The following is a 114089-nucleotide window of genomic DNA, read 5'->3' as shown; positions in this document are numbered from 1 at the left end:
ATTTATTTTCAACCCGTTGGTTCTGATCCGACCTTCTGGGGCAACAGAAAACAACTCTGCACCATCCTCTAGATGACAGCCCTTCAAGTACTTGAAGATGGTTATCATGTCCCCTCTCAGTCTTCTCCTCTTCAGGCTAAACATACCCCGCTCCTTCAACCTTTCCTCACTTGGTCTCCAGACCCCTCACCATCTTTGTTGCCCTCCTCTGGACACGATCCAGCTTGTCTACATCTTTCTTAAATTGTGGTGCCCAAAACTGAATAGGTGAGGTCTAACCAGAGCGAAGTGATACCATCACTTCACATGATCTGGACACTATACTTTCGTTGATACAGCTCAAGATCGCATTTGCCTTTTTAGCTACCACATCACACTGCTGACTCACGTTCAGCGTGAGAGGGGCTTTTGCCCAGCAAGGCTGATATGCCTGTATTATTGTATCAATTCCCAATGACAATAACACAGTAGGAGGTTGAGAGTTCAAAGCAGTTTGTTTATTAGGCCCAATAGACACACCGGGTGAGAACTGCCCAAATGCGCAGGACAATTCACACACACATCAAAGGATTGCAAGCACGAATATAGACCGATTATGGGTGGTTACAGAGGCGTAATACACACGTAAGGACCCAAATGCCCAATACTCGGGACCCCCAAATTAGCATGCCCTATTACAGAATTGAAGGCAGTTACAGAGAAAGTGATGATCTCATGTTCACTAATGAGCAGTGAAGACTTTCATGGTCAGGTGCTTTTCTACTTGATCCGAAATTACTGCAGTTCTTCTTATCTTGGGCCCTGGCAGCTGCCAAGGCTAACTACGGAGGTTCCCAGCTGGTTCTTATCTCTGGAAAACCAGCTTATGCAAGCATACTAAAGCCTTCTATGGATTCTTTAATTCGCTTCTAACTAAGCAACAGTGGGCCTCTTATACTTAAGGCCTGTAACCTAAGCAAGTGCTTGGTGTAACTATACAAGCCACCTCTAATATGCTGAGTGTGGCATGTTCATGAGTGCAGATATACTTTATTGAGTGCAAAGGATATATTTCAAATCAAAGAATACATTTCCAATACATTTCCCATAGCATATAATGATTTCAGGCATTACAAGGCTTCTGGTTGGCCATCAGAGATTTGATTGGGTGTGCAGATTTTGGACAGCGCTGCTTTAGCAGCCATTTTTTGACTGGCGCCCACACTCTGGGTCAGAATTCCCAAGGTGCCCACAAGCTCAGCAACAACAGCAACAACAAACTTGGGGACCTGTGGTGGAAAGGAAGAATGTAGTTTAACACCCAAAAAGCCCGGCTGAGTCTCGGTTAAAGATTTAGTTTTCCAGATGTTGCCCTTAAGGAGTGAATTGTGGCTGTGTTCCCTCATTTGTACAGAGCCTCTGAGCAGCACTTTATATGCATAATGCTCTTAAATCCTTGCTTTGTGTGGCTGTTGCAGCGCAAATTACCATCCCCATTTAATAGATGGCAAACAGATTTAGAGGGTGGCTTTGCCCCGATGGGCATCATGGGCATCGAGGGTTCCTCAACGCAAGACTGATGAGCTAACTACGGTGCTTTCAAAGTCTCATGTGACTGGCAATGCACAATAACATTCTGCAGCATCAACTCCCTACATTGCGGGTAGGTACAAAAACTGCCCTGCTAACTTCATCTTTTGTCTGCAACAGGAAGTAAAAAATTGCCAGTGTGGTGTAGTGGTTACGAGCGGTGGTTTGGAGTGGTGGCCTCTGATCTGGAGAACCAGGTTTGATTCCCCCACTCCTCCACATGAGCAGCAGAGGCTAATCTGGTGAACTGGATTTGTTTCCCCACACCTCCACATGAAGCCAGCTGGGTGACCTTGGGATAGTCACAGCTCTCTCAGCCCCACCTACCTCACAAGGTGTCTGTTGTGGGGAGGGGAAGGGAAGGTGATCGTAAGCGAGTTTGATTCTCCTTTAAGTGGTAAAGAAAGGCTGCATATAAAAACCAACTCTTCTTCTTCTTCTTCTTCTTACCAAACAAGCCCTTCCTTCCAATGTGATTCTACTACAATTCCCACCACCACCTCTCTTTTCTGGGATAAGGTGTGTGTCTACAATACCAGCTAGGGTTGCCAGCTTGTGGCAGGCATAGGGTTGTCAACTAGGGTTGCCAACCTCCAGGTACTAGCTGGAGATTTCCTGCTATTACATGTGATCTCCAAACAATAGAAATCAGTTCCCCTGGAGAAAATGGCTGCTTTGGCCATTGGACTCTATGGAATTGAAGCCCCTCCAAACCCTGCCCTTCTCAAGCTCCACCCCCAAAATCTACAGGTATTTCCCAACCTGGAGCTGACAACCCTATTTTCAACTCTGGCTTGGGAAATTCCTGGAGATTTTGGGGTAGGGTTTGGGAAGGGGAGGGACCTCATCAGGGTATAATGCCATCGATTCCACCCTGCAAAGCTGCCATTTTCTCCAGAGGAACTGGTCTCTGTATTCTGGAGATCAGTTGTAATTCCAGAAGAACCCTGGCCCCGCACGGAACTTGGCAACCATACTGGGAGAGCAGGGACATGGCGGGCAGCGTTGTGGCTGTGTCCGTGACATCACTTCCAGGGCAAAACCCAGAACTGACATCATGTTGAGAAACACTCTAGGATTTAGGGCTAGGGTTATCCGTCACACTAATGCAATGTCATGCCCCGGAAGTGATGTCACGGCATAGACGCAATGCTGATTTTTGTACCATCCCCCTCCACCCTATTGATGGAGTTGCCAACCTCCCGGTACTAGCTGGAGATCTCCTGCTATTACAACTGATCTCCAGCTGATAGAGATCGGTTCACCTGGAGGAAACGGCCACTTTGGCAATTGGGCTCTATGGCACTGAAGTACCTCCCTTCCCCAAACCCCGCCCTCCTCAGGCTCAAAAAATCTCCAGGTATTTCCCAACCCGGAGCTAGCAACCCTACCTATTGAGCAGTGATGGGGGCCGAGGGTTGCCACCTGAAGATCTTCTGCTACAGTGGGAGACCTGGCAACACTAATGCCAACATCCCATAATCCCACACACTCCAAAAGGGCTCCAGGTTTTGATTTTGTAAGGGTTACATTAGGCCTGGCCATCTTCATCTAATAATTCAAGTAATTCAGTTGACTTCCTTCCCATAAACGTTTTAAGATGATAGAACAATACAAGTGACAATCTCTGCAACCCTTTCGTGGTTCGAACTGGGCCACTTCAATTTAATAACAGGGCCAAACCCTGCCTGATGACAGAGCTGGCCCTGCTGGTGTTTCCAGAAGATTCTTTGACTCAGTTTCAAGCTGCTGTACTAGTCTGGGGAAGGTCAGCCAGTGCATCGAGGAGATTAATCCCATATTTTGGGATTTCATCCACATGGGATTAGCCAATCGATCAGAACAATTTCCTGCCGGGATTTCTGTGCCCCAGTTGTAGAATCCCACAGCTAAGCCCTTAAATCATGGTGGAGTCAACATGGTTTGTCACAGGCGGAAGGATATTCTTGTCATTCCCACTTAGGGTTGCCAACCTCCAGGTACTGTGGGTAGGAAAAAGGCACCTCTATGCTAGTACCTAGGTTTGGAAATCAGCATAGATGTGAAAAGATTCAACAAAGTGCAAAATGTATAATGCTACACAATAACACAAAACACAGCAGGTTATGCAAATAGATATAACACAAACAGTATACACAAGTGCACCATCCAAGAGCAGTCCAAGACCAACATATATAGTCACAAAGGTATACAGTCCTTCAAAAGGTAAGTGTTCAGCAATCCTTTGAAAGGTAAGTGTACACAGTCAACAGTGGTCCCACGAAGGTTTCCACGAACAGACCGATGGGGATACGGCCGTTTGGATTTCTTATATTAATCTCTTCTTCAGTCCCCAAAAACAGTTTATTCTTACTTCAAGTTCGACTGCCAGTAATATTTTTTGATCAACGTCAACCAGTTCCACACAGTTGACGTTGATCAAAAAATATTACTGGCAGTTGAACTTGAAGTAAGAATAAGCTGTTTTTGGGGACTGAAGAAGAGATTAATATAAGAAATCCAAACGGCCGTATCCCCATCGGTCTGTGTCTTCACTTCGTGGAAACCTTCATGGGACCACACTTGACTGTGTGCACTTACCTTTCAAAGGATTGCTGAACACTTACCTTTTGAAGGACTGTATACCTTTTTTACTATATATGTTGGTCGTGGACTGCTTCTGGATGGTGCACTTCAGTATACTGTTTGTGTTATATCTGTTTGCATAACCTGCTGTGTTTTGTGTTATTGTGTAGCACTATACATTTTGCACTTTGTTGAATCTTTTCGCATCTATGCTAACCTTCGGGTATTAGCTGAAGATCTCCTGATATTACAACCGATCTCCAGCCGATAGAGATCAGTTCACCTGGAGGAAATGGCCACTTTGGCAATTGGACTCTATGGCATTTAAGTCCCTCCCCTCCCCAAACCCCGCCCTCCCCAGGCTCTGCCCCAAAAACCTCCCGCCAGTGGTGAAGAGGGAGCTGGCAACCCTATTCCCACAACAAAAGCTGACAAGAAGCCCTTGGTAGGAAAGGAACACTTAATTACGACATTCGGGCATATAATCTAAGACGGAAAGGCCTCCCACCATATGCCTAGGCTAGGGAACCAGCCTCCAGGTGGGACCTGGGGACCCCCTGGAATTGCAGCTCATCTCCAGACTACAGAGATCAATTCCTCTGGAGAAAATGGGGTGGACTGTATGGTGTTGTACCCCACCGAGGCCCTTGTCCTCCCCAGGCTCCATCCCCAAATCTCCAGGACTTTCCCAACCTGGATCTGGCAACCCTAAACCCCCCCATTCCCCCACCAGTGGCCAGGGGGTACCTGGCAACCCTACACATGGCCCAGCTCTCCTGCCTGATTCTCACTGCGAAGGTGGAGGTGTGTGGTGTGGGAATCAGGAGGAGCCCTTTCCTGCATCTTCTTGATTACGCTCTTTGTCTCTGAGGTGCCTCACCCCTCCGAGGCGGGGCACCAAGCAAACTGGCTTGGCCACTCCTGCTTATAAGATTCCAGCAGAAAGCCGAGGACAGAAGCGCTTCTGGTCTGGGGCAACAGCAGTCTCTCTTCCGACAGCTGCCATGGCCACCTACAAAATCCGAGTGGCCACGGGCGACTTCCTGTGTGGGGGTACCATGGACTCCGTCGCCATCACCTTGGTGGGAACTCAGGGGGAAAGTCCCAAGTTCCAGTTGGATAGTTGCGGCAAGGATTTTTCGCCTGGGGCGGTGAGCGCTTTAGACTTTGCAAATTTGTGTGTGTGGGGGGGGTTAAAGGTAGGGTTTGCTTTACATGTATGCAAAATTCAGAGCGTGGCCCCATCGGTCTACAGAAGAACAACTAGATGCGAGTCTAGTAGCACCTTAAAAACCAACAAGGTTTTTGAGGGATGTGAGTTTCAAAGCTACCTTTGTCAGATACCTTTGTCAGATACCTTTGGGAGGGGCCGTGGCTCAGTGATAGAGCATCTGCTTGGCATGCGGAAGGTCCCAGGTTCAATCCCCAGCATTTCCAGATAAAAGGACCAGGCAGTAGGTGATATGAAGGACCTCACCCTGGGACCCTGGAGAGCCACTACCAGTTTGAGTAGGCAATACTGACTGTGATGGATCAGTGGTCTGATAAGGGAGCATCATTCTTTATCCTCAGGGGAAGGGCCGTAGCTTAGCGGTAGGGCATCTGCTTGGTATGTAGAAGGTCCTAGGTTCAATCCCCAGCATCTCCAGTTAAAGGGACTAGGCAAGTAAGTGATGTGAAAGACCTCAGCCTGAGACCCTGGAGAGCCGCTGCCCTTCTGAGTAGGCAATACTGACTTTGATGGACCAAGGGTCTGGTTCAGCATAAGGAGCTTCATGTGTTCGTCATGATTGTGAAATTTTCCTGGTTTGATTCATCCTTGTCTCCCCCACACCAGCTAGGGAGAGCAAATGGCAAATTGAGGGAGCCCAATCCACTAGGAAGTGTTCTCAAATGCAACATTGGGTGGACAATTAATTCAGCATCTGCTAGTAATGGCGAGTTAACATAACAAGGGCCAATAAGAAATGTTGGCAGGGGCTTGCTCTAAATCTGCCTTCCCCCCCCCCTTCTACCCTCTCCCCAAGGTGGATGAACACGTGGTTCAAACCGAGCGAGACTTGGGACCCATCCTGCTCGTCCGGCTGCACAAGGAGCGCTACAGCATCTTCCCGCAGACCAGATGGAACTGCAGCTTTGTGGAAGTGGCAGGTCCCGGGGAAGAAGTTTACCGTTTCCCCTGTTACCAATGGATTGTGGGATATACTACCTTGGAGCTAAGAGAAGGAGCAGGTAGGAACTGTGGCTCAGTGGCAGAACATCTGTTTGGCATGCAGAAGGTCCTGGGGTTAATCCCAAACATCTCAAGGCAGAAGGACCAGGGAGTGGGTGATGTGAAAGACCTCTGCTTCTGAGACCCTGGAGAGACACTGCTAGTCTGAGTAGACAATACTGATACCGATGGACTAAGGGTCTGTTTGGGGAGGGGCCGTGGCTCAGTGGTAGAGCCTCTGCTTGGCATGCAGAAGGTCCCAGGCTCATCCTCCAGCAGCATCTGCAGTTAAAAGGACCAGGCAGTCGGCAACAGTGAGAGACCTCTGTCTGAGACCCTGGAGAGCCGCTGCCAGTCTGAGTAGACAGTCCTGGCCTTGATGGACTGATGGTCTGATTCAGTACAAAGATGTTCACCTATGGCCCAATTATGCACGAACGGAACACCCAGACCAGTCTCTGCCCCAACCCAACCCCACTGGGCAAAGGCCTAGCATTAAGGCTGCCAGAAACCTCTTTGAAAGCAGACGTTTTTCTCAGCTAAAGCCTATCTTTGACAGCCTTGCTCAGATCTTACAAACTGAGGGCTGTGGCTTCCTTTATTGAGTCAGTCCATCTCTTGTTGGGTCTTCCTCTTTTCCTGCTGCCCATAACCTTTCCTAGACCCCTGCCTGAGACCCTGGAGAGCCATGGAGAGGTTCTGCTTGGCATGCAGAAGGTCTCAGGTTCGATCCGCGGCACCTCCAGTTAAAGGGACTAGGGAAACAGGTGATGGGAAAGACCTCTGCCTGAGACCCTGGAGAGCCGCTGCCAGTCTGAGTAGACAATACTGACCTTGATGGACCAAGGGTCTGATTCAGTATAAGGCAGTTTTGTGTGTTCGTGTGCCTTTTCCAGTGACTCTTGTCTTCTCATAATGTGACCAAAATATGATAGCCCTAGTTTAGTCATTTTAGCTTCTAGGGTCAGTTCAGGCTTAATTTGATCTATAACCCACTGATTTGTTTGTTTGTTTTTGGTAGTCCAGGGTATCCGTAACACTCTCCTCCAACACCACATTTCAAAGGAATCTACTTTCTTCCTATCAACTTTCTTCAATGTCCAGCTTTCATACCCATACGCAGTAATAGGGAATATGATGGCATGAATTAACTTGATCTTGGTGGCCAGTGACACATCCTTACACTTCAGAATTTCTGAGCTGTAAGGAGGTTCCATTTAGTCACTGAGAACAAGGGTCACTGGTTAGTGCGGCCAGCTTTCCCGCTGTAGCAAGAGACCTCTTGCTGTGGACTCCCCATTACCTGCTGCAGCTCAACAGGGCAGCAGGGGAGGCAGTATGGCATTGCACTAGTGCAGTGATGTCACTCTATAGTTGTCACTCTATGGTTAGACCACAGAGTTTGGCTGAATCCTAGAGCACCATGCTGACACAATTACATGACTTCTGGTTCATGCTCGAAGTGACATTGGCATGACACCAGTCAGGTAAGAGCCTGCCCTCTATAATTTCCCACACTCAGCTGGCAACGCTACGACAGGTAGCCCCCACCCCCCATGAGTCCTTCTGACCTCCTTCTAAAGCCCCCTAAACCAACGGTCGTCACGACATCCTGGGATCTTCCTAACTGCCTCTTGCTGTCTTTCCTGGCTTTCTTCCAGCCAAAACCATCTGCAAGGATGCTGAGAACCAGCTGCTTTTACGGCACCGGAAAGAGGAGCTCAGAGCCAAGCAGCAGGCCTACAGGTAGGTGAGGAGGGGCTTTTTTCGGCCCCAACCATGAGTCAGGGCCAGAACAGGCACAAAAAAAGATCAGGGGGCTTCACCTACCTCTCAAAAGTAAGTTGTAAAAGTAAGTTGTCTAAGGTTTGTGGCTGCCCTTATCTGACCTTGCATCTTTGATCTTCAGGTCGGCTGATAGAGTCCAATAGGAAGCCTGTTTGTCCCTCTAAAAGTAAAGGTAGTCCCCTGTGCAAGCAATGGGTCATTCCTGACCCATGGGGTGACATCACATCCCGACATTTACTAGGCAGACTGTGTTTATGGGGTGGTTTGCTGTTGCCTTCCCCAGTCGTCTACACTTTACCCCCAGCAAGCTGGGTACTCATTTTACCGACCTCGGAAGGATGGAAGGCTGAGTCGACCTTGAGCCGGCTAACTGTAAACCAACTTCCGTCAGGATCGAACTCAGGTCATGAGCAGAGCTTTTGACTGCAGTACTGCAGCTTACCACTCTGCACCATGGGGCTCTTGTTTGTCCCTCTAGTGAATGGATATTCATTGTTATGAATGAATCACAACTCAATCTGTACTGAGTAATGTATTTATTACACTAATATTCTGTGTATTGAAATATTCCATGTTATCTGTTGAAAGCATCCAGTATTATCCTTAAGGCTACCATTTACCCAGTGGCAGCAGGAAACCTCCCTTCCCTACCCTTGGGAATTTTAGCAGCGGGAGAAACAAAATTGGAATGGGGGGGGACAGGGTAGACGTTAATGTTCTAGGAATATTTTTTTTAAGGTAGACAGGTCTTCTGAGGATTGCGAGAGAGGGACAGAAAGAGGAAATCAGGGAAGGATTCAGAGGGAAATTTGTGTGTTTTTTGAGGAGGAAGCCATGAAAGCCAATGTGGAATAGTAGTTGGACCATCACACTAGGATCTGGGAGACCCAGGTTCAAATCCTCACTCTACCATGGAAGCTCGCTGGGTGATTTCGAGTTAGTCACGTACTTTCATCCTAACCTACCTCACAAGGTTGTTGTGAGGATTAAATGGAGGAGAGGAAAACGACGTCAGCCACTTTGGGTCCTCACTGGGAAGAAAGGGAGGATATAAATGAAGTAAATAAATAAATCGTAACTTATATAGCAGGCTCGTCTGGATATATGTCTGTACATACCTTGAGAAACAAGAGGCCCTTTCAGACTCCATTTCAAAAAAGTGCGAGAAAAGTGGCTTAAGTAGTAACTTTTTTCTTCTTTTGCTGCAGATATAAAGAATTTCAGCCAGGTTGGCCAAAGTGCTTGGACGTGGACATTGTCGATCATTTGCACCCCAATGACCAATATTCCCGCACCAGGTCCAGCTCCTTAGAGGTGAATATGGCAGCCGGGTAAGTCCAAGCAGAGACGGGAATCGGGGCCGTCCTTACAGAGTTCCCCAATGCAGCTGTGATCAGTGAGATTCCCATCCTAGAATTAGGAAAGTGCCAAGATGCCCTTTTTTATTTCATTTTGGTCCATCAAGGTCAGTATTGTCTACTCTGACTGGTAGCAGCTCTCCAGGGTCTCAGGCAGAGGTCTTTCACATCACCTACTGCCTGGTCCTCTTTTAACTGGAGATGCCAGGGATTGAACCAGGGACCTTCTGCATGCCAAGCATAGGCTCTGCCACTGACCCATGGTCCCTCTCCACATTCCACATTTTCATTTCAGCCACTTTTCATATTGGCATTTCTCATTTTTGTTTGTCTGTTTGTTTGATGGCATTTACATGCTATGGTCCACCCATGCTTTAGGTAAAGGTAGTCCCCCGTGCAAGCACTGGGTCATTCCTGACCCCTGGGGTGATGTCACATCCCAACGTTTACTAGGCAGACTATGTTGACGGGGTGGTTTGCCATTGTCTTCCCCAGTCATCTTCCCTTTACCCCCAGCAAGCTGGGTACTCATTTTACCGACCTCGGAAAGATGGAAGGCTGAGTCGACCTTGAGCCGGCCACCCGAAACAGACTTCTGTCAGGATCGAACTCAGGTCGTGAGCAGAGCTTGGACTGCAGTACTGCAGCTTACCCCTCTGCGCCACAGGGCTCCTTCACCCAGTAATTCAGTATCAGAAAGCAAAAAGGGATGTGATAAAATAGTAATTCAGTTGCACAGGGGAAAAGCAACAGCAAAACGGGGGCTTTCAAGTTAGGCTGCGAAATTTGGGCGCTGTTCCTATTTGGAATGTGCATGAAAACTCCAAACCCCCATCAGCTCTCCAAGAATGAGGACAGTCGAACCTTGACCTGCTCTGAAAAGGTCTCAGCTGAATCAGGGAGTCGGCCTGGATCGGCTGGGAGACAACTCTGAGCAGGGCAAATGGGGAGGACCTTTACCATCACCGTTTTTGCCTAGTGGGGGGCTCTCATGCCTTTCACAACTGTGTGGTAGACAGGAATTCAGTGGGTGAAATTTCCCCCATTGTGTGTCCACCAAGGAGAAGCTTTACCTGTTGACCATCTACTACTTGTGCAATTCTTAAACCTACAAGCGCCCTGCTGATTTAAAACAGGTGCCAACCCTGTTTGTCCACATTCGGTATATCGTTTTCTCTTCCTCTCACGCTGTCAGACAAGTTGAGCTGAAATTAAAAGGCCTCCTGGACTGCAAGAACTCTTGGAACAAACTTGACGATATCCGAAGAGCCTTTTGGTTCTACCGATCGGCTGCATCAGGTCAGTAACCCTCCTCTTCAGGTACTCTTATTTTCCATTCCTGCCCATTAGGTTAGACATTCTCAGGACCCAAGTGAATTCTTCATCCAGTTAATTCAACCAGAGTAATTTTTTTTCCCTTGAAGAATCTCATTCAGCCACCTGGGATTTTGGCAAACACTTTCAAACATATCTTCATAGCCACATGGACTAGAAGCAAGTGGGATTTTGGCAAACACTTTCAAACATATCTTCATAGCCACATGGACTAGAAGCAAGTGTTTTAAGACTTTCTTTTAAGAAAAGTTCTCAGAAAGCTGGTTTTTTAACCCGTTCTTTGTTTTTTGTTTTTTTGTCCTCTACTTACATAGAATTATAGCATATGTGCAGCTCTGAATATTAGTCCCAACTTACAGTCCAGAGTGGAGGGGGGAGGGAGGGAATATGGCTGTAAAACAGTGGCTCCCTCCAGACGCCCCCCCCCCCATAGCAAGTCCACTGAGCCTGTCTGGCTCCCCTGCAAAACCTGGGGGGGAAGGAGGGTGAAATCTTCCATCTGTATGATCTTGTAAGGACATCTCTATGTCCCCAGAATATGTCAGCATGCACTGGGATGAAGACGCTTTCTTCGGCTACCAGTATGTCAATGGGGTCAACCCAGTAACCATCCGGAAGTGCATGGAGATGCCAACCAAATTCCCTGTCACTCATGAGATGGTTGCAAAGTCCTTAGAGAAGCACACAACCCTCGACAAAGAGCTGGAGGTAAGGTGACACACTTGAACACACAAAGCTGCATTATACGGAATCAGACCCTTGTTTACAAGGAGTTTATCTAATGTATTTTGTAATTTATGTGAACCTTTGTTGTTATTACTATTTTGTAAAATTTTGGAGTAGCTACAAGTTATTAGATAAATGCCCTTTAACCTTTGGTGCTTTGCACATTTCCCCCACACCCCCAGATCTGATTTGCTGTACATATCTGGAGGCTGCAGACTGAAGCTCTTTTTAAAGACAAAATTAAAAATCCGACCATGAATTTCAAAAGTTCTTGTAGGTTATCCGGGCTGTGTAACCGTGGTCTTGGAATTTTCTTTCCTGAAGTTTCGCCAGCAACTGTGGCAGGCATCTTCAGAGTAGTAACACTGAAGGACAGTGTCTCTCAGTGTCAAGGGTGTAGGAAGATATAGTCAGAAAGGGGTTGGGTTTGAGCTGAGTCATTGTCCTGCAAAAGTAATGTGCTAATCATTGTCCTGTAAGTATCAAGATAATGTGCTAATGACGGTGTGGTATGTTAATATGGAACCATTGTATCCTGAAGTGATCTGTTAATGTGTGAAGTCCAAAGCTAATCTCCATGGCTATTGTTGACTATAGTCTTTGTTAGTCTGGAGGTTTTTAGGACAGGAAGCCAAGCCTGTCCTAAAAACCTCCAGACTAACAAAGACTATAGTCAACAATAGCCATGGAGATTAGCTTTGGACTTCACACATTAACAGATCACTTCAGGATACAATGGTTCCATATTAACATACCACACCGTCATTAGCACATTATCTTGATACTTACAGGACAATGATTAGCACATTACTTTTGCAGGACAATGACTCAGCTCAAACCCAACCCCTTTCTGACTATATCTTCTTACACACTTGACACTGAGAGACACTGTCCTTCAGTGTTCCTCCTCTGAAGATGCCTGCCACAGTTGCTGGCGAAACTTCAGGAAAGAAAATTCCAAGACCACGGTTACACAGCCCGGATAACCTACAAGAACCAATGAACTCTGACTGTGAAAGCCTTCGACAATAATTTCAAAAGTGTTTCCAAATTTCTCATATCCTGTTCTCCACTTTGGAGCTAAAATGATCTCTTCCCACCCTTCCACACCACACAAACGCTATCTTCTCCTGTGTCTCAAACAGAAGGGCAACATGTTTCTTATCGACTGTCGGATTCTGGAAGGCGTCCCAGCCACGGAGCTGAACGGGCGGCGCCAGCACATCGCTGCTCCCCTCTGCCTCCTACACCTCACTCGTTGGGGGGAACTTGTACCTGTCGCCATCCAGGTAATGCCTTTCCCAGGATTTGTTTGTTTGTTGCATTTTTATATCCTGCCCTCATTCACGGCAAGCTGGGCTCAGAGCAGGTCACAGCATAATCATAAAACATCAATTAAAACATACATTAAAACATACTTTAAAACCCATACTTCGTATTACAATAAAACAAGATAGCATTTCATTCCAAATCGCAGCCGCTAGACAGGCCTGGTCAGCAGTGGCCCCCCAGACCAGGTTGGGGGGAAGATGGGGAGGCCAGCAGATGATGATATTGGAAAGACTTGCGGCTGCTCTAGGTGTAGGTCTGGCGGAACAGTTCTGTTTTGCAGGCCCTGCAGAACTCATGTAATGATGTTGAAGCCTGTCCTACAGGGTTGCCAGGTCTCCTGTGATGAAGGTTTTACCATAGAGTTTCCAGTGATTCCTAGAGCGGCATGACATCACTTCCAGTTTTCCCCAGAAAGGACATTACATTGGGTGCCCCCCCTTGTCCAAGGTCCCCATCTCCCACAGGGTGCCAGTAGGGTTGCCAAATCCCTCTTCACTACCGGCGGGAGGTTTTGGGGGTGGAGCCTGAGGAAGGCGGGGTTTGAGGAGAGGAGGGACTTCAATGCCATAGAGTCCAATTGTCAAAGAGGCCATTTTCTCCAGGGGAACTGATCTCTATCAGCTGGAGATTAGTTGTAATAGCAGGAGATCTCCAGCTAGTACCTGGAGGTTGGCAACTCTAGGTGCCAGGCATTGGCTGGCAACCCTTCCAGAGCTCTCCCCAGTGCAGGAATACATATGTAGGAACACATGCTGGTGAACTGACCTCCTTATTTGGAGCCCTCTCACCCCTTTCCATTCGTTGCACCATGATGCCTGCAAAGATTTCCTTAAGGTTCTCCCAGCAAATGAAATACCGCATGAGTTCCTTGCTCAACCTCTTTTCAAAGTGCCCCAGAGGAAACGTAACCACAGGACAGTACCCAGAAGCGCATCGCGTGCAAATTGCCTGAACCGTCCGTAGGCTGAGCCGTTACTTTGCATAACTCTGCTCCTAGGAATTAGAGGACATGGAAATCGAGTGGGGGTGGAATTCAGGGCAGACGGAGGCAGGCCCACCCAAGCAAGCTATTTTTAAAGGGCGAGCCAAGCCTACTTAGCAGCTGATGAAAGGAGCTTTGGCTCTCGAAAGCTGACACCCTGAAACTTCTGTTGGCCATGAAGGTGCTACTGGATTTGGATCAGCTGTTCTACTGCAGACCAACATGGCTGCCCTTCTGAAACCAAGCCTACTTAGTGACCAAGAGCTTGGGGTCTCTTTTAACTTTTTCACCTGTGTCAGACTGGTATAAAACTATAGAAATAGTCTGAAAATCAAATTTCATTTTTTAATTTTAATAAAAAGATAGACATGAACCCACAGTCACACTGAACACCCCAAACACCACACTATGGAGTTATCAGGTTGGACTGAACCAGCTTTTCTGCTGGTGAAAATGAGGAAGAAGGGTTCCCTTTGACTGCCAAAAAAGGGATAGGATTGCAAGGTCCCTCTTCGCCACTGGTGGGATATTTGGGGGGCGGATCCTGAGGAGGGCAGGGTTTGGGGAGGGACTTCAATGACAAAGCCGTTTTCTCCAGGTGAATTGATCTCTGTCTGCTGGAGATCAGTTGTAATAGCAGGAGACCTCCAGCTAGTACTTGGAGGTGAGCCAAAGATATGGCACCTCTGTGGTACACAGATGTTGGTAACCAAATTCAACACAGAAGGGCTTACCTGGAAGTTGGCAACCCTGTCTGGGGATCGCAGGGCCAGCACAGAAAAGCAGCCATGTGGTAGAAGGAAGAATGGGAACTGAGGCTGACCTTCTTTTGCACTTGGGGAGTAGTTCAATAGTGTTGTCCTCATATCTTTGGTGGGGGCAACCATCTTCGCATTAGAATTCCACCTCGGAAGTCTAGTGTGAAGTCATTTGTTGGAAGGATAGCTCTGTGAAAATCATAAGTCAGTGCACACTTGATGATTCCATAAAAGCATTGTTTCCCTGGACTTAGCTCAACCACATCAGATCTTAGGGGTTGTCCCTGGTCGGTATATGGACTGGAGACCACCAAGGAAGTCCAGGGTTGCTACACAGAGGAGGACAATGGCAAACAATTTCAATTTGTCTCTTGCCTTGAGAATGCAGTGGGGTTAGGCTCCGACTTCATAGCACACCCACCCACACACAAAGTATACCTTAGACCGGGGGTACCCAACCTTCCTGAGTGCCTGGGCATCTTTGGAATTCTGACCCAGCATGGTGGGCGCAGCCACGTAATTCCTGCAGCAAAATGACTATCGCAGGAGGTGGAGCCAGCCACAAAATGGCTGCCACAACTTGCCTTCAGTCACACAATGAGAATCGTTGTGCTGTGGTGGCAGCTGCGGCCAAAGCAACGTTGTTGTTGTTTTAAATCTGTATAGCCAACCAAATCTCCAATGGCCAATCTGAGGCCTTGCCGGGCAAAAGCCACTCCTGGCCCTACCCACTTTCTGAAATCACTTGGCGGGCACCATGGTGCCCACAGGTACCGTGTTGGGGACACTGTCTTAGATTGTGCCAGAGGGCATCATTTTTTGCCTGTTTCCTGTCTCCTGCTTGTTTTCAGAATACTGTGCATAGCACAGCCAAGAAGAGTAGCAACTTGCTTTTTTCCCTTTGTTCTCCCTCCAGCTCACTCAGCAACCCGGACCAGAGAGCCCCATCTTCCTGCCCAGCGACTCGGAGTGGGACTGGGCCCTTGCGAAGTTTTGGGTGCGAAACAGCACCTTCCACATCCACGAGGTCCTCACTCACTTGCTTTACACACACCTGATGGCCGAAGTCTTCACTCTGGCCACCATCCGGCACCTGCCCATGTGCCATCCCCTGTACAAGGTGTGCGCATGCGTGGCGTTAGGGTTGGTCACACCTGGTTGGGAAATTCCTGGAGATTTGAGGGTGGAGCCTCGGGTGGGTGGGATTTGGGGAGGGGAGGGAACCTCAGCAGGGATGTGACGCCGTAGAGTCCACCCTCCAAAGCAGCCATTTCCTCTAGGCCAGCGGTTCCCAAACGTTTTGAGTCATGGAGCACTTTTCAGGAGAGAAATTTGTCACGGAGCGCTAATTTTCACCTGGCGCCTATATACTAAACCAAATGGCAGTAGTATTTTTCTTTCCAATCTCTTCATGGAGCACTAGGATACGTTTCCTGGAGCACCAAGTACTCAATGGAGCACAGATTGGGAACCTCTGCTCTAGGGTATGGAGATCAGTTGTAATCCCTCTCCAGGCTAGGGTTGCCAGGTCCCTCTTCGCCATCGGCGGGAGATTTTGGGGGTGGAGACTGAGGAGGGTGGGGTTTGGGGAGGGGAGGGACTTCAATGCCATAGAGTCCAATTGCCAAAGCGGCCATTTCCGCCAGGGGAACTGATCTCTATCGGCTGGAGATCAGTTGTAATAGCAGGAGATCTCCAGCTATTACCTGCCGGTTGAGGGAAAAAATAGCACAAGGCTCAAAAAGTTATGCAAAGTACAAAATTTATACCACAAATACTACCAACTAATACAGTGTATAAACTACCACCTATGTGAATATAGACGACAATCAAACGAACAAACAAACTTATATACAAATTGCAGTCTCTTATAAGCACAACAGCTCTATCAGTCTTTGGTAATACACTGACAAATGAGTTGCTTCCTCCGCCTGCAAGGCTTGGGTTTGCAAAGAACTGTTCTGTTTTTTCTGCTGAAGAAGATGTCAATTTCATAGAACAGTTCTTTGCAAACCCAAGCCTTGCAGGCGGAGGAAGCAACTCGTTTGTCAGTGTATTACCAAAGACTGATAGAGCTGTTGGGCTTATAAGAGACTGCAATTCGTATATAAGTTTGTTTGTTTGTTTGATTGTCGTCTATATTCACATGGGTGGTAGTTTATACACTGTATTAGTTGGTAGTATTTGTGGTATAAATTTTGTACTTTGCATAACTTTTTGAGCCTTGTGCTATTTTTCCCCTCAACTAATTGGTATAGCATAGGTGTTTTCTTTTCAATATATTACCTGGCGGTTGGCAACCCTACTCCAGGCCCCACCAGGAGGTTGGCAACCCTAGGCATTGTCCTGTCTGCCACACTGCCTTCTCCCTGCAGTCAATGGCTGGATGGCCCTGGCAGGCTTTGGAGATGGCTGGAGAAGGGGGATACTGCTGTCTTACTACTATGGACTCGTCACCCTCGTTCGTTCTTTGAAACCCTCCACCCCTCGTTTCTCTCTTTCCTTCCCCCTCTCTTTTGTGTGTACAGCTGTTGATCCCGCACACTCGATACACGCTTCACATCAACGTTCTCGGCAGGGTTCGCCTCTTTGGCCCTGGAGGGCTCATTGATGAGGTAAACGCAATCGAATCGATGACAGAGATGTTTGCGCGCAAGGAAGACCCGAGCGTAACCAAAGTGCCAAAAGCAAGACCAGGGGGAAAAGCCTTCTCTTGTGGTGATGCAGAAATATCAGATGTGAAGGTCTCCTTACACAGCCCACGTGTCTTCCCCGTCAACTTGTTTCTCTCTTTCGGCCCTGTGAAATAAGTGGAGAGAAGAGAGGAATCACATTACACTGGTGTAAAGAGGCAGACAGGAGCGGGCAGGCTGTCCTCCCTGTTATCTCCTCCCACTGATCAGGAAATTGCTTGCGCGCCAGAGCCAAGACAGTTTGACAGTAATACGTCAAGCAATCGACGGGTCACGTAAATAAGCTTAGCAGTCTTGGCAACAAACCTGTAAAGTAGGCAAGTATTCTCAACCTCCGTATTGAGAAGCTGAAGATGTAAACTCGGTGGCTTGCCTTTAACCCACCTGAGGAGTTTGGGACAGAAGTGAGTAGGGTTGCCAGCTCAGGGTTGGGAAATACCTGGAGATTTTTGTGGGTAGGGTGGGGTTTGGGGAGGGGAACAACGTCAATGCCACAGAGTCCAATTGCCAAAGCGGCCATTTTCTCCAGGTGAACTGATTTCTGTCGGCTGGAGATCAGTTGTAATAGCGGGAGATCTCCAGCTACTACTTGGAGGTTGGCAATCCTAGAAGTGATATTGGAACAAGGGTAGGCTGCCAACTCTGGGTCGGGAAATTCCTGGAGAGGGCAGGGCTTGGAGATGGGAGAGAGAGCTCAGCATGGATGTGATGCCACGGAGTCCACCTCTGATGTAGCCATTTCCTCCAGGAGAACGAAATCTCTGTAGTTTGAAGATCTGCTGTCATGCTGGGGGGGAGGGGTTCTCCAGGCATCACCTGGAGGTTGGCAACCCTAAACGGGGCTCTTCCTGCTCCACAGCTGTGTCACTCAGGCGCCCCACAGCCTTCCCTCTTGCACTGCCCTGCCGTCACCATGCCGATCTGCGCCAACCATGTCTTCTCTTTGCAGGCCACCGCCACGGGCTTCCACGGCCTGTCTCACCTGCTGGCCAAGGGCCTTTCCGCCTTGACCTATTCCACCCTCTGCCTCCCCGATGACCTCAGGGACAGGGGCGTCGAATCCCTGCCCAACTATTACTACAAGGAGGATGGCATGAAGCTCTGGGAAGCGATCCACAGGTGCGAGGCGGGGGGGAGGGGGAGGGCAGCCCGGAAAACAAAGCCTTTTGTCTCCCCAAGCAAGGTGTCCTCCGTTTCTCCTCCCACAGTGTGGCTGGCTGGGCCTGACCCCACCTCGTGTGTCAGGACCCAAGGGACCAGGCTCAGAGCGGATCAGGAGCTGCCTCGGGCCAGGAGGCAACGCCTGTCCCCCTCCCACGCTTCTGGCCACTGCGAGCGAGCTCAGCCCCTGCCGCATCTTGAGGCGTCTTATTTAATTCATTTATACCTCACCTTTCTCCCCAATGGGGACCCAAAGTGGTTTACATCATTCTCCTCTCCTACATTGTATCCTCACAACAACCTTGTGAGGTAGTATTGTCGAAGGCTTTCACGGTCAGAGTTCATTGGTTCTTGTAGGTTATCCGGGCTGTGTAACCGTGGTCTTGGAATTTTCTTTCCTGACGTTTCGCCAGCAACTGTGGCCGGCATCTTCAGAGGAGTAACACTGTGTCCTTCAGTGTTACTCCTCTGAAGATGCCTGCCACAGTTGCTGGCGAAACGTCAGGAAAGAAAATTCCAAGACCACGGTTACACAGCCCGGATAACCTACAAGAACTTGTGAGGTAGCTTAGGCTAAAAGAGTGTGACTGGCCCACGGTGAGCTCCCCCTGGCATGAGTGGGGATTCAGACCCGGTCTAGTTTGACACTCAACTACTACTGGGTCTCCCAAAAGGGGAAGAGATGTATATACTCAAGCTCTCTCTCTATTCTCCCAAAACGACTGTCCCTTCTCTCCCCATCCCTTCTCTCATCCCTACAGCTTTGTGTCTGGAATCGTCAGTCTTTACTACCTGGATGATATTTCTGTGAGGGAAGATCCAGAGCTCCAGGCCTGGGTGGCTGAGATTTTTGACAAAGGCCTGCTTGGGCGAGAGTCCTCTGGTAAGGCCCACTTCCGTCGGCCCTAAAGCTGCCGACATCTTCCACAAAAGTATCCAGAATTGTCTGTAGCCGTCAGTGGGAGGGCTGGGGGCCAACTGAGCGGGTAAAGCTGTTTACCCCCCTGTTGCTGATTTCTCTGTCCTCACAGGCTTCCCTTCACATCTGGAGACCATTGCTGAGTTAACCAAGTACCTCACCATGGTGATATTCACTGGTTCTATCCGCCACGCCAGCGTCAACAATGGCCAGGTTAGGGGCTTCCTTATTTTTTCCCCCCAACCCTTGACTCATCACTTTATGGATTTCACTCCCAGCCTGAGGGCCAAAATTCACAATATATGTGGCATGAGTTGGGTCTTGTAGTCACATGTATGGTTGGGGGAAGTCACCTTCAAAGTGTTCTGGCTTCCCTCCCACACCTTTTTTGCCAGTGGAAATGGCTTTGAAGATGAGTTCCCCTGAACTGTTTCCTCACTGCAAGAGGATGGATCTTGCGTGTTCAAAGGAGCTGGTGTCTTCTGTAAGAGAGTTCGTAACCCACGGCATTGCCCAATGGCAAAGGGATTGGGAATTCAGCTATCCCTGTGGTGATCTCGCAGCTTTTCTCAGGGCAGTATGATCAATAACCTAGTGACAGTATTTCTGAGCTGCTGCAGTTTCTGATTGCTTATCCAAGACAGTACATGCTACAGTGCTCTCCTTTAAGTGTCGCATGAACCTAGCCTTATTACATATAATGTTCAGCAATGACTGACCTAGCATTATATTTAAGTTTCCCCTAATCCCCACCCTCCCTTGTTCTCTAGTTTGACTTCGGAGCCTGGATGCCCAACTATCCCTCGTCCATGCGAAAGCCACCACCTAGGACCAAGGGTAGTGCAACTTTTGGGAGCATCCTAGAGACCTTGCCAGACGTCAGCACAACCTGTAGATCATTACTAATCCTTTGGCTACTCAGCAAAGAACCAGGAGACAGGGTAAGGAAGAACTCGGGTGGAAGGGACCAGGATATCTGAAGGGCCATCTTCTCCTGTACGTTCCTGCTCAAGGCAACTAAGATAACATGGAGAGGCCCTCTTGACTATCCCATCGATCAAACAAGCTCGTCTGGTGGGTACACAAGAGGGGGCCTTTTCAGTGGCAACCCCACGATTATGGAACAACCTCCCCAGGGAAGTGCACCTGCCCCCCTCACTTCCAATCTTTAGGAGGCAGCTGAAGACAGTTTTATTCGTGATGGCATTTGATTGGTTGTTCTGCCTAACAGCAGTTTTAACTGACTGCCTTTAACTAGCGGCTTTTATGCATTTTATTGTAGTTTGTTATTACATTTTATTATTTATATTGTAAGCTGCCTTAAGTTCCTATAAGGTATAAAGGCGGCTAATAAATATTTTAAATAAATCAGGTGGGCCCTGGGCTGGATCTACACTTTACTAGAGATCAAAGCTCTACCCTGGAATGAGAAAGTCCAGGAATCTTCTAGCTACAAGTGCAACAAACCTCAGCTTCCACTTTAAAAAGTGAAAAAAAGTTAGCTCTTTTATTGTATCCATATTACACCCTTCCTTCAAGGTGCACTAGAGTCTCACCAACAGCATAGAAAGCCCTGCAGGTAATTCATGCAGATGGCCTCCCAATGGGCAGAGATCTGGATAGATACCAAATTTCATGTCCCGTGCTCTTGCTAATTCAGAAGTTGTCAGGTTTGAAAGTTGTCTGATTCAGTTTGAATATCCCCATTTCAATTTAATTTCTCCCTCGTGAACCTGTGAATGTTCGCTTTTGCTCTAGTTTTTCATTCCTTATGCCAAATTAAAAAGGTAAAGGTCTACTATGCAAGCACCAGATCATTCCTGACCCATGGGATGATGTCACATCACAATGTTTACTAGGCAGACTTTGTTTACGGGGTGGTTTGCCAGTGCCTTTCCCAGTCATCTTCCCTTTACCCCCAGCAAGCTGGGTACTCATTTTACCGACCTCGGAAGGATGGAAGGCTGAGTCAACCTTGAGCCGGCTACCTGAAACCAGTCGGGATCAAACTCAGGACATCAGCAGAGCTTGGACTGCAGTACTGCAGATTACCACTCTGCACCTCCTTATGCCAAATTACCCCCACATTTTCCAACATTTTTAAACAGTGTACAAACGATGTAAAATGCCATATAAGAAACAGAGGAATAATTGACCGCAATGAAAATGAGACAAATCCAAATCAGTGGTGAAGACAGCATACAAATTTTTCTCTTCTTCTCTTTCCAGAGGCCTCTGGGTTGCTACCCTGCTGAGCATTTCACAGAAGAGGAACCAAAGCGAGTCATAGCAACTTTTCAGAACCGCCTGGCCCAGATCTCCAAAGAAATTGAGGAGAGGAACAGCCGCTTGCCCCTCCCATACAATTACCTCAACCCACCAGAAATAGAGAACAGCACTTCCATCTAAGTGTGGAGACTCTCAGCCAGGTCCACGCAGAGGCTCCTTGAAGTCCCGATTGCCTCAAGTGATGGAAACATCAGGTGGCAGCAGGAAATTATTACAGGGCTCCAACAAAACACAACTTCCAAAGGACCAGCATGCTCTGGCCAACATTTTGTATACTGTTTAGTATTTATTGGTTTAGCAGCTGAAATGATATCTCAGGATTTGGGTTACAATATGGACAATGGTGATCAGAGAGACAGGCCTTTGCCAAGTGACAAAGAATTCCAGCTTGGTCAGTGTGGGGAAATGGTCTTGCAAGCCCCGTTTCCGCCCATGTGGCAGTTCCGCAGCCATCCCAGGTCTCTGCCTGGCGAGGTCTCTCTTCCCCTTACTTCCAGTGTAACTTGCTTCTCTTGGACTGCCACTAACCGGTCATTATCTCCTGCTGAAGGACTAGTACTCCAACACTCTTTGTTTTGTTGCTGCTTAAAGGCTCTGCCTCAGTTTTGCTTCTGCCGTTTTGCTCGCACGAGCTAACGCAGGGCTGAACAAACACCCTTGTGTGCTATGGTGATGCGAGGGTCAACAGCTGCTCCCCACCCCCTGTGCTTTTCCTCAATAAGCATTACTGAATAGGGCTTGACGTGGTTACAGGCCACATCGATATTCAAAATGTAAAGAAATTTAATGAAGAAAACAATGTGTTCACACCGGACTGAGCAATCACCAAAAGAAAGCGATTTTAATGCAATCCTTTAACCCTCTCACTGTATATATCCTACAAGATGACGAAATTATTACAGGCTGTTTAATATTTGAAGTATTCAGAAATGTTCCGTTACCTCAGTGTCATGGAGTGAGAAATCTCCCCTTTGTTCAGCAACCCATGATCATGGCCCTCAAGGCCACAGAGCTCCTGTGTGAAATGGCTCCCAATAAGAAGGCAAGAGAGCTAAGAGAGCTTCTGATTCGTGTCCAGGAGTTTTATAATCTCCCCTCTGTCCATCCCTCGTGGGTCATCATAACATTCAATTATATCTTCAATGGAACTTTACTGGAACACCAAAGATAAAAGCAAATAGCAGAATGCCTCTCAATACTGCATTTTCCCCTCTAGTTAAGAATTCCATCAGACTCCCCAACCAGACTTGATATCTCTCACTATTCAGAGAAGAAAATATACAATTCAAAGTGTCTGCAATGGTTGCCATCTTATTTTTCTGCTGGAAACATAAGGAGCTAAATGGGCCTTTTTTCATACATGGTGGCCATGCGAGAAGGTTAAAAAATTCTGGAGTGAAGTTCATACTGAAAGTAAAAAAAAATCTAAAAGTTAATTTTCATTGGATCCTTAAACTATATTGCTAGGAATTGTACCAACCGTCATTGTGAAATCCTTGGAAGAGTTGTTCAGATACATGACCACGGCAGCTACAAAATGGAAGACAGAAGATTGTCCAGATGTGGAAGAATGGAAGGAAAAATTAGCAGTGATGACTAAGCTGACAAACCAACACCCCATTCCTGAGCCTTTTGGCGGCTGGGAACAACGTGGCCGAGGCTCCGCTGCGGCGCCTCCGAAGAGGTTCCCCAGCCTCTGAAAGGCTTCAAAAAGCATCTTTTAATTTAAGAAATTTAAAATGGGACATTTTTCCCCATTGTGAACAGTGAGGCTGTTCTACTGTTCTATGTACTTTATCCTTGTTTGTACTCTTACTGAAACAAAATAAAAAAAATCTTTAAAAAAAACTATTTTCCCTTCCCAGGACTCCCGCAGCAAACATATATCTCTCCCTTCCCTTCCCCCTTCTCCCTTCCATGAATGCTGCATGGAGTCTGCAAACTTCCTTCCTTCCTTCCTTCCTTCCTTCCTTCCTTCCTTCCTTGGAGTAGTTAAACTGACCTGGTTCCAGCCACCCAGAAATGAAAAGTCTATTTTGTAAAAGTTTCCACATCCCATTTTCCAATAATGAGAAATGGAGAAACAGACAGAGCAAAGGAGTGTGTTGCTCTGAGTGCCTCTTCAGTTTAGTTCTTCCTTCCTACAGTAGCTGGATGCAGCTATTCTCCTGGTCAGCTGAAACAGGAGGAGAAGCAGGGGCTGAGTTAACTAGGGGTTTTTGATTGTGGTTCTGCATATGCACCCCAAGGTGAAAAGCACCCCCATCTCTCTTCCATGCCACCCTCTCTCTCTCTCTCACACACACACACACACACACACACTCACTCACACACACACACACACACACACACACCCATCATGTTGTACTAGATAAAGAAGCAGTCAAAGGCATGAATTTAAAAGCACGACAGCCCTGCATTACATGCATTCCTATGGAGGATGCTGCCCACTCCTTTGGGGGCCCATAAAACTAGGCCCCCCAACCCAAACTGTACCAAACTTCAGGGTTCATGCAAGGAGAGTCCCTCACAGCTACCCTGAAAATTTGGTATACCTACCTCGAAAAAATGGTCCACCAGGAGCTCCTCAAAAAAAGTGCCATAGACTGTAATGGACCCGAATTTTGGGGGGAAACACGAAATAAAACTGAATAACCATTTACCGGTATGGGTATTCAGCTTATTTCGGGTAACCTGTACAAAATCAGGTACAATAAACCCAAACCTGAAATTTAACCAATTTTATTTATTTGTTTATTTGTTTGTTCGTTTGTTTTTGTGCAGGCCCTGCCTACAGGGCAACAGAACGCACTCTCCAAAATATCACAAGTATCAACGGTTTTTATAATAGGATGTAATGGGAAAAAAACAAGCCCCTCCTATTTAGCATGTATGATTGCAAAATGGTTACAGAATAATGGTAACAAACATCTGGGCAGCCCCCTTTCCCTTGCTCTGAGCCAAACCATGGAATGTTCTTCTGCTGGCCAGAATGTCAAACTGATTCTTGGCAATCAATATCCTTAACTACTCTTTAGAGGAAAGCTCACCCCATTAGAAAACATGTTTACAGCTGGCTGTACTTTTTATAGAGGTTAGCAATGCTTGAAGTTTATCTGCAAAAGGTTCAAACTATGCCTGTAATATTGAAGCTAGAATGCTGGTCCCTTTGAAAGGGCTTTCGGTAACTAGTAGGCCTCAGCCTGGGCTCAATTGCACAATTCCTCTTCAGGTGGGAAAAGGTGACACCCTTCCAGGTGAGGTTGGGACAGACCTGTGTCCTTGTGTCCCAGTATGTCTTTCCACTGGTCCCACAGTCCCTGGTTCTCTACCTGCCTAAGGCAAAAATCCAGCCTCTCCTTCTGAGAATGGATATCTACAAAGCCAGATGGATCTCAGCCTACCCACCCTGGCAGGGGTGATGTAACCACTTGAAAAGGGGCAGGGTTTTCTTGCTGGGAAAGGGTTATATATAATGCCTGCTTGAGAGTGACAAGCTCGAGAGAGTGTCTGGAAATCCCTCTGGTTACCTCTCCCCACTTCGAATTGTTCAAGAGAAGATATATTCCCTGCATAGACCTGAGTTCCAACATGGTTCTATATAAAGTTCGTGTGTCTACTGGCACCAACCTGGGCTCAGAGACTAAAGACTGGGTTTCTGTCACCTTGGTGGGCAACAAAGGCAGCAGCCCCCAAACTTGGTGTGACAACTGGGGACCAGACTTCTACGTTGGAGCGGTAAGTTATGATGGTAATGGATCAAATCACAACCAAAGCTCTTGGGCTTTATGGGACGATGGGCGTTTTGTTTTTGCTTTTTGTTTGGTTTTTATAATTATTAATTAATTTTCCCCACCGAAAACCACCATCCAAACAACAACAAGAACAACAATCCTTTTAAAAAACAAACATAGAAACAATATAGTAAAAAAAAAACACCCACCAAATACATAAAGTTGAATCAGATTATTGATAGAGGGCTTAGTATTTAACACATTTTCCATTTTATCTTACAATTACAGATAAGAGAGGAATTCATTGATGGCACTGGTTTTTTTTTTTTAAATCTTTATATATTTTGGACTTAATTTGTTTTTCATAATCTGAGGAAGGGCTTAGATAGATGCGGAATACCTTTCTGATTCGTGTGTGAAATAAACTCATGCCACGTTTCATAGAAATCTGATATTTTAGCTTTACCTTTGACTTCTCTAAGTTGATGTGTCGATTTTTCTGTTATAGCTGTTTGCCACAGTTCGGGATACCAAGAATGTAGTGTTAAATGTTCTGCGGTTTTCCAACATTTTGTTATTACCCTACTGGCTGCCATCAACATAAACACTATTAATCCCTTGGATGCCGTTTTTCCATTTTGTTCCCCCTCAGATTGTCAGCACAGCCAATGCTGGTGTAGCATGGATAGTTTGAGTAATATTTGTGATTTCTAAAAATATTTTTCCCAGTACTGTGATACTACAGCGCATGACCGCCACATATGGATACATTCGCCTTGCAGGTTGCAATTTCTCCAACATTTTGTATTATTTGTATTGCTTATTCTTGCAAGACGCATGGGAGTAATACATGGTGCAGTAGTTTTGAAGAATTCTCCCTAAGGACTGCTGATATAGTTTTTTCTTGTTTGAGTCATCCATAATTTATGCCATATATTTTGTTTTATTTTTATCTCAATATCATCTTTCAATATTGTTTTCAATCCGTTTGACATACTTGTATCTGTTTCGATTAAACGAGGATATATTTTGGACATTAATCCTTTTGCTCTGTTCATATGTTCCATTAGGATCTGTTCAGATTTCATCATCTTTCTGGTCAGAGTGGTCTGATTAGCATCAAGACCAGGTCCCAGGATGAGGAGTGGGGGGTTGGCTGGGTAGGGTTGCCAGGTCTCTCTTCACCACCGGCAGGAGGTTTTTGGGGTGGAGCCTGTGGAGGGTGGGGTTTAGGGTGGGGAGGGACTTCAATGCCATTGAGTCCAAAGGCCAAGGCGGCCATTTTCTCCAGGTGAACTGATCTCTATCGGCTGGAGATCAGTTGTAATAGCAGGAGATCTCTAGCTATTACCTGGAGGTTGGCAACCCTAGGGATGGGCAATTTGGTTTTGACATTCTGCTGCTTTGTTCTGAGGCCATTGGAACCTGAAACCCCTTATCATGTTGCCCCACCCCTTTTCAGGACAGCGAGTATGAAATCCAATGCACCCAGGACCTGGGAGATATCTTGCTCATCCAGATCACCAAAAAAACAATGCTGTTGATCCAAGACAGTTGGTACTGCAACTTTATCCATGTGACATCCCCACAGGGTGAGATCTACAATTTTCCTGTCTACCAGTGGATTGAAGGCACTGTGGAGGTCAGAGAGGGGAAAGGTAAGGAACTGTGCTCCAAGGATGCCCCTCATCTTTAAAGAAGTTACTCTTGGTCAGTCTGTCCCACTTGTAGGATTTCCAGGGGTATCTCGTTGGCCAGATCATCAGCTTCACATTGCTTTACTAGGTTGATACTTGCACACAACTTATGCGGGAGACATATACAGTCCTGCATTAAAATTTGAGACCATCTTACCAGATGTTGGTGTAATTGGTAATATATACAACCTATTACATGCCTTGAACACATGAACACATGAAGCTGCCTTGTACTGAATCAGACCCTTGGTCCATCAAAGTCAGTATTGCCTACTCTGACCGGCAGCGGCTCTCCAGGGTCTCAGGCTGAGGCCTTGTCTGTTGTATATTGCCTGTATATGTAAATATATTTTTAATGTGTGTGCATGTTTTATATATTATTTAAATAGACCTCTGAGGAAGGCCATATAGGCCGAAACGCGTTTGGCTTGTGGTGAGAGACATCAACTTTAAGAAATGCCATTGTGCTATTTTAATGGTTTTTAAATAATTTTAATTCTTATATAGCGCTTCTAATAAATTATATATGTTCATTATTTATATATATTTTTCATCCCACCCAACCTTGGGTACCCAGCTTCTGTTTCCTAGGTTGGTTTTATTCCCCTCTTTTTTCTTCCACTAGTTTATTCAACCAGAAGAAACGTAAAGATTAGCTAGTATTTGAGGCAAAGTTTGGCCTTAAATTCAAGGTTTAGTCCAGGTCTCCCCAACCAGTGGACCCACACTGCCCCTATTCATTAGGGAGGTGCATAATGGAATTCCATAGCCGAAAATATGTACAAAAATCTCTGTCTGGGTCATTACTTCAGGTTCCTGGAACATAATTAGGAATTTAGGATTCTTACTGAAATGAAGCTACCCTACACCCCCCAATCCACGTTGTTTCAAGTTGACATTCTTACCAAGCCATCAAGACTATGCACACAAGCATGCTGTGTTGTACTTTGATTCTGATTGTTTTCCCAGGTAACGGCATCCTTCCTTCCAACTGGAGCCTGGCAAAGGTCCAGCACTCACTTTTGCAGACAAGCTGCAGAGAGGGAATGCGTAGCATGTGTGCGCACCTGTTTTTCTATGATTCCACTCATGCCCAAAGCAACAACATCCTTCCTTCCAATTGGAGCCTGGCAAGGGAGGTGCATTGAGCACTTGCAGCCAATCCCCTTTGCAGACAAGGCACACAGAGAGAATTTTAAGGCAGCTGCCAGCAATTGCCATGTTGCATTTGCAGTGCTAGTGTGCACAGACAAATTACTTTTGGGTGGCTCAGTAAAATGGAGCCACTTTGCTGAATGTGGCTGAGATACAGCAGTTCTTGAGAGGAGAGGGGCGACAGTGTTCTGTGCGATTTTGGTGGCATTATGTTCCATGACTGCTGATTGGGAGACCCCCAAATTGGCTGTGCATTGACAAGAAAGGTGTCTGGAGTGCCTGTGAGCAGCAACTGTTCCCACAAATCTAACAATCAAAAACATAACACAGATTTTAAACCTGTACCGGAAAAAGTCCTGAAATGAAGCAATCACAGTAAATGTTTGCCTCCCAAAGCCTGCATCCAAAACTAACAATTTCTTTTTTGGGGGGAAAATTATTTTTATTTTTGACACAACATAAACAAAATACACATTATACATACCTAATACAAAACCAAAACAAGACCTTAATCAACCCTTATTTAGAGCGGGTCTATAACCATACTACTGTCTATTGTTCTAAAAAAAACCTATTTATACATATATAGTATAAAATATGAGCAACAATGTTTTCCCCTCAATGCACACCCCTACTGGTCATGGCTGTAGTCAGGGTGGGGGCAATTGGGTGCACCCCCTGACCTGGAACACTGACTCACTCCAATCATTATTGTCATCCCAAATACCACTGACACATCCTGACCCCTTCTCCACCTGTAGGGATAACTGCTCCTGAAGATACCCTTTCAGATCACCGGAAGAAAGAACTGGAAGAGAGGCAGAAATCCTATAGGTGAGTATTGATGCTTGGGGGCTCCAAAGAGTTTTGCATAACTCCTTGACGGGCTCTTGCAAGGAGAGACAGGATCCATGGATTCGGCATCCAAGGAACATGAATATATTTAGATGCAGATTTCCTAATGGTAATTATTCGCGTTTTTGCTGTAGATGGAAGGAGTATGAACCTGGAGTGCCCCACTGTCTGGATGTCAACTCGACTCAAGACCTGGAATCTTGCTCCCAATTTTCTTTCATCAAACGTGCTCTTTTTTACTCACGCGCCACAGTGACGTAAGTCGTGCAAAGAAAACACAAATGTGGTTAAGGCAAGTAAAGGTGACACCCTTGTCAAACCCGCTGTTGTGATCATGGCTGTGCCAGGTGCCACCCACATTCTCAGTGGAGTAGGACAGCTAGATAAGAGTCCAGTAGCCTCTTAGAGACCAACAAGATTTTCCAGACAGAAGCGTTTAAGAGTCAAAGAGTCTGATGAAGGGAGCTTGGACTCTCGGAAGTTCATACCCTGAAAATCTTGTCAGTCACTAAGGTTCTTCTAGATTCATATCTAGCTGTCCCACAGCAGAGAAAAGCTTATATGTCCACTGTGGAGCTGCACATCGATGTCCAGAAAGAGAACCTTCTCTGTGGATCCTTCCTATGGTGGAGACTTTCCACCTACAGTGGTGATTCTCCATAATGTGAGGGAAGGGTTTGGGACATCTTTCCCTGCCTAAACCATTCCACTTTCCTGTTCTTTCTTGCCTTCTTTAGTGCGGTGGAGCAGAGACTGAAAGGATACTCTACCAGCAAAGAATCTTGGGAATCCCTGGATGACATCAAGAAGGTCTTTGGTTTCAAAAGGAATGAGATGATAGGTAAGAGGGTGTTCTGTTGGAAATTTACTGGTGACAGCACCCAGCTGTGGCTGTACCCCTGGATTTAGTTACATCTGGGACACCCTAGAGCTGGGGAACCATCTCAAGGAATCATCACGACTGATTCCCAGCTCATCCTTGCTCACCAAGGGGAAACCCACTGGGAGCACAGCCTGGGAATCTGCTCTGCTACTCTCCCTATTACAACCTACTAGAAGTCACTTTGATCCCAACAGAATCCAGAAGTCTTGATTCCATGCTCATTTTACACTGACCCATAGATTCTTCCTCTGTCCCACACCCCATAAATGGATTCTGCCCAATTGAATCTGCCATTGATACTATGTCTTCCAGAATATATCACAGAACACTGGAAGGAAGATGCATTCTTTGGCTACCAATTCCTGAATGGACTGAATCCAAACTTGATCCGGAAGTGTACAAAGATCCCACCCAATTTCCCCATTACCCAAGATATGGTGGCCACATCCCTGGGCCATGGCATTACCTTAACAGAAGAGCTGAAGGTGAGAAATGTGGGGTTACAGCGTGTGTGGATGTGTGTGTTCCAGAGAGATAAATCATTGCACTATGGGCATTCCCCTATGGCTCTCTTGGAAATGCAATATGGCTGCACCCCTGGCAGCGATACAGAGGGCTACTTCCCCACTCTGGAAAAAGAGTGCAATACTCCCTATTGTGTTCCTTCCCCTGCTGACTGATGATGAAGCAGAATGGATGAAGGAGCCTTTGAGTTCGCCTCCTTTGTGCATATAAAGGACTACTTTGCACTTTCTGGAGATCACTCCTCCCTTACAGAACGGATGGGTCTCCTCCAGGCTTTTAAATTATATAATGTTTTCACTTATGATATGAAGGCCCTCTTGAGCCATGAGGAAAGGTGGTATATAATTATTTTTAAAAATGAATAAGATGTCCCTGTGTGGTTTATCACCAAAGAGAGTCAACAGCTTGGCCATGAAGACCATGTTTGAGATGGGACCGAGAGAGAAAAGCACGGCTACGCTTAGCACTTCAGATTTGTTGATCAGACATGTTCATTCACCAGAGAATCCTTGTCGCAGTGGTTTTCCACAGGGGCCCGGAGCTTCTGCTTGCAGGCTGGCAGCAGATCCTTCGGGAGTGATCATTTCACAAAGGGGAGATTAGTAGATAATCCACTAGCCAATCGGGAAGCCTGGCTGGGAGCCCCTCAGGAAGTGCCTGGAGGCATGGAAGAGGGTTGAGAAGGGAGTCACCTCACAGAGGGGGGCTCTAGTTCTTCAGCAGGGTTTGGGCACAGCAAAGCAACCAAGATTTTGCTAGATTTTGCAGAGGTTGCAGGACTTTATACATTTGTTTCTTAGCAAATTGTTTTCTTTCTTTCTTTTTTTGGGCACTTTATGGGAAGGTAGGGTGCAAATTTTTTTGATAAAATAAGTCTCGTATTGTAGGGAAGCCCATAGCTTTAAGAGCTGGGGCCTATTCCCACCCCACATGCAAGTTTCCTCTGGCACATATCTCCCCTGCAGAAAGGGACCATCTACATTGCCGACTACCGCATTCTGGATGGGATTAGCGCTGGTTGGAATAACAAGGTCCTGCAGTACATCGCGGCCCCAATCTGCCTGCTGCATCTCACCCCTCAAAAGGAGCTGATACCCCTTGCCATCCAGGTAACAGGCTAGAATGGTTTGAGCCTGCTGTGGTCCCTGTTTTGGGAGGTCTTCTGGTGAGGGACAGAGCAAGACTTGAATGGCTGTGAGTGTTCTTTCAGAGTGTTTATGTACAGGTTATGTGGCGAATTCTCTTTAACGCTTGTAGTTACCAGGTCTGCCTCATGCCTCTATCCTCTCCCAGAGGTAGAGTTGAAACCCTCTGCCACAACACCAGGCAGAGATACACACAAAATTGCCTTCTCCCATGCTGAGACAATTCCCCCTTTTCCTCTCTGCCCTCAGGCTGCCTTCAACATCCACAGGGCTGTCAACCTCCAGGTACTAGCTGGAGATCTCCTGCTGTTACAACTGATCTCCAGCCGATAGAGGTCAGTTCACCTGGAGAAAAGGGCCGCTTTGGCAACTGGACTCTATGGCATCAAAGTCTCTTCCCTGTCCAAACCCCACCCTCCTCAGGCTCTGCCCCAAAAACCTCTCACCGGTGGCGAAGAGGGACCTGGCAACCCTAAACATCCAGCCCAAGTGTTTTATTTATCCTTTCCATGCTTGATCCGCCTCTCTGAAAGGAGATGGGATGCTGGAGCAGCATTCCCATAGGCTCAGGTGTGAAACAACTGAGTGGCTGTTTTACCTCTCAGGGGCAGGCCAGCCTCCTTTCCATCACACCGGCAATTCCTAGAGCTACCCTACATCACTTCTGGATGCAGAGGACATTACAGCCTGTTCACTGTCCCCACCCCCAAACCTCCCACAAGTAGACAGGCGCAGCCTGGCAATGCTACCCCCCACCAAATGGAGGAGCAACAGGAGGTATTAGAGGCAAACAGAGAGAGTACCTTGAAGCACCTTTAACACAGAATGGCTCCCTCTCCAAGAAGTGGGTTTGGGTCTCTCACAGGGTTGCCAGCTCTGGGTTGGGAATTACCTGGAGATTTGGGTGATGGAGCTTGGGGAAGGCAGGGTTTGGGGCAGGGAGGGACTTCAGTGGGATAAAATGCCATATCCTCCTTCCAAAGTGGCCATTTTCTCCAGGGGAACTGATCTCTGTCACCTGGAGATCCGTGGTAATAGTGGGAGACCTCCACCTGGAGGTTGGCAGCCCTAGACACTCATCTTCCTGCAGGGCCAGGAACTGCAAACCTGTGTTAACATGGACACTATTAATGTGCAAAGCCTTTATTCAAACGTGGCACTTGCAGCCCAGAACTTATCTGTGTGAGTGCACGCCCCTGCTGTTCATCCAAATAAGTATTTTTGTTTGCATTATTTTACCAAGAATTCCATGTTGGTTGCCTCCTGTTCCCACAGCTCAGCCAGATTCCTGGCCCGGATGCCCCCATCTTCCTGCCCAGTGACTCTGAGTGGGACTGGATCTTGTCCAAGACCTGGGTGCGCAACTCCCACTTCCATGTGCACCAGACAGTGGCCCACCTGCTCCGGACGCACCTGTTGGCAGAAGTCTTCGCCCTAGCGACCTTCCGCCACTTGCCCACGTGCCACCCGCTCTACAAGGTGAGACTGAGGTGAGGGAGGGATTGTGCTTCTCATCTTTATGAGGAAAAAATACATAGGGCTTTGGTGAGGTCTTCTTCTACAACAATGTCTAACATATCCAGTTTAATCAGAATAGAAACATGAACGAAGCTAGAATGTGGAGGTCACATCCATGAAAATGCTCATCACTCTCTTCCAGTAAATGTATGGCGTATTTTTTGACAGGGCTTCTCAAAGTGAGTTACTAATCAGAGTATTAAGAAGTCCCCACTGGCTCTAGTTTGCCCACCTATACCAAGGAGTTCGTTGATGATCTAAATTAATTTAGCCTGGCTGAAACCACATGTTGAACCACTGCTTTGGGAGCTCTGCTCATCATTGTAATAGGGTCACAGATCCTGTACTTCTCACATTTCATGGTACTTTAGACTTTGCTGCTTACAGATGTTTTCTTCATAGCCTTCAGTATGTAGGCCTACTTACTGAGGACGCAGGAGGACCATGGCTCAGTGGTTGAGCATTTGCTTGGCATGCAGATGGTCCCAGGTTCAAATTCAGACATCTCCAGTCACATGATGGTTTGATTCAGTTTAATGCAGCTTCCTGTGTTGATGTGACCTCATGCATCTGGCAAAGCAGGATCTAGCCTCCGGAAGTTTGTGTTGGAATAAAGTCAAGTTAGTCCTTTAGATGCCACAAGACCCCTGCTTATTTTTATTGCATCTTTCCACCTTTGCCATCAACACTTGTTCAACTTTTTGGTTCAATACCCCCCCCTCCGAAACAGTTCAAAATTCAGATACACTTTCATCTCCAATAGGTTGTTTTAGGTATTTTGCATGTTATTTACTTGCACCTTGAAACACAGACTTGGCTACTACTTTTGGAATGTTGCATCTTAAGAATCTAACATTTAACAATGGAGAGAGCAAAAAGAAGCACAGTGCAGGTCCTTTTAGTCACAGAGATAACACTGAAAAGATGTGGGCGAAGCAGGCAAGCCAAAAGGAGTAAGAGGATTTTGACGGGTTAAAAGTTATCATTTTGACCAGCTTTCAGCTCCTCCCCATCCTGGCAGAAAGAGAAGGGTAAATTATGCAGGCTAAGCAGATGCTAAATGTTGTTGGTAGGGCTGGCAACCTCCAGATAGTGGCTGGAGATCTCCCACTATTACAACTGATCCCCAGGCGATCATAGAGATGAGTTCCCCTAGAGAAAAAGACCACTTTGGAAGGTGGACTCTATGGCTGTAAATAAACTGAACTGAACAACTGCCCCCCCCCCCCAAAAAAACAACCTTTTTTTCAGGATTTTAGCAGCTCTAAAAAGGATATATTATTTTATAACTAAAACAGGAATATACATTAACTAATGAATACAATTCTCTCATTTTGACCTCTGTCCCTCTTTCAGCTCTTAATCCCTCACATGCGCTACACCTTTAACATCAACACCCTGGCCCGGGAAGTCCTCATCAGTAAAGATGGTATCTTTGACAGGGTGAGTTATACATACCCTTCTTTGGCACAAGCTGGGAATCAAGCCAACCAAGGACTTGTCAGAGGGTGAGCCGAAGACTCTTGCAGAACTGGATCAAGTTTGAGACACGTTAGTGCAGGGATAGGTACACCATCTTGGCTTGCTCTGGGGGAAGGATGGCAAGATAGAAACGGAGTAAGTAATAAAGAAATAACATTTTTTAAAATTCCTTGCAATTTAATGGATTTTGAGAAATCTGACTCCTTCCTTTCTGTTGTTCTGGGCTCTGCAATTCCCAGGACCAACAGTAGTCATTCGTGGAGCTGGTGTAAGGTCATGAAATGGTCCCAAATTTTCAAAATCTCCTTCTACCCTAGATTGCCATTGGATAATTTAAGTACACATACCCGATGTGTTGTCGCATGTTGATTTGTTAATGCACACGCTTGAAAAGCTCGTCTGTTAAAAGCTCAAGCAATGCGACTTTTGATATTTCAATTTCTCCACCAGTCAATTCGAGTAAGCTTGACAAAGCATGAGCTAACAGGTGGAAGGAACAGCTCTGTGTAAGTGGTACCTCCAATTTCTCCCTATTTTCCAGGCAATTGGTCTTGGTCGTCAAGGCTTGATCGAACTTTGCCAAAGAGGCATGGAAGCCCTGACCTATTCCTCCCTGTGCCTCTCAGAAGATTTGGAGGACCGTGATGTGTGCTCGCTGCCCAATTACTACTACAGGGATGATGGTCTGGAGATCTGGGCAGCCATAGAAAGGTCAGGAAGGAAATGAGGTAGATCCACTATTGGGAAGGATGGGATAGGAAAGGGACCTGTGTGTCCTCCAGGAAGTTCTCCACTAGTTTCCTGAGGTGCAGAGGGTTTCAGAAGCACCCCTCCCTCTGTTACCCAGACCAAAGCATATTTGTATTAGAAACTAGCTAGCTCCTTATCTGCAGAGAGGTTAAAAGGAAAGGTCGCACAGGTGGGGGGAAACCATGTAGAATCTTTATCCTGATGCATTAGGTTTCTGTTTTAGGAAGGGGAGAAGTCCAAAATGGTATTCCATACCTATGGTCTGCAGTGGTACAATACAGTCTACCACCAAGTCATTGTGCTCTCTCTCTTTTTCTAAATCTAGGTAGCCATGCATTTTGCTAGGTTAGGTTTAAAGATAGTCACTTCCAGAGGCAACTCAGGAAGAGAGCTTTCATCTGCTTAGGCCTCTCCTTCAGACTCTAAAGCTCCAGACTGCCTGAACAATGATAGGACTCAATATTCTGGCTCATGCTGAATCCTTTGGATAACCTCTCTCTTCATTCCACCCTGCATCACAGGGATTTTTCTGGGATATACCAGGGAGGGGATTCTCTTGGGAGACCAGCTGTGCCCCAGCTCTGCCGGCTGACTCACCTTCTACTTTTCTTTGTCCTCCTTCAGTTTTGTCTCCAGTATTGTCGACTTCTACTATTCGAAGGATGAATCTGTGCAGGAAGATTATGAACTGCAGGGCTGGATAAAAGATATCTTTACCGAAGGTTTCCTGAGTCGAAAGTCTTCTGGTAATGTCCTCTCCCCTCCCTGGGCGGGATCCACCGTAGCTAAGCATGCAACCCATGGTTAGAGAAGGAAACACATCATGCCCTTCAATGCATTTTCTTCTTTGTCAGTGAATTCCAACTCACTCAGAAAGGTGTTCAAAGCACATTTGCTTTGCTGTCCAAGCTCAATAGCATGGAGATTAGAATGAAATATGCAGCTCAAAGTAGTCATGGGACATGACTTGGCATGCTTTTCAGTTTGGGGACTTCCATCTTCCTCCCCTCTCTAAGTCTTGTCACAATTTAGGCTGCAAGCTCTTCAGTGCAACGACCAGTGTGCTGGTTCTCTGTAACATACCACCACCACTGAAAACAGTGCATGAATCAAAACAACACATGTGCTGCCCTTGCCACCACAAGAATTAGCAATATGAGGGGTTTTCTGAACTTCAACTATTGAAAAATTGATGAATGAGACGTGAAGGCATGCAGCAAACTTGCCCGTGTAGCATCAGTTTACCCCATTATTTATTTGCCCCTCCCTCAATACCCAGCCAAAGCTGGGATCAGGGCGGCTAACCCCCACTCCTGATATATGATTCTTCCCTCCACAGGAATCCCCTCCTCATTCGATACAGCGGTGGAGCTGAAGAGGTTCCTGACCATGGTGATATTTACCGTTTCTGCTCAGCATGCAGCTGTCAACAATGGGCAGGTAGAAGCAAATCTTCCCTTGTTCTTACTGGCTAAGCCTTTGCATGGACCTCCAGATCTATGCTAAATAAATAAGAATCTCAAAATCTGTATATTTGCTGAATTCTGTAGGGGGAAATATTTGGATTATGTGTTTAGGATGAAGAGTTCCTTGTTCCTTGTGGTGGGTGAGAGGGAGAGATTAGTATAGACCTGGGTAGCCTAATGCTGGATTTTGATCACAGTATCAGAATGGTGCCTGGATGCCCAACTTCCCCTCCTCCATGAGGAAGCCCCCACCTCGATCCAAAGGCATGACACACCTGGAGGACTACCTGGATACTCTGCCTGCCATCAACATCACCTGCAACATCATTGGTGCCCTCTATGTGCTCAGTGCCCCAACGGGAGATGCGGTGAGTGCTCTGAGGTCCACGCAAAGTGGGTGGTGGTAGGGCAGAGACGTTTTGTGGAACTCCCCTGCCCCAGGATGTGGTGATGGCCACCAACTTGGAAGGCTTTAAGAGGGGAGTTGACATGTTCATGGAAGATAGGAGTATTCATGGCTACTAGTCAAAATGAATACTAGTCACGATGCATACCTGTTCTGTCCAGGATCATTATTAGGTGCTGTGGAACACAGGCAGGATAATGCTGCTGCTGTGGTCTTGTTTGTGGGCTTCCTAGAGGCCCCTGGTTGGCCGCTGTGTGAACAGACTGCTGGACTTGATGGGCCTTGGCCTGATCCAGCAGGGCTTTTCTTACGTTCTTATGTGATTATAGCAGGCTACACCTACATTATGCTGTATCACTATCCAAGCAAATGAGAGGGATGGGCTTGCCGCTGAATGGTGGGGCCTGTTTGAGAGGACATGACCCTTCCGGCCCTGCAAATGCTAGATGGTAGTAGTAGCTGACATGTCATGGTGTGGACTTGAGCTCTGACTCCTACAGAAGCTCTCCACCCCCTTCCCTTTCAATGTTTAGTTTTTACCTGTTTACTTGTAAGCAGAGGCATGTCTTGTGGGTGCTACTGATATAAAATTGTTGGGCCAGACAAACCAATCCCTGGAGCAATGCTATCTCTGATGCACCTTCTGCTTATAGTGGCTGCCACTTCCCAGTCTGGGCCTTGGAGGATGCAGGAATAGGAAGCTACTCAGGCATTAACACATGTGCATAGGATCAGTGCTGTAAAAAAGCAAGGTGGCTAAGATGGAGAGCAGGAAAGCAAGTCTCTCGTTTAAATCTAGGAGAGGGGGTTGAACTAGGGTTGCCAACCCTCCAGGTACTAGCTGGAGATATCCTACTATTACAACTGATCTCCAGCAGATAGAAATCAGTTCACCTGGAGAAAATGGCCGCTTTGGCCATTGGATTCTATGGCATTGAAGCCCCTCCCCAAACCCTGCCCTCCCGAGGCTCCACCCCAAAAACCTCCCGCCGGTGGCGAAGAGGGACCTGGCATCCCTAGGTTGAGCCCATGGGTTGCCTAGCTTTCTATGACATTTTGGGTTGACGGCCAAGGGCTGACGTTCAGGTTGAGCCAGTACTGGAGTTCTCCTGGAATTACAGCTGATCTCCAGACTACAGAGATTGGTTCCCAAAAGGCAGATTTGGAGGGTGGGCTCCATGGCACCATAGCCCTCCCGAGTTCCCTCCCCAAACTCCAGCCTCCTCAGGCTCTGCCTCCAAATCTCCGGGAATTTCCCAGCCTGGAGTTGCCAATCCTAGCTCATGCAAGTCTCGTGGTAGCTGGAGGAGGAGATGTTCCTTACCACCTTTCTAAACGTACTCTGTGACTTATTGTCTCACCACCAACGCACACGCTCTCTTGTCCTTGCTCTCGTAAACAGGTAGCTCTGGGGAATTACCCCAACGAGTACTTCACAGAGAAGGAACCACAACAGTTCATTCAAGACTTCCAGGACCGCTTGAACAAGATCTCCAAGAAAATTGAGAAGAGGAACTGTTCTCTTCCCATTGGCTACCAACTTATGTACCCTCCTGAGGTAGAGAACAGCGTCTCCATCTGAGTAGGGAAGCTGGCTCAGTCCAGAAGGTGGCCTTGCAGGCCTAAGAGGAACATGTTCCAGTTTTTTAACTTCCAGATTATGTATCCTTGCCATGCAAAGCCTGCTGTAGCTTCTAGATCTTTCAGTGATTCTCTCCTTCTGCCTGACTGGTGCCTACCTATGTCCTGCCAAAAATGCTTCATGAGCACTATCCTGATCTGCCTCTGACTTCTGGGAGAAGTGGCATGTTTCTTTCCTAAATGAACAAATAAATGAGGTTGCAGTCTACTTCGAGCATTTCCTTTGGAGAATGTAGCTAGTCTATGAGGTAATTAGGGTGCAGATTTGCATTATTGTGTGCCCCTGTGACGTCTTTCCTTCACCTTTTTGCCCAGGTTTGTGTATTGAGCCACCATTTCTCCTCCCACAGTGGAGGGCCTTTTTTTCAGACATGGTGGTCATGCAAAAAGGTTAAAAAATTCTGGGGTGAAGTTCATACTGAAAATAAAAAAAATTCTAACAGTTAATTTTAATTGGATCCTTAAACTATATTGCTAGGAATTGTACCAACCATCATTGTGAAATCCTTGGAAAAGTTGTTCAGATACATGACCATGGCAGCTACAAAGTGGAAGACAGAAGATTGCCCAGATGTAGAAGAATAGAAGGGAAAATTAGCAGTGATGGCTAAGCTGACAAACCAGCAGCCCATTGCTGAGCCTTTTGGCGGCTGGGAACAGCGTGGCCGAAGCTCCGCTACAGCGCCTCCAAAGAGTTTCCCCAGCCTCCAAAAGGCTTCAAAAAGCATCTTTTAATTTAAGAAATTTAAAATGGGACATTCTTCTTCATTGTGAACAGTGAGGCTGTTCTACTGTTCTATGTACTTTATCCTTGTTTGTATTCTTTCTGAAACAAAATTAAAAAAAAACTTTTAAAAAACTATTTTCCCTTCCCAGGACTCCTGCAGCAAACAGATATCTCTCCCTTCCCCCTTCTCTCTTCCATGAACGCTGCATGGAGTCTGCAAACTTCCTTCCTTCTTTCATTGGAGTAGTTTAACTGACCTGGTTCCAGCCACCCAGAAATGAAAAGTCTGTTTTGTAAAAGTTTCCACATCCCATTTTCGAATAATGAGAGATAGAGGCCATTTTTGCATGGTAATTAGCAGCGCACTCCAGGCTGAATTGCCCTGGAATTTTTGTTTTAATGTATGCTTAACCGTCATTCTGGAAATGACTGTGAAGCCGGCGCAGACCTGCTTTGAGTTACTAAAGAGCCCATTTAATGTGACCTTTGGGGTTTGCCGTGAAGAATCCCCCTGAAAGAACCATGCAAAATAACACCAGGTGGGTTAGGTATGCACATGCTAATGGCTATACAAACAGGAACAAAGGAGCAGCCGAGGCGGGGTGGAATTTCTCCTTTAGAAGCGGACTGTGAATAGGCATTTTTAAGTCTCATTTTAAAAGAGCTTTGAGCGAGCATCAAAATTGACCAGGCATAAATGTCCAGAGACAGACAGAGGAAATGAGCATGTTGCTCTGAGTGCCTCCTCAGTTTAGTTCCTTCTTCCTGCAGTTGCTGGGTGCAGCTATTCTCCTGGTCGGCTGAAACAGGAGGAGAAGCTAACTAGGGGGTATCCAAAAAAGCCATATGCTTTTAAGCCATGTACTTTTGATTGTGGTTCTGCATATGCACTCCAAGGTGAAAAGCACCCCCATCTCTCTTCCATGCCACCCTCTCTATCTCTCTCTCTCACACACCCCTCATGTTGTACTAGATAAAGAAGCAGTCAAAGGAGTGAATTTAAAAGCACGACAGCCCTGCATTCCATGCATTCCTATGGAGGATGGTGCCCACTCCTTTGGGGCCCCACAAAACTGGATCTCCCCCAACCCAAACGTTACCAAACTTTGGGTTCATGCAAGGAGAGTCCCTCGCAGCTATCCTGAAAATTTGGTATACCTACCTAGAAAAATGCCACCCCTGCCCCGGGAGCTCCTCAAAAAATTACCATAGACTGTAATGGACCCAAATTTTGGGGGGAAACACGAAATAAAACTGAATAACCATTTACCAGTATGGGTATTCGGCTTATTTCAGGTAACCGGTAAAAAATCAGGTCCAATAAGCCCAAACCCAAAATTTAACCAATTTTATTTATTTATTTATTGGGGGGGGGTTGGGGGGAAACACGGAAATAAAATGTTCTTTCTGCTGGCCAGAATGTCAAAGTGATTCTTGGCAATCGATATCCTTAACTACCCTTTAGAGGAAAGCTCACCCCATTAGAAAACTTGTTTACAGCTGGCTGGACTTTTTATAAATGTTAGCAATGCTTGCAGTTTGTCTGCAAAAGGTTCAAAATATGCCTGTAATATTGAAGCTAGAACGCTGGTTCCTTTGAAAAGTAGGCCTTAGCCTGGGCTCAGTTGCACAATTCCTCTTCATGGCTTCAGGTGGGAAAAGGTGTCACCCTACCAGGATAGGCCTGTGTCCTTGTGACCCAGTATCTCTTTCCACTGGTCCCGTAGTCCCTGGTTCAAGGCAAAAATCCAGCCTCTCCTTCTGAGAATGGATATCTACAAAGACAGCTGGATCTCAGCCTACCCACCCTGGCAGGGGTGATGTAACCACTTGAAAAGGGGCAGGGTTTTCTTGCTGGGAAAGGGTTATATATAATGCCTGCTTGAGAGCGACAAGCTCGAGAGAGTGTCTGGAAATCCCTCTGGTTACCTCTCCCCACTTCGAATCGTTCAAGAGAAGATATATTCCCTGCATTCACCTGAGTTCCAACATGGTTCTATATAAAGTTCGTGTGTCTACTGGCACCAACCTGGGCTCAGAGACTAAAGACTGGGTTTCAGTCACCTTGGTGGGCACCAAGGGCAGCAGCCCCCAAACCTGGTTTGACAACTGGGGACCAGACTTCTACGTTGGAGCGGTAAGTTATGATGGTAATGGATCAAATCACAACCAAAGCTCTTGGGCTTTATAGGATGATGGGCGTTTTGGTTTTTCTTTTTATAATTTTTAATTAATTTTCCACACAGAAAACCACCATCCAAACAAACAAGAACAACAAACCTTTTTTAAAAAAATATAGAAACAATATAGAAAAAAAAAAAACCACCCACCACCAAATACATAAAGTTGAATCAGATTACTGACAGAGGGCTTAGTATTTAACACATTTTCCAATTTATTTTACAATTACAGATAAGAGAGAAATTAATTAATGGTGCGAGTTTTTTTTAAAAAAATATTTGTATATTTTGGACTTAATTCATTTTCCATAATCTGAGGGGTTTAGATAGATGCTGAGTACCTTTCTGATTCATGTATGAAATAAACTCATGCCACATTTCATAGAAATCTGATGTTTTAGCTTTACCTTTGACTAAGAGCAGTCAAAGTTGATGTGTCGATTTTTCTGCCATAGCTATTTGCCACAGTTCGGGATACCAAGAATGTAGTGTTAAATGTTCTGTAGTTTTCCAACATTTTGCTATTACCCTACGGGCTGCCATTATCATAAACACTATTAATCGCTTGGATGCCACTTTTCCATTTTGTTTCCCTCCCCAGATTGTCAACAGAGCCAATGCTGGTGTAGCATGGATGGTTTCATGCGTAATATTTGTTATTTCTAAAAATATTTTTCCCAGAATTGGTATACTACAGGGCATGATCACCACATATGGATATATTCACCTTGCAGATTGCAATTTCTCCAATATTTTGTATTGTTTGTATTGCTTTTTCTTACAAGAAGCACGGGAGTGATCTACCATAGGTGTAGTGGTTTCGAAGAATTCTCCCTAAGGACTACTGATATAGTTTTTCTTGTTTGAGTCATCCATAATTTATTCCATATATTTTGTTCTATTTTATCCCAATATCATCTTCCCATATTGTTTTCAATCCGTTTGACATACTTGTATCTGTTTCGATTAAACGAGAATATATTTTGGACATTAACCCTTTTGCTCTATTCATATGTTCCGTTAGGATCTGCTCAAATTTCATCATCTTTCTGGTCATACTTTGCCTTTCCATAGGATTCATAATTAGGTATTGTAACTGATGAAAAAGAATCCAATTCATTGACACTCGTTGCAGCTTTTCTTTTAATTGTGCTTCAGTAAGGGGAGATCCATTTTTTTAAAAGTCTCTCATTTTATAAATCCCCTTTTCTTTCCATTTGACACATTTCTCTGGCTTGTCTACATAAGAAAAATTGGGATGTAGCGTGAATGAAAACAGTGGGGATATTTCAGGAATTAATTTATTTTTCCATTTATTCCAAATTTTAATGTAGTGTGTAGAAAAGGCTTATCATTTTATATCTCTTACTTTCCCCCTCGAAAGACAGTTTTTTTCCAATTAATCCTAGAAGTTTCCCAGTTGCTTCCATACCTACCCATGGCTTATCAGAGGTTTCCTCCAGATATGATACCAGTGTTCTCAACTGGTTTGCCTCATAATATTTACCTATACTAGGTTCTCCCCATCCCCCTTGATCCAGTCTCTTTTGTCTCAAAATGTTTGTAAGTCATGGTCTTTTACCTTGATAAATAAAACTAGTGAATATTTTTTGCCACTTTTCCAAGTCTTTTGGTTCATTGCTATGAGGAGTGTTTGAAATAAATAGATTAGTTTTGCCATTTTGTAAACAATACCCCCTTTCTTGCATGTTCGTTATTTGCTGCTTGAGCATCAATAGCAAACTGCCTGCAGCTGCCATTTTATTCCTGCCTGAAGAGGGGGTTCAAAGAGGTGTTCAACCCATTTCTGCGCCCAAGAGAGTTTGGTCTTGTGCTTCCCTCCCTCCATGCTTCATGGCAAACTATTTCTACACCTGACAGGACATGGCTAAGAAGAATCTATTGTTCAAAAGGAAAAATGCAAAATCTAGAGGTGTTAGTGAAAGTTCTCGAATGCACCAAAGGGGGATTATTTGCTTGTTTATTTATTTGCATCCCACTTTTCTCTCCAATGGGAACCCAAAGTGGTTTACAATACAGAAAAAATAGAACAGAAATATGAGGTGGGGAAGGCATCTGAATGAAGACTAGGGCCTTTTATGCATGGGTTGGATCTCCCTGGTTGGACCTGGGTTCATTGCACATTAATATAACACAATTTGGGGGGAACTATATGCATTGGCTTGAATGATCAGGGACGAAACCGTGTGCTAATCGAGCCATGAATACAGAAAAGCAGTCTCCCAAGCTCAAATCAAGCCCCACCCCTTTAAATGCTGCTCTGTAATTGGCTTACCGTGAGAGAAGATTTCCTTCCCCCCAAACCCAACGGCCGCATAAAAAAGCATTTTAAGAACAAAAACAAAAAACGGAGCTACCTGAAAGAAGGAAGGGGGAGAAATCCAAGCCTCATTTTTAAAAAGCATTTCTTTTGCTCAGAAAGAGCTCCAAGGTAGCAGGAAGCAGGAAGCACTTGAATCCCCACCTCTTTACACACTGCTTCGTAATTGGCTGCGAGATAAGCCAATCTTCTGAGTTTCCCCCTAATGCAGTATGCATGCACTGTGACTCCGGAATGAGCCAGGATCAACGGTTTAATTCAGGCCAGAAGAGGAATGGGAAAAGCCGGATTCGTTTTGCGTCGAAACAGCATTGAGCTTCTAAGGAATGGGATAGCGTGCATACTGAAAAATTTGATCCTGGCTCAAACGGAATAAAGGAGGTTAAATCTGTTGGGTCTTAGATAGCGAGATTCGTTACATGTCAGACAGTCAAAGGGTTAATTAGCCAAATGGTCAGGAAGAGCAGATCGCCATTGCTTCCATGTCATATGGTCACGTAGGCAAAGTAATCTGCATTTTACTGCTTTGGTATATCCTTTGTTTGAAAGAGAAACTGTAGCTCAGTTACTTGTAAGTTACCAACCTGCAAGCATGGAGGAGCACATTCTCCTTGTGAGAATGGCTACTCGTGAGTAAGCGTAGTAACTGCTAAAGGAGTTTAGCAAGTCTAGGAAACTTAGAGATGTAGGATGTTTATTGTTTAATCCATGTACCCTACCCTTGAGATTAGTTAGTAAAGAATTGATTTGATTAAGAAAACGACTCTGTGGTATTTTTGTGTGTGATTAACCTTTATTATCAATAAGCCAAAACCAAGATTCATCGCCCTGAATGGTAGCAGATTAATTAAATGAGTTTCAGATCCTAACAAGTGGTAGCAGAGGATGGTTCATTCTTGGCTATTGATATAAAGTCACACAGAACAATTTTTGATTTTTGAATCGTGTCCCATCGGGGAACTGAGGAATACAAAGGACCTTACAGACGCCTGAGGGAATTCCTGTAAAGAAGCCGAGCAGCCGAGTCTGTGGGGACGACAGGAAAACTCAACCCTCACGCCTGTGAACTGGAGGAGGAGAGCGACAAGCTGCAAGAATGGGAGAGGACGCGAACCGGGCAGCCACGCCAGTAACATCGAGCACAAACGCAGGAGCCGTGAGTGTAAATGGGAAAGGGATCCAATCAGTAATAATTCCCCACATAAGTCAGTCATCCTTCCCAATATGGAAAAGATCTGTCGAATTAGCATTTAAGGCACTGGGGATTAAACACGTACTAAATGAAGATCCCCCAGATGAGACTGACAGAGATAAGTTTAATGCCTTTGATAAAGCTGATGCCCAGGGGATGTGCCTTCTGGTGGGAGCAATATCACCAACAGAATCATCCATCATTTTAAATAGTAATTCAACGAAAGATATGATGAAAGCACTCAATGAAAAGTATGGTGTTTTGTCCAGAGGTCAGAGGATGAGCCTCAAGGCGAATCTACTCTCATATAAGATGCCTGAAAATGTAACTCTCTTACAACATTTAAAGCATATGCAAGATTTGGAATCAGAGGTGAAATTTGCAGGAGGGGAAGTGAGCTCAGAAGATTTTTTAACAATATTCATTGCCAGTCTCCACCCACGCTTTAATGCAGAGAAGCGAAACCTGCTAGCCAGAGAGGATTTAACCCTTAATAAGCTGATCACAGCCTTGAAAGAATTTGAAACAGACAGAGCACGCGAAAATGAACTGTCTAATGGAATACAGGTATTGCATGTGCATGAGAAAAAGTTCCAATGTTTCACCTGTCGCAAATTTGGCCATAAATCGTATCAATGCAAGCAGAGGGAATCAAAAGGGGGAAAACCCCCCTCTCCGGGGGAAAAGCCCGCGAATTTTAGACAAAGACCAGATTCAGCCACAACAGGAAGTCAAGGCTATAGCAAACCCAAGAGACCAGATCAGATCGCTACGCTTTTGCTAAAAGATCAATCAACTCACATTTTACCAATAAAAGATGACCCAAAGCGTGTACAAAAATTGCTTTTAGATTCAGGGTCAAGTAACCATACATGTGGGATCATGGAAGCCTTTGATTATTTGGAACCATGTGCTGAAACATTCATAATGGCCAATGGTGAGAGACAAATATGCACCCAGAAAGGACAAATTTCTGTTTCTATCCAGTCTCTCTGTGGAAATGTAATGGGCTTAAGATTACAGAATGTGCTTTATATGCAAAAATCTGAACATTGTTTACTGTCTGTGAAAAGGCTAGCAAATGCTAAGTTCCAAGTGACAATAAATGAGAACGGTTGCTATTTGTTTGATTCTCAAGCAAGGGAATATGAAGTTTTGTCAGAAGGTTCTCATTACTACTTGGAGAACGTTGCAGACCAGATTGTGGATTATACTGAGGACAGTGTTAATTCTGATGAACTGTATCAGTGTGAGAAAGACAATGGACTTTGTGCAAAGGAAAATACTGTTGTTGATGAGAAGGAATGCTTTGTTGACTGCAATAAGGAGATTAAAGGTTTAAATACTGAGAAATGTAAACATGAGAATTGCGTGTATTTCTGGCATTTGAAATTGAAACACAGAAATATGGAGTCTGTGAGGCAGCAACTACATGAGTTTGGCTTGCCAGTAAAGGACTGTGTGAAGAGTTATGAGCAATGTAAAATTTGTATTGAAGCATCAGAGCATGTGCAGAGTGATTCAACAGAACTTCTAGCGCCATCTACTGATGAAGGAAATGTTAGCATCTCGGGAGACAAAAGGGGAAAGGAAATTTCCATTGTAAACGAGATGAATGCAACTGAGAGAATGAGTGATGCAAAGGTTGGAAGAAGGGAAACCGAGCCGGTTACATCCTCAGCATGGGAGCTTAGGCCGCCTGGTGCAGCAAAGTGTCTACAGGATACAGCATCAGAAGGGGGCAGTCCTGAAGCTGATGGAGATGTAAAGGTTTCAACCACCTTAAACCATTCTGAAGTGAAAAGTAACTTCTCAAGCTGGGAGAACAAAGAGCAAAAGTTTCTCAGTGGGGAGAAGAAATCACTGCAACAACTTACAGCGATAAACATTCTTTTAAACATTGCCACTTCAAAGAAAATGACAGTGATGATGTTTACTGTTACAGATAGCCAAAAGCTTACTTCACAACTACAGAAGCAAGGCTTCAAAAGGGGAAATAAAGAGAAATGTCTACTCAGCAGAAAGGAAAATGGCCTATTGCAATACATTTTAATAATAATGGACAATGTTTTAATTTGCTGTGATACTGAGTCAAATGCAAAGAAAATTGCTGAACAACTGGAGAAATCAGCAGGATCCAAACTCTTTGAAGAAAGACACTGTTTTGATATGGAAAGAGACAAAATACTGGAATTTCTCAAGCAAAGAAAAGTGCAAGAACGCAAGTCAAGCAAGACAAGGAAGAAATCTTCAACTCAAGATTAACTCAGTGAAAGACAAGAAACAAAAGGGACTTATTGATATGATATGATATGTTAATAAATGTGATGAATTATGTTTGCATGTCTGAATGTAACTGAACCTCGAAAAGGGGATTTGTTGGGTCTTAGATAGCGAGATTCGTTACATGTCAGACAGTCAAAGGGTTAATTAGCCAAATGGTCAGGAAGAGCAGATCGCCATTGCTTCCATGTCATATGGTCACGTAGGCAAAGTAATCTGCATTTTACTGCTTTGGTATATCCTTTGTTTGAAAGAGAAACTGTAGCTCAGTTACTTGTAAGTTACCAACCTGCAAGCATGGAGGAGCACATTCTCCTTGTGAGAATGGCTACTCGTGAGTAAGCGTAGTAACTGCTAAAGGAGTTTAGCAAGTCTAGGAAACTTAGAGATGTAGGATGTTTATTGTTTAATCCATGTACCCTACCCTTGAGATTAGTTAGTAAAGAATTGATTTGATTAAGAAAACGACTCTGTGGTATTTTTGTGTGTGATTAACCTTTATTATCAATAAGCCAAAACCAAGATTCATCGCCCTGAATGGTAGCAGATTAATTAAATGAGTTTCAGATCCTAACAAAATCTACTGTGCATAAATGACCTAGCCCTCTCTCGCTGTCTCACTCCAGGTTTCCACCCAGGAAAATAATCCCTGCCTTCCCTCTGTCTCATGCCTCTGGGCACATCCAGGCCTTAAGTACCTGTAAGCAGAGGAGAAACAACCTCAGCCAGATCTCATTCAGCTGCTGCTAGCCTTAGTGTGCAGCGTAACAATCTTATTATTATTATTATTATTTTATTAAATTTCTACCCAGCTCTCCCCAGCCTAGGGGTCTGATTAGCATCAAGACCAGGTCCCAGGATGAGGAGCGGGAGGTTTTTTTTTTTTTGAGCAATTTGGGTTTTGAAGTTCCGCTGCTTTGTTCTGAGGCCATTGGAGCCTGAAACCCCTTCTTATCATGTTGCCCCACCCCCTTTCAGGACAGCGAGTATGAAATCCAATGCACCCAGGACCTGGGAGATATCTTGCTCATCCAGATCACCAAAAAAACAATGCTGTTAATCCAAGACAGTTGGTACTGCAACTTTATCCAGGTGACATCCCCACAGGGTGAGATCTACAATTTTCCTGTCTACCAGTGGATCGAAGGCACTGTGGAGGTCAGAGAGGGGAAAGGTAAGGAACTGTGTTCCAAGGATGCCCCTCATCCTTAAAGAAGTTACTCTTGGTCAGTCTGTCGCGCTTGTAGGATTCCCAGGGGCATCTCGTTGGCCAGTATAGAAAACAGGACAGAAGGCAGGACTGGATCACTAGTTTACTAAACCAGAAGAGATATAAAGAACAGTTAGTATCTGAGGTAAAGAATGGCCTTAAATTCAAGGGTTTTATACACTAGTCCAGGTCTCCCCAACCAGTGAACAACACTGACCCTAATCATTAGGGGGGTGCATAATGGAACTTCCTAGCCGAAAATATGCACAAAAATCTCTCTTTGGGTCATTACTTCAGGTTCCTGGAGCATAATTGGGAATTTAGGATTCTTACTGAGATGAAACTACCCGCCCCCCACCCCCACTAATCAGCATTGTTTCGAGTTCACATTCTCACCTAGACAGCAAGATTATGCACACGTGCTCACTGTGTTGTACTTTGATTCTGATTTTTTTCCCCAAGTAATGGCATCCTTCTTTCCAACTGGATCCTGGCAAAGGTCCAGCGCTCCCAGCCAATCACTTTTGCAGACAAACTGCAGAGACAGAATACGTAGTATGTGTGCGCACCTTTTTTTCCATGATTCTGCTCATTCCCAAAGCAACAGCGCCCTTCCTTTCAATTGGATCCTGGCAAGGGAGGTTCATTGTGTGCTTGCAACCAATCACCGTTGCAGACAAGGCACAAAGGGGGAATTTTCAAAGTAGCTGCTGGCAAATGCCATTTTGCATTTGTAGAGCTCACGTGCACAAACGAACTACTTTTGGGTGGCTCAGTAAAACGGAGCTGCTTTGCAGTGTTCTGTGTGATTTTGGTTGCATTGTGTTCCATGACTGCTGAGCAGGAGACCCTCAAACTGGCTGTGCATTGACAAGAATGGGGTTTGGAGTGCCTGTGAGCAGCAAATGTTCCCACAAACCTAGAAATCAAAAACAGGACACAGACTTTAGCCTGTACCGGTAAAGTCCCACCTGAAATGAAGCAATCACAGTAAAATTTTGCCTCCCAAAGCCTGCATCCAAAACTGTAGAAAAATTTTCCTCAATGCACACCACTACTGGTCATGGCTGTAGTCAGGGTGGGGGCAACTGGGTGCACCCCCTGACCTGGAACACTGACTCACTCCAATCATTATTGTTGTCCCAAATACCACTGACACACCCTGACCCCTTCTCCACCTGTAGGAATAACTGCTCCTGAAGATACCCTTTCAGATCACAGGAAGAAAGAACTGGAAGAGAGGCAGAAATCCTATAGGTGAGTATTGATGCTTGGGGGCTCCAAAGAGTTTTGCCTAACTCCTTGACGGGCTCTTGCAAGGAGAGACAGGATTCATGGATTCGGCATCCAAGTAACATGAATATATTTAGATGCAGATTTCTTAATGGTAATTATTCGTGTCTTCTCTGCAGATGGAAGGAGTATGAACCTGAAATGCCACACTGTCTGGATGTCAACTCCACTCATGACCTGGAAACCAACTCCCAATTTTCTTTCCTCAAACGCGCTCTTTTTTACTCGCGTGCTACAGTGATGTAAGTCGTGCAAAGAAAACACAAATGTTGGTTCTTGTAGGTTATCCGGGCTGTGTAACCGTGGTCTTGGAATTTTCTTTCCTGACGTTTCGCCAGCAACTGTGGCAGGCATCTTCAGAGTAGTAACACTGAAGGACAGTGTCTCTCAGTGTCAAGGGTGTAGGAAGAGTAATATATAGTTAACTTTTCTACTGCGATGCAGAGACACTGGAACCATTCCATCTTTTCTCACAAGTAAAAGAATCTTTAAAACTTCACGAGCTAACCGCATTTATGACCATCTAGAACGGGCTCTCTTACGAGAGAGAATTCACACTACCCGCAGAGAACTTGCTGCCACAGACAAGGAGTTGTTTTCCTTACATATCAATACTAGCCACAAAATGAGAAGCCATGATTGGGACAAGATTGATAATCTCACCTACAGAAAAATGGAACAGGGGTTAACCAGCCATACTTCCAGACAGAAGCAAAAGTTTAACAAATTACAGGAAAGAAGACAGAACAGTCCAAAACTTGACAACAAACGGATTATCTTCAATCTGACAGACCGACAACTCTCACCTGAAGAAACTTCCATCTTAGCTAAGGGAGGAAACTTTGCAGTCACTCCCACCCAAATTCCAGTGGAAGACATCATTGCAAATGTAGAATCTGCCATTCGTAATCTACCTGAAGAAGATGCTGAGGAAATAAGAGGAGAGACAGCAAGAATTCTACGAAAAGCAAAGCCCCCTGCTAGCAATATAACACGCAAGGAGAGAAACGCCATCAAGACCCTCAATGCAGATCCAGAAATCATTATTCTACCAGCTGACAAAGGCAATGCCACAGTGATCATGAAAACAGAAGAATACAAAAAGAAGATTGAGGAACTTCTGGACCCTGCCACATACAAAAAACTAAAACGAGATCCAACTTGCAAAATTACCAGGAAAACTAGCATTCTGATCAAGAATTCCACTCTTCATCCCGACACACACAGAAAACTATGCAAGACTGAAGCACAACCACCACGATTATATGGACTACCTAAAATTCATAAGGATTCCGTCCCACTCCGACCCATCGTGAGTGCCATTGGTTCCCCAACATATGAATTAGCTAAATATTTGACCACCCTCCTACAGGACCACATTGGAAAAACCACTTCTTACATCAAAGATTCAACTCACTTCATCAACAAAATCAGTCCGTTAAGACTCAATCCAAAGGATATATTAATCAGTTTTGATGTTGTATCCCTCTTTACCAAGGTTCCAGTAAAAGACACAATCTCATTGATTAACCAGATTTTTCCAGAAGATATAACAGCCTTATTTCACCATTGTTTGACAACAAGTTATTTCCTATGGGATCAAGAATTTTATGAACAGATTGATGGAGTAGCTATGGGAAGTCCACTCAGTCCAGTAATAGCAAACTTTTACATGGAATATTTTGAAAAGACAGCATTAGAATCAGCACCTTACAAACCTACAGTCTGGTTCAGGTTCGTAGATGATACATTTACCATTTGGAGCCATGGTGAAGAAAAATTAATGGACTTTCTAAACCATCTTAATAATATCCATCCAAACATTCAGTTTACCATGGAAAAGGAAATTGAGGGTAAACTCCCATTTCTTGATACCCTTGTCATCCGTAAAACAAACCTTCAGTTAGGTCACAAGGTCTACCGGAAACCAACTCACACAGATCGCTACTTACACAAAAACTCCAACCACCACCCCCGACAGAAAAGAGGAATAATCAAAACATTAATGGACCGTGCAAGACGGATCTGTGAACCACAGTTTCTCAAGGAAGAAACTAATCATCTAAATCACGCACTGCTAGCAAACGGCTACTCCAAGAATGAAATCAGAAGGGCCATTAAACCAAACAAAAATCAGAAAACTCAAGAAAAACAGTCTCCCATAGGAAAGGTATTCTTGCCATTTATTAAAGGAGTCACTGATAGGATGGAGAAACTTTTGAAAAAACATAACCTACAAACAGTGTTTAAACCCACCAAGAAAATACAACAAATGCTACGATCAGCAAAAGACAAAAGAGACCCCCTCACCTCTGCAGGAGTATATCGTATACCTTGCAGCTGTGGAGAAGTTTACATCGGGACCACAAAACGCAGCATACAAACAAGGATAAAAGAACATGAAAGATACTGCAGACTTGGCCAACCTGAGAAATCAGCAGTGGCTGAACATGGACTGACACAAACAGGACACAGGGTCTTATTCCAAGACACTGAAAGACTGGACAATTCTACCAACTATTTTGTCAGATTGCACAGAGAAGCCATTGAAATTCATAAACATCAGCACAACTTTAACAGAAAAGAGGAGAGTTTAAGAATGAATAAGGCTTGGCTTCCTGCCCTGAAAAACCTCCAGACAAAGACAACATTCAACAATAGCCATACAGATTAGCTTTGGATTACACACATTAACAGATCACTTCAGGATACAATGGTTCCATATTAACATACCATACCCTCATTAGCACATTATCTTGATACTTACAGGACAATACTTTTGCAGGACAATACTCAGCTCAAACCCAACCCTTTCTGACTATATATTACTCTTCCTACACCCTTGACACTGAGAGACACTGTCCTTCAGTGTTACTACTCTGAAGATGCCTGCCACAGTTGCTGGCGAAACGTCAGGAAAGAAAATTCCAAGACCACGGTTACACAGCCCGGATAACCTACAAGAACCAATGAACTCTGACCGTGAAAGCCTTCGACAATATTTTTAAAACACAAATGTGGTTAAGGCAAGTAAAGGTGACACCCTTGTCAAACCCGCTGTTGTGATCATGGCCGTGCCAGGTGCCACCCACATTCTCAGTGGAGTAGGACAGCTAGATAAGAGTCCAGTAGCCTCTTAGAGACCAACAAGATTTTCCAGATAGGAGTGTTTAAGAGTCAAAGAGTCTGATGAAGGGAGCTTGGACTCTCGGAAGCTCATACCCTGAAAATCTTGTCGATCACTAAGGTTCTTCTAGATTCATATCTAGCTGTCCCACAGCAGAGAAAAGCTTATATGTCCACTGTGGAGCTGCACATTGATGTCCAGAAAGAGAACCATCTCTGTGGATCCTTCCTATGGTGGAGACTTTCCGCCTACAGTGGTGATACTCCATAATGTGAGGGAAGGGTTTGGGACATCCTTCCCTGCCTAAACCATTCCACTTTCCTCTTCTTTCTTGCCTTCTTTAGGGCGGTGGAGCAGAGACTGAAAGGATACTCTACCAGCAAAGAGTCTTGGGAATCGCTGGAAGACATCAAGAAGGTCTTTGGTTTCAACAGGCATGAGATGATAGGTAAGAAGGTGCTCTGTTGGAATGTCATTGAAGGCAGCACCCAGCTGTGGCTGTACATCTGAATTCAGATACGTCTGGAACACCCTAGAGCAGGGGAACAGTCTCAAGGAATCACGAGTGGTTCCCAGCTCATTCTTGCTCACCAAGAGGAAACCCACTGGGAGCACAGCCTGGGAATCTGCTCTGCTACTCTCCCTATTACAACCTACTAGAAGTCACTTTGATCCCAACAGAATCCAGAAGTCTTGATTCCCTCCTCTCTTAACACTGATCCATAGATTCTTCCCCTGTCCCACATCCTATAAACGGATTCTGCCCAGTTGAATCTGCCATTGATACTATGTCTTCCAGAGTATATCATAGAACACTGGAAGGAAGATGCATTCTTTGGCTACCAATTCCTAAACGGATTGAATCCAAACTTGATCCGGAAGTGTGCAAAGATCCCACCCAATTTCCCTGTTACTCAAGATATGGTGGCCAGATCCCTGGGCCATGGCACTACCTTGACAGAAGAGCTGAAGGTAAAAACATGGGGTTGCAGCGTGTGTGGATGTGTGTGTTCCAGAGAGATGCATCGTTGCACTATGGGCATTCCCCTATGGCTCTCTTGGAAATGCAATATGGTTGCAACCCTAGCAGCAACACAGAGGGCTACTTCTCCACTCTGGAAAAGGAATGCATTACGCCCTCTCATGTTCCTTTCCCTCTTGGCTGATGATGAGGCAGAATGGACGAAGGAGCCTTTGCGTTCAGCCCCTTTGCTGATATAAAGGGCTACTTTGCATTTTCTGGAGATCACTCCTCCCTTAAGGAACGGATGGGTCTCCTCCAGGCTTTTAAATTATATAATGTTTTCACTTATGATATGTAAGCCCTCTTGAGCCATGAGGAAAGGTGGTATACAATTATTAAAAAATAAATAAATAAGATGTCCCCGTGTGGTTTATCACCGAAGAGAGTCAACAGCTTGGCCATGAAGACCCTGTCTGAGACAGGGCCAAGAGAGAAAAACACGGCTACACTTAGGCTTACCAGGTCCCTTTGCTCCACTGGCAAGAGTTCTTCAGCAGCTCGCCATGCGCTTGACTGCCTCGCGCACAACACGCCTACGTCACTTCCGGGTTTACTCAGAAGCGACGCGGACACTCTATCAATCTCTGCCGAAACTCTATGGAAGTGATGTGGGCGTGTTGCGTGGGGGCGTGTGCACGCATTGCCCACCGGCCCTCAGGTGGTCGGAGGGCAGCCCGGTGGATTGGCGGGATTTTACCTGCAACCACTGGGCACTTGGCAACCCTAGCTACGCTTGGCACTTCGGATTTGTTGAACAGACATATCCACTCGCCAGGGAATCGTCCCAGTGGTTTCCCACTGGAGCCCTGAGCTTCTGTTTGCAGGCGGGCAGCAGAACATTTGGGACTGATCATTCCTCAGAAGGGACATTGGTAGATAATCCACTAGTAGGGTCGCCAGGTCCCTCTTTGCCACTGGTGGGTGGTTTTTGGAACGGAGCCTGAGAAAGGCGGGGTTTGGGGAGGGGAGGGACTTCAATGCCGTTGAGTCCAACTGTCAAAGCGGCCATTTTCTCCAGGTGAACTCATCTCTATTGGCTGGAGATCAGTTGTAATAGCAGGAGAGCCAATTGGGAAGCCTGGCCAATTGGGAAGCCTGGCTGGGAGCCCCTCAGGAAGTGCCTGGAGGCATGTGTTATGTATGCAGCAGGAAGCTGCAAACAGGGTGAGCTTGGATCTCTCCAGGCTCCTGCGACCACACGTTCTATTGGTTTATTTGAATTGTAGCCACCCAATCACGGACTGGGCATGGCCTCGAGTGGCTGGGATGGCATATAAGTGGGGTTGTGGGCACAGTTCTCCAGTTCTGTTCTGCATCCTCCTAATAAAGCAGTTGCCATTGGAACTCCGGTCTTGTGTATTGCCCATGCATACATAACAGCATGGATGAGGGATGAGAAGGGAGTAACCTCACGGGGGCACCCTAATTCTACAGGAGAACAACCAAGATTTTGCTAGATTTTGTAGAGGTTGCAGGCCTTTATACATTTCTTTCTTAACAAATTGTGTTGTTGTTTTTCTTTTTGCTGCCTTGGGCACTTTATGGGAAGGTGGGGTGCAAATCTTTCTTATAAAATAAGACTTGAATTGTGGGGGAGCCCATAGCTTTAAGAGCTGGGGCCTATTCCCATCCCACATGCAAGTTTCCCCTGGCACATGTCTCCCCTGCAGAAAGGGACCATCTACATTGCCGACTACCGCATTTTGGACGGGATCAGTGGTGGTTGGATTAACAAGGTCCAGCAGTACATCACGGCCCCAATCTGCCTGCTGCATATCACCCCTCAAAAGGAGCTGATACCCCTTGCCATCCAGGTAAAAGGCTAGAATGGATTGAGCTGGCTGGGGGACTCTGTTTTGGGAGCTCTTCCGGTGTGGGACAGAGCAAGGCTTGAAAGGCTGGGAATGTACTTTCAGAGTGTTTATGTACAGGTCATGTGGCAAGTGCTCTTTCATGCTTGTAGTCACTAGGTCTCATCATCACCAGAGACAGGCCTCTCACCCCTATCCTCTCCCAGAGGTAGAGTTAAACCACTCTGCCACAACACCAGGCAGAGCTACACACAAAATTGCCTTCTCCCTTGCTGAGACAATTCCCCCTTTTCCATTCTGCCCTCAGGCTGCCTTCAACATCCAGCCCATATGCTTTATTTATCTTTTTCATGCTTGATCCCCCTGTTTGAAAGGAGATGGGATGCTGGAGCAGCATTCCCATAGGCTCAGGTGTGAAACCGCTGAGTGGCTGTTTTACCTCTCAGGGGCAGGTCAGCCTCCTTTCCATCACACCGGCAATTCCTAGAGCTACCCTACATCACTTCTGGAAGCAGAGGACATTACAGCCCATTCACTGTCCCCACCCCAAAACCTCCCAAAGGTTGACAGGCGCAGCCTGGCAGTGCTGCCCCCACCAAGCAGAGGAGCAACAGGAGATATTTCAGGCAAACCTGTGCTACATGAACACTAGCCTTTATTCAAAGGTAGCACTTGCAGGCCAGAAGAACTTAACTTGTGTGAGTGCACATCCTGCCATTTGTCCAAATAAGTGTTTTTGTTTGCCATTATGTTACCAAGAACTGCATGTTGGTTTCCTCCTGTTCCCACAGCTCAGCCAGACCCCTGGCCCAGAAACTCCCATATTCCTGCCCTGTGACTCTGAGTGGGACTGGATCTTGGCCAAGACCTGGGTGCGCAATTCCCATTTCCACGTGCACCAGGCAGTGGCCCACCTGCTCCGGACGCACCTGTTGGCAGAAGTCTTCGCCCTGGCGACCTTCCGCCACTTGCCTACATGCCACCCACTCTACAAGGTGAGACTGAGGTGAGGGAGGGATCGTGCTTCTCAACTTTATGAGGGGAAAAAATACAGAGGGCAAAATTAGCCGAGAATTCTCAGTGCATTTGTGAGATCATCTTCTGGGTGTATCTACAATAATGTCTAACATATCCAGGTTAATCAGAATACAAACATGACCAAAGCTAGAATATGCAAGTCACATCCGTGAAAATACTCGTCATTCTCATGCAGTAAATGTATGGCTTTTTTTTTTAGAGGGTTTCTCAAAATGAGTTATTAATCAAAGTGTTAAGAATACCCCGCTGGCTCTAGTTGCCCCACCCATACCAAGGAGATCGTTGATGATCTAGCGTGGCTGAAACCACACGTTGAACCACTGCTTTGGGAGTTCTGCTAATCATTTTAATAGGGTTGCAAATCCTGTACTTCTCAAATTTCATGGCACTTTAGACCTTGCTGCTTACAGGTGTTTTCCACATAGCCTTCTGTATGTTGGCCTACCTACTGAGGATCTAAGAGAAGGACCATGGCTCCACCCCAAAACAACTTTTTTCAGGCCTTTTAGCAGCTCTAAAAAGGCTATATTATTTTATAACTGAAATGTAAATATACATTACTTCATTAATACAATGCTTTCATTTTGACCTCTGCCCCTCCTTCAGCTCTTAATCCCTCACATGCGCTACACCTTTAACATCAACACCCTGGCCCGGGAAGACCTCATCAGTAAAGATGGTATTTTTGACAAGGTGAGTTATACATGCCGTTCTTTGGCACAAGCTGGGAACCAAGCCAACCAAGGACTTGTCAGAGGATGAGCCGAAGACTCTTGCAGAACTGGATCAAGTTTGAGACACATTAGTGCTAGCTTAGTTCAGTCGCTGTACACCACCTTAGCTTGCTCTGAGGTCAGGATGGCAAGATAGAAAAAGAGTAATTAATAAAGAAATAAAATTATTTAAAAAATCCTTGCAATGTAACAGATTTTGGGAAATCTGACTCGTTCCTATCTGTTGCTCTGGGTTCTGCAATTCCCAGGACTAACAACAGTCATTAGTGGAGCTTTTGTGAGGTCATGAACTGATCCCAAATTTTCAAAAGCTCCTTGTAGCCTATAGATTGTCACTGGATAATTTAAGTACACGCACCAGATGTGTTGTGACTGTTGTCTCATGTTGATTTGTTAACGCACAACCTTGAAAAGCTCACCTGTTAAAAGCTGAAGCAATGTGCCTTTTGAGATTTCATTTGCTCCACCAGTCAAGCCGAATGAGCTTGGCAAAGCGTGAGCTACCAGGTGGAAGGAATGGCTCTGTGTAAGTGGTACCTCCAATTTCTCCCTCTTTTCCAGGCAATTGGTCTTGGTCGTCAAGGCTTGATCGAGCTTTGCCAGAGGGGCATGGAAGTTCTGACCTATTCCTTCCTGTGCCTCCCAGAAGATTTAGAGGACCGTGATGTGTGTTCGCTGCCCAATTACTACTACAGGGATGATGGTCTGGAGATCTGGGCAGCCATAGAAAGGTCAGTAAGGAAATGAGATAGATCCACTATTGGGAAGGATGGGATAGGAAAGAGACGTGTGTGTCCTCCAGGGAGCTCTCCCAGTTTCCTGAGGTGCAGAGGATTTCAGAAGCACCCCTCCCTCTATTACCCAGACCAAAGCATATCTATATCAGAAACTAGCTAGCTCCTTATCTGCAGAGAGGTTAAAAGGAAAGGTCGCACAGGTAGGGGGGCAGGAACTGGATAGAATCTTTATCCTGATGTGTTAAATTTATGTTTTAGGAAGGTTCTTTTTTGAACACGGGAGAAGTCCAAAATGGTATTCCATAGCTAGGGTCTGAAGTGGTACAGTACAGTCTACAACCTTAGGACTCTACCAAGACATTCTGTTCGTTCTCTCTCTCTCTCTCTCCTCTCTCTCTCTCTCTCTCTCTCTCTCTCTCTCTCTCTCTCTCGCCATGCATTTTCCTAGGTTAAGTTTAGAGACAGCCACTTCCAGAGGCAACTCAGGAACGGAAGTGAGCTTTCGCCTGCTCAGGCCTCTCCTTCACACTCCAAAGCTCCAGGCTGCCTGGAGACTGATAGAACTCAATATTCTGGCTCGTGCTGAATCCTTTGGACAACCCCTCTCTTCGTTCCACCCTGCATCCAGGGATCTTTCTGGGATACACCAGGGAGGGGATTCTCCCGGGAGACCAGCTGGGCCCCAGCTCTGTGGCCTGACTCACCTTCTGCTTTTCTATGTCCTCCTTCAGTTTTGTCTCCAATATTGTCGACTTCTACTATTTGAAGGATGAATCTGTGCAGGAAGATTATGAACTGCAGGGCTGGATAAAAGATATCTTTACCGAAGGTTTCCTGAGTCAAGAGTCTTCTGGTAATGTCCTCTCCCCTCCCTGGATGGGATCCGCCATAGCTAAGCATGCAACCCATGGTTAGAGAAGGAAACATCTCCTGCCCTTCAATGCACATTCATATTTGTCAGTGAATTCCATCTCACTCAGAAAGGTGTTCAAAGCACACTTTGCCTTGCTGTCCAAGCTCAATAGCCTGGAGATTTGAATGAAATATGCATCTCAAAGTAGTCATGGGACATGACTCGGAACCGCTGGAGTGCCTTTCAGTTTGGGGACTTCCATGTTCCTCCCCTCTCTTACTTTTTGTCACAGTTTAGGTGCAAGGACCGGTGTGCTTGTTTTCTGTAACACACCACCCACGCTGTAAACAGTTTATGAATCCACACAACACATGAGCTGCCCTTGCCACCACCAGAATTAGCAATGTGAGGGGTTTTCTGAACGTCAGCTATTGAAAATTTGATGGGTGAGATGTGTAGGCATGCAGCAAACTTGTCCGTGTAGCATCAGTTTACCCCATTATTTATTCATGTATTTATTTTATTAGATTTCTACCCTGCCCACAATACCCGGCTGAAGCCGGTTTCAGGAGGCTAACCCCCACTTCTGACTCATGATTCTTTCCTTTCACAGGAATCCCGTCCTCCTTCGATACAGCGCTGGAGCTGAAGAAGTTCCTGACCATGGTGATATTTACCGTTTCTGCTCAGCATGCAGCTGTCAACAATGGGCAGGTAGGAGCAAATCTTCCCTTGATCCTACTTGCTAAGCCTTTGCGTGGACCTCAGCTGCCACTCAAGAGGGCAACTTTTAATGTGCATCTGACCATGCACTGAACCAAAAATATCACTTTCAGGAGGGCTGAAATGCCCCCCCCCCCCGTCGTCCACACTAATACAAATGTTTGCCTTACTTATTCTTGTTTCACGCTGTCTACTCTCCCCTCTTGCTACTCACTTTTGAGTTTTTTTTGCCCCTTGTGTGGGAGATCCCAGCCAACCAGGGAACACATACAGATTAAAATGATGTGTGGCTAATAAGATTTGGCTGTGTAATAATGTCCCTGAGGTCAAACAAAGCCAGTTGAGAGTGAGGGCAATGCTTGCTGGGTCAGATTTTCCATCCGTCCGAATTGACTTTGTTTTCCTTCAGTGATGCCATACTACAAACCACTTTCTTAGGTCAGCCTGCTCTTCACTGTGAAGGGGATCACCCTTTTACACTTTATCACAGCAAAAACCCCTCGTCCCAAGCACAAGTCACAGAGAAGCACGTCTGCTTTTTAACAGTTTGGGGCATTTTTAATGTAAATCACCCATCCCTTTTGTGTAGCCCTATATTTGGGACTGGGAGGGAAAGTGGCATGGTATAGCCTGATCTCATCAGATCTCAGAAGCTAAGCAAGGTCAGTATTTGAATGAGAGACCACCAAGGAAGACACTGCAGAGGCAGGCAATGGCAAACCGCCCTGCTTCTCACTTGCCTTGAAAGCCCCTTGATGGGGTCTCCATAAGTTGGATGCAATTTGATGGCATACCACACCGTCATTAGCACATTATCTTGATACTTACAGGACAATGATTAGCACATTACCTTTGATACTTTTTGCAGGACAATGATTCAGCTCAACCCAACCCCTTTCTAACTATATATTACTCTTCCTACACACTTGACACTGAGAGACACTGTCCTTCAGCGTTACTCCTCTGAAGATGCCTGCCACAGCTGCTGGCGAAACATCAGGAAAGAAAATACCAAGACCACGGTTACACAGCCCAGATAACCCACAAGAACCAATTTGTTCTTATGTGTGTAGATTTGGGACCAGTTTAGGATAATAACAGGTTGTAGATCCCAATATGTGGTCTGTGGGCTGTTATGTATTTGGCTAGAAATCTCAGTGGGCCCCTTGACGTAGGAGCAAAAGTCAAAGATAACAAATAGTGCTGTTTATGCTAGTTATCCAGATCTATGCTAAATAAATAAGAATCTCAAAATCTGTATACTTGGCAAATTCTGTAGGGGAAAATATTTGGATTATGTGTTTAGGATGAAAAGTTCCTTGTGCCTCTTTACATCGGTGGGTGAGAGGGAGATTAGTATAGACCAGGGGAGCCTAATGTTGGATTTTGATCACAGTATCGGAATGGCGCCTGGATGCCCAACTTCCCCTCCTCCATGAGGAAGCCCCCACCTAGATCCAAAGGCATGACACACCTGGAGGACTACCTGGATACTTTGCCTGCCATCAACACCACCTGCAGCATCATTGGCACTGGCTACGTGCTCAGTGCCCCACCGGGAGATGCGGTGAGTGCTCTGAGGTCCATGCAAAGTGGGAGGGGGCATGGCAGAGAGGTTTTGTGGAACTCCCTGCCCCAGGATGTGGTGATGGCTGCCAACTTGGAAGGCTTGAAGAGGGGAGTGGACATGTTCATAGAGGATAGGGCCAATCCATGTCTACTAGTCAAAATGAATACTAGTCATGATGCATATCTATTCTCTCCAGTATCAGTGGAGCATGCCTATTATATTTAGGGTTGCCAGCTGTGGGTTGAGAAATACCTGGAGATTTTGGGGGTGAAGCCTGAGGAATGGACTTCAATGCAATAGAGTCCAATTGCCAAAGCAATTTTCTCCAGGGGAACTGATCTCTGTCCCAGATTTGGCAACCCTAGCTGGAGGAGATGTTCCTTACAGTTGTGCTAAACCTACTCTGTGACTTATTGTCTCACCATCAACGCACACGCTCTCTTGTCCTTGCTCTCGTAAACAGGTAGCTCTGGGGAATTACCCCAACGAGTACTTCACAGAGAAGGAACCACAACAGTTCATTCAAGACTTCCAGGACCGCTTGAACAAGATCTCCAAGAAAATTGTGAAGAGGAACTGTTCTCTTCCCATTGGCTACCAAAATATGTACCCTCCCGAGGTAGAGAACAGTGTCTCCATCTGAGTAGGGAAGCTGGCTCAGTCCAGAAGGTGGCCTTGCAGGCCTAAGAGGAACATGTTCCAGTTTTTATCTTCCAGATTATGTACCCTTGCCATGCAACGCCAGCTGTAGCTTCTAGATCCATCAGTGAATTTGCACAATTCTTCCCTTCTGCCTTACTGGTGCCTACCTATGTCCTGCCAAAAATGCTTCATGAGCACCATCCTGATCTGCCTCTGACTGTATTGGGAGAGGCGGCATGCATCTTTCCCAAATGAACAAATAAATGAGGTAGTAGTCTACTTCGAGCATTTCCTTTGGAGAACGTGGCTAGTCTATGTGGTAATTAGGGTGTAAATTTGCATTATCGTGTGCCTCTGTGACATCTTTCCTTCACCTTTTTGCCCAGGTTTGTGTATTGAGCCACCATTTCCTGAACATTATTGAATCTGGCCGGGATTTCTTTTGCTGGGGAAGAGATGTTTGGTCTCTGCTCCAGATTTATGCCTAACAAGCTTCAAAATGGCCACCGGGTGCCTTGTAGTCACGTGTTGGTGCCACCAATTCTGTGTTGCCTAGCAACCACTGCAAGAAGCAGATGGACCTCTGCGGGGAAGTGCGCGCCATGGCCTCAGTGTTACCTAGCAACAAGCACAAAGCAGTGCCACGGACCTGAGTGGCCCTGGGCATGGGGGGGGGGAGGCTGCCAGGAGAGGCCTTGGGTGGCCCTGTGCATTGACTGAAACCATATCCCATGCGGGAACAGAACATCGTGATATTGTTTCCTCTTTAAGGAAAGGCCATGATGTTTGTTATGGGGAAATAATACTTTAGGGCTTAATATTTTTTCCTCCAAGGTCTTTTCAGACAGATTTTTTCCCCCTGTTTCAAATCTGGTTTTAAGTGATCTGTTTTTAAGAGCAACATTAGCTGCATTTTCCATGGGAAACACACACACACACACACACACACACACACACACACACACAAAGAGAGTTTTCTTTTATCCAAAGAGATATTTCTCTTTCAAGATTTCCTTTTATATAATCTACTTGGTTTGTGTGTATGTGTGAAGTGCCGTCAAGTCGCTTCCGACTCATGGCGACCCTATGAATCAATGTCCTCCAAAGCGTCCTATCCTTAACAGCCTTGCTCAGATCTTGCAAACCGAGGGCCGTGGCTTCCTTTATTGAGTCAATCCATCTCTTGTTGGGTCTTCCTCTTTTCCTGCTGCCTTCAACATTTCCTAGCACGACTGTCTTTTCTAGTGACTCTTGGCTTCTCATAATATGTCCAAAGTACGACAGCCACAGTTGAGTCATTTTAGCTTCTAGGGTCAGTTCAGGCTTGATTTGATCTGTAACCCACTGATTTGTTTTTCTGGCAGTCCACGATATCCGCAACACTCTCCTCCAACACCACATTTCAAAGGAATCTACTTTCTTCCTGTCAGCTTTCTCTTTCAAGATTTCCTTTTATATAATCTACCTGGTTTAAAGAAGGTAATTTTCAGCTTTTTCAGCCTTCTTTGGCCAGTTAAAAAGACAAAACACCAACCAGCTGTCTTTGTGAGATGCGGTGCTTTTCAGATAACAAAGGAAAAAATTAGCCTGGAGCCGACGTTTGCCCCACATACCTCCTACGTGCAGTGGCCACACTAGCCCTCATGTTCACTGTGTACATTCATGCAGACGCATGGCCTCACGTCAAACCTTGGCAGCCAGGATGGGGAAAAAAGACAGCTGCCATGACAAGCCATGGAGAACAGAGCCGGGGGAAGGAGTTGGACAGGGCTCTTTGGGACTGTGTGGTGCTTGGATACAGCGGTGTTATGCTAAGGACGGGTACAGGCATTGCTTGGGGTGGGCCTCATGGAGGAAGGCTGGGGAGTGGGTGGGAAATGTCTGGCTTAAAGGCCCAGGAAATGCCCAGGGAAGCCATGCAAATCTTTGGATCAGTGAGGATCAGTTGTGACAACACCAGTTTATTTTTCCAAGCAATGTGGTACGTGGTTCTTAATGATTTTACAAAAATGATTAACAAAGCAAACTGTCCGCCACAATATCCTATGACTGGGAACATCTGGTGAACTAACAGGAAATAAGCAGATCAAGAAATAAACACGCGTATGCATGTGGCGTGGCCACCCAGCTTTCCAGTCGCCTCTCCTCCCTCCGTGGCTTGCCCCCTCCCCATTCTCCATAACGCAAATCTATGGCATTGAAGTCCCTCCCCTCCCCAAACCCCACACTCCTCAGGCTCCACCCCAAAAACCTCCCGCCGGTGGCAAAGAGGGACCTGGCAACCCTAGCTGCAGAGATGGGGGGTTAATTAGGTAAGATTTCCCCATCTCTTCCTTCTTCGGCAGTGGGAAAACCGGCGTGATCTAACACATTCTCCACATAGCTCGTGCAGTTTACAAAATCATGCGGGTTTATAAGCTGGCCTGCAGGGCTGTGTGTAAACACAAACCAAGGCTTGGAGAGGGGAAAGCAGAGTAGCCATCCGACTATATGGAGACACTGTTCTCTATGTCTCGAGGGTAGAGGTGCCAGTAGCCGATGGAGACATCGTCCAGTTGCCGGTTCCGCTCCTGAATTTCCTTGGAGATGTTCTCCAGGTGTTCCTTGAAGGCCTCCATCAATCTCTTAGGCTCCTCCTCAGTGAAGTGCTCTTCGGGGTAATGCCCCAGGGGGACCTGTGAAGGAGAAGAAGGGGAAGGGAGAAAGCATATCGGGTGATGGTTAATGGAATCAAAGGGGCTGGTCATGGAGAAGAAGGGGCCAGGCACACTCCGGCCATTTCCAGATGGGTTATCAACCCTGGGTTCGATGCTCCACCCTCAATATCCCAAGGAATTTTCCAACCCGGAGCTGGCCACCCTACATGGATAGGTCTCGCTGACTCCCAGGCTCAGTGCCTCAAGAGCATTTGGTGTGCCACCCACGCACTCACCATGTCTCCTGGGTCTGCGCTAAGTAGCCAGAGGGTGCTGAGGATTTGGCAGGTGGTGTTGATCGCTGGGATGGTCTCTTTGTAGCTCTCCTTAGTTGCTGTGCCTTTGGTCTTCGGAGGGGGCTTCCTCATGGAGGAGGGGAAGTTAGGCATCCAGGCGCCCAAATCGTACTGTGACCCAAAAAGCCCAGATATTCAGCACCACTGGATTATATGAAGCCCAACCGGCCTTTGATTTTAGCCCCTTAGTTGTACCAAGGGGGGAGGCAGCCACTGCCAAAATCCTGCACAGGTCTCTTCACTCCACCAGGCGCCCACTCCTCACACCTGCCCAATGAGAGACTCACGTGCTGCGACAGGTGAGAGAAGGAGGTGGGTGGAAGGACTGCAGAGGCCGCGCACGCCCCCAGCCAGCCTCCCTGTCATGTTTCAGGCCTAACAAGTTGGTGGCCCCATTTTTGGCTGGCTGCTGGGCAACTCAGATGGCCAACTCTAAGGTTGCCAACCTCCAGGTACTAGCTGGAGATCTCCTATTCTTCAGACAGTACAGATCAGTTCCTCTAGAGAAAAATGGCAGCTTTGGAGGGCAGACTGTACAGTATCACATCCCTGCTGAGGTCCCCCCTCTTTGAACCCTCCCCTCTCTGGGCTCCATCCCTAAGTCTCCAGGAATTTCCCGACCCGGAGCTGCAAACCCTAGAACAGGGCCATGCGTTTGCAGGTGAAGCGAAGGGGCCCGCTTGTTCCTACCTGTCCACTGTTCACAGCACTGTGCTGGGCTGAGCAGGTATAAATCACCATAGTCAGGAACTTCTTGAACTCCGCCAGATTGCCTAGCGAGGAGGGTATACCTGCAAAAGGAAATCAGCCCTCAACCACAATCGATCAGGAGTGAATCTTCTGCAGAGTCATAGTAGGGAGTGAAGTCCAGGACAATACGCATCACACACTCCTGCAATCACTCCACATCTGGTATCCACCAGAGTCCCAGTAATCAGCTTGTTTTTATCAAGCAGTAGCTAGTTCTCATGATTATAAAGGTTATTTATGCCTTTAATATGCTACCGTTCCACCAAAGGGATCAAGGGGCTGTGGATCAGTGGTAGAGCATCTGCTTGGCATATAGAAGGTGCCAGGTTCAGTCCCCGGCATCTCCAGTTAAAGGGACCAGGTGAGTAAGTGATATGAAAGACCCCTGCCTGAGACCCTGGAGAGCCGCTGCCCGTCTAAGTAGACAATACTGACTTTGATGGACCGAGGGGCTGATTCAGTACAAGGCAGCTTCATGGGTTCAAGGTGGTTATCAGTGAAAATCAGCACAAAACTAAATACAAAATAACCAATATATACCTGAGGACTTTCGATTGAACATCCCTTCCGTGAAGATCTCCCGAATCCAGCTCTGCAGCTCAGAATCTTCCTTCACGGCAGAATCGCTTTCATAATACAAGTCCAAAATGCCCGAGACAAAGCTGAAGGGAAATGCAGAAGTTGGTCAGGCCGCAGGGTGTAGGGGGCGCGCGCAAAGAGCATCTGGCCTCCCACCCCACAGAAAACACATGCAAGGTCTCCTCCATGTCCAGCAACCACAAAAATATCCCTGCAGAGTAGTGTGGAAATGAGGGAAACTCTGGACATTGCAGGTGATGGGAACCAGAGCTCGAGAGGTGCAGGGGGGGGGGGAACACACCTGAGGAATTTCATTTCCATTTATCAAAATTATTTTGGCTTCTAGAAATGTCCACAGATCAGGGGCAGATTGGCCACTATAGCCTCCGGGGCTTCACCTGGTGGGTTAGCCCACTTGTGAGCAGGGTGGCACAGGGAAGCCAGTGCCTGGCTGAGCCACATGCAACTTGGGCTGGCAGACAGGCTGGCTCTTTCTCCTTACCTCCCTTTCACCGTGGGGAGTGGGGAGGGCTGGGCTGGGCTGGGGCCCTTTTCGAGGGCTGTTTTTCCTCCCGTTCCACCCTTGCTACAAATTATGTCCCCTAAACGTGCATCCAGTTTAGTTTTAGGCAAAGTCTAGTGGCCACATTAAGATGCTTGCAAACTGAGAAGGGGAGTGCATGTTCTTTTCTTTGTTTCTGCTTGTTTTTAAGTTTGTGTTTAGTTTTTCTGTTTGTTTTTAGTTTTGCTGGCTTTAAAGTTGACAATTTTGTCTGTTTCTTTTCCTTCATTTTAATGCCATTCATATGCAACTGACCGCAAGAGCAAAATCAAGAATTGTGTAAAGTTAACAGCAAGGGTGAATGGAAAACGGCACGATAACGGAGTCTTGTGAGCTCCGTTTGCACAAGGGAGAAGCAAACGCGAACAGAAGATTTTCCAGTCAGAACAGCATGGCTGTAACCTTTAGTGGCATCCCTATTGCCGACTCAGACAGAGCAACGATATGAATCTTCCCTGGACTTTTCTGGTGGTGGAGGTGCGTGGAAAACACCATCAAGTCACAGCTGACTTATGGCGACCTTGTAGAGTTTCCAATGCAAGGGACTTCAGAGGTGATTTGCCATTGCCTGCCACTACGTAGCAACCCTGGACTTCCTTGGAGGTCTCCCATCCAAACATTAACCAGGGCCAACCCTACTTAGCTTCCAAAATCTGGTGAGATCGGGCTAGCCTGGGCCGTGCCTTCCATTGCTCCCCCCGCCCTGAGGTCCCAACCCACTGTCAGCCTGACCTTTCCACGGCCTCCCAGATCTTAAGACCATCGTCCCTGTAGTAGTAATTGGGCACGGAGGCCACACCACGAGCCTCCAGATCCTCTCCCAGGCAGAGGGAGGAGTAAGTCAGGTCTTCCGTGCCCTTCTGCAGTAGCTTCATCAGGCCTTCGTAACCGGTCCCAGTCGACTGGAAGTAAGATAGAAAAGGGACCGTCATCTATCCCGGCAAGGAAAAATAGGTGGTGGTGAAAGTACGGGTCACTGGGGTTATGAGGTAGAGGTAGTTGTGAATTTCCTGCATTGTGCAGGGGGTCGGACTAGATGACCCTGGTGGCCCCTTCCACCTCTATGATTGTAAAGGCAGGTCTGCTTACCCTGTCAAAGACACCATCCTTGTTAATAAGCCTCTCCCGGGCCAGCGTGTTGATGTGAAGGGTGAAACGGGTGTGGGGAATCAACAGCTGAAAGAGATTGGAAGGAAAAGAAGAGATACAGCGCCAGATTGCTTCTTGGCTCTTCCCCTTGCCCAAAACTCTCTCCTAAAGCAGAATATTGCTTGACTGCCCTATTCCAGGCAGAGGTGAGGAATTCTAATGGCTGAATTCTGAAGCCAGGATGTTTCATGCAGATTAAGTTCATTTACACAAATTAAGCAGAGGGTGATTAATGTAGAGAGACAACTGGACATCATGGCTGCTCCTGGTTTTATCCCACCTGAAAATGCTAGATATATCGCAGCCTGGGCTGCCTATTTATACTTTTTGGGATCTTATAAGGCCAGGGGGGCGTTTACACTAGCTGTTGACATGCACAGGCTCTTTTGCTCACTTGCTTCTGCCAGCCATGGGGAGGAACAAAGAACAAGAATCCTAAGAAGAATCAGAAGGTGATGGGAAAGACCTCTGCCTGAGACCCTGGAGAGCTGCTGCCAGTCTGAGTAGAGAATCCTGTCCTAGATGGACCAAGGATCTGATTCAATATAAGGCAGATTGACGTATGCAGGTATTTGCAGGGTCATGCCTGCCCCCATTTGGCCTTCTCTTCTCCAGGCTAAACAAACCCAGTTCCTTGCAGCTTTCCTCACTGGCTGTGTTGCACAGCAGCATCCCCAGGAAATGCTGTGTGCCTGTGTGTGTTAAGTGGTGTCGCTTCCAACTTATGGTGACCCTATGAATTAATGTTCTCTAAAACATCCAAGTGTTAACAGCTTTGCTCAGGTCTTGCAAACTGAGGGCCGTGGCTTCCTTTTTAGAGACAATCCATCTCATGTTGGGTCTTTTCCTGCTGCCTTCCACTTTTCCTGGCATTATTGTCTTTTCCAGTGACTCTCGTCTTCTCATAATGTGACCAAAGCATGAAAGCCTCAATTTAATAATTGCAGCTTCTAGGGAGAGTTCAGGCTTGATTTGATCAAGAACCCACTGATTTGTCTTTTTGGCAGTCCACGGTATCCGTAACCCTCTCCTCCAACACCACATTTCAAAAGAATCAACTTTGTTCCCGTCAGCTTTCTTCATTGTCCAACTTTGACACCCATACATAGTAACTTTGACACCCATGCTTCATTGTCCAACTTTGACACCCATACATAGTAATACAATATGAATGCCATGTGCTCCTCGTTAAAGCCCTCCCCAAGCTTAGCCTCACCTTGTAGAGCGGGTGGCACATGGGCAGTTGGCGGAGGGTAGCCAGGGTGAAGACTTCGGCCAAGAGGTGCGTCCGGAGCAGGTGGGTGAGCGCCTGGTGAACGTGGAAGTCGGCATTACGCACCCAGGTCTTGGCCAAGATCCAGTCCCATTCAGAGTCACTGGGCAGGAAGATGGGGGCATCTGGGCCGGGGGTCTGGCTCAGCTGTGGGAAAGAAGGGAAAACAGCAGGCAAGATCTGGAATGAATGGAATGAACCAAAATGGCACAAAGGCCAGGAACGTGCATGTTATGTGTAGGGCTGCTACCTTTCTTACAGCAGGGGTTGTGTTACATGGCTAGCACCCAGTGCGCCCAGCTTTATGTCCTGGCTGTGGGCTTTGTGGAGGCCTCTGGCTGGCCACCAGGTGAAACAGGATGCCAAGCTAAATGGGTCCTTGGTCCAATCCAGACTGGCTCTTCTTATGACCCTACGGCCCCACTCCTGATAAACGGACAAGGCCATGCAGAGACAGCAGTGCTGATTGCGACCTCCAGGGGGCTCCCCTTCAGTGATCCTGGAGGTGCTGCTTCCTTCCTCCTCCCACGCAGACACTTGGCAAAGCAAGCCCGGCACACCTTGGCAGCCCCCAAACCGTTACCTGAATGGCGAGGGGCAACAGCTGCTTCTGGGGCGAGAGGTGCAGCAGACAGAGCGGGGCCGCGATGTACTGCTGCTTGTCGTTATTGAGGCCTGGGGGGACCCCTTCGAGGATCTGGTAGTCGGCAATGAAAATGGTCCCTTTCTGCAAAGGAAGAGTGCAGAGAAAACTTCAGACAATGGAGGTGGGGAAGAAGAAGAAGAAGAAGAAGAAGGAGAAGGAGAAGGAGAAGGAGAAGGAGAAGGAGAAGAAGAAGAAGAAGAGCTGGTTTTTATATGCTGGCTTTCTCTGCCACTTAAGGAAGAATCAGACAGGCTTACAATCACCTTCCCCTCCCCACAACAGACACCCTGTGAGGTAGGTGGGGCTGAGAGAGCTCTAAGAGAGCTGTGACTAGCCCAAGGTCACCTAGCTGGCGCCATGTGGAGGAGTGGGGAAACAAATCCACCAGATTAGTCTCCGCCGCTTATGTGGAGGAGTGGGGAATCAAACCCAGTTCTCCAGATCTGAGGGGATGAGATCCCTGCTCCAGCAGAAGGGCGTTTCCCCCACTGCAGCATAATGAGTATTTTAAAACCCCTCCCCTCCACCTGGCTCCTGACCTCCAGCTCCTTCTCTAGTGTGGTGCCGCTGTCCAGGGAGTTCGCCACCATCTCCTGCGTCACGGGGAACTTGGCTGGGATCTCTGTGCATTTCTGGATCATGCGGGGGTTCAGTCCGTTCAGGAACTGGTACCCAAAGAACTCTTCGCTCTTCCAGTGTTCTGTGGTGTATTCTGGAAGAGGGAACACCAAGGCAAGGATCTGACTCAGCAGAATCTGTTTTCAGAGGGCAGCACTGGAGTGTGGGAAGAAGGAGCCTTCCTTTCCTTTCCCTAGATTTAACAGCCACCGGCTATCCCATCAACCCCTTCACACTTTTAAAAAGGGGAAATGAAATTTAATTCTTCCTGGACACTATAAAGAGAAAAGTTGCCAAATCTCTCACGCAATTGACCTATCTGTTTAATAGCAGATAACGCAGTATCCACTTCTCAGAAAGTGTCTGTAGCTGTTTTATCCAGGGAGTGATATATTTATTTTGTGCAATATTATTTTGTGGGCATGCTAAAACGATGTGGGTTAGGGAGTCTATTTGATCCGGACAAAATGGGCAATTTCGTTCTTCTGCAATAATTTTATTGTATCACCCTTGGGTCTCGGCTGAGTCTAGAGCATTGCATCTCGCCAATAAGAAAGCTCGTCTGAACTTAAGAATTTCTAACCAGCGGAAATAGTCTGGCTAGGAGAAAATTCTGTTGAAGGGTATCTGGAAGAAGCAAGGTGAACATCTATGATTTGCGTCCTTAAACACTAAGGACCAATCCTCATTTAAGATCTTAGTCTGCAAGATCTTATACGCAGTCTGAGGAACGGAAGTGGGTTCAGGTAGTAGATTAATTATGGTCCTTAGACCAAACGTACAATTTTTGCTGTTACATTGCCTTACTCAAACCGGCAGCATAAAACAGTACATTTTGGTTAAAACACTATACAAAATATTACTCTCTTTAAAATGGTTAAAAACTGGTCAACAATATAAATTTAAACAATCAATCCCATCAACAACTTTTCATTTCTATTTAGATTTCTGAAAATTAAATACTGTTCTACAAAACTTGGCCAGCAACTTTGTTACCTGGGAAAATTCATCCTTAAGAAGGATGTTAACTCTTATCAGATTTAGGATAACCAGTACTCTTTCTCAAAAGAGGGCCAAGAATCTTCTCCCTATCCTCCTTGTAGTAACTGCACCTAAGGAGGACATGTTCTAGGGTGTCCGGTTCACCACTGGTGCAGGGACAGAGCCTTTGTGAGAGGGGAATCTTCTTGAATTTTCCTTCTAATGCTGCAGAGGGCAGAGCCGAACATCGCGCTAGAGTAAATGCTCTCCTAGTAGTATTTCCTTTGAACATCGGTAGAACTAACTAGCCATAATTCCATGGTCCTGTTTATAGTGTGTTCCATGCTGGGAACTACGATTTCCATCTGTCCTTGCTTGCTCGTATTTTTCAGATATACTGGGATGTGGCAGTAGGCGACCTTTTAGAGTGGCATCTCAAAAGGTTCCGGCAGGGCTGCCATCTTACCTGACAGAGGAGTCTTATTGAACCAGAAGACCTGCTTGATGTCCTCCAACTTCTTCCAGGACTCTTGGCTATCAGAAAACCCCTTCAGCTTCAGCTCCACTTGCCTAAGGATTCCCAAACAGGGCAGAAAATTGGGTGCCGCGCTTTAAGAGGCTTCACGCAAGCCGAGAGGCAACCCCCCCTCCCTCCGGTGATGAGAACTCTGGCCATTAAATTGTGGAAGGAAACCACCGCACATAACAGTCTCCTGTTACATGTACACATGGCGAAAGGGACAGATGGCTAGAGAAGCTGCACTACCATTGAGGGCATGCAGTTTACTCATGGGTGTAAACTGCATGAAGAGTATTGCATCTTTGTGAAGGCTACCTTCTGCTTCCTTGTATCTTTCTGGAAACTCCCAGAGTCGCATCATTCCTGTCCTGGGATTCTCTCCCCCCGCCCTTGTGTTTTCGTTTGGCTGGACTACTGTCAAGGATGACTCTACCTCTTTTTGTTCTACGAGCCCTCGTTGGGATCTTCCCGCATTCTCCTTTCTGGCCCCAGTCCCGCCAAACTGCTTTTGTCCAGCAACTGATGGCAGAGGCAAAATCACTGCCCAACCGTCTCTGGAATTGGAGAGCTCCCTCCCTGAAGAGAAGAGTCCCTAACTAACCAAAAGTTATATTCATAGTCCTACCAATAAGTGAAGAAACCTGATTGCATTTGAGTCCAAGCGTTCCAGGTTCTAAGTCGGTCCCAAGTATCACACATGAACACACATGAAGCTGCCTTCTACTGAATCAGACCCTTGGTCCATCAAAGTCAGTATTGTCTACTCAGACCGGCAGCGGCTCTCCAGGGTCTCAGGCAGAGGTCTTTCACATCACCTACTGGCCTACTCCATTTAACTGGAGATGCCAGGGATCGAATCTGGGACCTTCTGCATGCAAACAGAGGCTCTTCCACTGAGCCACACCCCTCCACATATTCCCTATGCACCGACACAGTCTTGTTTCTACTGCATTGTGTATAATCCAGTCATTACAGTGTTTATTATATGTGTTATAGTGCTCATATTGAACTTTAAAATTTTGTAGTCCGCCTTGAGTCTAAGTAAGAAAGACAGACTATAAATGAAGAAGGTGCATAAATGCCCTGACCTAAATGACCCAGGCTAGCCTGATCTCGTCCAATCTTGGAAGCTAAGCTGGATTGGCCCTGGTTAGTATTTGGATGGGAGACCACCAAGGAAGTCCAGGGTTGCTCCGTAGAGGTAGGCAATGTAAATCACCTCTGAACGTCTCCTGCCATGAAAGCCCTATGGGGCCACCATGAGTCGGCTGCGACTTGATGGCACTTTCCACCCCCACTGTAAATAAATAACTGGATAGATGAGAATACAAGCTCTACCCAAACATTCTAACCAGGACACCCCAGTGCCTTCCACCCCACCCATTCCCAACCCTCTGTCCAAAAACTCCTTTGCTTCTTCATGCTCCTTTTTGTTCATCACTTACTTTGCCTTGGCGCGTGCCTTAAACAGCGAAGACTTGACGAAAGAAAACTTGATATCTGTGTCCAGATCATGGACAGAGTCAACATCCAGGCAGCGGGGGATGCCCTCAGCCATCGTCTTCCACCTGTACAGATGAAAATAAATGTCCTTGGGAGGCCCCCAACGCCATCCCACACCAAAGCTCATGAGAACGTAAGAACAGCCTGCTGTATCAGACCAGGGGTCCTTCTAGTCTAGCATCCTGTTCCGCACAGTGGCTAAACGGGGCAAACAGCATAGGGGCCGAGGGCATGGCATGGGTATTCCTCCTGACATGGGTATTCAGAGGTTTGCTACCTCTGAAGATGGGGGCTCCCTTCAGTTGCCATGGCTAATAGCGATCGATGGACCTCTCCTCCATGAATCTGTCTCAGTCCCTTCTCCTGGGAGTAGAGCCCAGGAAGAAGAAGAAGAGGAGGAGGAGGAGGAGGAGTTTTTTATAGGCCGACTTTCTCTCCCACTTAAGGAAGAATCAAACCAGCTTATAATCACCTTTCCCTTCCCCTCCCCACAACAGACACCCTGTGAGGTAGGTGGGGCTGAGAGAGTTTGACTAGCCCAAGGTCACCCAGCTGGCTTCATGTGGAGGAGTAGGGAAACCAACCCAGTTCACCAGATTAACCTCCGTCGCTCATGTGGAGGAGTGGGGAATTAAACCCAGTTCTCCAGATTATAGTCCGTCGCTCCAAACCACCGCTCTTAACCACTATGTCACGCTGGCTCTTCAAGAGATAAGCAGGGGCCATGCCTATGGGTATCAGAAGCCCTACTCACCCAAAGTCCTTCTGCCTCTTCTTCAGTTGTTTCTCCCTATGTGTTTTGAGTAAGACGTGCGACTCCATAGCAACCGTTTTCGCTGCAGGGACAGATACCAAAATGGCACATGTAGCAAAGAGGCTCCGTTCTGGTCCAGGTAGCCCCTGGTTCAAGCCAACTCACTAGCCACCAAGCTTACTGGTCTGTTGTAATATGATCTCAGCAAAGGAAGCCCTTGGAAGACTTCCTATGTGCTGTGATGGAGGAAATATCAGACCATCTGCAAGAGATGAGCTCTAAACCAGACTCATCATCTTCTGAGACCATGCTAACAGATTTGGTCAGGGAACCATGGCCAGTGGCTGTGTGTTTCAGTGAGCTGGCCTTGGATCTAAAGGCCAGAGGAGACATAAGGGGGTATTTATTTACCCATGGGTCCACCCATTCACATATAAAACATCAGGGGATCCATGTTTTGTTACAGAAAATGAAGGACAAAACCCCCCTTCCCATCCCACTTAACATGCAAGGAGTAGGGGTTCCCTGACCCCCCATCACAGTCGCCTTCTCCTGGCTGTTCTGGTGCATGACCCACACTGGAAGATGGACCAGGGGAGTGCAACCCAGTGGATTCTCCTGGACCTCTTGGTGGTTTTCAATATCCTCAGTCATGTTATCCTTCTGGATTGCCTTTCAGGGTCAGGAGTGGGAGGTATCCCTCCACAGTGGTTTTGGTCCCACCCGGAAGGGAGGTTTCAGAGAGTGGTGCTGGGGGACTGCTGTTTGGATGGAGGGGCCGTGGCAGCTCTCACATGAAGCTGCCTTCTACTGAATCAAACCCCCCTTGGTCCATCGAAGTCAGTATTGTCTACTCAGACCGGCAGCGGCTCTGCAGGGTCTCAGGCAGAGAAAGGTCTTTCCCATCACCTACTTGCCTGGTCCCTTTAACTGGAGATGCTGGGGATTGAACCTGGGACCTTCTGCATGCCAAGCAGATGCTCTACCACTGAGCCACAGCCCCTCCCCAACATGAGGGTCACTAAACTGACAAATGAATAAAAAATGTGACCCTGAGGCTCAGGGCCTTCACCTCTTGTTTAGTACTGAAGGAAGTGTCAAAAAGATGCCTCAGAGTAGGACCACTTACCCTTCCCCTCCCTGAGCTCCAGGTTGTCACTGCCTTCGAGCCACTGGTAGCATGGGAAAGTGTAGGTTTGGCCCTGCGGGGAGATCACCTTGACGAAATTACAGTACCATTGGGTGGAGATGATGCCAAGCAAAGGCTTTTTCTGGAGACGGAGGAGCAAAATATCTCCCAGGTCACGCTCACAAGTTACTTCGTATTTATTTTCCTGAAATGGAAAAATTGGAGGATCAAACATCAGCATCAGTTGAGAGAGAGAAAGGTTGGCGGAGTTCGAGTGTCATTCCTGGGTGAAGCTCCCCAAGTTAAACACGTGCAGTCCCTCAGGGACTCAGCCATGCCCTCCTCCGCTAGGGTTGCCGGGTCCCTCTTCGCCACTGGCGGGAGACTTTTGGGGCGGAGCCTGAGGAGGGCGGGGTTTGAGGAGGGAGGGACTTCAATGCCATAGAGTCCCATTGCCCAAGCGGCCATTTTCTCCAGGTGAACTGATCACTATTGGCTGGAGATCAGTTGTAATAGCAGGCGATCTCCAGTACCTGGAGGTTCTCAACAAACACTACACCTATGCTGATAATAACGCAGTTCTGGAAACAGCAGCACGAAGGCTCACAATAATGTGAATATTACTGATGCAAAAGAATTCTGAAGAACTTGACAGTTTATATAATATTTATAACCGAAAAAGAAAAAGCGTTACTTCATGCATATTCAACACAAGGTAAGTACACCCAAAGCAAAATACATGTATAATGGGCAAATTGCCCTCAAACAAAAAGAAATATTCCACTAACAAGTGGTAAAGAGTCTCTGTGGTGCACTTGGTATATCAAAAGGAAGCCAAGGGAAGCCGAGACGATACCTCCGGTTTGAGTTGGGTTAATAGCATTCTGAGGGTCTTAAAGCTACAATGTTACAAAAAACAGGATGAGATGCTATTTTAAAACTGTACCCTGGCACTATCATATGATCTGTTACCTCGCTGAAGGATATGAGAACCTGTGGTCTAGGAACCCTCAGGGTCAATTTTAAGACGTTGATGGTAAGAACTTAATTTTGTTATGAGTGTAATTCATTTTTGTATCTATCAGGATACGATTGGTAATAGACATTATGTTATGTATAAGTTCTTATTTTGCTTAGAGAATATTTACATGAAGACAGCATTCGACTGAAGAAGCACATGCGAAACGAATACCAAACCGGAGGTATCGTCTCGGCTTCCCTCGGCTTCCTTTTGATATACCAAGTGCACCACAGAGACTGCTGTTTCCAGTACCTGGAGGCTGGCAACCTTATCCTCCACCCTGCTTGGCCCTCTGGCTCCTCGAGGGACCTCCGTGCCCAGCCACTCCCTAGTGAGTTTTCAAGCTCACCCCCTTTCCTCCCATAGCTTATATTTCTTAAACTGAGCTGGTACAGGGACGAAACCCTCTTCCCCGGCCCCACTTCAAAAACCACAAGGCTGAAGCTCCCCAGCCAAGGTGTTTTGATGGTGACTAGGCAGTGGTGCAAAGGTGCCAGCCTGCAGGTGGCACCTAGCGCTCTCACGCAATTACAACTGACCTCCAGAGATCAGTTCCCCTGAAGAAAATGGCTGCTTTGGAGGGTGGGCTGTATGGCATTATACCTCACTGAGGTCGTTCTAGGGTTGCCAGGTCCCTCATCGCCACTGGCGGGAGGTTTTGGGGCGGAGCCTGAGGAGGGCGGGGTTTAGGGAAGGGAGGGACTTCAATGCCATAGAGTCCAATTACCAAAATGGCCATTTCCTCCAGGTGAACCATTTTCTCCAGGTGAACTGATCTCTATCGGCTGGAGATTAGTTGTAACAGCAGGAGACAACTCCTCGCCTTTCTAGAGCCTCCTGTTTAGCTAGACTGAATGCTAACCCCTCCATGGTTATGCAGGGCAGGAATTTGAATATACCATACCCAGACAGGGCCTGTCCTTGCTCTTCTGGCTCTATCGATTCATTAGCTCGTGCCCTCTTGGAATGCCGCTTTTATGAGGAACTTCGACCACGTTATATCTCTCCCCTTTTAACATATAAATCGAATGCCCCTCTCTCTGACATAATGCCTTTTTTATTAAGTGACAGGGATCCCAAGGCTACGTTGTCAGTGGCAAGATTTATTTCAGTCCTTATATCCCTCAAACATTAGATTTATGCTGCTCAAGATCAATGGATCAAGGAGCTTCTAAGGGATAAAGGAAAGGTAACAGCTGGAGATCTCCCGCTAATACCTGGAGGTTGGCAACCCCAGGTCCTTCCAAAGCTTTGCCTTCCTCAGGCTCTACCCCAAAATCTCTACCAATTTCTCAACTCGGATTTGGTGAGGGTAAAGTATATATTCTTCCTTTGCAGAGTTCTCACGAAGGAGGGTTTCGGCAGAACAAAATGCTGGTGAAAGACCGCTTTCAGTGGAAAAGTCCAAGCAGGAAGGATGGAAGCATTTCACAACCTATTCCTGTTTTGCAAACATACGGCCCCACCCCACGGCCAGTGTTGGGAAAGAGGGCCACAACTGAAGCAGAAAAAGCTACAGACAAAAACCGCACAAAGGCTTCTGAAGATGAGCCCCTGCCAGAATAAATCTTGAGATGGGGCTGTCAGCCTCCGGGTGGGGCCTGGAACACGCCCAGAACATGCTCATCTCCAGACCACATAGATCATTTTCCCTGGAGAAAAGAGTGGTTTTGGCAGGTGAACTCTATGGCATTAGACCCTGCTGAGGTCCCTCCCCTCCCCACCCTTCACCCCCAAATCTCCAGGAATTTCCAAACCCAGAGTTGGCAACCCTGGGAGGAGATGTTTTGCGTAAGAGGAAAACAGCGCAGAATCCTCCTCGTGCACCCCAATTTGTTGCACATATTTATGTAAAGTGTAGGGTTGCCAACCTCCAGGTACTAGCTGGAAATCTCCTGCTATTACAACTGATCTCCAGCCAATATAGATCCGTTCACCTGGAGATAGGGTTGCCAGGTCTTTCTTCGCCACCAGTGGGAGGTTTTTGGGGCAGAGCCAGAGGAGAGCCAGTGGCAAAGAGAGATCTGGCAACCCTATACTTGAGTAAGGTTACCAACCTCCAGGTACTATCTGGAGACCTCCTGCTTAGGGTTGTCAACCTCCAGGTAGTAGCAGGAGATCTCCTGCTATTACACTCACCTCCAGTCGATAGAGATTGGTTCACCTGGAGAAAATGGCCGCTTTGGCCATTGGACTCTATGGCATTGAAGTCCCTCCCCTCCCCAAACCCCACCCTCCTCAGGATCCACCCCAAAAACCTCCCATAGGTTGCAAGGAGGGACCTGGCAACCCTACTCCTGCTATTACAACTGATCTCCAGCCGGTATAGATCAGTTCACCTGGAGAAAATGGCCGCTTTGGCCATTAGACTCTATGGCATTGAAGTCCCTCCCCTCCTCAAATCCCAGAGGAGGGCGGATGCATATCTGTTGCATCCGTTGAATCACGGATGATATTGTGCTTACATTAGGGTTGCCAACCTCCAGGTGGTGGCTGGAGATCTCCTGCTATTGCAACTGATCTCCAGCCGATAGAGATCAGTTCCCCTGGAGAAAATGGCCACTTTGGCAATTGGACTCTATGGCATTGAAGTCCCTTCCCGTCCCCAAACCCCGCCCTCCTCAGGCTCCGCCCCAAAAACCTCCCGCCGATGGCGAAGAGGGACCTGGCAACCCTAGGAAGAACCCATTGGAGGAGAGACACAAAGTTGACATTGATAAATATAACTAACAGCCCATCCCTGAGGGGAGGGGATGGATATGCGGCAAAAGAAATAACTAAGAGACACAAAAATAACGGAGCAATGCTAGCAAAATAGCAATGCCATCGAAGTAGCACCGCTGCTGCACAAAGGGGCGTTCCCAGGCTGAAAGGGGTTAGCAAGCTGTCTGAAGGTGGCTCCACCCCCAGGAACGCCTTGGGAATCCCTCCCAGGACCCCGGCTCAGGGAGATACACCAGGACACCACTGGTGGACAGTGGCGGACCTACATTTTTGGGGCACTGAAGCTTGAACGGTTATGGGGGCCCCTTCGCAACCAGCAACAATAGGGCAGCATCCAACAAGGTCCAAAGGGCCTTGTGATATGCCTGTATTATTGTATTAATTCCCAATGACAATAACACAGTAGGAGGTTGAGAGTTCAAAGCCGTTTGTTTATTAGGCCCAATAGACACACCAGGTGAGAACTGCCCCAAATGCACAGGACAATTCACACACCAGAACAAAGGATTGCAACAACGTTTATAACTTCTGGTCAGGGGTGTTACAATATACGTCGTATAGTGCGTAGAGACACAAAGACCCAATAATGGACACATTTGGATTAGCATAACCTATCAGTGTGGTTTTGAGTCGTGGATCTAGGTGGCTACATGATCTGTAACGGAGAAATGAAACTTAACATTCCTATCTGACACCCCTAAATCACATCCTTGGGCTTCATTAGGGCGGCTAGCTGTACCAGGCCTGCAAGGATGATCTCACTGGCACCTGATTCATAGTGTATGCCAGTTTATGCTAACTCAGTGATCACACAGGAGTGAATAGGAACCAAAGAATAATACTTGACCCCTTATACATGGGGTATTGCCATTATATATGTGTGTGCAGAATATGGTATTGTGCTAGATGCTAACCCTTATGCCCCGGGCTTAGCATCTTTATAAGTGTGAGTATGCGGACTGAGTATAAAAGCATACATTTCCAATAATAATGAAAATTATAGGCATTACACTTGCTGCCTTTGCAAGGACTCTCAAGGCTAGGGTTGCCAACCTCCAGCAGATCTCCTGCTATTACAACTGATCTCTAGCCGATAGAGATCAGTTCACCTTGAGAAAATGGCCACTTTGGCAATTGGACTCTATGGCATTGAAGTCCCTCTCCTCCCCAAACCCTGCCCTTCTTAGACTCCACCCCAAAAACCTCCCACCGGTGGCAAAGAGAGACCTGGCAACCCTACTCGAGGCCCAAATGGCAGAGAACAGGGTGGTGGGGTGGAGTCCTTGAAAATGGGCCATACAGCGATGAAATAAAACTATAGAGCTATTAAGCCATGCACCAACAAAGCATTTGAAGATCCAGCTGCCAAAATGTAGGCTATGAATAGATTCTGGCGAGTTCAGAGAGCCCTTACAGCTGGGGGTTCGGGCGTTGCAAGCCCCCAATAAAATTTTGAAATTTGACCAATTACAGGCACATTTTGAGGCCATGTATAATGGGTATTAGAGCATTTTCTCAAATCAGTATTAAGTACTTCAACCCATTGGCTTATGATTCTGTCACTAAAAAACTCCATTGATTTTGTAGAGAAATTCACTCATTAAAAAAAGTTGCTTCAGGGGGCCCCTCCAGGATTAGGGGCCCTGAAGCTTAAGCTTCATTAGTTTCACAGCAGATCCGCCTCTGCCGGTGGAAGGCACCACTGGTGCCTGATCGCCGCTCTGAAGTTGGCATCCAGGGGCACCGGTGTAAGTCGCCCTATGCTGGCATCCGTGCCAGTTTGCACAGTGCAAGTGGCACAGATGCCAGCGTAGGGGTCATGCTGGTTCCTGTGCAGCTCGCCCCCCCCTTCAGGATTGCATGCTAAATGCTGACAAAATGCTCTGTATTATACCAAGGGGAAATTAAAAGTCCAGGTATAGAATGATTAGAATCAAGGTTATTTGGGCCACGGCTAATCTATTCCAGGGGTGTCAAACATAAGGCCTGCGGGCCGGATCCAGCTCCTTGAGGGCTCTTATCCGGCCCGCAAGCCAGCCATGGCAGCCACTCTCCGCCCCTACTCAATCTGGGCTGGCGAGGCATGGCTCAGCCCGACCAAGTGGCATTTATGTCATATCTGGCCCCCGTAACAATGTAGTTTGACACTCTTGATCTATTTCAATTAAATTAAGATGCCCTTGGCTAGAAAGAGTCGTGCCAATATTTTTTTACATGTCTGAACAGGAAAAACTTCAAGCAGTCTGGAACAACTCTTTTAAAAAGGGTTTATTTCAGGCATGTATACTAACATGCAGTTTGGTGCTGCTTTGAGAATATTCTTATAAAGCATTTACTTATTCATGCAGTAGTCTAAGAAAGAGGAAGAGATTTTTCTTTTTAAAAAAGACAGTGCCCAGCCACAAAAGGTTGCCCTGCCTCTTACCCTCTGTTGCAACTCACCACTTCATCAGTGAACTCAGAGAGCCAGGTGCCCAGGCTGGTTTGAGGGCTCTCTCCGTCGGTGCCCACAAAGGAGAAGAAAATTGGATCGAGGGCACCCAAGTGTAAAAAATTGCCCGTGGACACGAAGACAACGTAGGTAGCCATGCTGGAGCCTGCAGGGAGGCCGATTTGATGCCGGTTGCCTCGTCTTGCAGGGTTGTGGCTTGAAGAGGAAGCCTCAGTCTGCCCCAACCAGCTGCTTCAGCCTTCTCTCCTCTGGATGGGTTTTTGCAAAAGTGCCGAACAACATTGGTGAAACAACCCAGCCTTCCTTCCAGCTCCGCCCCTGTCAGTAGAGGCAGGCTGAGACCCAGGCAGCCTCAGGAGGGGATGCGGGGCTCGGACTTGTGCCTGGACTCTTTGGCTCTTTCCAGCAAGGCTCCAGGGTTGCCTGCGAGCAGGAAAATTCAGACTGCCTGTCCACAGGGATGCCAACCTCCAGGTGGAGCCTGGCGTTCTCCCAGAATTACACCTGATCTCCTGACAGCAGAGATTAGTTCTCCTGGAGGAAGCGGCCGTTTCACGGAGTGGGCTTTAGGGAATCTATGGAATGACATTCCTGCTGAGCTCTCTCCCCTCCCCAGACACCCACCCCCAAATCTCCAGGAACTTGCCAAGCCAGAGTTGGCAAGCCCATGCCTGCATGACAGAAAAAAAACTTGACTTGCTAAACTTCTGCTCATCAGGTGGCTGCCTGACATCCAGATATTCAGGCAGTGAAGTTTCTTCCAGGTGTGGAGAAGAGATTGCCTTTCCACGGGTTGTCAGTTTACAGCCTGCTGGTTTGTACTGAGCATCTTTCTAGCCCGGAGAGATGGATGTTGCTTTCCTACCATAAGGTAGGCCACAGACAGCCAATTTTAAGAGGAAATTGTGGTATGAATGGCCATTCTTCACACCTCTTTAATTAATTGCTAATGTTTTATGGTGTGCCTGCCGAGTTGTCTTCCGTTGCCCCAGAAGGTCGGACCAGAACCAACGGGTTGAAATTAAACCAAAAGAGTTTTTGTCTAGACATTAAGAAGAACTTTCTAAAAGTCAGAGCAGTTCCTCAGTGGAACAGGCTTCCTCAGGAGGTGGTGGGCTCTCCTTCCCTGGAGGTTTTTAAGCAGAGGCTAGATGGCCATCTGTCAGCAGTGCTGATTCTATTACCTTAGGCAGATCATGAGAGGGAGGGCATCTTGGCCATCTTCTGGGCATGGAGTGGGGGTCACTGGGGGTGTGTGGGGGAGGTGGTTGTGAATTTCCTGCACTGTGCAGGGGGTTGGACTAGATGACCCTGGTGGTCCCTTCCAACTCTATGATTCTATTCTATGTCCCAATGACATGTTATGTTTTCATTGAGAAGCAGGAGAGACAGACAGACAGACGGCCCCAGAGTCTCCAGCTTTGCCTTTTAATTAGATAGTCACGTACAGTCCCAAAGTGACTACTTCTACTCCGATATGGTACAAAGTAGGAGATCAACCCACTCTCTGCAGTGTTATAGTGATTTATAGATATATACACACTGATGCCTCTCCCACCCTGTTCCCACCCACAGATGCTACTGCTGCCCTGCTACTCCTGAGATCTGCGAAAAACAGCGTTGCAAAAAAAAAGTACAAGTAAATAAAATACCCCATCATTATTAATAGCAGCCAGAAAAATAAAGAAAAAGTACAATTTATACACAGTCTATGAAAATGATAGACAAATTCCGAGGCCAGCCAATCTCTGCCCAGCGAGAAGATGGTGGACGATCGCCACTACCTGCCCCTTTAAGGAAGTATTTTTTGTCTGGTGACAAATAGCAACCATCCCTTTAATGATATATCATTCTCTACATATATATATACATATATATATATATATATACACATACATATATGTTGTTCTTTCAAATGTGCCACCTCACTGCTGTCAGTCTGACATGTTTTTAAAGCAAATTTTAAACCAGCATTGCATTGTATATATTTAGCAAGTCTTTGAAATCCCCAGATCATTAGTCAGAGCTTACCCCCGGACAGCCACTTCCAGAGACCCCTTTCAAATGGTCACCTATATCCGAAGACTCTAGCGAACAATGACACCCCAAGCAGAGTTAGACTCTTGGGCTTACAGTAAGTGTGGTGTGGTGGTTAAGAGCGGTGGTTTGGAGAGGTGGACTCTGATTTGGAGGACCAAGTTTGATTCCCCACTCTTCCACATGAGCCGCGGAGGCTAATCTGGTGAACTGGATTTATTTCCCCACTCCTACACATGAAGCCAGCTGGATGACCTTGGGCTAGCCACATTCTCTCAGCCCCATCTACATCACAGGGTGCCTGTTGTGGGGAGGGGAGGGGAGGGGAAGGTGATTGTAAGCCGGTTTGTGGAGAAAGTGGTGGAGAAAGTCGGCATATAAAAACTAACTCTTCTTCTTCTTCCAATGCCCTTGGGCTGTTTAGGGTGGCGTTGTAAGTTTATCAAGTATAACTTGGAATTACAGATCAGTATGGCCCGGACCGTTAAAATGGACCGTTTGCTTAATCAATCAAAAACGTTTTGATCCACAAACTTGGCAGCAGAATTTTAAAACGTAATTTTTAATGCAAGTTATTTTCAAATCAAGGATTTACTTATTTTTAAATTGCCCATGGTGTCACCTTAGAAGAGACTTCCCTTCTGTGTAAGAGAGCAGAGAGGGAATACCTCAAAACACACTGTTCATTGTAAAGCACAAGAATCCTAGCCTTCTTACATGGTAAATTCCGAAATCCAATAGAAGCACATTTAAAACTGTTTTTGCACCTAGAGAAGGAAGGTGGATGCAAAGCAGTTAAAAAGTGGCAGGCATAAGTTTCATCTAGGTTATACTGTGCTACACAGAAGTGTCATCTGAGTACAAAGTATTATTTACCCTCTTTGGACCGATTGCTTATTTCTTATTTGCACATTTATGCACATCTCATTAATCTAATTGTGTGATCTAATTCAATTAATTCAGTTGTGTGTGATTGTGTACGGTTAATTTAATCTGGTGTATAATAAATATACGCTAGATGCTCATAGACCATTCCTTTCTGAAAATACTTTACTGTCGGTTGGGATAGATTAACCAAGTGCAATATTTATGTATGTGCTGGTGGGCCTCTTCTTCAGAACAAACTTTTCAAGCCTTTAGCTACCCCAAAATCTCCCCGTTATCTTGCTTTAGCACATGATGAGGCCCCAGAATCTCCAGGAAGAGACCACAGTCTCGTTCATACCACCATTTTGAACTTCAAAATGGTGTCACATAAAATAATGTGGCAACCCTGGACTTCCTTGGTGGTCTTCCATCTAAGTAGGAACCAGGGCCAACCCTGCTTAGCTTCCAAGCTCGGATGAGATCTGGCTAGCCTGGGCCATCCAAGTTGGAACAAGAGACGAACAGAGGTGGTTTGCCATGGCCTGCCTCTGTGTAGCAACCCTAGACTTCCTTGGTGGTCTCCCATCTAAGTACTAACCAGAACTGACCCTGCTTAGCTTTCAAGGTCAGGCTAGCTTGGGCCACCCAGGTCAGGGCAAAAGAAGCACTTAAAATATATCTAAAGTGCTTAAATATGGGGTTCCTTCTGTTTCATGCACTGTGACATCTCCAAGCGAATCCTGTCTCATAGGGCTCTTTGGCGCCCAAGCAGAGCTCCCTTGTAATTCATACCAGTTCTCCAAGAACAGAAAAAGCAAGGGATACATCCTGCTCCTAGGCCAACCAGTGACCCTGCATCTCCCTGCTTATTGGGAGGGGGATTCCCTTTTAGCCAAATCGTCACCAACCCGGAAGAACCACTCCCTTAAAATTAAACACAGCACAATGACTAATGTGTTTGGACCCCCCTAGCCAAAAACCACTCTGGGAGTGTCAAACCACCTTCTCTGTACCCATCCTTATTCAGCGAGGTTACAATTCAAAAACAAGCCCCTTGTGGAGCAGAGTGGGAACAGCCAGACTTGGTTTGGTCAGGCACATGACTCTATGGATGAATGTATAAATGGCGAAAAAATATGAGTCAGCTGCATCCCAGCTGCCATGTGGTTCTTCTATCCTGGTCCATGCAGCAAAACCCGGAGTAGCAGAAGTCCCAGCATGGAGCTGGCCTTTCTTTCTTTGGTTGCTTGGAAAGTGAAAAGATGAATCCTAGACGGGTAGAAGCTCCATCGTCATGCACCAGAACCAAAAAAGAGTAGCAGAAAAGGACGAGCCTGCTTTGGTTCGTACAAGATGGCTGTGGGCAAAGGAAGCTGTGAGCCCCTCAAGCACCCAGCCCGGATCCGTCCTCCTTCCACAGGGTCACTCCTGTCCACCCGCCTCCTCTGGGCACGAAGGGCTTTGTCAGAATTGGTGAGAAAGGTCCAGCAGGCCGCCGATATCAGCTGTTGTTTGCACTAGTTGAACAGGAGAAATGAGGTTAGCTCTTTTCAAAAGCACCGGCGCCAGCACCCCCTGAGTTGGGGCATAGGGTTGCCAACCGCCAGGTACTACCTGGAGATCTCCTGCTATTACAACTGATCTCCAGCTAGGGTTGCCAACCTCTAGGTACTAGCTGGAGATCTCCTGCTATTACAACTGATCTCCAGCCGATAGAAATCAGTTCACCTGGAGAAAATGGCCACTTTGGCAACTGGACTCTATGGCACTAAAGCCCCTCCCCAAACCCCGCCCTCCTCAGGCTGTGCCCCAAAAACCTCCCGCCTAGGGTTGCCAACCTCCAGGTACTAGCTGGAGATCTCCTGCTGATCTCCAGCCAATAGAAATCAGTTCACCTGGAGAAAATGGCCGCTTTGGCAACTGGACTCTATGGCATTGAAGTCCCTCCCCAAACCCCGCCCTCCTCAGGCTCTGCCCCAAAAACCTCCCGCCTAGGGTTGCCAACCTCCAGGTAGTAGCTGGAGACTTCCTGCTATTACAACGGATCTCCAGTGGATAGAGATTGTTTCACCTGGAGAGAATGGCCGCTTTGACCATTGGACTCTATGGCATTGAAATCCCTCTTCTCCCCAAACCCCGCCCTCTTCAGGTTCCGCCCCAGAAACCTGGGACCTGGCAACCCTAGGCCCAGGGCTTCTGGCAAGGCCCACTCCTGTCACCCCCCACTCAATTATTTGCTAGCGCTCCACCCTGCTCCCAAGCTACCCTCACTGCCCCGTGCCCCTGGGGAATGGGTGCAGGCAGTGGTGAGCGGGGGCAGTGGGAGAACTCACAAGCGGGCAGGGGAAGGATGCCCAGGTAGGTTGGAGGCATGCAAATGGAGGGAAGGGAAGGGAGGCAAGTTGGAGGTCCGGTGGTGGGAAGAAGAGGGGAGGGAGGCCCCGGGCACCCCTCAAAACCTGGAACTGGCCCTTAGCCCCTCCACCCCTTTGAACGCAAGAGGACATTTCTCTCGATGATCAGAAAGATGTGGAGAACGGAGCAGTCCTTCAGACACGGTATGTCAAGACCGGCTCAGTTCAGAACTATGCGTAACGGAGTGGGACTGGGAGAGATCATAGCCACGATTAATCCATCTTCTACCCCGGGGGCTTTCAGTTAACACCGCTTCTTTCAGAGGCAGCAAACTGGGTACCCTCCCTTCTCCCAGGTCAGGCTCACCTCCGCCTCACCCTGGCCTCATGTTATACAGCCCCTCTTGGGCTAGATTGCCTGCCCTGGACGTGCTTTCTGCAGCTTCTTCTTCCGATCTTCTGGAATCTCATCTACGCTAATGCCATGGGCGCTTTTCCTGCAACAGAGAGGAAACAGGAGGGTCATGAAGTGAGCCGCAGCGCTCACAACGGCCCCATGCTCTTCTGAAACAGGATGGTCCAGGGCCGGTCGTCTCACCTTCCCAGCAAGTCAGGAGGCATGGGGATGGGCTTGTGAAATCCATCTCGGCCTACCAGCCAATAGGTGTCTTCCACACCTTTCCCCTAAAGAGAAAAGAGAGCCATTGATTATTGGGGAGGTGGGAGGAGACAACATCACCTGGGCTATTAAGAGGAGGAGCACCCCAGCAGGTAACAACCCAAGCCTCCGCTAGCCCAATCCAACAGCTCCAATTAGGGTTGCCAATCTCCAGGTACTAGCTGGAGATCTCCTGCTATTACTAGGGTTGCCAGGTCCCTCTTTGCCACCGGGAGGATTTGGGGGCGGAGCCTGAGAAGGACGGGGTTCGGGGAGGGACTTCAATGCCACAGAGTCCAATTGCCAAAGCAGCCATTTTCTCCAGGTGAACCGATCTCTGTCGGCTGGAGATCAGTTGTAATAGCAGGAGGTCTCCAGCTATTACCTGGAGGTTGGCAACCCTAATTACAACCGATGTCCAGCCGATAGAGATCAGTCCACCTGGAGAAAAGGGCCGCTTTGGCAATTGAACTCTATGGCATTGAAGTCCCTCCCCTCCCTAAACCCCGCCCTCCTCAGGCTCTGCCCCAAAAACCTCCAGTAGAGACCCCAAGCTCCAGTAGAGACCCCAAGTGTCACATGCACTGGGGTCAACCTCATGCCTTTTAACCTCCGGGCTAGGACCCCGCTGTAAATGCGGCAGGCTGTTTGCTCTCCAAAGCCCCCTGGAGACAAGGGTCAGGTCCCGCGTCTGTGGATGGAGTTTTGGACAGAGAGAGCTGCGGAGCCTGGGGAAAAACGGGGTGGGGAGGGGGGTTATACCTTGAGCTCTGTTTTGCCCCGGAGCTCCAGTTTGTAGCCTTCTTTGAGCGAAAGCAGAATCTGTACCGTACGTATGTTGACGTGGATTCGATAAGCTGCAGAGAGGCAAAAAAGAAAAAGTGTGCGGGGGGGGGAGGAAGGTGCGGGTTCTGTTAGAAGTGAAGGACTTTGCGCTGTCTCTTAACCTCATTTCAGAGCGGGACTAAACTAGTGAGTTGGAGAGATAGAAGGGTCAAGACGCTGGGCATCCTTTCTCTACTGCTCTGACCCTATCCCTTGATGTGTACATTGCTACTCTTAGGGGAAAGTAGAAAAGAGCAAGGGTCCAGTAACAAAATTTCTGGCAGGGTATGAGCTTTCGTGAGCCACAGCTCACATCTTCAGATACCTGAAGAAGTGAGCTGTGGCTCACGAAAGCTCATGCCCTGCCAGAAATTTTGTTAGTCTATGGGGAAGGCACTGGAAGACCACCCCATAAACAAAGTCTGCCTAGTAAACGTCAGGATGTGACGTCACCCCATGGGTCAGGAATGACCCGGTGCTTGCACAGGGGACCTTTACCTTTATAAGGCGCTACTGGACCCTTGCTCGTCTTTTCTACTGCTAGTGACAGACTAACATGGCTACCCATCGTGATCTCTCTCCTTCGGGGAAAATGTCCTTCCTTCCTGCTTCTTCACACCTCCACTCGCACGCACCTCTCTTCTCCACCTTGCCGCCGTGAGGGACGGACGCAAGTCCTGGGTCTCCCTCCATCCTAGTTAGATAGAATAGACTAAGGAACTAGATCCTACCTATCCTATCCAGAAAAGAGAGTTCCTACAATAAATGAAGTATATTAGTTGAATAGACAAAAGGCTCTGAGCAGTTTTGTTCCTGGTACACCCAGAGGATTGGACGGGCTTTGCTGCGCCCAATAGCCTTTGTGAACTCTGCTAAATTAACAAGGATTTGGGTGTAACAAAGCCCAACAAAATCCTACAGTTCCAGACACACAAGAACAAGTCAAGATTCCTGAACAGAGGTCATTTGGGAGAGGACCTGCTCTCCTCTGCAGTCACGGAAGCCTCGGGGCCAGAGAGCCGCGGCTCCTGGAATGTGAGAAACCCTCGGTCAAGCCCTGGGCTCAAATGGGAAGCACATTCGGGCGGGGAGGAGGGCAGCCCGCCAAGCACAAGCGTTCACCCACTCCGAGTCGAGGTTACTCACGCAGGCCTGTGGACTCCATCCGGGAGGCTGTGTTGACGGTATCCCCAAACAGACAATATCGCGGCATAGTCAGCCCCACCACACCTGCCACGCAAGGCCCTGTCAAGGAGAACAGCACGCATGTCGCCGTGATTTCTTAAGACCACGGCTCTAATTTAGCAGTTCTTTCTAGGGTTGCCAACCTCCAGGTGGAGTCTGGAGATCTCCCAGAATTACAGCTCATTTCCAGACTGGAGTGATCAGTTCCCCTGGAGAAAATTGGCGCTTCAGGGGTATACCATATGATATACCACAGCTTCTAGGTGAAGTCCCTCCTCAAATTGTCCTGTCCAGAGGCAACGCTCCCAAATCCCCAGGAATTTCCCAGGATGGAGTTGGCAACCCTAGTTCTTTCCTGTTCAGAGCATCACAAGTTTCCCACACGAGGCAGGCACGCCTTAAAGAGAGGCAAACCGTGGTGAGCGGCACCACCACAAATGGGCAGGGCCACGCTCCAGGAGGCCTTTTGCACCACCGCGCAGCAAGCCAGCCTTCACCACAACTTACCCGAGTGCAGACCAATGCGAATCCGTACGGGCAACTCCGGCATGTGGCGCATCCGGAAGGTCCCGACGGCGCTTAGGATGTCCAGCGACATGTTGGCAATCTCGGCCGCGTGCCGGTTTGCGTTGCGCTTGGGAAGCCCCGACGCCACCATGTAGGCGTCGCCAATGGTCTCCACCTATCAGTAAAACAGTAGCCATCTTGGATAGGAAAGACGGAAACAGAGGCAGAGCCCAGCTCTGCTAAGGACGGGGAAGGCTAGCAGAGGTTGAGCCTACGAGGGAAGGGACAACCCCGCCTGTCAGGATGCCAGGGAGGACCCAGGGAGGCGGGCACTGAGGCTGCTCTGCCTCCTCCGACGATCCACACCGGGGGACTCTAAGGATCCCTAAAAATGCAGCTCTCCCGTGCTCCTTCCTCCCCTTTCACAAAAACAAAGCAAGGTCCAGCAACATCAGCTGGCATCAGCATACCTTGAGGTGCAGCAGCTGCCGGGGCCCGGAATGTCTGGTGAGGCCCACTGCCACAGGACCACCCCCCCCCACACACACACATACCTGCCATAGGGTTGCCAACCTCCAGGTACTAGCTGGAGAACTCCTGCTATTACAAATGATCTCCAGCCGATAGAGATCAGTTCCCCTGGAGAAAATGGCTGCTTTGGCCTTTGGACTCTATGACATTGAAGTCCCTCCCCTCCCCAAACCTTGGCCACCCTACCCTGCCACCTGTCTGTACCCCTGCTCCCACGTGCCCAGAATCATTGAGGACTAAGGTTGCCAACCTTGGTCTGATCCAGCAGGGCCTTTCTTATGTTATGCTCTTATGGCCCTGTCCAGCAACTTCACAACCACACCTGGTGAGCAGAATGGGATCCGTGCTTGGTCGTACAAAGCCTCAGTCTCCTCCTGCTTCCTTTCCCTCACACCCTTCCCTCCCCAACCCCTGTCCCACTCCTGCCCTCCAGTGTTTGGCATAAAGAAGGCCAAGAGCAGCGATGACGGCACCTTGTAGACATCGTGGGAGCCAATGATGGCATCGAAGAGGGTATAAAGATCATTAAGCAGGTCGACCACCTCAATGGGTTCACTCATGGCTGAGATGGTGGTGAAGCCCACAATGTCACTGAAGTACAGGGTCACCTCTTCAAAATACTCCGGCTCCACTGGGGCCCCCGTCTTCAGGGCCTCAGCGACTGACCTGGAGGGATTGCAAGCAGAAATATCAGTCAATGCTCGGAAGGCTGGAGATGGCCAAAAGGGTCATAGTGCCTTGCGATTCCAATAGGAGTTATACTTTACATCAGGGGTCCCCAACCTTTTTGAGCCCGTGGGCTCCTTTGGAACTCTGACACAGAGTTACAGGCACAACCACAAAAATGGCTGCTGCAGGAGGAGGAGCCAAACACAATGTGACAGCCACAAGAGGCGGAGCCACACACACAGAGGAAGCCCAAGTGCAGGGGGGAAGAGGGATAATTTGAAAATACACAGGGAAAGAGGGGTGGAGAGAAGACAACAAACATCATGGTGGCAGCGGCCACTGAAACGGTGTCATTTTAATTTGCATAGCCAGCCGGCTCTTCAGTGGCAAATCAGGAGCCCTGCTTGATAAAAGTCCCACCCACTTTCTAAAAACACTTGGGGTACCCAAAAAAAAAAAGGTATCAGCAGGCACCATGTTGGGGACCGATGCTTTCCATTTAGACACTGCTTGCATAGTGCCCTTTCTACCCATTATCTTGCTGCTATCCTTAAAACAGTCCTGTAAAATAGGACAGAATTTATCCTTGTGTTCCAGGTGGGGGCCGAGGTTTGTCTAAGGCCGCCTTAACCAGTCCTTGGTAGAGGCAAGATTCAAACAAGAAACCTCAAAGGTCACCGCTCCTTCTCTTCACACCAGCGCAGACTCACGGGGGAAGCATTTGCGTCAGAAGCCTGTCCGTTTTCTGCTTCTCGATCTCCAGCTCTTCCGTTCTCTCCCGGATCAGATCCTCCAGGTTGCTGGAGTACTGTTCCAACATGCGCAGCATGGAGTCGATGATGTTGGTCTTCCGGCCCTTGTTGATGCTCTTAAACTGAGGGAGAGGAAGAGGAAGGAGAAGAAGAAGAAGAGGAAGGAAAAGAAGAAGAAGAAGAAGAAGAAGAAGAAGAAGAAGAAGAAGAAGAAGAAGAAGAAGAAGAAGAGGAAGAGGAGGAGGAGGAGGAGGAGGAGGAGCTGGTTTTTATATGCCAACTTTCTCTGCCACTTAAAGAAGAATCAAACCAGCTGACAATCACCCTCCCCTCCCCACAACAGACACCCAGTGAGGTGGGTGGGGCTGAGAGAGCTCTAAGAGAGCTATGACTAGCCCAAGGTCACCCAGCTGGCTTCATGTGTAGGAGTGGGGAAACCAATCAACTTCACCAGATTAGCCTCCTCCACTCATGTGGAGGAGTGGGGAATCAAACCCAGTTCTGCAGATCAGAGTCCCCCGCTCCAAACCACTGCTCTTAACCGCTACACCACGCTGGTTCTCAGAGCATCAGAGGGGGCATCCCTCCCACCCGAGGGCCCTGGCGCCCATCCTCCCAGGGACCGTTCCTGCAGCCGCGAGACTCACCAGGTCAAAAATCTGGTCGATGTTGGGCCTCCTTTCAGGCTGCTCGCTCCAGCACTGTTTCATTAGCTGTATGCACTCCAGCGGGGCCTGGTCCACCGAAACGGAGGGCCGGCAAAGCGGCGGCGGCCTCTCCACCTTCTGGATGATCTCTGCCCGAATCAAACCAACCGTTTGGATCTGCTCTGATAGTGCTCACCCGTCTTCATCCAACCCTATGATCGGGGTGGGCTGGCCCCTTTAACTTGCGGAGAAAATCCCTGCCGGTCTGCAGACGGCCAGGAGCGAGCCACGTTCTGCACCAGCAGTGCTGCTGATGGGCAATGGCCCACGTTCCGACCTGGCCAACTTGCTTGTCCATTGCCACCTCCCACGCAGGGGTCAATGGGCTAGCTACTATCGTGGCCTCTGGCCAGGTCCAAACCAGGTGCCCGTTGCCACCCTGGTAATGCCAAGTAGCCTGCCTGGCTCAGTTTTCTTCCAGGACATTTAAATATTTAATTCCACCTTGTCTGTGTTGTGTGTTCCTTTGCTACTCAACAAACCTTGTCCTAACCCTACTTGGTACCCTATTCACTAGGATCGCATTGCTTCTCCCAGCAGCATTAAGGAGGTGAGTCCAACCCAAGGCCCACTCACTTGCTCCGAACAAACCAGGACAATTCTATTCCAGTTTCAGTGAGGTTGACAAAGAATCAACACAGTCTATTCAGTCCATCTCCCATCCAAACCCACACAGGTACCTCACCGGCTCACACCATGTTTCAGATCTACCAGATCCAACACAAGTCAAAGCAGCATCTGCTCCGTTGGCTCAAATCAGCCTTGATTTACCTCTAGCTCACTGGTTGCAAATTTGTCCATCAATGGAAGGTGCCAACAGATCCACCTTCCCACTTTCAAGGCAACTATGAATCACTCCATTCTCTCTCAATGAGCCTTATTGGCAAGTCAGGCTATGGCTGTTTTTACTGTGTGTGTCACAGATGGGCTGACATCTCTACACTCAGGCCCACAAATGGCGTAGCGAGGTTCATACAATTTCACAACTGTATCCTTTTTGCGGGGTAAGAGCTCCCTTTGAAGCCACCCTCATGTGCGGAAATGGGGAATTTATCGTGTCTGTGCTCAGAGGGTGCTCTTCACGTGGCAGTCACTGGGCAGGTCATGAGAGGGAGCGCATCTTGGCCATCTTCTGGGCATGGAGTAGGGGTCACTGGGTGTGTGTGGGGGAGGTAGTTATGAATTTCCTGCATTGTGCAGGGGATAGAACTGGATGACCCTGGTGATCCCTTCCAATTCTATGATTCTATTATTCTATGATCGCACCATATGCAATGTCTGCCAAGGAAATGAGCGTGGTAAAACCAAGTCAAGAGTCACTGGAAAAGACAGTCATGCTAGGAAAAGCTGAAGGCAGCAAGAAAAGAGGAAGAAACAACAAGAGTCGGGTTGACTCTATAAAGGAAGCCCACAGCCCTCAATTTGCAAGACCTGAGCAAGGCTGTCAAAGATAGGACATTTTGGAGGACATTGATTCATAGGGTCGCCATGAGTTGGAAGTGACTTGATGGCACTTAACACACACACAAAACCATCATGGGTTGAGATTACAACATCAGAAAGTCAACTAAGGGAATTTGTGCAGAAATTCTACAGTTTCTTGCCCCGAGTCCATTAGAAATGAAGGGGGACAGAAAAAGTGGAAAAGAAAAAACAGGCCAATCAGTTGAAGCTGAAATCTAATCCAACCCCTCGTCCCTGCCCTTTGTATACCTTCAGGAGACATATCCAGCATGCAGTAGGGAGCTGAACGGCAGATGACTTCCTGCATAATTATTGAGATACTGTAGACATCTCCCCTAAATGTGCCTTTTCGTTCCAACGATGAATCCCGCAGCAGTTCCGGGGCTGTCCAGAACCGGTCTAGAAGGGAAAATGGAAAAGCAATGAACAAAAATTGGCTGGTGGTCCCCGGCCCGCAGAGTGTGCGGCTGTCCTCGACAAGGGCCAGGGCTTCCTCGACCCCGGCCCCAACTTGGCGGAACAGTCAACCAAGTAACATCAGGGCCCTGTGGGATCCAAATGAGTTCCGCAGGGCCTGCAAAACAGAACTATTCCACCAAGCCTACACCTGAGGGCAGCCGCGTGTCTTTCCACTATCATCATTTGCTGGCCTCCCCATCTTCCCCCCAACCTGGTTTGGGGGTCCACTGCCAACCAGGTCTGTCTAGCGGCCACAATTTGGAATTAAATGCCATCTTGTTTTATTGTAATATGAAAAATGTTTTATTGTAATATGAAATACGGGATTTTAAAGTATGTTTCATTGTATGTTTTATGATTATGCTGTGACCCGCTCTGAGCCTGGCTTGCTGGGAACGAAGGTGGGATAAAAATGCAATAAATAAATAAATACATCTCCAGAACTTTCCTCCAGAACTTTCCTCATTTGGGGGGTTTATATACCCCCAAATGTGTGTGTGTTTGTGTGTAAAGTGCCATCAAGTCACAGCCAACTTATGGCAACCCAGTAGGGTTTTCAAGGCAAGAGACTAACAGGTAGTTTGCCATTGGCTTCCTCTGCATACCCTGCATTGCATTGCCTTCCTCAGTGACCCTGGACTTCCTTGGTGGTCTCCTATCCAAGTACTAACCAGGGCCGACCCTGCATACACACACACACACATCTTTAAATCCCTAATGGGCAACTTTGGCTATCTCTTACTAGATTTGGCTCAGGAGCTGCTCACCAATGATCTCATTGGCTTGGGTCAACCAGTGGACAAACATGGCACTGTTCAACATTTCCCACCAGGAAGGAACTGTCCCATTATCCAATCATACCTAAGCCCTCCCCTCCCTCCCACTTTCCTTACTAACCTTTGGCTTTTGGCCTGTCTCGGGGGATCCTCTGTGACTCAAGCAGCTGGTTGTAGCCATGGTCTGTGACCTTCAGGACAAAGCGGCCGTCCACCACACAGTTCCGAGACTTCAGCCGCCCATGTACAACCTCTCTGTGGTGCAGGTATTTCATCCCCTACAGAGGGACAGAAGAGATGAAGGCCTGCCCGCTGCCCCCACTTTATTCCTCTGACCTCCCCTCTACACATTCCATCTCTTATGATCACACCACCCCTTCTTCCAGAAAGTCTCTCACACACAGTCTCTCTCGGACATGATCAAAACCAGTCCCCAATTTATTAATGAATAAACTCCACATTTTCAGATAACAGACTCCACCCTGAGCTGATCTCTTGCCATGTCAGGCTACAGAAGTGGGCAAGCACACATGAACACATGAAGCTGCCTGATACTGAACCAAACCCTTGGTCCATCAAAGTCAGTATTGTCTACTCAGACCGGCAGCGTCTCTCTAGGGTCTCAGGTAGAGTTCTTTCACATCACCTACCTGCCTGGTCCCTTTAACTGGAGCTGCTGGGGATTGAACCTGGGACCTTCTGCATGCCAAGCAGATGCTCTACCACAGAGCCACAGCCCCTCTCCTAAAGCCTACTAAATTATTCCTACAAGAGCGGATCCCATCTGCTGCAGATTCTCCATCCTGATACCGTAAATAAATTCAGCTCAACCCTTCAATTCCACTCAGAGCATACCTTCTGCTGGCAGGCTTGCTACATGAACAGATCCCCTGTATTCTGCAGGAAGAATAATATGGTGGTGAAAAGCGCCATCAGGTCACAGCCAACTTATGGTGACCCCGTAAGGTTTTCAAGGCAAGAGGCAAACAGAGGTGGTTTGCCTTTCTCTGCACAGCAACCAGCGATCAGGCTAGCCTGGGCCATCCAGGGCAGGGAGATAAATACTCTTGCCTAAAAGTGGACCTTTAAGGTAGCCCTCCCACTTGTAGCATCTCTCCTCATATCTCCATAACTGGTGGATTCCTCTATGTTCCCACCAGAGATATCCTGACCCACACAACTTGAGCAAATCCCCTTAGATCCTAACCAGACATATCCCTTTCCATAGGTCCCAAAACTGATCACTGGATCCCTCACCCCCACCCCGCCTCTCCCCCAAGCACCTTGATAAGGTCCAGCAGCAAAGATGACTTGAACATCCAGTCCAACTTCATGTCCTCGTTAAAGATGAGATCCTCAAGGCTTCCGCGCGAGCAGTGCTCCGAGACGATGGCGAAGATCCCGCAGTCGTGGAAGAAGCCCAGGAAAAGGTTGACGTTCTCATGCCGCAGATCCCGGAGCTACAGACAAGACCAAGTAGGCTCAGAGGGGGAAAGAGTGCGGCCCCTGCAGGAGGGTGCTCCAGAGGGGGCCGCGGTGCATTTGCCTAGTGGCCTGTTTGGGCATGACGCGGGATTTATCATTCCACCCAGGGAGCCACACTGGGTTCCATGAGCCACTGAGAACAGTGTCAGACTCACCTTGCAAAAAACTGTTTTGGTGGCAGGTCTGATTTCGGTGTGCTTGTCTCCTGGGAATTTCTTCAGCCACACCCAGTCACCCTAAGAGGGAAAGCAGTGAAGGCCATCAATGGTTATCACCAGGACCAAGAAAGGCAGACTCCTTCTCCCCCTCCTGCTCCGTCAGCATGCTTTTAAAAATCTAGCAGATCTAAAGTCATCCCAAAAAAAGAAAAGAAATAATTTAAAAACAACCCCTGGCTATTTTTTACTAATGCAAGCTTCAAAATCTTGGCAGGTGATAAAAACCCCACCCACAGGCACAACTTAAAATATTTTCCCCCTTTTAATTATAAAAAAATAAAACGTGATTTTGAGATTAAGTTGGGGAAATCTTAATTATACTTGGTATAATAAGGTGTACAGCACTAAATGTGGATTTCTTCCCACTCCTGAACTTCCCATTTAACACAGAAACTTACACTGGGTGATAGCCAACTTCCTATCTATATTACAGATCATTGTGAGGATTCAAATAAAAACTGTGATCAGGATCTATAGTGCTACCTTCCCTGAGTACCTGGCCTTGGCTCAGTGGTAGAGCCCCGTGCGCACAGAATAACCCAGAGCTTCAGCGTAGGAGGTCTTGAGAAAGTTCCTTCTCTGCCTGAAACCACGGAGAGTCTTTGCTAGTCATATTAAACAACAGCAAATGAGAGGGACCCAAGAGTCTGACTTCGTTTTGGGAACCCCTGGAGCAGACAATATGGACCTTTATGGACCAATGGCCCATCTCAGCATAAGGCATTTTCACATATTCAGGGGGGAGGGATTCCGTGCGCACAATGGAAGAGCACATGATGGGCATGCAGAACATCCAAGGTGCAATCCCCAGATAAAGAGTGTCAGTCAGAAGGTGCTGCAAAAGGCCTTTCTCCGCCTGAGACCCTGGAGAGCGGCTGCCAGTCAGAGCAGACCATGCTGAGTTGCATGGACTGAAGATCTGGCTCTGTACAGCAGCTTCATCTGCCATACAATTCTCCTAATAAACTAGCATCTCAAGTAGGGTTGCCAACCTCCAGGTAGTAGCTGGAGATCTCCTGCTATTACAACTCATCTTCAGCCAATAGAGATCAGTTCACCTGGAGAAAATGGCTGCTTCGGCAATTGGACTCTATGGCACTGAAGTCCCTCCCCTCCCCAAACCCCATCCTCCTCAGACTCTGCCCCAAAAACCTCCCGCCGGTGGAAAAGAGGGACCTGGCAATCCTAGTCCCAAATCTCTTTTGGTGGTGGAAAGTGCCATCAAGTCGCAGCCGATTTATGGCAGCCCCCGTAGGGTTTTCAAGGCGAGAGACGCTCAGAGGTAGTTTGCCTTCCTCTGCACAGCAACCCTGGACTTCCTTGGTGGTCTCCCATCCAAGTACTGACCAGGGCTGACCCTGCTTAGCTTCTGATAAGGGGTGAGATCAGGCTAACCTGGGCCATCCAGGTCAGGGCAAGCCTGTTTTACTACCTCCTGTTTCTAATCCTGGCTGACATTTCCTCCAAAGCAGAGGCATTATAGCCTGGAAAGAATGCAATGAACAAGTGCCGTAGCTTGGAGTTTTTTTCCTCCTTTCTCTGTGAGAGGAGCAAAAAAGGAAGGGTGGGGAAAGAACATATTAAAGTGCACAAGAGAGGGGAAAGGTCAAACGAAGGACAAGGGATGAACATCCAACGCTTGAAGATAGAGGAAAAAAGATAGAGAAAAGGCAGAGCAGACAGGCAAAAGGCACACCTGAGGGGCCTTTTTGCCGAATGGGACTTACCTGGACGGCAGCTACAATGCCTTGGGTGTTAAACAAAAGGAGGAGCAAAGGGACGTGGCTGCTGACTTTTTGCCTCTCCTCGGCCTAAGGATGGAAGGAAACAAGCGGTCAAAACGTGATGCTGGAGGCCGACGGAAGGGGGCAGAGGGAGGGGGCGGGAGGGCCCTTGAGCAAGAAGGGCCTGGGGGAGAGGACCCAATCAGCAGCGGCCGTGATCGCAAGGTTCCACCTCCCCCGAGACTCTGTTTCAGAGCCTGCCCCAGAAATCTGAGGCCGGCAGCAGTGCCCTTGTGCATGTACAGAGTGTCTTTCCCTTACAATGCCTGAAAATTAGGAGGAAGTAGGTTCCAGGTCAGAGGATGTGACTGCCAGGTAGGAGCAGAGTCCCCAGCACAGAAATCATGTGTTGAAACTGTGATACCGGGGTGTAAGAACGCCGATCTCCAGGTGGGACCTGGGGATCCCCCGGAATTACAGCTCATCTCCAGACCACAGAGATCCGTATCCCTTGAAGAAAATGGAGGGGTTTGGAGGGCGGGCTCTGGGGCCTTGTACCCCACTGAGGTCCCTGCCCTTCCCATCCCCAAGTTTCCAGGAGTTTCCCAGCCTGGATCTGGAAACCCTACCGCCCCCCCATCCCCCTGACAACCCTACCATGGGGAGTTGTGACTTTGGTGACATTCCCTTACATTACTGTACAGTTATAGTAACATGATCCCTTAAGGAAAAAGCCTTTCCTTGAGTTTCGCTTTTGACTGGTTGCTGGCTGTAGCTGCAGACCAGATCCAGGCCAGGCCTTGCCTACATTCTGAGAAAGTTCTGTTCTGATTTGGTACCGGGTGCTGCAGAATTGTTCTACAAACCACTTTGATCTTTCAGCGATCACTCTGCAGAGGAGAGCTGGACGTGGGTTTTCTTGAGAAGTGCAGGGATAAAGGAAGACAGCAGCTGAGCAGGAGAAAGCGGGCGCACGGAGAGAAGTGAAAATGCTGGGGTGACACCAAGGAGGCTGTGAGCGAGCTCACAAAAAAGTGCAGGGGGAAAAAAGGACTTGGGGGTGATGACAGACTTGTGAATCCCTGCGTGACCGCTGCCACCACTTTGTGGATCGCCATGAATTTTCGTCCAAAACTATTAATACATAGACTATCAAGTAATTTGTTTATTCTCTGCCTGATAAGGGATCTTTGAATCATGTTTGGTGATAGAGAAGAAGTAGAAGAGTTGGTTTTTATATGCCGACTTTCTTTACCACTTAAGGAAGAATCAAACCGGCTTACAATCTCCTTCCCTTCCTCTCCCCACAACGGACACCCTGTGAGGTAGGTGTGGCTGAGAGAGTTCAGAGAGAACTGTGACTAGGCCAAGGTCACCCAGCAGGCTGCATGTGGAGGAGTGGGGAATCAAACCCAGTTCTCGAGATAAGAGTCCGTCGCTCCTAACCACTGCTCTTAACCACTACACCACAGTGGCGCTATACAAGGAAGACTCCATGGAGTGGGGCTGTGGCTCAGTGGTAGAACATCTGCTTGGCATGCAGAAGGTCCCAGATTCAATCCCCGGCATCTCCAGTTAAAGGGACTAGGCAAGTAGGTGATATGAAAGACCCCTGCCTGAGACCCTGGAGAGCCGCTGCTGGTCTGAGTAGACAATACTGACTTTGATGGACCAAAGCTCTGATTCAGTAAAAGGCGGCTACATGCGTTAAGGATGGGGAAAGCCTAAAAAGTGGACAGCCAGAGGATGACCTTGTGTCAATTCTCCCCAAAACAGAACTCCCGTTTGGAAGCCAAGGTGGAGAAAAAGATCCACGTGGAAGCAGCCGTGGGGCAAAGGTATGTGAAGAAGTGGGGAGATGGGGGGCGCAGGAAAGGTCACGGTGGACAAGCAAGCGGCACCAGCAAGCAGAGCCATACTGAGAACACCAATGGGCACCAGGGGGACAAGCAAGTGGCACCAGCAAGCAGAGCCATACTGAGAACACCAATGGGCACCGGGGGGGGGGGGGGGGGGAGATCAGTGAAGCCCTCCTTAGCAGAGAAAAGGCTGGGCAGGTCCCTCAAATCCTCTTAAGGCCTGTCCCCCTACCATTCCCTATTGCTAAGCCCCTGGCAGCTGACTGCCACTTAGTACACCAAAATGGCGCCCTTCATGACAAGACATGCTGCTGGAGATGGGAGAAGACTAGAGAATGTAGGGGAGCCGGGGGGAAGAGGGTGCTTTAAAAAAAAAATCTCTAAAAGGCAAAGGTGCAAACTGGGAAGTTGGAGAGGAACAGACCGTGTGAGCAGGTAAACCTGATGGGTAGGGGTCAGTGCACACATTCATTTATTTATTTTATTTAAATGTTTATACCCCCCTTTCCTCGTGATTTATGGTGGCTTACAATAATAGGTTTAAAACAAAAAATCCATCAGACCCCTAGATACAGTAGCAGGGACCAACAAGATTTGGGGGCATATAAGCTTTTGAGAGCCAAAGCTCATTCCTTGAAAATCTCGTTTGTCTCTAAGGTGCTGCTGGGCTCGGATCTTGCCATTAAACTCTGTAGCACCAAATCTTTTTACAATTCCCCTTATCCCCCACCCTCACCCGGAGCACTTATATCAAGTGTTTGCATTACCCTAGGAGAGACCACTTGGCAGGCCAGACAATGGGGTGATGGGCAGTTCCCCATGGTTTTTGGAAATGGCACTGAACTAGAAGATCCGCCTGCCAGAAAAACCACCCTTCCCCTCCATCGCTCTCCCCTCACAACTAGCAATTGGGAAAGAGGGAGAAAGAAGGATTAAACGGGATGCAGCGAGGGACGCGCCTTTACCTCATTCACAGCAATGTTGCTGTTGTCCACATTTGCTGTCACGCTCCTGAGGCTTTTCATGTCCGAATTGCTCCTTCCCGCAAGACTAGAGTGGCTATCGTCTACTTTCTGGAGGAGGTGAGAGAACAGGTCACTTGTCAACTCAGGACCAACTTTCTCATAACTAACAAAGGGAGATATTTTGATCTACGGCTTTTCAGTTCTGGCAGATCCCGTGGCTCCCAACACTTCACCCCATTCCCGAATGCCTTTGATCTGGCCACCATCCACATTCACCAAAGTCTGATTGCCAGAATTTGACCTTACATTTCTGTCCTTCCTTACCCTTTTGTTTTACACATACCACCCCTTATTCAAGCCTCGGGTGTTAACTGTGCTCTTTTGCTGCCCTTTCTGACTTTGGAACAGGGGTGTACATTTGGTAAAGCCAAACCGAAAATTCGGCTAAAAAATGGCTTATTAAACTATAGCCAGTAATCTCGATACTGAAAAGGTCCGAAATTTCAGGATCGCCACCAACAGCAGTAGAAAGGGAAGAATCCCTTGGGAGACAGAACACAGCAGTAGAAAGGGAAGAAATGCTTCAGCACATTCGCACCAAACTCCTCAGCGCTTTAAAGTTTAACTCCTCCCCTCCCTTCTGCTCCATGATAGCTTATAGGGAATCTTTCCAGGGCTCTGGGTGGGGGCCTGTTTTTTAAGGTAGAGGCACCACATTTTCATTGTCACTGCTGCTGACTCTCCTTACAAGAACCACCAAGTTTGCTCAATATTGGGTCAGGAGTCCAATTTTATAGGCACCCATTTTTCGTCCATTGGATACAACTCTTTGGGGGCCCATAAAATTAGACACCCCCCCAACCCAATATTTACCAAACTTGGCAGTTCTTTTAAGAAGAGTCACCAAAAGCTATGCCGAAATTGTGGTGCTTCTGCCTTAAAAAACAGCCCCCCAGAGCCCCAGAAAAATTCCCCACAGATTCCTGGGGGGGGGGGGAGGAAAAAACCCTACTGGTATGGGGATTCAAGAATATTCGGGAAACCCAAAAATTTGGCGGTCCAATCTACCCGAATCTGAATTTCCCTTTTTTTTTGCACACCCCTCCTTTGGAACGGATTCTCCTTCCACCACATAAGTAACCACAACCTGTCCCCAAATGTGCATCCGCAGGAGACGTCCTTCACCTTCTTGCTACTCTGATTGGTAATGAAGGTCAGGTCGTCCATCGTGAGGATCATCTTATTGGGTCCCTTCATTAGCTGGGCATGCTGAATGTAGCGCCTGCAAAAATCAACACAAACAGACCAGAAAATTTGGGAACCGAAAGCAGCTGGCCACAAGGACAGACTTAAAGGGGTAAGTCACAGAATCCAAATGGCAGCTGCCCCCACCCTCACATTCCTAGTCACCACAGATGATTGGCTGGCTCACCTGATATAGAAAGAGAGAAAAATTCCAAACACGACCAAGAAACCCACCAAAATGAAAAGGAGAATGACGTAACTGACATCCACCCCTAAATGAAAACAAAAAGAAAGATTACCACTGAGGGATTTCATTTAATCCATATTCTGACTGTGCTCTCCACAAAAATACTGCACCCATTTGCCCTCTTCTCTTAGGTCTTTCCTGTCTCTTCTTCAGGGAAAAGCAAAACAAATCCTACTCAACTTTTATCAGCACCATGCCTGGTTGTAATGCTTACAGCCCCTTCAGATTCTAGATGTTTATTACAATTTCTTTCTTTCCTCTTTCCACCCTCAGGCCCCAACATTTAAATTACTTGCTTCCAAACCAAAGGGTGCCCTGAGGTGGGTGGCCCAGGGTAACTTGGATGGGAGACCACCAAGGAAGTCCAGGGTGTCTAAACAGAGGCAGGCCCTGGCAAACCAACTCTGAACGTCTCTTGGCTTGAAAAGCCTACGGGGTTGCCATAAGTCAGCTGCGTCTTGATGGCACTTTCCACCATGCCAAAGGGACACTCTCTCCCCCAGCCTCCATGCTGTGAGAGAAAGCAGAAGGGCTTTCAGAATAAACCTTAATGTTCCCACCTTCTCACAGAGTATCATGTGGGGTAAATAACATCCCCATTGTTTCAGGCACCTGATAATGTTAGCTAATGTTCATGACACAATTCATGGTGCAACAACCCACTCTTCCAAATTTGTTCATCGACACCTCATTCCATTATTGGAAAATATGGAAGTGTAGGTTCTAATACGGTTGCCTTCAGAAAGAAGTCCTCAAAGGAGAAACTAGAAGTTGGCCTGATAGTCATAAAGACAACTGATAAAGGAGAAAACAGGAAAGGTCCTATTGCAGTATGTCAAAAGGTGGGTGGATAGGTGGAGTATATGGGAAAGGTATGGTTGATTGGGGAGACAGATAACATACACGAGATTAGTTGACTGGATGAATGGATGATACGCTTGAGGTTGCCCTGTTGGTGTATATGAGATAGGGTGATTGACAGAATGGATGGGTGGACTATATTAAGCTAGACCAGGGGATCCTAACCTTTTTCAGCCTGTAGGCACCTTTGGAATTCTGACACAAAATAGTGGGCGCATCCACAAAATGGCTGCTACAGGAAGTGGAGAAGACCACAAAATGGCTGCCATAGGAGGCAAAGCCCAAAACAGAAAAAAAAAAAACCAAGTGCAGGGGAGAAGAGGGGTAATTAAAAACACACAGGGAAAGAGCAGTGAGAGAGAATAAAACAAATACTGTGGTGGCAGCCACCAATGAAATTATGTTATTATAATCTGTATAACCAATAAGGTTGCCAGGTCCCTCTTTGCCACTGGCGGGAGGTTTTTGGGGCAGAGCCTGAGGAGGGTGGGGTTTGGGAGGGAGGAGAGGGACTTCAATGCCATAGAGTCCAATTGCTAAAGTGGCCATTTTCTCCCGGTGAACTGATCTCTATCAGCTGGAGATCAGTTGTAATAGCACGAGATCTCCAGCTAGTACCTGGAGGTTGGCAACCGTAATAACCAATCAGATGTTAATTGGCAGATCAGATTGTTAATGTGCACCCACAGGAGACCCTGCTGAGCAAGAGCCCCATCTGGCCCAACATACCTTCTAAAAACATTTGGTGGGCACCAAGCAAGCTGCTGGCAAGAGCGATAGCTCCTGCGGGGACCATGTTGGGGACCCCTGCACTGGACAGAGGTGTTTACAGGGATAGATGGACAAAAAAGAGCTAGACGCACTGCTGGGCCGGTGGCTTGTCAATCAGAGGGGGGCCTGGGGCTCTCCCTTCCGGCACTCACCCCCACTGCAGATGACCGAAGAATCAAACCAACAGCTGGAGTCGACACTCGGCATGGAACTGTGAGGCCAGTGGACGGTGTGTCCACTGTGGTGCAGGGTCCTGGTAGCCACATCGATGCTGTAGGTGGGCCACAGGCGGTTGCCCCTGCCGTCTGTGTCCAAGATGATGTAGGGGAGAACCACATCCCCGTGTTCATTGGCTGCCAGCGTCTGGCTGAAACCCTCGAACTCGAAGTCCTTGGCATGTTCGGCAATGGTGGAGCCCATCACCCACTTCCCAGACATATAAGTCCTGTCCACGGCCTTGGCCAGGAAGTAGATCGAGTTGAAGATGGTCCCAAACAGCGGATGTACCTGCAAAGAGAAAGGTGGGGAGACTTATGGTGGGGGTGCCTGGATTCTGCAGCCTAAATAAATCACACGAATTAAGATCTTTTCCTTTTAGTTTCTTGCGTTGCAAAATTTATTCTCCTTAGCTTAGGGTTGCGAACCACCAGGTAGTAGCAGGAGATCTCTTGCTATTACAACTGATCTCCTGCCGATAGAGATCAGTTCACCTGGAGAAAATGGCCGCTTTGGCCATTGGAGGCCCTCCCCTCCCCAAACGCTGCCCTCCTCAGGCTCCGCCCCAAAAACCTCCCACCAGTTGCAAAGAGGGACCTGGCAACCCTACCTTAGCTCCTTAGCTCTTAGCTCCTTATCCGTACAAGGATAAGGAACCTGAAAACCTTACCCTTGAAATACTAGAGAAAACCCTCCAGCAAAGCATGTCACACATGCAAACGGTGAACAGGCTAGTAACATCGCAATGCTTATTCCACGGATCACTGCCCACTCACGGTGACCCTATGAATCAACGTCCTCCAAAACGTCCTATCCTTAACAGCCTTGCTCAGGTCTTGCAAATTGAGGGCTGTGGCTTCCTTTATAGAGTCAATCCATCTCTTGTTGGGTCTTCCTCTTTTCCTGCTACCTTCAACTTTTCCTAGCATGACTGTCTTTTCCAGTGACTCTTGTCTTCTCATAATGTGACCAAAGTACGATAGCCTCAGTTTAGTCATTTTAGCTTCTAGGGTAAGTTCAGGCTTGATTTGATCTAGAACCCACCAATTTGTCTCTTTGGCAGTCCCCCTGAGGCTATTGTACTTTTTCCAGCCTTCTTCACACCACCACCAACCATGCCCCCCCTCCCCTCCCCCCTGGGACTGCACCTGGTCGGTATCAAGGTGGCTGGGGATTTCCCCCATCTCCTGAGCTTCCCTGAGGGCCTCCCGGAAGGAGAATTCTGGGGAGTCGATAGTGACGGTGAGCACCGCATCATAGGCCAGGCGCAGTTTGCTGTTTTCGTCGAGTACGTCGTAGGACTCCTGCTGGTAGGGCATGCTGTAAGTCAAGGCGTCGTAGGGGATGAAAACATAAGTCCCGTCTATCATGTCCATCTCTTCAGCCTTCTCCAGCAACAGCTTCTCCTCCTGGCCACCCAGCAGGGCAGAATGCATGCACAAGATGATCACTGGAGAAGGGAGGGCAAGGAGGGGACGGGAGGGGAAGAAGAAAAGAATCATGCAGAAGAACATACAGGGAAAGGCAGGAAGGCCAAACAGTAGGGTTGCCAGGTGCCTCTTTGCCACCGGCGGGAGGTTTCTGGGGCGGAGCCTGAGGAGGGCGGGGTTTGCAGAGGGGAGGGACTTCAATGCCAGTGAGTCCAGTTGCAAAAGTGGCCATTTTCTCCAGGGGAACTGATCTCTATCAGCTGGAGATCAGTTGTAATAGCAGGAGATCTCCAGCTAGTACCTGGAGCCTGGCAACAGTACCAAACAGGCTAGGAGAAAAGGGCAGGGGTATAGTCTGTAGCTTGCCAGCACGTCATCTGAATCCCAGAACTGGTGAGAACGCACGAAGGCAGGCACCTTCGGACAAAGGGCGGTTGGCACAACCACAAAAGAGAGGCTGCAGGAGGCAGAGCCAATCGCATAATGGCCGCTGCAGGAGGCGGAGCCAACCATAAAGTGTTAGGGAGTGAGGTCATGCATAACTTTAATAGTAACTCTTCAACATTTCATGCAGAGACTTTGTTAAACAGGATGCCTTTTAAAATGAACCTATTGTTTAAAAATATTTTTTTTGCATATACAGTCCTGCAGCGAAGATCCTTGTGCTGTGGTGGCAGCAGCTGCCAAAGCAATTTTAAAAAATCTGCAGAGCCAATCAGATCTCCAGCGACCAATCAAAAGCCATAATGGACAAAAGCCCTACCTGGTCTCACCCACTTTCTAACAACACTTTGTGGTCAATAGGAACGGTGTCAGTAATACCCACGGGTGCCACATTTTTGGGACACCTTTTTATGAAGAAGAGCTGGTTTTTATATGCTGATTTTCTCTACCTTTTAAGGAGAATCAAACTGGCTGACCATCTCCTTCCCTTCCTCTCCCCACAATGGATGCCTTGTGAGGTAGGTGAGGCTGAGAGATCTGTGACTAGCCCAAGGTCACCCAGCTGGCTTCATGTGGAGAAGCAGGGAAACCAACCCAGTTCACCAGGGTCTTTTATGAATGGGAGTTCTACCTGGGGTTCGATGCTCGCTCAACCCACACCTTTCTGTTGCAAATCCAAAAACTGTTATGCACCAGCAAAATCATCAGCTCAAATACGGAAGTGTCTGAGTCCCCACCCCTTGAAAACGGTGCTTTGTAATTGGCTGAGTTGCTTACTGTGAGGGAAACGTCCAGTTCCCCTCTTCCCCCGGCAGAACCGCAAGTGCTGTTTTAAAAACCATTTCTCAAAATGGGGCTCTTTAAAAGAAAAGGGGTGAGGAGGTGGGAGAAAACCAAGCATCATTTTAAAATCCTTTCTTATGTGAGACACATCTGCTCAGAAAGAACTCTGAGTGGGAGACAAAAATCAGGAAGAATTTGTGTCCCCGCCCCTTGAAACGCTGCTTTGTAATTGGCTATAGTGCTTACTGTGAGAAAAACACCCCCCCCACACCAGCTCCTCTGTCCCACACTTTGACTCATGCATGGAGATGAGGATGATTTCATGCAGGCTGATCTCAGGGGAGACCGAATAATCGGGTTTTAACAGGAATGGGCTGTGCGTGAGGTCGTCTCTAATGGATGGAAAACTCATGCATAACTCCAAGGAACAACTGATTCAGATGGGGGGGGGCAAACGTGAGTGAAAGTACCCACGCATAAAGGACCCAGGTTAGAACCCAAGAAACACCCTGGATTATGCAGAATGACAGAGAGTGTCACTCCTATGAAGGCTTCCAAGCCCCCATCATATCTATACCCAGTGGAACAGGCTTCCTCGAGAGGTGGTGAGCTCTCCTTCCCTGGAGGATTTTAAGCAGATGCTTGATGGCCATCTGCCGGCAATGCTGATTCTATGACCTCAGGCAGTTCATGTGAGGGAGGGCATCTCGGCAATCTTCTGGGCATGGAGTAGGGCTCACTGGGGGTGTGGGGGGAGGTAGTTGTAAATTTCCTGCATTGTACAGGGGGTTGGACTAGATGACCCCAGTGGTCCCTTCCAACTCCATGCTTCTATGATTCTAAGTGCTGGACTTCGCACTGGGACTCTGGTGAAGTTCTCATTTTAAAAAAGAGAATGAGTTGGGACCATGACAGGAAAGAGGGGCAGGCTCCATGGTCCCAACTCATTCTCTTTTTTAAAATGAGAACTTCACCAGAGTCCCAGCACAAATAATTACATGCAAAAGATGCCAGGCCTGATCTAAGGCCTCTCCAGCTGCAGGAGCCTGGGCAGCGGGTACCAGGAAAGAACTTCTGTATGCCAGAAAGTTTGGAGAGCCACAGACCTTTGCCCGAAGCTCCCGTCTGTTTCCTCCAGTCTCCCATTTGCTTCCTTGTACGTTTATCCCAAACCCCCAGTTTTCTGCCCTTTCACATGTTACTCAGGTTGAGCTGATCACAATTATTCCTGCTGTCTACGTACTTCCAACTTGTGTTTGATTTAGCCATTTCAGCCCCGTTCTCTGCACCAGCGCCAGTTAATTAAGCCGCTGGTTAGGAAGCATCATGCCAGCCAGCAGCTAAATCTTTGGAAAAACTCCTCAACCAATCAAGCAATGTGTTCCCTGTATCACATGACAATGACAACTCCCAACCATCACAAGTAAATTGACATGGTGGAAAACACCCAATCTCAGAAAGAACAAAAAGAGAGCTTTAAAGATGGGGGGAAACGCAGGGGCCTAACAAAAGATTTGGCAAAAGATTTCTGACAAATATGGCAGAATAAATGTACAATTTGATTTCATATACAGTGCAGACTTCATTGAATCAAGCTCTTTCTGATCAAAAGCAGAAGCATGCACAGAATTACCACTGATCTCCAGGACACAGAGGTCTTTTATGCATGGAAGTTTTACCTGGGGTTCGAGGCTCTCTTGACCCACACTTTTCTGCTCCAAATCCTAAAAATGCTATGCATGTTTTTTGCCCTGAAGAATGTCCTGGGGTTTCCAGAGTACTGCAGAATCACCAGCAGAAATTCGGAAGTGTTTGAGTTCCTGCCTCTTAAAAATGCTGCTTTGTAATTGGTTGTACTGCTTACTGTGAGAAAAACATCACCCCCCACCCAGCTCCCCTCTCCCGCGCTTTGGCTTATGCATGGAAATGGGGACAATCTGACTTGAGCTGATCTCAGAGGAGATCGAAGAATCACATTAGTAGTTGTGAGGTAGTTGTGAATTTCCTGTATTGTGCAGGGGGTTGGACTAGATGACCCTGGTGGTCCCTTCCAACTCTATGATTCTATGATTACAACAGGATCAGAAAGACCCGGACATTGTGCGGGCTGGGCGTGTGGTCATCTCTAAGGAACGGAAAACTCATGCATAACCCCAATGAAAAACCGAGTCAGACCAGCAGAGAAAGTAAGTCAGAGTGCCCATGCATAAAAGACCAGAGATCAGTTCCCCTGGAGAAAATGGCTCCTTTGGAGGGTAGAGTCTCTGGCATTATTAGGTTTCCCAATAATCATGTATTGGTGAGCAGCTGTCCCCAATTCCTGTAGCTGCCTGCCAACCATCAGCTGATTGGTGGATGGAAGAAGGCCCGTGGAAGGGGGGAGTGATCTGTGCACCTGGCGCAATGATGTCACTTCCCAGATTCCGACGTCGCTCCTGGGGGGAGAGTGGTAAAGTGTCCCCCAGCGCAATGCCAGTACCTTGGAAATGATAACATCATGCTGGGCGTGCACATCGCCACCCCCAACCCGCCTCTTGGAAGCTGTCTCCGGTTGCCAGGAGGGTCCTGGCAACCCTCAGCATTATAGCCTGCAGAACTCCCCCCCCCCAACCCATAAGAGCATAACAATGTAAGAAAGGCCCTGCTGGATCAGACCAAGACCCATCAAGTCCAGCAGTCTGTTCACACAGTGGCCAACCAGGTGCCTCTAGGAAGCCACAAACAAGACGACTGCAGCAGCACCATCTTGCCTGTGTTCCACCATCTTGCCTGTGTTCTCTCTCTGATACTAGAGAGAATAGGTATGCAGCATGACTAGCATCCATTCTAACTAATAGCCATGAATACCCCTCTCCTCCATGAATATGTCCACTCCCCTCTTAAAGCCTTCCAAGTTGGCAGCCTCCCAAACTCCCCAGGCTCCACCCTTAAGCTCTTCAGGTATTTCACAACCCAGCATTGGCAACCAACAGCAACCAGTCCTGCCTACATTGTCACAGGTTGACTTCCATTTAGACTGAATATATGAACTCACATGTGAATATTCATAGGCGAAACTGAATATATGAACTTTAACATGGGATGCCAGCCTTCAGATGAGACCTGGGTAGGGTTGTGCATATCGATATATCCGAACCGAAAATAAACCCGAAATTAGCCGTTTCAGCAATATTCAGGTTTCAGTTTTACTGAATGCCAAAACCTAGGGATTTCCCCTAAGCCGAATAGGCGATTCCCGAAAAAGCTGAATAAACATTTGGCTTTTTCAGATTTGGCTATTCGCCTTTGCTCAGATACACAGCTCTGTGCTTTCTCCCATTTTTCTATCTTTTTTTTTTTTTACTGGTTTTGTTAGGGCCTCATAGTTGGAACCCTTTTGAGGTCGGGGTCACGTAATCAGCGCCAACTTGGTCTGACCAACCATTCAGTGGGTTGATCTGGATCAAGCATAAAGGAATTTTTAAGAGACGGGGCTCACCAAGTACCATACAGAGGGATTTACCCTCCAACTAAAAAGAACCGGCTTCAACAGCTGTTCACACCACCAGGCTTCCAAAGGAGACCCCTCACCCGCGCGGATGAAAAGTCTCCTTCAGAACAGCCAGCAGTTTCCCGACCTGGCAACCCTACCCTGCCATGCCCCCGCTGGTGGCCAGCAGGCACCTGGCAACCCTAAATTTACCCCATCTTTAGCCATGTTTAATATGGACTCCATGTTCTCTCTCCTGTCAATAAAACCTAGTCCTATTATCCTCCAAATACAAGGCCCTCTTCCTTTGAGGGAACTCTCCATACATGCCATACCTCGTATATCGTGGGCCTTTTTTATCTTGCAGAGGGTGTCCTGGGCCTCGTCAGGTTCATTGTCCATTGTGGTCACCACGCCAACCGGGAGGCCAAAGTTACGCAACGCATGTGCCAGGGATTGGCCCACCTCCACCCAGAAGTCCTGTTCGGAGGTTACAATGGCAACGTGAGCCCACCGGAAGTACTTGAGCACCGTGTAGATCACAGCTGAGCTCTGCGGCAACGCCCGGGCAAAGGTGCCATAACGTTCCGCCGCGGCATTGTCACTCAAGCAAGACCAGGAGAAAATGGGCTTGTTCCAAGCGTGGCCCAGCCAACCAGCTGCCTCGCAGATTGCAGGATTGACTGGGCCTATAAAGCCAGAGGCGTAGTGTTCTGTGTTCACAAAGCCCACCATGGCCTGAGACGTCTGGCAGTCTTCACTGAGGAGAACATAGTCGAACCAGTAACCCTGGTTCACGGTTGGGTCTTTGTTGATGCGGGCAATGGCCAACTTGGCCGCCACCTCCGGGTAGGCCTGGGCATAGATGAAGTCACACTTCCAGGGGCCCACCACGCCCACCTTGAAGGTCGCCAGCTGTACACAACCGGGGAAACAAAGTAACAAGAGCCAGATGAGAAGGACTTGCCAGCGAGATCCTCTGGAACAGCTCCACCTGGGATGGTTGGAAAGCCGGAGTAGGAAACTGTGGAAGCCATACCAGGCTGGGACCATGTTGTTGTGGAGACAGAGAATGAGATGGTGGAGAAAGAGCCAGGGATAGGTGAAAGGGGAGAAGGCACAGCTCCTGGAGCCTTTAGTTCCTCAGCGGCCAGGCCCAGAAGGCTTTTGTTGGAGTAGGTGACGGTCCATCGGCTTCCATCAGCTTGGTTAAGGATCTCCACACACAATTTTAAAAAAGAATGACACTGGAAAAGAGAGAGAGAGAAAAAACTTCAGACTACAATGGGACGACTCTTAGGTTCTCCCCTAATTGTGAGAGAACAGCAAGCAAATGGTCACAATTTTCTCAGTTATGTGTTCTATTTTTACCTAATTTTGTCCATTTTAAACCCTGTTTGGGAGAACTGTGCTGCCCAGAGAGGGCTGACTAGATGGAATATGGACAACGCCTTCCTTTCTTTGGCTGCCATCTTGTCCCGGATAACAGCCATCCTGCCTCTCCTAGCAAGCTACACATTTTTAAAAGTCATTTTAACTCCAGGGGTAGAAATTGAGCAGCCATTTTGACGCCAAGACTTGCAGGAGCTGTATTCCCCTACAAATATGCTCATATCTCTTTGCAGGAGCCAAGAGAAGCCCCTCCCATCTCTTGAAATCTACAGTGGACACCATCCCTCTCACAATGTCATTCATATAGGGCAGGGCGCCCACCAACCATGGCGCCCACCGACACCTTTCGTGGCGCTAGGGTTGCCAGGCTCCTCTTCGTCACCGGCGGGAGGTTTTGGGATGGAGCCTGAGGAGGGCGGGTTTTGGGGAGGGGAGGGACTTCAATGCCATAGAGTCCAATTGCCAACGAGGCCATTTTCTCCAGGTGAACTGATCTCTATTGGCTGGAGATCAGTTGTAATAGCGGGAGATCTCCAGCTGGTACCTGGAGGTTGGCAACCCTACCTGGCGCCCATCCAGTGTTTTTAGAATGTGGGCAGGGCCCAATGAGGCTTTTGCCCAGCAGGGCTTCTGATTGGCCATTGGAAATCTGATTGGCTGTGCAGACTTTTTACAAGTTGCTTCAGCAATAGCTGCCACCTCGTCACAAGGATATTCACTGTGTTGCTGTGTGCATCCATTTTAAAAGACATCCTGCCAAACAGAGCTTGTGCCTGAAATGTTGAAAGGTTTCTATTAGACCTATGCATAATCTCACTGTCTGACATACTGTGGTTGGCGCCACCTCCCGCGGCAGCCATTGTGTGCTTGGCTCCAGCTCCTACAGCAGCCGTTCCGTAGTTGCGCCCACCACCTTGGGACAGAATTCCAAATGTGCCCGGAGGCGTGCAAAGGTTGGGGGTGCCTGATATAGGGCATCTTAACACCACAACGAGAAGGAATGCTCTCTCCCCTCCAACGCACACAAGGGGTCATGGTAGGAGAGGGCAAATGCTTTGGCCTAAGTCTACCCTATCCCATCAGCCTAGGCTGGTATTAGTCAAACCA

General features: G+C 47.5%; 6 protein-coding genes across 6 annotated transcripts; 4 read left to right on the top strand and 2 right to left on the bottom strand.

The window, feature by feature from the left end:
- Positions 1-5138: 5138 nt before the first annotated feature.
- Positions 5139-9452, top strand: LOC130489840 (arachidonate 12-lipoxygenase, 12R-type-like). The gene is made up of 5 exons (XM_056863635.1): positions 5139-5285; positions 6162-6366; positions 8008-8092; positions 9343-9391; positions 9447-9452. Exons 1-5 carry the CDS (start codon positions 5139-5141, stop codon positions 9450-9452), a joined length of 492 nt encoding a protein of 163 aa, XP_056719613.1.
- Positions 9448-21827, top strand: LOC130489463 (hydroperoxide isomerase ALOXE3-like). Its single transcript, XM_056863186.1, has 11 exons — positions 9448-9465; positions 10688-10791; positions 11363-11535; positions 12699-12842; positions 15542-15745; positions 17154-17240; positions 18268-18437; positions 19241-19362; positions 19511-19611; positions 20169-20339; positions 21628-21827. Exons 1-11 carry the CDS (start codon positions 9455-9457, stop codon positions 21805-21807), a joined length of 1467 nt encoding a protein of 488 aa, XP_056719164.1. The 5' UTR covers positions 9448-9454; the 3' UTR covers positions 21808-21827.
- Positions 21828-25278: 3451 nt separating this feature from the next.
- LOC130489582 (polyunsaturated fatty acid lipoxygenase ALOX15B-like) lies at positions 25279-38885 on the top strand. The gene is made up of 14 exons (XM_056863336.1): positions 25279-25425; positions 26884-27079; positions 29035-29107; positions 29263-29385; positions 29866-29969; positions 30324-30496; positions 31502-31645; positions 32957-33160; positions 34556-34642; positions 35223-35392; positions 36056-36177; positions 36771-36871; positions 37095-37265; positions 38706-38885. The coding sequence occupies exons 1-14, from the start codon at positions 25279-25281 to the stop codon at positions 38883-38885; spliced, it is 1995 nt and encodes a 664-aa protein (XP_056719314.1).
- A 2776-nt stretch (positions 38886-41661) lies between these two features.
- On the top strand, positions 41662-62430 carry LOC130489591 (polyunsaturated fatty acid lipoxygenase ALOX15B-like). Its single transcript, XM_056863349.1, has 14 exons — positions 41662-41808; positions 48646-48841; positions 50062-50134; positions 50290-50412; positions 53642-53745; positions 54097-54269; positions 55992-56135; positions 56924-57127; positions 57777-57863; positions 58466-58635; positions 59373-59494; positions 60108-60208; positions 61614-61784; positions 62251-62430. The coding sequence occupies exons 1-14, from the start codon at positions 41662-41664 to the stop codon at positions 62428-62430; spliced, it is 1995 nt and encodes a 664-aa protein (XP_056719327.1).
- A 2446-nt stretch (positions 62431-64876) lies between these two features.
- On the bottom strand, positions 64877-82219 carry LOC130489688 (polyunsaturated fatty acid lipoxygenase ALOX15B-like). The gene is made up of 14 exons (XM_056863465.1): positions 82073-82219; positions 75886-76090; positions 74757-74838; positions 73945-74067; positions 72446-72549; positions 70920-71092; positions 70318-70461; positions 69678-69881; positions 68402-68488; positions 68045-68214; positions 66712-66833; positions 66112-66212; positions 65362-65532; positions 64877-65104 (listed from the first exon to the last, which is right to left on the bottom strand). Exons 1-14 carry the CDS (start codon positions 82217-82219, stop codon positions 64916-64918), a joined length of 2022 nt encoding a protein of 673 aa, XP_056719443.1. The 3' UTR covers positions 64877-64915.
- A 5530-nt stretch (positions 82220-87749) lies between these two features.
- GUCY2D (guanylate cyclase 2D, retinal) lies at positions 87750-112643 on the bottom strand. The gene is made up of 19 exons (XM_056863634.1): positions 111926-112643; positions 106613-106914; positions 105401-105755; positions 103557-103641; positions 103310-103406; positions 102125-102232; positions 99304-99387; positions 97514-97594; positions 97157-97333; positions 95995-96151; positions 94888-95037; positions 93115-93263; positions 92426-92589; positions 91520-91712; positions 90516-90690; positions 89970-90068; positions 88761-88855; positions 87939-88024; positions 87750-87837 (listed from the first exon to the last, which is right to left on the bottom strand). The coding sequence occupies exons 1-19, from the start codon at positions 112641-112643 to the stop codon at positions 87750-87752; spliced, it is 3363 nt and encodes a 1120-aa protein (XP_056719612.1).
- Between the last annotated feature and the right edge of the window lie 1446 nt (positions 112644-114089).

This window comes from Euleptes europaea, chromosome 18 (genome assembly GCF_029931775.1).
Source record: "Euleptes europaea isolate rEulEur1 chromosome 18, rEulEur1.hap1, whole genome shotgun sequence".
In the NCBI taxonomy this organism is placed as follows: Eukaryota; Metazoa; Chordata; class Lepidosauria; order Squamata; family Sphaerodactylidae; genus Euleptes; species Euleptes europaea.
The sequence above is the reverse complement of the archived record's forward strand: the minus strand, read 5'-3'. Positions and strand labels throughout refer to the sequence as shown.

What these genes read in the sequence shown, in the direction of transcription:
- LOC130489840 (XM_056863635.1), top strand. Translation starts at nt 5,139, where the DNA reads ATGGCCACCTACAAAATCCGAGTGGCCACGGGCGACTTCCTGTGTGGG. An exon ending in AGGATTTTTCGCCTGGGGCG is followed by an intron (nt 5,286 to 6,161) that starts GTGAGCGCTTTA and finishes CCTCTCCCCAAG; the next exon opens with GTGGATGAACACGTGGTTCA. An exon ending in GGAGCTAAGAGAAGGAGCAG is followed by an intron (nt 6,367 to 8,007) that starts GTAGGAACTGTG and finishes GCTTTCTTCCAG; the next exon opens with CCAAAACCATCTGCAAGGAT.
- LOC130489463 (XM_056863186.1), top strand. An exon ending in CCCTCGACAAAGAGCTGGAG is followed by an intron (nt 11,536 to 12,698) that starts GTAAGGTGACAC and finishes TGTCTCAAACAG; the next exon opens with AAGGGCAACATGTTTCTTAT. An exon ending in GCTTGGGCGAGAGTCCTCTG is followed by an intron (nt 19,363 to 19,510) that starts GTAAGGCCCACT and finishes CTGTCCTCACAG; the next exon opens with GCTTCCCTTCACATCTGGAG.
- LOC130489591 (XM_056863349.1), top strand. Translation starts at nt 41,662, where the DNA reads ATGGTTCTATATAAAGTTCGTGTGTCTACTGGCACCAACCTGGGCTCA. An exon ending in TGATACCCCTTGCCATCCAG is followed by an intron (nt 56,136 to 56,923) that starts GTAAAAGGCTAG and finishes CTGTTCCCACAG; the next exon opens with CTCAGCCAGACCCCTGGCCC. An exon ending in CAGCTGTCAACAATGGGCAG is followed by an intron (nt 60,209 to 61,613) that starts GTAGGAGCAAAT and finishes TTTTGATCACAG; the next exon opens with TATCGGAATGGCGCCTGGAT.
- GUCY2D (XM_056863634.1), bottom strand. Translation starts at nt 112,643, where the DNA reads ATGGTCCCAGCCTGGTATGGCTTCCACAGTTTCCTACTCCGGCTTTCC. An exon ending in CCAAAACAGTTTTTTGCAAG is followed by an intron (nt 97,334 to 97,513) that starts GTGAGTCTGACA and finishes TCTTGTCTGTAG; the next exon opens with CTCCGGGATCTGCGGCATGA. An exon ending in TCGCATTGGTCTGCACTCGG is followed by an intron (nt 90,069 to 90,515) that starts GTAAGTTGTGGT and finishes TCTCCTTGACAG; the next exon opens with GGCCTTGCGTGGCAGGTGTG.
- LOC130489688 (XM_056863465.1), bottom strand. Translation starts at nt 82,219, where the DNA reads ATGGCTACCTACGTTGTCTTCGTGTCCACGGGCAATTTTTTACACTTG. An exon ending in TGTTGCCCCTCGCCATTCAG is followed by an intron (nt 69,882 to 70,317) that starts GTAACGGTTTGG and finishes TCTTTCCCACAG; the next exon opens with CTGAGCCAGACCCCCGGCCC. An exon ending in ATCTGGGAGGCCGTGGAAAG is followed by an intron (nt 66,834 to 68,044) that starts GTCAGGCTGACA and finishes ATTTCCCTTCAG; the next exon opens with CTTTGTCTCGGGCATTTTGG.
- LOC130489582 (XM_056863336.1), top strand. Translation starts at nt 25,279, where the DNA reads ATGGTTCTATATAAAGTTCGTGTGTCTACTGGCACCAACCTGGGCTCA. An exon ending in CAGACTTCTACGTTGGAGCG is followed by an intron (nt 25,426 to 26,883) that starts GTAAGTTATGAT and finishes ACCCCTTTTCAG; the next exon opens with GACAGCGAGTATGAAATCCA. An exon ending in GGAGGTCAGAGAGGGGAAAG is followed by an intron (nt 27,080 to 29,034) that starts GTAAGGAACTGT and finishes CTCCACCTGTAG; the next exon opens with GGATAACTGCTCCTGAAGAT.